General features: G+C 44.5%; 1 protein-coding gene across 2 annotated transcripts; it reads right to left on the bottom strand.

Moving 5' to 3' along the window:
* Positions 1-6,633: 6,633 nt before the first annotated feature.
* LOC122919363 lies at positions 6,634-64,768 on the bottom strand. 2 transcript variants are annotated; one of them, XM_044268341.1, is made up of 2 exons: positions 64,434-64,768; positions 6,634-8,852 (listed from the first exon to the last, which is right to left on the bottom strand). In XM_044268341.1, the coding sequence occupies exons 1-2, from the start codon at positions 64,463-64,465 to the stop codon at positions 7,538-7,540; spliced, it is 1,347 nt and encodes a 448-aa protein (XP_044124276.1). In that variant the 5' UTR covers positions 64,466-64,768; the 3' UTR covers positions 6,634-7,537. The 2 variants fall into 2 exon arrangements, with proteins under 2 accessions (XP_044124276.1, XP_044124277.1); XM_044268342.1 differs by having other exon boundaries at positions 64,417-64,768.
* Between the last annotated feature and the right edge of the window lie 67,234 nt (positions 64,769-132,002).

A 132,002-nucleotide genomic window follows, 5' to 3' on the forward strand; every position in this document is an offset into this window, starting at 1 on the left:
TGCTGAACTGAAACAGTTCTGTAAAGAGGAATGGTCAAGAATTACTCCTGACCGTTGTGCACGTCTGATCTGCAACTACAGGAAACATTTGGTGGAAGTTATTGCTGCCAAAGGAGGTTCAACCAGTTATTAAATTTAAGGGTTCACATACTTTTTCTACCTGCACTGTGAATGTTTACATGGTGTGTTCGATAAAAACATGGTAACATTTAATTCTTTGTGTGTTATTAGTTTCAGCAGACTGTGATTGTCTATTGTTGTGACTTAGATGAAGATCAGATCACATTTTATGACCAATTTGTGCAGAAATCCATATCATTCCAAAGGGTTCACATACTTTTTCTTGCAACTGTAATTCACTGATATTTGGTGTTGTCACTTCTGTTATAATCTGTACAATACAGTTATAGCTTCCCTTACAATTATCAGTGTAATAAATAAAATTGGAATCATCAACATTTTTGTTTATTTTTGCCAAAATAGCAATTAATTAAAATGTGTTGCTAATGTGTATAATGTAGTGACAGAGAAGCTAAGGTAAATGGTTGTTCCAATATTAGAAAGAAAAAAAGGCTGTTTCTTCTAGAAACCGTACCTGTCCACAGGTTGTGTGCGGTATTGCCAAGCTGCAGTACCAGACACAACCCATGGACAGGGAAGAAGCTGTTTTTGGAAGAAAGCAGCCAATTTCTTATCCTAGACACCCCCTTTAAGTGTGATTTTATGTGATGCTATGGTGTGGTCTTTCAGAATCGCAGATTGTTACTGTAGTTGCAGTGTGATGCATGAGGTTTGAACTAGGCATATTCCTAGACAATTGGCTTTGCCCATCCACCACTGTGACCAGGAAGAAAGTGGAGGAGCCTGCAGCTCACAACAGCTGGAGTCCCGAAGGCTGCTGATCCCTGCTCTAGTCTCACATGCAGTAAGAAGAGACACTGTTGTAGTCAGGGGAGCACACAGGAATTTTGTCTAGGGGGTGTCCGAAAGGCAAAAAAAGTGGCATGTGTAGTGCGCTGTGCTAATTCAATTTTTCAAAGTCCCCTTTATATTTAAAAATGCAGGGAAGGGGTGTAGTGTGTTGCGCTGATTCTTTTACTTGGCAATTCTAAAAGCTCTGTAGGAAAATAATAATGCGGCGCGCCGCATTTTTTTTGGCCCGCCCATTATTAAAAGCCCCTCCTACATATAATAGGCCACTCCCAACAAACACTGTACAGCTGACATTCTATAGTTGCGGCCTGTCTCTACACATCATACGGAGAGACGGGGAGGTCTGTCCTGGCTGCACTGCCTGCTTCACATCATACAATAAACAGCAGGCTACAGCCAGGAAGCTCCCCCGCTCTCCTCCCTCCCCAGATCCTGCTTAAGGCCTGTGGTTTCCCCCCTCCATCTGCCACCCGCCCGTGGCCTGCTGCCCCTCTTGACCGTCCTCACCCAGCTTTGAATCATCCTTCTGCAAATAGCAGGGGGGGAGCCGGAGCATCTCCTCTCCTACATAGCACCTCATACCTCTTACATCCAGTGATGTCACCTTTGCTGTAGACGTTCTCTTTCCTCATCTTCTCCATTCAGACCAGACCGCCATGATGATTTTTCAGCCATCTCCCATCTTTGCAGAAGGATGTTCAGAAGATGTGAAGATGATGGAAATGTGTGAAACTAATGTCTGTTTGTTAATCTCTGCAGAGACGGGAGATGGCTGAAAAATCATCATGGCGGTCTGGTCTGAATGGAGAAGAGGAGAGAAAACGTCTACAACAAAGGTGACATCACTGGATGTAAGAGGTATGTGGCGCTATGTAGGAGAGGAGATGCTCCAGCTCCCCCCCTGCCATTTGCCGAAGGAGGATTCAGAGCTGGGTGAGGACGGCCAAGGGGGGCAGCAGGCCACGGGCGGGTGGCAGATGGTGGGGGGGAACCACAGGCCTTGAGCAGGATCTGGGGAGGGAGGAGAGCGGGGGAGCTTCCTAGCTGTAGCTACAGGCCCTCCCCTCTCCGGATGATGTGTAGAGACAGGCCTCAACAATAGAATGTCAGCTGTACAGTGTTTGTTGGGAGTGGCCTATTATATTTAGGAGGGGCTTTTAATAATGGGCGTGGCTAAAAATATACGCAACGCACAACACATTTTTCAACTCCTACAGGGCTTTTATAAAATGGCCAGGCAAAATAATAGGTGCAGCATGCTACACGCCCCACATTTTTAAATATCAAGGGGGCTTTGAAAAATGGGCAGGCAAAAGAATTGGCACAGCGTGCTACACGTGCCACATTTTTTGCCTTTCGGACCCCCCCTAGACAAAATTCCTGGGTTCTTCCCTGCATGTGACACTATGTATGGGGGCACAGAGCATATGGCACAGTATGGGGGCACGGGCTGTATGGCACCATCTATAGTGGGCACCATCATTAAGTGCACCGTGTATGTGGTTCATTATTTCATTATTTTCGGGGGGGGGGGGGGGGGGGGAGATATGTGACATGATCACAGTGTATGCTGCTGTTGTCTTCAGGGCACAGCATGTGGCACTGATGGATTTCTCTTCATAGGGTGCATTGCATGAGCTGGTAAAGGAGAAAGCTGGAGATATCTAGGCAGCAAACTGCAGAGATAATTCACGTCTTGGACTATGGTGGGCTGAACCAAAGTGAAAGAAAAGGAAAGAGAAAAACTCTGGAGGAGACGTCACCAGTAAGTCACTAAATGTAAATTGGTATTCTTTCACTGCCAGCATCTGATTAGTGGTCACTCATATGGTTGACAGCGTGATGATTGTGGAGCAACAACTCCCAGCATACCATTACAACTTTTCATGACATACTGAGAGCTGTGGTTTCACACTGTACTGTGCTTGTTTCTGGTGCTGTATTTATGTAGTGAACTTGGTTCTGGTGCTGTATTTATGTAATGGGCTTGGTTCTGGTGCTGTATTTATGTAATGGGCTTGGTTCTGGTGCTGTATTTATGTAATGGGCTTGGTTCTGGTGCTGTATTTATGTAATGAGCTTGGTTCTGGTGCTGTATTTATGTAATGAGCTTGGTTCTGGTGCTGTATTTATGTAATGAGCTTGGTTCTGGTGCTGTATTTATGTAATGGGCTTGGTTTTGAGGCTGTATTTATTTAATGGGCTTTCTTCTGGTGCTGCATTTATGTAATGGGCTTGGTTCTGGTGCCATATTTATGTAATGAGCTTGGTTCTGGTGCTGTATTTATGTAATGGGCTTGGTTTTGGGGCTGTATTTATGTAATGGGCTTGGTTCTGGTGCTGTATTTATGTAATGGGCTTGGTTCTGGTGCTGTATTTATGTAATGGGCTTGGTTCTGGTGCTGTATTTATGTAATGGGCTTGGTTTTGGGGCTGTATTTATGTAATGGGCTTGGTTCTGGTGCTGTATTTATGTAATGGGCTTGGTTCTGGTGCCGTATTTATGTATGGGGCTTTCTCCTGGTGCCGTATTTATGTAATGTGCTTGGTTCTACCACTGTATTTATGTAATGTGCTTGGTTCTACCACTGTATTTATGTACTGAGCTTGGTACTGATACTGTATATATGTAGCACGCTTGGCACTGGTGCTGTAGTTATATAATGAGCTTGGCACGGTGCTGTATTTATGTATGGGGCTTTCTTCTGGTGCTGTATTTATGTAATGGGCTTGGCACTGGTGCTGTATTTATATAATGAGCTTGGCTCTGGTGCTGTATTTATGTTATGTGTGTTACGATCAGTGGGTGGGATCCACTGGTCAAACTAGAGAGTGTGGATTCTTTGTGTCAACCAAGGGACAGCAGCCACTAACCTAGGGTGTTATTCAGCACTCTCACAGGAGACAGGACAGAACGCAGCAAGTGAGAAACTGAACCGCTACCAACAAGATAAGCTAATATGGTTGACAGCTGACCTCACAGAATGAGACAGCAGGTAACGCTCCAGTAGCTCACGTTGCAGTAAGAACCGCAGTACGTGTGAACTGAGTCCGGTAACAGACACGGTGGTGAGAAGTGGTATTGCAGAGAAGACTGGAGTAAAGGCAGCAGCTGATGATGATGATTATTCTCAGAGGCAGAATATGAAGCATGGTCAGATACAAGGTCAGAAGCCGGTATCCGGTAGTAGCGTGGTACAGAGGATCACAGAGGCTCAGGGTCAGACAGGTCCAGTAGTCGATGCAGGCAGCAGGCAAACAGAATGGTCAAACACAGAAGATCAGAACAGAACACCTTTGTCATTACTGATAGTAACTCAACGCTGAGAGGCAGAAACCACGCTCCCCTGGAAGCATAAATGACAGGAAGCGGCGGACGCGTACCCCTATGGGACGCCAGAATGGGATGGTGCACAAACTCTGTGTGGCTGGAGGAGGCGTCTGGCAGAGACAGCAGCGTCCAGCAAGGCAGGAGATTCTGGGGATATGACAGATGAGACAGCAGGAGGTATGGCAGAGGGCCCAGGCCCAACAATGTGCTTGGCCCTGGTGCTGTATTTATTTAATGAGCTTGCCTCTAATTCTGTATATACATAAAGTACTTGGTTCTGGTACTGTATTTATGTAATAAGCTTGGTTTTGGTGCTGTATTTATGTAATAATCTTGGTTCTGTATATACAGTTGCAAGAAAAAGTATGTGAACCCTTTTGGAATGATATGGATTTCTGCACAAATTGGTCATAAAATGCGATCTGATCTTCATCTAAGTCAAAACAATAGACAATCACAGTCTGCTTAAACTAATAACACACAAAGAATTAAATGTTACCATGTTTTTATTGAACACACTATGTAAATATTCACAGTGCAGGTAGAAAAAGTATGTGAACACTTGGATTTAATAGCTGGTTGAACCTCCTTTGGCAGCAATAACTTCAACCAAACGTTAATTGTCGTTGCAGATCAGACGTGCACAATGGTCAAGAATTACTCCTGACCGTTCTTTACAGAACTGTTTCAGTTCAGCAATATTCTTGGGATGTCTGCTGTGAATCGCTTTCTTGAGGTCATGCCACAGCATCTCAATCAGGTTGAGGTCAGGACTCTGACTGGGCCACTCCAGAAGGCATATTTTCTTCTGTTTAAGCCATTCTGTTGTTGATTTACTTCTATGCTTTGGGTCGTTGTCCTGTTGCAACACCCATCTTCTGTTGAGCTTCAGCTGGTGGACAGATGGCCTTAAGTTCTCCTGCAAAATGTCTTGATAAACTTGGGAATTCATTTTACCTTCGATGATAGCAATCCGTCCAGGCCCTGAGGCAGCAAAGCAGCCCCAAACCATGATGCCCCCACCACCATACTTCACAGTTGGGATGAGGTTTTGATGTTGGTATGTTGTGCCTCTTTTTTTCACTTCTTTTGGCAGTACTGCTGTGGAACATCCAGGTGCTCTTGTGCAAACTGTAAATGTGCAGCAATGTTTTTTTTGGACAGCAGTGGCTTCCTCTGTGGTATCCTCCCATGAAATCCATTCTTGTTTAGTGTTTTACGTATCGTAGATTCGCTAACAGGGATGTTAGCATATGCCAGAGACTTTTGTAAGTCTTTAGCTGACACTCTAGGATTCTCCTTCACCTCATTGAGCAGTCTGCGCTGTGCTCTTGCAGTCATCTTTACAGGACGGCCGCTCCTAGGGAGAGTAGCAGCAGTGCTGAACTTTCTCCATTTGTAGACAATCTGTCCTACTGTGGACTGATGAACAGCAAGGCTTTCGGAGATACTTTTATAACCCTTTCCATCTTTATGCAAGTCAACAGTTCTTAATCTTAGTTCTTCTAAGAGCTCTTTTGTGCGAGGCATCATTCACATCAGACAATGCTTCTTGTGAAAAGCAAACCCAGAACTGGTGTGTGTGTTTTTTTTTTTTTAAAGGGCAGGGGAGCTGTAACCAACACCTCCAATCTCATCTCATTGATTGGACTCCAGTTGGCTGACACCTCACTCCAATTAGCTCTTGGAGATGTCATTAGTCTAGGGGTTCACATACTTTTTCCACCTGCACTGTGAATGTTTACATGGTGTGTTCAATGAAATCATGGTACATTTAATTCTTTGTGTTATTAGTTTAAGCAGACTGTGATTGTCTATTGTTGTGATTTAGATCAAGGTCAGATAACATTTTATGACCAATTTGTGCAGAAATCCATATCATTCCAAAGGGTTCACATATTTTTTCTTGCAACTGTATGTACCATGCTTGACTCTGGTGCTGTATTTGTGTTTGACCTGTGCCGCGTTCCAGCTCATTCACTCTCCAGCTGCATCTGCAGATCTGGGCTCTCCCCAGATCAACATCTGTGGCCGATTCAGTGGCGACGCATCATGCATGGATGACACATGACACGTCACCGCTGAGGCCAGTCATTGGTGCTGCGGCCACGTGTCCGTCATCAAACTGGATGTTGATGAAGGGAGACCCAAGATCTGCAGTCGCAGTGGGGGAAGCCAACAGCAGGTGTCAGGTAAGTATGATTATCTCTGCAGGGTCAGAATGGTCCCCAGTGCTGAACAACCCGTTTATAGTGGTATTCCCAGACATTCATTAAACATATGCCATACATTTTTAAAAGGTTTGAGTCCCTCTTCTGCATTACATGCACCTTCCCAAAAAAATAAAAAATCTTTTGCAGTTGCATCCAAAGTCGCTTAGTTCGAAACTCCTGATTAATACTGTACAGAGATCCGTTATTGGCGAAGTCGGGCATGACTAAATTAAATTTGTTAGTTGATTTTTAAAGTGGAAAACCACTATAAAACTTGAAACCGAGCTCGCCTTCTGTTCTGAGGTACCAGTCAAGCGCGACTTGACGGATAACTAACTTCGTCTCATCGGAGCCCATACATTTTATACAGATATCAGTACAGCATTAATTCAAAGTTTTAAACAAATCGACTTCGGGTTAAGCATCTGATGCTCGCTTCGCTCATCACTAGATGCTGTAGAAAGACGCCTATGCATATGCCGAGCATACTTACTAGATGTGTCCATTTTCAGAACTCCCATAGAAGTGAATGGAAAGAGTTGCACATGTGCAGCCACCTCTCCATTGACAGCAGGCAAGAGACACTGGTAGATATGCTCTAACTGTCACAATGGAAATTACCCCTTAAAAAAAAAAAGTAACAAATGATATGCTATAGAAAAGAAAAACAACCAACCATATATAAAATATATTCACAGGCCACACAGACTTTGTACAGATTTGTATCTATTAAAGGGGCTATTCAGGAAATGATTATGATGACCTATTCTCAGGATGGGAGCCACAGCGGTCACCAGAGCTCTGATGAGCACAGTCTGCTCCTGGCAGCTTTCCAAGCACAGCGCCATCAATTGTGTAGTGGCCGTGCTTGGTGTTGCAGCTCAGCCCCATTGACTTGAATTTTTAACAGCTGATCGGCGGGGAATGTCAGACCCCACTGATCTCATATTTATGACCTATCCTGAGGATGGCTCATCAATATAAATTCCCGGATAACCTCTTTAATTTCCAGGCACTTCTGCACCATCTATAGCTTCAGACGCATGTGTAGAGCGTTTCATCACTGGAATGAGATTTCCCCCAGAACTTTATTAACATTTCTGATAAGAGAGGCATTATGTTTCCAGACAGTCTTGTCTTCTATTAATGAGGTCTTTGGTAATTTCTTCTGTAGAGGTCCTCTACAGTGGTAAACCAGAGCTGTTTCCATTGAGACACTCCGGTAATCTCCGTAACCTTTTAAAATGGAGTGAACCGACGTCTGTATGACCTTCCTGGGATCCACAATCATCTTCCGAGCATTGAAATAATCCAGTCTGTCTGGTTCCCGATAGACGTACTGGAGGATGTTATATCCCGGGACGTCTTTCCAGGAGGAAATATCAGAGAAGTGGACCTCAATGGGCACAGTTTGAGGAAAAATATGATTTTCAAATAGGAAAATTCCAACATTTGGATTCTGTTGTTGAAGGCTTTTCATCATTGCATCCCAAGTCGTGTGCGAGAACGGTAAAATGATCTCATCAATATCATTGAGCAGCACAAACCTAGTCCTGTACATATTCCTATAAATGCAGTCATTGAGTGTTGCCAACTGACCATAATACCCTATATCTTTGGGGTCAACTGAATGGTGCCATGCAGTGCCAGGCCTGAGGTAACGCTGGATCGGCCAGTCTACCACCTCTAGGATCCCTCTTGCGATATAATACTGCATAGTTGTTTTCATCTGTGGGCTGCAGCTGTTAAGGTAGATCATGACCCGTTGTGCCCCCAGGATCTGGTACATCTCCATGGTCTGAATGAATTGTAAGACATTGCTGTAATTCCCAAACATGGTGGAAATGCAGACTGTGAACTCTGCAGAAAATGCTTTCACATCTTGGTTTTGTATTCGGAATAGAGGTAATTGGGTAATTTTTAGATTTATAGACGTATGGACAGATAAATACTCAGCAGGGCAGTCTGGTGGCATCTTGCATAAAAGGTCTGTTGTCACATAGGGAAAGTCAAAGCGATCGCTATGCATGTCTATGGAAGCCTTGGAGATCTGCACGCTCTTGTCTGTAGGGCAACAGAAATAGCAGTATAGTTCCTTTACCTCTTCATGGTGGATAATGCTGAGAATCCGCACCATAGACCGATGGTCATCTCTGTTATCATAGTACGGCGAGATGATGAACGTCCGGTTGTCGTCCAGTGCTGTAATTGTATCGGTGCTGAGTTTTCCATTACAAGTGGCGTTCTCAATTTTCTTCTTTACAGGTGCAGTGATCGGCAATTTGCTTAGAACCCCCAGTAAAAAGATGAAAGTCGTTGCAACTGACATACAGAGTAGAAGCTTCTTTCGGTATTTGTACATTGCGGCAGGGTAACTTTAGGAAAAAAGCAAAAACAAAAAACAGGATTAGTAAAGATAATTATAACAAGAAATCAAGTCAAAATTATAGGAATCTCATTTTTACTTGTTTGGACAATTCTTTTTTTGTTAGAAGAGTCCCCAAGCAATAATCTAATCTCAATGTGCCCCGATTTTAGACCCCCAACAATCTGCTGTAATAAACCCCGTCAGCAAGTGTTCAAGTCTCCTGCAGCGCCACCACAGGAAAAATAAAGTATGAAACTGTTTTCAGGAAAATCGGTCAGCTGTCGGTCCTAAATGAGGGACTCCCCTCTATTAAACCAGTTTTCTGATTTATTTTTTTATGCTGATGACTTATCCTTGGAATAGTACATCAGTATCTCAACGGTCAGGGTCTGACACCGGGACCTCTGCCGATCAGCTGTTTGAGAAGGCCTCCTTTCAGCTCAAGAAAATACATTTTTTAGAGAATGACCCCTTAAAACTTACTATTTATTAAATCCTTTTATAAAAAAAACTGAAAAAGCAGGCTAACTATACAACAACTCAGAGGGTAAGGCTACATGCACACGACCGTGTGTGTTTTGCGGTCCGCAAAAAAAAGGATGCCGTTCCGATGTATAAAAATATCACATGAACTGACCCCTCAGGTGAACACCGAAAAAAATAAATAAAAAGAGTGTAAAAAAAGCAATTTTTAGTCATTTTACATCACATAAATTGCAACACCAAGTGATCAAAAAGGCGTATGCCCTGATTAATAGTACCAATAAAACAGTCACCTCATCCCACAAAAAATGAGCCTCTACCTAAGACAATCTGTTAAAAAATAAAAAAAGCTATCACTCAGACAATAGAGACACTAAAATGATTATTTTTTTGCTTCAAAACTACTATTATTGTGCTAAAGTGAAATAAATAAATAAGTAGACATATTGGGTATCGCCATGTCCGTAACAACCTGCTCTAAAAAAAATATATATATAATAATATTATTATTATTATTATCACATGACCTAAATCACTCAGGTGAACGCCGTAAAAAATAAAAATAGGGTGTCAAAAAAGCCTTTTTGTCACCTTACATCACAACAAGTGTAATACCAATTGATAAAAAAATTCATATGCACCCTAAAATAGTACCAATCAAACCGTCATCTCATATTGAAAAAAATGAGCCCCTACATAACACAGTCGCCCAAAATGTAAAAAAAACTATGGCTTGTAAAACTGAAACAAACAACCCAAAAAAGTTGTCATATTTGGTATTTTCGCGTCCGTAACAACCTGCTCTATAAAAATACCACATGATCTAACCTGAACACTGTAAATAACAAAAAATAAAAAATGGTGCCAAAACAGCTTTGTTACCTTGCCTTGCAAAAAGTGTAATATAGAGCAACCAAAAATCATATGTACCCTAAACTAGTACCAACAAAACTGACACCTTATCCCATAGTTTCCAAAATGAGATACATTTTTTTCTACTCTAGGGGTGCATCAGGGGGTCTTTAAATGGGACATGGCAACTTAAAATTATCCCAGTGAAATCTGCCTCCCAAAAACCATATGGCGATCCTTTCCTTCTGCGCCCTGCCGTGTGCCCGTACAGCAGTTTACGACCATATATGGGGTGTTTCTGTAAACTATGGAATCAGGGTAATAAATATTGAGTTTTGTTTGGCTGTTAATCCTTGCTTTGTTAGCGGATTTTTTTTTTATTAAAATGGAAAATCTGTTAAAGTGAAATTCTGAAATGTTATCTCCATTTTCCATTAATTATTGTGGATCACCTAAATGGTTAACAAAGTTTGTAAAATCAGTTTTTAATACCTTAAGGGGTATAGTTTCTAAAATAGGGCAATTTATGCGTGGTTTCTATTATGTAAGCCTCACAAAGTGACTTAGATCTGAACTGGTCCTTAAAAAGTGGGTTTTGGAAATTTTCTGAAAAATTTCAAGATTTGCTTCTAAGCTTTCTAACGTCCCAAACAAATAAAATGGCATGCACAAGATTATCCAAACATCAAGTAGTCATATGGGGAATGTAAAGTAATAACTATTTTTGGAGTTATTGCTATCTATTATAAAAGTAGAGAAATAGAAATGTAACATTTTTTACAAATTCTGGGTAAATTTGTTATTATTTTTAAATAAAAATGAAATATTTTGACTCTATTTTACCACTGTCATGAAGTACAATATGGGACAGAAAACAATCTCAGAATGGCCTGGATAAGTAAAAGTTTTAAAGTGATCACCACACAAAGTGTCACATGTCAGATTTGCAAAAAATGGACTGATCCTTAAGTTAAAAAATGGCACGGTCCTTAACCACCTCCGGACCGCCTAACGCACATGTGCGTTCCGGAGGTGGCAGGCTGGCGCACAGTCACGCATATACGCGTCATCTCGCGATACGCGAGATTTCCTGTGAACGCGCGCACACAGGCGCGCGCGCTCACAGGAACGGAAGGTAAGCGAGTGGATCTCCAGCATGCCAGCGGCGATCGTTCGCTGGCAGGCTGGAGATCCGAATTTTTTAACCCCTAACAGGTATATTAGACACTGTTTTCATAACAGTGTCTAATATACCTCCTACCTGGTCCTCTGGTGGTCCCTTTTGTTAGGATCGACCACCAGAGGACTCAGGTAGGTCAGTACAGTCGCACCAAACACCACACTACACTACACCCCCCCCCCCGTCACTTATTAACCCCTTATAAACCCCTGATCACCCATGATCACCCCATATAAACTCCCTGATCACCCCCCTGTCATTGATCACCGCCCTGTCATTGATCACCCCCCTGTCAGGCTCCGTTCAGACGTCCGTATGATTTTTACGGATCCACGGATACATGGATCGGATCCGCAAAACGCATACGGACGTCTAAATGGAGCCTTACAGGGGGGTGATCAATGACAGGCGGGTGATCACCCATATACACTCCCTGATCACCCCCTGTCATTGATCACCCCCCTGTCATTGATCACCCCCCTGTAAGGCTCCATTCAGACGTCCGCATGATTTTTACGGATCCATGGATACATGGATCGGATCCGCAAAACACATGCGGACGTCTGAATGGAGCCTTACAGGGGGGTGATCACCCATATACACTCCCTGATCACCCCCTGTCATTGATCACCCCCCTGTAAGGCTCCATTCAGACGTCCGCATGTTTTTTGTGGATCCGATCCATGTATCCATGGATCCGTAAAAAATCATGCGGATGTCTGAATGGAGCCTTACAGGGGGGGTGATCCGTGACAGGGGGGTGATCACCCTGATCACCCCCTGTCATTGATAACCCCCCTGTAAGGCTCCATTCAGACGTCCGCATGTTTTTTGTGGATCCGATCCATGTATCCATGGATCCGTAAAAAATCATGCGGATGTCTGAATGGAGCCTTACAGGGGGGGTGATCAGTGACAGGGGGGTGATCACCCTGATCACCCCCTGTCATTGATAACCCCCCTGTAAGGCTCCATTCAGACGTCCGCATGTTTTTTGTGGATCCGATCCATGTATCCATGGATCCGTAAAAAATCATGCGGATGTCTGAATGGAGCCTTACAGGGGGGGGGTGATCCGTGACAGGGGGGTGATCACCCTGATCACCCCCTGTCATTGATAACCCCCCTGTAAGGCTCCATACAGACGTCTGCATGTTTTTTGTGGATCCGATCCATGTATCCATGGATCCGTAAAAAATCATGCGGATGTCTGAATGGAGCCTTACAGGGGGGGTGATCAGTGACAGGGGGGTGATCACCCTGATCACCCCCTGTCATTGATAACCCCCCTGTAAGGCTCCATTCAGACGTCCGCATGTTTTTTGTGGATCCGATCCATGTATCCATGGATCCGTAAAAAATCATGCGGATGTCTGAATGGAGCCTTACAGGGGGGGTGATCAGTGACAGGGGGGTGATCACCCTGATCACCCCCTTTCATTGATCACCCCCCTGTAAGGCTCCATTCAGACGTCCGCATGTTTTTTGTGGATCCGATCCATGTATCCATGGATCCGTAAAAAATCATGCGTATGTCTGAATGGAGCCTTACAGGGGGGGTGATCAGTGACAGGGGGGTGATCACCCTGATCACCCCGTGTCATTGATAACCCCCCTGTAAGGCTCCATTCAGACGTCCGCATGTTTTTTGTGGATCCGATCCATGTATCCATGGATCCGTAAAAAATCATGCGGATGTCTGAATGGAGCCTTACAGGGGGGGTGATCAGTGACAGGGGGGTGATCACCCTGATCACCCCCTGTCATTGATAACCCCCCTGTAAGGCTCCATTCAGACGTCCGCATGTGTTTTGCGGATCCGATCCATGGATCCGTAAAAATTATACGGACGTCTGAATGGAGCCTTACCAGGGGGGTGATCAATGACAGGGGGGTGATCCGGGAGTCTATATGGGTGATTACCCCCCTGTCATTGATCACCCCCCTGTCATTGATCACCCCCCCTGTCATTGATCACCCCCCCCTGTAAGGCTCCATTCAGACATTTTTTTTGGCACAAGTTAGCGGAATTTTTTTTTTGTTTTTGTTTTTTCTTACTAAGTCTCATATTCTACTAACTTGTGTCAAAAAATAAAATCTCCCATGAACTCGCCATACCCCTCACGGAATCCAAATGCGTAAACATTTTTAGACATTTATATTCCAGACTTCTTCTCACGCTTTAGGGCCCCTAAAAAGCCAGGGCAGTATAAATACCCCACATGTGACCCCATTTCGGAAAGAAGACACCCCAAGGTATTCCGTGAGGGGCATATTGAGTCCATGAAAGATTGAAATTTTTGTCCTAAGTTAGCGGAAAGTGAGACTTTGTGAGAAAAAAACCAAAAAAATCAATTTCCGCTAACATATGCAAAAAATAAAAAATTTCTAGGAACTCGCCAGGCCCCTCATTGAATACCTTGGGGTGTCTTCTTTCCAAAGTGGGGTCACATGTGGGGTATTTATACTGCCCAGGCTTTTTAGGGGCCCGAAAGTGTGAGAAGAAGTCTGGGATCCAAATGTCTAAAAATGCCCTCCTAAAAGGAATTTGGGCCCCTTTGCGCATCTAGGCTGCAAAAAAGTGTCACACATCTGGTATCGCCGTACTCAGGAGAAGTTGGGGAATGTGTTTTGGGGTGTCATTTTACATATACCCATGCTGGGTGAGAAAAATATCTTGGTCAAATGCCAACTTTGTATAAAAAAATAGGAAAAGTTGTCTTTTGCCAAGATATTTCTCTCACCCAGCATGGGTATATGTAAAATGACACCCCAAAACACATTCCCCAACTTCTCCTGAGTACGGCGATACCACATGTGTGACACTTTTTTGCAGCCAAGGTGGGCAAAGGGGCACATATTCCAAAGTGCTCCTTTCGGATTTCGGATGCCATTTTTTACAGATTTTGATTGCAAGGTACTTCTCACACATTTGGGCCCCTAAATTGCCAGGGCAGTATAACTACGCCACAAGTGACCCCATTTTGGAAAGAAGACACCCCAAGGTATTCCGTGAGGGGCATGGCGAGTTCCTAGAATTTTTTATTTTTTGTCACAAGTTAGCGGAAAATGATGATTTTTCTTTTTTTTTCTTTTTTTCTTACAAAGTCTCATATTCCACTAACTTGCGACAAAAAAAAAAAAAATTCTAGGAACTCGCCATGCCCCTCACAGAATACCTTGGGGTGTCTTCTTTCCAAAATGGGGTCACTTGTGGCGTAGTTATACTGCCCTGGCAATTTAGGGGCCCAAATGTGTGAGAAGAACTTTGCAATCAAAATGTGTAAAAAATGACCGGTGAAATCCGAAAGGTGCACTTTGGAATATGTACCCCTTTGCCCACCTTGGCAGCAAAAAAGTGTCACACATCTGGTATCGCCGTACTCAGGAGAAGTTGGGGAATGTGTTTTGGGGTGTCATTTTACATATACCCATGCTGGGTGAGAAAAATATCTTGGTCAAATGCCAACTTTGTATAAAAAAATGGGAAAAGTTGTCTTTTGCCAAGATATTTCTCTCATCCAGCATGGGTATATGTAAAATGACACCCCAAAACACATTCCCCAACTTCTCCTGAGTACGGCGATACCAGATGTGTCACACTTTTTTGCTGCCAAGGTGGGCAAAGGGGCACATATTCCAAAGTGCACCTTTCAGATTTTGCAGGCCATTTTTTACAGATTTTGATTGCAAAGTTCTTCTCACACATTTGGGCCCCTAAATTGCCAGGGCACTATAACTACGCCACAAGTGACCCCATTTTGGAAAGAAGACACCCCAAGGTATTCCGTGAGGGGCATGGCGAGTTCCTAGAATTTTTTATTTTTTGTCGCAAGTTAGTGGAATATGAGACTTTGTAAGGAAAAAAGAGAAAAAAAAAAAATCATCATTTTCCGCTAACTTGTGACAAAAAATAAAAAATTCTAGGAACTCGCCATGCCCCTCACGGAATACCTTGGGGTGTCTTCTTTCCAAAATGGGGTCACTTGTGGCGTAGTTATACTGCCCTGGCAATTTAGGGGCCCAAATGTGTGAGAAGTACCTTGCAATCAAAATGTGTAAAAAATGGCCTGCAAAATCTGAAAGGTGCACTTTGGAATATGTGCCCCTTTGCCCACCTTGGCAGCAAAAAAGTGTGACACATCTGGTATCGCCGTACTCAGGAGAAGTTGGGGAATGTGTTTTGGGGTGTCATTTTACATATACCCATGCTGGATGAGAGAAATATCTTGGCAAAAGACAACTTTTCCCATTTTTTTATACAAAGTTGGCATTTGACCAAGATATTTTTCTCACCCAGCATGGGTATATGTAAAATGACACCCCAAAACACATTCCCCAACTTCTCCTGAGTACGGCGATACCAGATGTGTCACACTTTTTTGCTGCCAAGGTGGGCAAAGGGGCACATATTCCAAAGTGCACCTTTTGGATTTCACCGGTCATTTTTTACACATTTTGATTGCAAAGTTCTTCTCACACATTTGGGCCCCTAAATTGCCAGGGCAGTATAACTACGCCACAAGTGACCCCATTTTGGAAAGAAGACACCCCAAGGTATTCCGTGAGGGGCATGGCGAGTTCCTAGAATTTTTTATTTTTTGTCGCAAGTTAGTGGAATATGAGACTTTGTAAGAAAAATAAAAAAAATAAAAATCATCATCATTTTCCGCTAACTTGTGACAAAAAATAAAAAGTTCTATGAACTCACTATGCCCATCAGCGAATACCTTAGGGTGTCTACTTTCCGAAATGGGGTCATTTGTGGGGGTTTTCTACTGTTTGGGCATTGTAGAACCTCAGGAATCATGACAGGTGCTCAGAAAGTCAGAGCTGTTTCAAAAAGCGGAAATTCACATTTTTGTACCATAGTTTGTAAACGCTATAACTTTTACCCAAACCATTTTTTTTTTGCCCAAACATTTTTTTTTTATCAAAGACATGTAGAACAATAAATTTGGCGAAAAATTTATATATGGATGTCGTTTTTTTTGCAAAATTTTACAGCTGAAAGTGAAAAATGTCATTTTTTTGCTAAAAAATCGTTACATTTTGATTAATAACAAAAAAAGTAAAAATGTCAGCAGCAATAAAATACCACCAAATGAAAGCTCCATTAGTGAGAAGAAAAGGAGGTAAAATTCATTTGGGTGGTAAGTTGCATGACCGAGCGATAAACGGTGAAAGGAGTGTAGTGCCGAAGTGTAAAAAGTGCTCTGGTCATGAAGGGGGTTTCACCTAGCGGGGCTGAAGTGGTTAAGTGGTTAAACATGTGCTCCATGGCTCCATGGACAATGCTACTAAGACTACATGCACACAACCGTTGTGTGTTTTGCGGTCCGCACATGGCGGATCCGCAAAACATGGATGGCGTCCGTCCGCGTTCCGCAATTTGTGTAACGGCACGGACAGCCATTAATATACAGTCGGGTCCATAAATATTGGGACAGTGACACAATTCTAAAATTTTGGGCTCTATACACCACCACAATAGATTTGAAATCAAACTAATGAAATGAAACAAGATGTGCTTTACCTGCAGACTGTCAGCTGTAATGTGAGGGGATTTACATCCAAATCAGGTGAACGGTGTAGGAATTACAACACTTTGCATCTGTGCCTCCCACTTGTTAACGAACCAAAAGTAATGGGACAGAATAATAATCCTCATAAATCAAACTTTCACTTTTTTATATATGGTTGCAAATCCTTTGCAGTCAATTACAGCCTGAAGTCTGGAACACATAGACATCACCAGAAGCTGGGTTTCATCCCTGGTAATGCTCTGCCAGGCCTCTACTGCAACTGTCTTCAGTTCCTGCTTGTTCTTGGGGCATTTTCCCTTCAGTTTTGTCTTCAGCAAGTGAAATGCAGCTCAATCGGATTCAGGTCAGGTGATTGACTTGGCCATTGCATAACAGTCAGTGGAGTCGCCGGGGGGGGGCAGAAGGGGCTACGGTCCCCCCTACATCACGCTGTGCCCCCCCAAGTGAGCCGCCGCAGTCGGGCACAGGGAGATGAGCTCTGTAACAGATCTCCTGGCACCCCGACCCGGTACCTCCGTCGAATGATGCTCCTAGTGCTTCCTGAGGACTCCAAGCACTCCACTTGACACCGTAAGCACTGCAGACCCCACGAACCGCCGAAGCTTGGTTGAGGTCTCACGACTCCTACCCACCCTGGACCTACAACAAGGCTCCAGGCTCCAGTGGGTGAACCTCTCCTAAATCCAGAGAGCAGGAACAGCTCTTACAAGAGCTAGTAGTTACAGCCAGGGGAGTATAGCAAATCTTCAGCGTATAGCAATCCCCACACACATGAGACGAGGCTCTATGTTGAATGTAAAACAGCAACTCTTTATTTGGACACACAAGCATTGATTTATACACATTTTCCAACAAGGTTACCACCCACAGGGTTTTGTAAAAACAGCCAATACCCACGTACAATACACTCAGACACGCCCACACAAAATCATCCCCTCTGCCTGTGATACAATTACCCCACACTGGGTTGATGCAATCATCACAGGCAGGAGAATACACAATAGTCTTCTGTCCTGGAGACAACCGAGACGTAATTGAATTATCTCTCAGGACAAAGGGACATTGCCACTACACACAGAGAGACAATGGAAGAGACCTCACTACTCAACGTATACAATGTCCCACCTTTTACAATACAAAGACATTTAACATCCCAAAGTGGCACGAATTAGACCAGGGGTTCAAGTTAGTACAAGTCCTTTGAGAACAAAGGAGGCCTGGCTGATGAGAGGGCCCGTAATCCAGAGGCAGGAGGCGAGCAAACAGCCCCCTCCAAAACACCGTGGCGAAGTGGCTTTTGCCACAAGCGCTTCCATTGCGCTCATCTCCATAGTAATCTGCCTGTGCTGAGGCGGGGAAGGAGAGGGGGGGCGTGTTCCTTCCCCTTCCTCTGATAGGCTGCTGGCACTAGGCTGGCAGCCTATCGGAGGTCGGCGCAGGCGGCGCGATGACGTCACCGCGCTGCCTGAACCATACAGCGTGGGACACAGGCCAGAAGAGGCCTGCATCGCATCGCTGACATGGAGGTAATGTGTTTTTTTTTTTTTTACAATAGTTTTGCAGGCACATTAAGGGGGCTCCTGTTACTGGCACATGATGGGGGGCTTATTACTGGCACATGATGGGGTGGCTTAATACTGGCACATGATGGGGGGCTTATTACTGGCACTTGATGGGGGGGCTTATTACTGGCACATGATGGGGGGGCTTATTACTGGCACATGATGGGGGGCTTATTACTGGCACATGATGGGGGGCTTATTACTGGCACATGATGGGGGGCTTATTACTGGCACATGATGGGGGGCTTATTACTGGCACATGATGGGGGGGCTTATTACTGGCACATGATGGGGGGCTTATTACTGGCACATGATGAGGGGCTTATTACTGGCACATGATGGGCTCTTGTTACTGGCACGTGATGGGGGCTCTTGTTACTGGCACGTGATGGGGGCTCTTGTTACTGGCACGTGATGGGGCTCTTGTTACTGGCACGTGATGGGGGCTCTTGTTACTGGCACGTGATGGGGGCTCTTGTTACTGGCACGTGATGGGGGGCTCTTGTTACTGGCACGTGATGGGGGGCTCTTGTTACTGGCACGTGATGGGGGGCTCTTGTTACTGGCACGTGATGGGGGGCTCTTGTTACTGGCACGTGATGGGGGGCTCTTGTTACTGGCACGTGATGGGGGCTCTTGTTACTGGCACGTGATGGGGGGCTCTTGTTACTGGCACGTGATGGGGGGCTCTTGTTACTGGCACGTGATGGGGGGCTCTTGTTACTGGCACGTGATGGGGGGCTCTTGTTACTGGCACGTGATTGGGGGGCTCTTCTTACTGGCACGTTATTGGGGGCACTTATTACTGGCACGTTATTGGTGGGCACTATAGGGTCATCTACTGAGGCCACAAAGAAGGGGTATTTTATATGGGGGGCTCTGTACAGTAGCATTTTATACTGTGACACATTATGGTGGGTACTATGGGCAAGGGGGGGAGAGGAGTACTATGGAGTCATCTACAGGGGGCACCAAGAAGGGGTATTTTATATTTGCAAATTATGGGGGACACTGAGGGAATCTACTGGGGCACGATATATGGGGCATTTTATACTGGTACATGAAGGGAGGAGAGGAGCACTGTGGGGCCATTTACTGAGGGCACTATATAGGGGTATTTAATACTGGCACATTATGGGGGACATTAGCTCAACTGGGGGCATTACAAGGGGGTATTTTTTGCATTGTCACATTATAAGGTTTATTTCTCCCTCATGGTATGACCCCCTAGTAGCAGCACCAGCCTCTCCCTGCTCTGCTATCCCTCTGCCACTTCTCCAAATCCTTATTATGAAATCTTTCTCATTAGGATAAAACACATCAGCTCTGCCGAGCCTCCGGCCAAAGTGTTGAAGTGGTGTCTGAGATCCCCAAGGGCCAAGCCAAGTAATTGTAAGTTTTCATGTGAAATATGTTTGTTATACACATATAGCCTACACTGTGCCACACGATATACAGAATACCTCTACACTGTGCCACACAATATACAGTATACCTCTACACTGTGTAGTCTGTTCTATAAGCACCCTTGTTCTGTGGTGGCGGACAGAAAATAATCTGGAAGTGCCCCTCCCGAGACCAGGCTCTGGATCCGCCACTGGTCTGGACCGCTCACAGGAGTGTACATTTCTTCTAAACTGTAATCCGTATGCTCTGACCTGCAGAAATCAGCATTTGCTCTGTAACAACTAACAGGCAGTGCCTGTAGGCTGTAGCCTGGCTCTGTTACGGAAGCTAGCCGAGTGGTGTAAAGTTAAGGTACTAGTAGAGATGAGCTAACCCAAAAACAAAACCAATAACCCCAAAGAAAAGTGGGAGACACACATACAGTACAGACCAAAAGTTTGGACACACCTTTTCATTCAAAGAGTTTTCTTTATTTTCATGACTATGAAAATTGTAGATTCACACTGAAGGCATCAAAACTATGAATTAACACATGTGGAATTATATACATAAGTGTGAAACAACTGAAAATATGTCATATTCTAGGTTCTTCAAAGTAGCCACCTTTTGCTTTGATTACTGCTTTGCACACTTTTGGCATTCTCTTGATGAGCTTCAAGAGGTAGTCGCCTCTGTTAGAATTTGTATTATGGCAAGAAAAAAGCAGCTAACAGTCTATTCAGTAGGACTATCAGCTGTGTATCCACCTGACTTCTACACAACGCAACTGATGGTCCCAACCCCATTTATGAGGCAAGAAATCCCACTTATTAAACCCGACAGAGCACACCTGTGAAGTGAAGACCATTTCAGGTGACTACCTCTTGAAGCTCATCAAGAGAATGGCAAGAGTGTGCAAAGCAGTAATCAAAGCAAAAGGTGGCTACTTTGAAGAACCTAGAATATGACCTTTTCAGCTGTTTCACACTTTTTTGTTATGTATATAATTCCACATGTGTTAATTCATAGTTTTGATGCCTTCCGTGTGAATCTACAATTTTCTTAGTCATGAAAATAAAGAAAACTCTTTGAATGAGAAGGTGTGTCCAAACTTTTGGTCTGTACTGTATAAAATACATATTAAGACATAATCACATAACAAGCAATATATGAAACTTAAGGAACAAGTGTACAGGAGTGGGGGGAGACCTCATGTAAGGAGGTCAGATACAACCTCTCTCCCAAACACCCAGCTGGCAGGAAAAAAAGATGTCACAGCTCTAGGTATTGTGGGGATTCGCTTTGGTAGGCAGGGTAAGCGGACGCAGTACAGAGGCAAAAAACAAGGTTTAAATCAAAGTTCAGTGTTTATTCACACATAGCCAGAAAACAAGCCAAAAGAAAGTGTTCAGTCTTGGTGCCTGTTCACACCACACAAAGTTCACAGTGCAAAAAGACGTCACCTGGTCAGCAGATGATTTTCACCCAGAGTCCGCAGCAGTCTTTAGTGGCCTGTTTCCCCAGCCTATGGCTCACACAAACAGATCCCTCAGTGTCTCAAACCACAGACTCCTCAGCTCCTCTGTCATGGAGGATAATTCTCCACCTGAACATGCTGGCTGGGTTTTTTATATTCCAGCCAAAACCCGGCCTGGAACCGTGGGAAACAGCCACCCACCCTGCTCTTTGGCTGCTCCCAATAAGAACCGGCCCGGATTGGCTTTACAGCCATTCTAACAGTTGAAGTGTCAGATTGCACTACAGACCTGACACTTCAGGAAAAAACCCGGTTCTTACCTCACCGAGGCCAGGAACCTCGGTGACACGTATCTTCCGTCAAAGACGGCTCCTTGTTCCTTCTTACAGTATACATCAGCATGAAAATTGTGAGAACTGTAGGGTCACTCAAAGTAACATGTACTGGTATGTATGTTGCATGCACAGAAAGATAAATGAAAAAATTTACAAATAGCACAAGGCAAACTAGCCCACCCAAAAACTTGGGATGGCCGCATAAGGTATGCACATAGCCCCGGGTCCGATCACATGACACGCACGTCAGCCGGCCCTGAGACAGCCAGGTATAGGAGCGTCACTACAATGCCAGCCAGACAGCGAACCAGAGTGATGCGTATATGCCAGGTGGAGACAATGTATGGAGGACAGTGGAAAGATAACCACATATGAAGGACAATATATGGGGGGCACAAAGATAAAAATTGTCAATAGTCATCTCAATCGAACAGCATATCAGGGTAATATATACAGGCAGAGCAGCATAGTATAGAGCCCCCTATAGCCTTCACCATTAGCGATCTATGCACAACCCCATAAACAAACCCCTTCTATATTGCTATAGCACAAAAAAAAACACTGTATTGTGTAATATTGTAACTTTATAAAAATGGATCCATTGATCCATAAGTCAAAAATGGTAATAGAAACCTATGCCATCAGTGAGAACATGACCCTAGACCAAAAAAGTGATGAATACAAAAACTAATATATAAATAAAATCAAGCAGCAGTGAACATGTAATATTATAATAATCACAATATTTGCTAAAGTGAATACACTGAAAAATAAATAAATAAAATAAATACCCCTCACAACTAAGAAATAGGGATATGGATGCTGACGCATCAAAGGAAGGGGAATAACACCCCCCCCCCCCCCCACCACACAAACACGCACATACACACACACATACATATCCCTATAATGTGAATTCATGTAGTGGAAACATATTTCATGTACATAGATATGTGCCAAAGTAGTAATAATAAATAATTATGCATAATCATAATCCATATAAGTGATAAGATATGATGTTCATAAAAATTATGAACTCATATAAAGTGCACTGTGCAATGAAGCCCTGAGCCTCAGAGCCAAAACAAATACTACCCATACATTCAAGCTTAAAGTCACCTACTAATCTGGCCGCACAGATCAACCCATACAGAAAATAGAATACAGGACACAGCAATGTTTTGGAGTGAATATTCTGATGTTGGTAGACAGTATCTGTTGTTTCATAGGGCATATTCTATTCTGCATCATAACACAAAGAAAGCCTCCAAAAGGACCACACCATCGCAGCAATCAAGTATACTGTGAAAATACAGATAACATCAATGAATACATGATAAAAACAACGAAAATATAGTAAAATAAAAAGCACGATATATAGAAAGGACTTGAAGCTAGCCGTCTCATTGAGACCTTTTAGGGATCTCACTCTTAAGCAACACAATCCACTTCTCCAGCTGCAAAAGGCGTTTCTTGATATCTCCTCCACGGCACCCCAAAGACACCCTATCAATACCCATACATTGTAGCCCACGAGGGTCCCCCCTGTGGTGATCCCTAAAATGTAGGGCTATGGGTTGGAACTGGCTCCCCTCCTCTTGTGTAGTAGTGGCTGCCTGCCGGATTTTGCTTGCATGTTCAAAAATCCTAACACGCAACTCCCTGGTGGTCATCCCAACATACAGGAGCTTGCAAGGGCAGGTGATAAGATAAATCACAGAGGCAGTCCTGCATGTGATATGCTGCACAATTTGGTATTCACATCTGCCCTCGAAGTCCCCAAATGTAGAAGACCGGATCATATACCTACACGCCTGACAGTTATTACACGGATAGGAGCCCCACTTTGGCCCTTTGCTGCCAAAAATGCAAGATGGCTTAGGGGATACATAGTGGCTGCTGGTAAGCAAATCACCTAGATTTTTGGAGCGTTGCCATGTCACCTGGGGATAATCCTGAAGAGTTGCCCGCAGGTCACTATCAGAGAGCAGTATTGGCCAGTGTTTTGTTAGTATTTCGCGTATTTTGCGCCACTGCATGTTGAAAGGGGTAATAAAACGTCAACCAGTATTGTCAATTTTAGATATACTACTAGTTAGGAGGGAGTCCCTAATTTGCAGATTTGGCCCGTGTATAGCCCTTTTTGATGTCAGCCTGATTATAGGCCCTATTACGGAACCTCCTAGATAGCTCCCCAGATTGTGTCTCGAATTTTTGATCGCTGGAACAAACTCGTCGAAGGCACAAAAATTGCCCGACCGGAATGGCCCTCACTGTCTGCGGGTAATGTGCAGATTTCGCATGTAGCAAGGTGTTGGTGGAGGTGGGCTTTTCTGAATAGGTCCGTGGAGACCCGGCCGTCCCTCTCCCTGCAATGAGAATGTCCAAAAATTCCATCCTATCTTGGCTATAATGCCATGTGAGCCTAATATTAAGCGTGTTGTTATTAAGTTGCTGGAGGAAGGACAAGAGCCGACTCTCCGTGCCCTGCCAGATGAAAAGAACATTGTCGATATACCGCGACCACGAGACCACAGAGCCAGTAATCAGGGAGGTTCTGGACTATCTCTCTTTCCCACAGTCCGAGGAACAGGTTAGCATAAGAGGGCGCACAAGTCACCCCCATCGCTGTTCCCCAGAGCTGCAGGAAGAGGCGGTCCTTAAATGTGAAATAGTTATGTCTCAAATAAAGTCCAGAAGCTCAGTTACAAAAGCAATACTATCTAGATCTAAATCTGCCATACGTAAAAAGTATTGGCAGGCTCTGATCCCGTGGTCATGGCATATCGACGTGTAAAGGGCCTCAACATCACACGTCACAGAGGCTTCCTACCCCGGACACAATAGGGCGTCCGGGGGGGGGGGGGGTCTGTAACTGTTTGTTGATTTTGTGCAGCAAATACAGAGTGGGAGTTTAATGGGTAATCCACCACCAGGCCCTCCTTGAGTCGAGCTGGCAGAATGTTGTTTTCTACCCCAGAATCTAGAATACTATCTAGTTCAGCTTTAAATCGAACAGTGGGGTTACTCTCTAGACGTTTGTAGCAGTCCCTGTCTCCCAACTGTCTGAACGCTTCCTTCTCATACATCTGTGCAGGCCAGATCACAACATTTCCCCCTTTATCCGCTGGTTTGATAACAATATCTTTCAAACCACTGAGTTCTTTTATGGCCTGATGTTGATCATAGGTCAAATTCTTCTGGTCACGGTAGCAAGCCAGCTGTTCAAAATCATGTTTGACCAGCTTGACAAAAATATCAACATTGGGGCACAGATATTTTTGGGGGAAATGTTGTGACCGGCGGCACAGATGCATGGGTGTTTTATTGGCAGAGGGTGGTGGTTCTTGTTCATCTAACAGGGCCTGCAAATCACTAAGTGCCTGTTTCTCAGCCTCAGTAGTGAATTGTGTAGCACTATCACCCTTGCCAAAGTACTTTTTAAAGAGAAGCTTCCTACCAAAAAGCTCAAAGTCCTTCACTGTTGTAAAGTAATCAAACTTGCCCGATGGGGCAAAAGTCAATACCTTTTAGAAAGACCTGGACCTGTGTATCAGTGAGCCTATGTGTGGAGAGATTGATTACCTTTAGTTCTTCCTGTAACGTTTGCCCGTCGCCTCCGCATTTCGGGTTCTCCTTTTTGCTCTGGGGGTGCTTGGTGCGTGTTGGTATCCGACTCGATCTGTACCTCCCTCCAGCGCCCCCCGTATTCCTAAAAAAAGGATCTCCACATGTCTCGTCAAAGGTAATTGAAATTCCTGATAGGGACGCTGTCACCAACCCGCTCCTATCCCGCCTTTGTTGCCACCTGTGCATTCTATTGGACTGAAAATCCGTGAGATCACGCTGGAATTTCTTAGATTTTTGTTCCTGGATATTCCTTTCCCAGGTGTCTAGATCTGATCCTAATGAGATGTCAAAATTATCAAAGTCCTCTTTATTCAGAGACTCCTGCAATTTCGTCTTGACTATGTCAATTTCTTTTTCTGTCTGTTCAAGCGACCCGCGATTGAGCTCAATCAGCGTCCTGGAACATTTATTGAGGGAATCCTCCCACCTCTCTGTGAATGCCACGTCAGTGGTTTCAAGGGTGGGGAAGACCTGGATCCGTAGACCCCTGGGAATGATATTGCGACTCAAGTAGTTTTCCAAGGCCGCCTTGTTCCACCAAAGATTAAAGGGAACCTGTCACCAGGATTTTGGATATAGAGCTGAGGACATGGGTTGCTAGATGGCCGCTAGCACATCCGCAATATCCAGTCCCCATAGCTCTGTGTGCTTTTATGGTGTAAAAAAAAAAGATTTTATAGATATGCAAATTAACCTGAGATGAGTCAGGGACAGGACTCGTCTCAGGTTAATTTGCATATGTATCAAATCTGTTTTTTTTACACAATAAAAGCACACAGAGCTATGGGGACTGGGTATTGCGGATGTGCTAGTGGCCATCTATCAACCCATGTCCTCAGCTCTATACCCGAAATCCTGGTGACGGGTTCCCTTTAATACGCTTTTTGAGGAGATCCCTAATTTTTAGCTTCAAGTCCTTTACATTACATTCTTCTGAGTCAGCTCGAGTGCCTTCGCCAAATACGGAACCCAGTTTGGATATCCGTGCTACATCACAGTTTTTGTAGTCCATGAATCCTGAGAGTTTCTCTGTATTTAAACAAACAGTTAGACCAACCTATAAGAAAAAAAACTCGCATATAATGTGTAGATGACACTGGGGTCTGGTATAATATATTGAGCCAACCCAAAAACAAAACCAATAACCCCAAAGAAAAGTGGGAGACACATATAAAATATGTAATTTATTAAGACATAATCACATAAGAAACAATATATGAAACTTAAGGCACAAGTGTACAGGAGGGGGGGAGACCTCATGTAAGGAGGTTAGATACAACCTCTCTCCCAAACACCCAGCTGGCAGGGAAAAAAGATGTCACAGCCCTAGGTATACATCAGCATGAAAATTGTGAGAACTGTAGGTTCACTTAAAGTAACATGTACTGGTATGTATGTTGCATGCACAGAAAGATAAATGAAAAAATGTACAAATAGCACAAGGCAAACTAGCCCACCCAAAAACTTGGGATGGCCGCATAAGGTATGCACATAGCCATTAGACTGTACAATACAGAGGCAAGTGTGCCAAGTGCAGGTGGTAATATAGATATAAAAAGAAATGTAACAACTAACTGAGCAAAACAACAAAACATGTATTACCCATGATATGCTGGACCCAGAGCGTGACCAAAAGCTGCACCTCGACGTACGTTTCACCTGGAGAGGCTTCGTCAGGAGGTAAAGTAACAAACTGAGTTCGTCCTTAAATGGTGTGGTCCACAGCTGGCAGCTGATTAGCGCATCCGCCCAGTGTTGCAGGGATGACATCATAAAGACGCGCCACCCAGCTTACAGATTAAGGCGAGGCATGCCCACCGCATCACATGACCAGACCACGAGGAGGGATGGAGCCGGGGGTGTGTGGCTGCATGATGTCAGATGCGGCTCCCTCCCTCCTCCTGGTCTGGACATGTGACGCGGTGGGCGTGCCTCGCCTTGCTCTGTAAGCTGGGTGGCGCGTCTTTATGATGTCATCCATATCCTGCAGTAGAGATGAGCGGCCGCTTAATCCTGATTTAAAGTTACTGCAGGATATGGATTACAGTTTAGAAATGTCAAATGTACACTCCTGTGAGCGGCGGGGAGGAAGATCTGTGGATGACACTGTTATAGGGAGGGGGATCTGTGGATGACACTGTCATGGGGTGGATCTGTGGATGACACATATAGCATAAGATGCTATATACGGTATGTGTCATCCACAGACCCCCCCCTTTCCCCTCCATAGCAGTGTCATCCACAGATCCCCCTCCCTATAAAAGAGTCATCCACAGGCAACTAGGACATGTTGAAATCTGAGTGATTTATATATATATTTTTTTTAAACCACAGACAGCAGGACATTTCTTACCTGTTGCGGTTTTAGGTATTGGGTAAAGTATCGCAGCATTTCTAAGCTTACTTGTGTAAATGTATTGTTGTTATAGCTGCCCCCCCCCCCCCCAACTTTTGTCCTGGCCCCCAATTTGAAAGCTAGAGACGCTGCTGATAACATTCCACTTCTTTCCCTTAAAAAACTCTTTGGTTGCTTTTGCAGTATGCTTTGGGTCATTGTCCATCTGCACTGTGAAGCGCCGTCCAATGACTTCTGAAGCATTTGGCTTAATATGAGCAGATAATATTGCCCAAAACACTTTAGAATTCATCCTGCTGCTTTTGTCAGAAGTCACATCAACAATAAATGCAAGAGAACCAGTTCCATTGGCAGCCATACATGCCCACGCCATCACACTACCACCACCATGCTTCACTGATGAGGTGGTATGCTAAGGATCATGAGCAGTTCCTTTCCTTCTCCATACTCTTCTCTTCCCATCACTCTGGTACAAGTTGATATTGGTCTCATCTGTCCATAGGATGGTTTTCCAGAACTGTGAAGGCTTTTTTAGGTGTCGTTTGTCAAACTGTAATCTGGCCTTCCTGTTTTTGAGGCTCACCAATGGTTTCCATCTTGTGGTGAACCCTCTGTATTCACTCTGGTGAAGTCTTCTCTTGATTGTTGACTTTGATACACATACACCTACCTCCTGGAGAGTGTTCTTGATCTGGCCAACTGTTGTGAAGGGTGTTTTCTTTACCAGGGAAAGAATTCTTCAGTCATCCACCACAGTTGTTTTCCGTGGTCTTCCGGGTCTTTTGGTGTTGCTGAGCTCACCGGTGCATTCCTTCTTTTTAAAAATGTTCCAAACTGATGGATTTGTTTTGTTTTTTCAGCCTAATGATGGCTTGCTTCACTGATAGTGACAGCTCTTTGGATCTCATCTTGACAGTTGACAGGAACAGATTCCAAATGCAGATAGCAGACTGTAAATTAACTCTGGACCTTTTATCTGCTCATTGTAATTGGGATAATGATGGAATAATGCACACCTGGCCATGGAACAGCTGAGAAGCCAATTGTCCCATTACTTTTGATTCCTTAACAAGTGGGAGGCACATATGCAAACTGTTGTAATTCCTACACTGTTCACCTGATTTGGATTTAAATACCCTCAAATTAAAGCTGACAGTCTGCAGTTAAAGCACATCTTGTTAAGTTCATTTCAAATCTATTGTGGTGATGTATAGAGCCAAAAATGTTACAATTGTGTCGATGTCCCAATATTTATGGACCTGACTGTAACTGCCTGTTCTTGTCTGCAAAACGCTGACAAGAATAGGACTAGGACAGGTTATATATTTTTTTTTTGCGGACCACTGATCGGAGCAACGGATGCGGACAGCACACGGAGCTCGGATGAGGACCAAAACAACGGCCGTGTGCATGAGGCCTAAGTAATTGGCCTTGCAATGTATGTGTGTCTTAAAGAGCCATTTGAGGGTGAATACATTTGCACTAGATGCAATCATGTTGCATATTTGGAAGCCCAGATCTTGGATCTAAATAAGCAGCTTGAAATTCTTAGGGGCATTGCAAACCTGGAGAGAGGCTTAAGCTAGGGCTACATGACGACATGTGTCGAGTGATACTTAGGGCACAGCTACACTGCGACATTGATGTTGCACAACCATTTTTATAATGATAGTCTACGGTGTTGCACTGCGACATGCTGTGACTGCTTTGCCACAGTCACAGAAAATCCATTTTAAATAGTTTTTTTGCGACTGTCGTGTCGCAGTCGTAGCATGTCGCAGTGCGTCACCATAGACTATCATTATAAAAATTTGTTACGCAACATTACTGTGACAAAATGTCGTCATGTAGCCCTATCCTTAGACTCCACTGTGCAGGCACTGACTGGGATCGGTGAAATGGAGGTGGGAGGAGGAGGGCAAGATCAGGACTATCAGGTCAGCAGTTGGGTTAATGTAGGAAGAAGGGGTAGAGGGGAAAAGTGCCAGGGAGGCTAGTCCTGAGCTGGAACACCCTAGTAAATATGCCTGTTTGGCTGATATTAGGGATGAAAGCCCAGGGCCAGCAACACTGCAGCCGGGCGTTTTTCCTAGCAACCAGGAGGATGTCCCCTGCAGGAAGGATGATAAAAGGAGTGCAGCAAAGGCCAGACAGATGCTGGTGGTAGGGGACTCTATTATTAGGAGGACAGACAGGGTCATCTGTTGCCGAGACCGTGAATGCCGAACAGTGTGTTGTCTACCGGGTGCTCGGGTTCGGCATATTGCGGATCGGATTGACAGATTGCTGGGTGGGGATGGGGAAGACCCGGCGGTCATGGTACACATTGGCACCAATGACAAAGTCAGGGGGAGATGGAAGGTCCTTAAAAATTATTTTAGGGAACTAGGAGAGAAGCTCAAGTCCAGGACCTCCAAGGTAGTGTTTTCAGAAATACTACCAGTGCCACGAGCGTCACCAGAGAGACAATGGGAGTTAAATGAGTGGCTCAGAAGCTGGTACAGGAAGGAAGGGTTTGGGTTCATGGAGAACTGGGCCGACTTCTTGGTCGGTTACAGGCTCTACAGTAGGGATGGCTGCACCTTAATGGGGAGGGTGCAACTGCTCTGGGGAAAAAAAATGGTTAGACGGCTGGAGAAGCTTTTAAACTAGGATCTGGGGGGAGGGTGGGGGGTCATACTAACAAGGGGGTAGATGGTGTAGCTAGAGAGTGGGATATAGAAGGGAACAGTGGGGATTTAGTGGGGGCTGGGGTTAGTGAGGAAAGTAGGGAGAAGACTGGGCATAACTATACACAGATTAAAAATAGAACTGATGGTAACAAGAACCTGCTACATACAAACATTAACCAAGGTAACCCAAAAATCCTGGATATTCACTTTACAGGCAATAGTAACTTAAAATATATTTTCACAAATGTCCGAAGTCTAGATAGCAAAATGGGGGAGCGGGAGGCTATGGTACTAGAAGAACACATAGATATAGTTGGTGTGGCTAAACATGGTTGGATTCTTCGCATGACTGGGCTGTAAATATTGAGGGTTTTACACTACTTAGGAAAGACAGGGTCTAGGCTCGGACTGGCCCAAAGGGGTACAGGGGAATCCCCCGTTGGTCCCCTAGGAAAGGTGGGCCCATAGTCTCCCACCCCTGCACAAGTGGCACATAACACATTAGACTTACTGCACTGCATACATATCTTCAATGTACAGCACCTCCACCAGCCTATGTTCATATACAAAACTTGTTAGATAGCTTGCTGCATTTATAAGTGCAGCTGAGATATTCAGGAGACTAACTTAGATCTTTTCCACTGTAGATGAACTTCAGCTGTGTTTCTGGTGGATACTCAGACACTGTGCTTCAAACAGGTAAGGAATTTGTTAGACAGGTTCTTGCTATTGTCAGATTGCAAATGAGCATAGGTGATTAAGGTGTTAACTTTGTTGTTGGGGGGAGGAGCTTTTGTGGGAGTGTGTGAGTGTGTACATATAGCAACATAGTATTAGCTTGCCTAATTATAGCTTGATAAATTCATCTGAGATATTCAGTAGATACTCTGGATGTAATCTGGAGGTGGACACAATAAAAAAAAAAAGTCAGATTTGTTTGTTTAAAATCTTTTCCCTCTTTAAAATGGCAGACCTGGTTAAGTGCAGGAATTGTGCTTTTATTTCAGGTTCCACTCTTCGGAGGTTTGGATGCTGTCTGATCTGTAGACAGCTCTCCATAATGCAGCAGGAAATTGCATTTTTGAAATCTGTTAAACAAATTCAGGCTGGGAATGTTGCAATGCCACTGCCACAGAGGCCCCCTAGAAATGGAAGGTGGGTTACTGCAGGTTCTGGTAGACTGAGAGTTGTTGATAGAAGACATGCCCCACAGTCTGTGGCTCTCCATAATTCATTTGCAGCACTTTCAGAGCGCAAGAGCAACATAGAGGATGGCTCAGGCACAGTGGGTGAGGAACAATCATCTCCCATGCCTAAAGTATGCAATACTGCAGCCAAAGACAAAAAAGATAAAGTGAGGACTGATAGTAAGCAGCTGTTGGTGGGCGATTCTATCATAAGCGGTGTGAAGTTTGAGGAAAATGGTTTTGTGAAATGTCTCCCTGGTGCTACCACTAGCAGGGATAGACGACGTATCCTTAATATTGTTAGGCAATCAAAGCAGGAAAGGGAGGTGGATGTTATTGTCGATATTGGAACAAATGATCTGGCTTGCAATGAGGTTTCAAAGGTGAAGGAAGCTTTTCACACACTTGGAAATGATATACGGGAGGTTGCATCAACTGTTTCATTCTCTGAAGTTTTGCCTGTGCATAACCTTCAGCATGACAGGAAGATTCTCATTAAGGAATTCAAAGAATGGCTTGATGAATGGTGTCTGAACCAAGGGGTTTGGCTTTGTGTCTCATGTTAGCTCTCGTTGGAATGAAAAAGAACTGTACAAGAAAGATGGTTTGCATCTTTCTCTCAAGGGAACAAATGTCCTCAGTGAACAGTTCAAAGTATTTGCTAAGGAGCATTTAAATTAGGAAAGGGAGGGCAAAAGAGTGATAATCCAGCAGTCCGACTGCCCCCCCAGAACAATGCCAGTAGCACATAGGTTAAGAAATGACAAGCTCAGAGTCTTGTCTACAAATGCTCACAGTTTAGGGAATAAGATCAATGAACCCGAGTCTATAATGGCATCTGAGAATATAGATTTAGTGGCTGTTACTGAGACATGGTTCAATGGGAGTATTGACTGGGATATAACAATACCAGGGTTCTCTATATATAGGAAAGACAGAGAAGGCAAGAAAGGGGGAGGGGTGGCCCTGTATGTGAAAGATAGCATAAAATCGAATTTAATACAAGTTAGCGAGACCAATTTAGAGTCAGTTTGGGTTACCTTGCAGCTTGATAATCATAAGGTAACTCGTGTAGGTGTAATATATAGACCACCTAGCCAAGTCAAAGAATTAGATGATCTACTAGTTGAGGAAATAGCTAAAATGACATTGAAGGGGGAAGTTATCATTATGAGAGACTTTAATCTTCCTGATGTAAAACCAAAATAGCTTGTCCTGCCAGGAGTACAGATATTTTAAATTCCCTACTGGGATTATCTCTACAGCAAGTAGTTAAGGAGCCAACCCAGAAGGAGGCCATTTTAGATTTAGTATTCACAAATGGGAATTTGGTATCTGATATTACTGTAGGGGAAAGCTTGGGATCTAGTGATCACCAGTCAGTGTGGTTTACTATAAGTACAGTGACTGAGTCACACCACACAAAAACAAAAGTTTTAGATTTTAGAAAAACTGACCTTTCTAAAATTTAGATTAGTGGTATACGAGTCCCTATCAGATTGGAACAGTTTCAATGGAGTCCAGGAGAAATGGGACTACTTAAAAGTGGCACTATTGAAGGCAACAGATAATTGCATTAGGCTTGTCAGTAAAAGCAAAAAAAAAGGAAGAGACCACTGTAGTACTCAGCAGAAGTGGCCAAAATCGTTAAAAACCAAAATATAGCATTTAGTAATTATATAAAAAAAAAAAAAAAAAAGAGTATGACAGGCCAATTTATAAGATTAGGCAGAGAGAGGCCAAACAAGTTATAAGAGCTTCTAAAGCACAGGCAAAAGAGAAATTAGCCCAGTCAGTGAAAAAAGGCGATAAGACATTCTTCGGATACATACAGTACAGACCAAAAGTTTGGACACACCTTCTCATTCAAAGAGTTTTTTCTTTATTTTCATGACTATGAAAATTGTAGATTCACACTGAAGGCATCAAAACTATGAATTAACACATGTGGAATTATATACTTATCAAAAAAGTATGAAACAACTGAAAATATGTTATATTCTAGGTTCTTCAAAGTAGCCACCTTTTGCTTTGATTACTGCTTTGCACACTCTTGGCATTCTCTTGATGAGCTTCAAGAGGTAGTCACCTGAAATGGTTTTCACTTCACAGGTGTGCCCTGTCAGGTTTAATAAGTGGGATTTCTTGCATTATAAATGGGGTTGGGACCATAACTTGCATTGTGGAGAAGTCAGGTGGATACACAGCTGATAGTCCTACTAAATAGACTGTTAGAATTTGTATTATGGCAGGAAAAAAGCAGCTAAGTAAAGAAAAACAAGTGGTTATCATTACTTTAAGAAATGAAGGTCAGTCAGTCCGAAAAGTTGGGAAAACTTTGAAAGTGTCCCCAAGTGCAGTCACAAAAACCATCAAGCGCTACAAAAAAACTGGCTCACATGCGGACCGCCCCAGGAAAGGAAGACCAAGAGTCACCTCTGCTGCGGAGGAGAAGTTCATCCGAGTCACCAGCCTCAGAAATCGCAGGTTAACAGCAGCTCAGATTAGAGACCAGGTCAATGCCACACAGAGTTCTAGCAGCAGACACATCTCTAGAACAACTGTTAAGATGAGACTGTGTGAATCAGGCCTTCATGGTAGAATATCTGCTAGGAAACCACTGCTAAGGACAGGCAACAAGCAGAAGAGACTTGTTTGGGCTAAAGAACACAAGGAATGGACATTAGAGCAGTGGAAATCTGTGCTTTGGTCTGATGAGTCCAAATTTGAGATCTTTGGTTCCAACCATCGTGTCTTTGTGCGACGCAGAAAAGGTGAAAGGATGGCCTCTACATGCCTGGTTCCCACCGTGAAGCATGGAGCAGGAGGTGTGATGGTGTGGGGGTGCTTTGCTGGTGACACTGTTGGGGATTTATTCAAAATTGAAGGCATACTGAACCAGCATGGCTACCACAGCATCTTGCAGCGGCATGCTATTCCATCTGGTTTGCGTTTAGTTGGACTATCATTTATTTTTCAGCAGGACAATGACCCCAAACACACCTCCAGGCTGTGTAAGGGCTATTTGACCATAAAGGAGAGTGATGGGGTGCTGCGCCAGATGACCTGGCCTCCACAGTCACCGGACCTGAACCCAATCGAGATGGTTTGGGGTGAGCTGGACCACAGAGTGAAGGCAAAAGGGCCAACAAGTGCTAAGCATCTCTGGGAACTCCTTCCAGACTGTTGGAAGACCATTTCAGGTGACTACCTCTTGAAGCTAATCAAGAGAATGCCAAGAGTGTGCAAAGCAGTAATCAAAGCAAAAGATGGCTACTTTGAAGAACCTAGAATATGACATATTTTCAGTTGTTTCACACTTTTTTATGTATATAATTCCACATGTGTTAATTCATAGTTTTCATGCCTTCAGTGTGAATCTACAATTTTCATAGTCATGAAAATAAAGAAAACTCTTTGAATGAGAAGGTGTGTCCAAACTTTTGGTCTGTACTGTAAATGAAAAGGGGAAACTAAAACAAGGAATTACCAAATTAAAAACAAAAGAAAGAAGGTATATGGAAGAAGATAAAGAACTAGCTGACTGCCTCAATAAATACTTCTGTTCAGTTTTTACAAAGGAAAATGAAGGAAAAGGACCTCAGTTAGGAAGGAAGACTAATCTTTTGATACATGTGTCTTTACAGAGGAATAGGTTCTAAGTCAGCTGTCTAAAATTAATACAAATAAGTCACAAGGGCCTGATGGGATACACCCTGTCACGAACTATGGATCTGAGCGCTCCGGATCCCACAGCTGTGACGTAGTGGTCTGTGACGGAGTCTGCGCACACACAGAGACCTCACGTGACCGGGGTATTACCATTCGGCTAACACCCCCCACTACACTTCGGTAACTGCCACCACGTGGGTTCCCGGTCCACGAGCCGACTATCCGGGTCATTCACTATCACACAGATCAGTGGATGAACCGGATATCACTTACTGACCAACCGCAGTCAATCACCCCCAGCTACAATTCCTAAATGCAATTTAACAAACTACCTGGTAACGTCTCTTCAAAGGCAAGGTACGTTGTTCAGCAGCTTAGAATATGGAAGACTTGGCTATTTAGATTTTATAATCTTTAATAAGCAGTAAAAAGCAGTGCATACAAATCTAATGAAAATGACTATAAATCTACAGAATAATAATAACAATATAAATAATCACGACAGTTCAAATGAAAGGGAAAAAGATGAAAGAATACTTAGTTTCTCTGGAGGGTTTCAGATGGTCGTTCATATGTCCTTTTTGAATCCTTGCAAACCCCTTTTCAGTATGTATCAGGGGAGACCCTCAAAGTTCTTCTGATACAGGGATATGCCGTCAATGTCCAAATAAGTGTCTGGTGATGTTCCATGGGTCTCTCTCCTCTGTCCTTGTGCATGGATTTTTATGAACTCTCCCATGGGCAGGAGACTTACTCCTGTCAGCCAATGGCAGCAGAGTGACTGTGAAGCTTAGGGATTGGCCCCCAAGTGTTTTATGACCCCATCAAAGTTCAGTTCCTACAATGAGGATTATACTTAAGCCCATATCTCCTTGATACATCGGCATATTTTTATACAGAATACATATTTGCGATCCTTATTTATTTACCTACAGAATGAGACCACACACAGTAATGCTGGGACCTGTAGTTCTTCTACCACCCATAGGTCAGCTAAGGAATCACATCCTCTAGTCATATTTGATACCCAATTAACCACAATACTCTGTAGAGCCTGGATCTGGTGTCAGAAAGGGCATAAGTTGATTCATAAATGAAATATGAAAGTGGACTGGTTTTACACCCAGAGCTAATTAAGGGCTATTAGCTCTCCTCAAACCAGACCTGGAAATTAATGACGTCACGCTCCAGCCAGGCTTGACAGCGAGCTGATCTTATCTTAAGGGACAGGATGAGCTGGGCCTGGTATAGCTTTTATGACCTTTTATTGCTGGCCTTACAGAGTAGTGGTAATAAAAGTGTCCATCTATATCATAGGCGACCCAGGCTTCAGAAAGATGAGAGTTCACAGTTTTTTTTACATAGGCCAGAAGCATATAAGATGGCTACCCACAGGAATTATGTATGTATGCCGGCACACACCCAAAGCTATTAAAAGAGCTCAGCGGTGAATTAGCAAAACCATTAACAGATTTATTTAACCAATCACTGGTACCAGGAGTCGTCCCAGAAGATTGGAAATGTTGTGCCCATTCACAAGAAAGGTAGTAGGGAGTAATCGGGCAACTATAGGCCAGTAAGCTTGACATCAATAGTGGGGAAATTAATGGAAACCATACTTAAGGAGAGGATTGTGAAACATCTAAAATCCCATGAATTGAAAGATGAAAAACAGCTTTGGGTTACTTCAGGGAGATCATGTCAAACTAATCTTATTGCTTTTTTTGATTGGGTGACTTAAGTAATAGACGGTGGAGGTGCAGTAGACATCGCTTATCTAGACTTTAGTAAGGCTCTTGATACTGTCCCACATAGAAGGCTTATCAATAAATTGCAGTCTTTGTGCTTGGACTCCCATATTGTTGAATGGATTAGGCAGTGGCTGAGGGACAGACAACAGAGAGTTGTAGTCAATGGAGTATATTCAGACCATGGTCTTGTTACCAGTGGGGTACCTCGGGATCTGTTCTGGGACGCATGTTGTTTAATATCTTTATCAGCGAAATTGCAGAAGGCCTCGATGGTAAGGCGTGTCTTTTTGCTGATGACACAAAGATTTGTAACAGGGTTGATGTTCCTGGAGGGATACACCAAATGGAAAAGAATTTAGGAAAACTAGAGGAATGGTCAAAAATCTGGCAACTAAAATGTAATGTTAAGTGCAAGATAATGCACCTGGGGCGTAAAAACCCAAGAGCAGAATATAAAATCAGTGATACAGTCCTAACCTCAGTATCTGAGGAAAGGGATTTAGGGGTCATTATTTCAGAAGTCAAAAGGTAGGCAGACAATGTCATAGAGCAGCAGGAAATGCTAGCAGAATGCTTGGGTGTATAGGGAGAGGCATTACCAGTAGGTGCCTCATTTGGAGTATTGTGCGCAGTACTGGAGACCATATCTCCAGAAGGATATTGATACTTTGGAGAGAGTTCGGTGAAGAGCTACTAAATTAGTACATGGATTGCAGGATAAAAAACTTACAAGGAAAGATTAAAGGACCTTAACATGACAGAGGGGATATGATAGAAACGTTTAAATGCATAAAGGGAATAAACAAGGTAAAAGAGGAGAGAATATTTAAAAGAAGAAAAACTGCTACAAAAGGACATAGTTTTAAATTAGAGGGGCAAAGGTTTAAAAGTAATATTAGGAAGTATTACTTTACTGAGAGAGTAGTGGATGCATGGAATAGCCTTCTTGCAGAAGTGGTAGCTGCAAATACAGTGAAGGGGTTCAAGCATGCATGGGATAGGCATAAGGCCATCCTTCATATAAGATAGGGCCAGGGGCTATTCATAGAATTCAGTATATTGGGCAGACTAGATGGGCCAAATGGTTATTATCTGCCGACACATTCTATGTTTCCATATGTGTAATTTTTTTGGTAAATAAATTCCATTAATCCATTCACAATGTCATGCTTTTCCAGAGGTTTTTGTAAGATTATTGGGCAGTTTCTCTGCCTACAAGATATTATCACAGATGCTTGGTTTACTTTTGCAGTACTCAAAACTGAATTTGACTCAGCAGAGATCACATGCCTCTTCTTCACAGCAAAAATGTTAGAACATGAACAGAGTTGAGAAAAATACCTTAATCCTAACTTCTACAAACCTATGAATGCAAAATCAACCTAATCAAACTAATATGAAAAGCTGTTATTAAAAAAATCTTCATCTACTTGCATATTATAAGTTATACCAGCAAGAATTAGTCTTTATGTAGAAAACTATGATTTATAGGCATAAGGCCATCCCTTATATAAGATAGGGCCAGGGGCTATTCATAGTATTCAGTATATTGAGCAGACTAGATGGGCCAAATGGTTGTTATCTGCCGACACATTTTAGGTTTCTATTCTATGTTTCTATTTATTATATTTGAATGTATCCGTATGGTGGGCCCCCAAAATAAATTTTACTGGTGGGCCCTAGCAGGGCCGGCGTTAGGAGGGGGGCAAACTGGGCAATTGCCCAGGGCCCCTATTGTCTAAGGGGCCCCATGCTTCAGTGCTGCTGGTCAGATGAACATCCAAGGAAGCAAACTGGTGGACAGCTGAACAGCTGCACTTTACAATGCAGTGTAAGGTCTCCTCCCTCACATATAAGACAAATCAATACCCTTGTGCTGACAGGGCCTGCAATAATGTCAGATGCAGGAGATGGAGCTCAGCAGAGAAGAGGGGATGAAGGACCTGCGATGACCTCACCATCATGTGACCAGAACAGGAGGCGGAGCTCAGCAGTAAAGTAAAGTAATGAAGAAGACAACCAGCCATGCATGTGAAGAAGTATGGATTCAATGTAAGTGCAGGGGAAATGCTGAGAGTTTTAGTTCTCTCCTTTTATACCTCCTGTTATGCAATATCAGAGTACATTACAAGAGGAGGTATGAGGAGAGGACTACAACTTCCAGCATGCCCATCATGTTATGTAATATCAGAGTACATTACAAGAGTAGGTATAAGAGGAGAGGACTACAATTCTTAGCATGTCCATGCCATTATTATATAATATCAGGGTACCTTACAACACCCTGGATATGTAATGTACTCTGATATTACATAATAACAGCTTGAACATGCTGGGAGTTATAGTCCCATCCTCTTAAGCCTCATGCACACGTCCGTGGAACACAGACCGTGAGATATCGGCTTGATTCCTGCTGAGTGCAGGAGTGCACGGCGTCATTGGTTGCTATGACGATGTGCGCCCGCTGCTGTAGAGTAATACACATACAGTACAGACCAAAAGTTTGGACACACCTTCTCATTAAAAGAGTTTTCTTTATTTTCATGACTATGAAAATTGTAGATTCACACTGAAGGCATCAAAACTATGAATTAACACATGTGGAATTATATACATAACAAAAAAGTGTGAAACACCTGAAAATATGTCATATTCTAGGTTCTTCAAAGTAGACACCTTTTGCTTTGATTACTGCTTGGCACACTCTTGGCATTCTCTTGATAAGCTTCAAGAGGTAGTTACCTGAAATGGTCTTCCAACAGTCTTGAAGGAGTTCCCAGAGATGCTTAGCACTTGTTGGCCCTTTTGCCTTCACTCTGCGGTCCAGCTCACCCCAAACCATCTCGATTGGGTTCAGGTCCGGTGACTGTGGAGGCCAGGTCATCTGGCGCAGCACCCCTTCACTCTCCTTCATGGTCAAATAGCCCTTACACAGCCTGGAGGTGTGTTTGGGGTCATTGTCCTGTTAAAAAATAAATGATGGTCCAACTAAATGCAAACCGGATGGAATTGCATGCCGCTGCAAGATGCTGTGGTAGCCATGCTGGTTCAGTATGCCTTAATTTTGAATAAATCCCCAACAGTGTCACCAGCAAAGCACCCCCACACCATCACACCTCCTCCTCCATGCTTCACGGTGGGAACCAGGCATGTAGAGTCCATCCGTTCACCTTTTCTGCGTCGCACAAAGACACGGTGGTTGGAACCAAAGGATCTCAAATTTGGACTCATCAGACCAAAGCACAGATTTCCACTGCTCTAATGTCCATTCCTTGTGTTCTTTAGCCCAAACAAGTCTCTTCTGCTTGTTGCCTGTCCTTAGCAGTGGTTTCCTAGCAGATATTCTACCATGAAGACCTGATTCACACAGTCTCCTCTTAACAGTTGTTCTAGAGATGTGTCTGCTGCTAGAATTCTGTGTGGCATTGACCTGGTCTCTAATCTGAGCTGCTGGTAACCTGCGATTTCTGAAGGTTGGTGACTCGGATGAACTTCTCCTCCGCAGCAGAGGTGACTCTTGGTCTTCCTTTCCTGGGGAGGTCCGCATGTGAGCCAGTTTCTTTGTAGCGCTTGATGGTTTTTTTAACTGCACTTGTGGACACTTTCAAAGTTTTTCCAATTTTTTCGGACTGACTGACCTTCATTTCTTAAAGTAATGATGGCCACTCATTTTTCTTTACTTAGCTGCTTTTTTCTTGCCATAATACAAATTCTAACAGTCTATACAGTAGGACTATCAGCTGTGTATCCACCTGACTTCTCCACAATCCAACTGATGGTCCCAACCCCATTTATAAGGCAAGAAATCCCACTTATTAAACCTGACAGGGCACACCTGTGAAGTGAAAACTATTTCAGGTGACTACCTCTTGAAGCTCATCAAGAGAATGGCAAGAGTGTGCAAAGCAGTAATCAAAGCAAAAGGTGGCTACTTTGAAGAACCTAGAATATGACATATTTTCAGTTGTTTCACACTTTTTTGTTATGTATATAATTCCACATGTGTTAATTCATAGTTTTGATGCCTTCAGTGCGTATCTACAATTTTCATAGTCATGAAAATAAAGAAAACTCTTTGAATGAGAAGGTGTGTCCAAACTTTTGGTCTGTACTGTATATATATTGGCACTATGGGGGGAAGCATTATATATTGGAACTAGTGGGGGGGGGGCACTACAGGGAGACATTAGAGCCACTGAGAATTATGGTTTTATTACTACTAGAATACTGTAGGGGCGTTATTTGATGCAATATGGGGTGGCATTGCTACTAATGGGAGCTATCTTGGGGAGTATTATCACTATTAGGGGCAACATTGCTAATGAGGGCAGTCTGGGTGTATAGTATAGTGTTTGTGGACATGGGGGGAGAAGAACAGGCACAGTAGTGGGGGTAGCTTCAAAAGGTTCTCCGTGTTTTTTCATATTGATCCTTAGGATAGGTCATCAATATTAGATCGGCGGGGGTCTGACACCCGGCACTCTCGACAATCAGCTGTTTGAGGAGACGGCATGCGCTGTGTACACGTGCCGTCTCCCTCCTCTCTTTCTGCTCTGCTGCTGTATGTCTATGGGACAGCAGCAGTGAATAGCACGTGCCGTCTCCTCAAACAGCTGATCGGCTGTGTTGTGTCGGACTGTGTTTTTAGCACATTATTACAAAATGTGGGACCCCCTCCCCCCTTTTGATTTACCCAGGGCCACATTTTGTCTAAAACCCTCCCTGGGCCCTTGGAACCCCAGTCCGACACTGACAGGGTCAATAGTAAAGGCAGTGGCGTGTGCCTGTATGTGAGGAGTGATTAGTATGAAAGAGGAAATTGTGGGTGAGGATGTGGAAACCTTATGGGTGTAAGTTCAAAGTGATATAAAAACTGAAAAAATAATACTTGGTGTCATCTATAGACCCCCTAGCATCACAGAGAAGATAGAAATGCAACTGTATAACCAAATAGAGTGGCTACACAGGCTGGTACAGTGGTCATAATGGGAGATTTTAATTTCCCAGACATTGACTGGGGTCATGATTCTGCCTCAACCGCAAAGGGGAGAAGATTCCTCAACTTGCTACAGGACTACTTTATGGGCCAGTTTGTAGAAGCTCCCACTAGAGGTGATGCTCTGTTGGATCTGGTAATCTCTAATGATGCAGAACTTGTTGGAAATGTTATTGTTTGAGAAACACTAGGTAATAGTGACCACAATATAATTATATTCCCCCTAAACTATAAGAAGCAAACTTTGTCAGGCAGAGCAAAAACACTGAATTATAAAAAGGCTAATTTCCCTGGGTTGAGGGCAGCATTTCAGGGCATAGACTGGGGGCAGCTACTGACACATAATTATACTGAGGATAAATGGGAGAACTTCAAATCCACATTGAGTAATTGCAGTAGAAAAATTATTCATTTAGCTAACAAGTATAAACGGCTAAAATTAAACCCCCCATGGCTTACAACTACTGTAAAAAGGCATTAAAAAAAAAATACAAATCTGAGGGGTCAGCTGTAGCATTTGAAGATTACAAAGGGCTTAATAAAATCAGTAAAAGAAGATAAAATTATCAAAAATACAAAGCGAACAGTGGGTGGAAAAAGAGAGCAAAACAAATCCCCAAAAGTTCTTTAAATATATAAATGCTAAAAAACCAAGGTCCGAGCAGGTAGGTCCCCTAAATAATGGTAAGGGGGGGGGGGGGTAGTTACTGAAGATAAGGAAAAGGCAGAGTTACTAAATGTTTTTTTTTTTAGCTCTGTATATAAAAAAGAAGAGTAAGGAGCTGGTGCTGGGGATTTTAGTACATCCAGTAATATACTCAATTGGCTAACTGTAGATGTGGTCCAAGACAAGTTAAATAAAGTAAATGTGAACAAGGCTCCGGGTCGAGATGGATTACGCCCAAGAGTTCTTAAAGAGCTCAGTCCAATCATTGCTGTGCCCCTGATTCTCTAGCTACTGGTACAGTGCCAAGTGATTGGTGCAAGGCAAATGTGGTGCCCATATTCAAAAAAGGCAGAAGGACCTTGTCCAGAGAGTTATGGTCAATGATTCCTATTGAGACTGGTCCCGGGTTATAAGTGGTGTACCCCAAGGTTCAGTGCTGGGTCCTCTGTTATTTAATTTATTTATTAATGATATTGAGGACGGGATTAATAGCACCATTTCTATTTTTGCAGATGACACTAAGCTGTGTAGTACTGAGCAGTCTATGGAAGATGTCAGTAAAATACAAGCCGACTTGAACACTGATTGGGTGATTGGGCATCAACAGGGGCGTAACTACGATAGCGGCAGACCAGGCGACTGCTATGGGGCCCAGGGCAAGAGGGGGCCCAGTCTTAGTTGGGATTATCTCCTTTTCTACTGGAGGTGAAAATTTGTAGTATTTATGCCAATAGACAGCACTCCAATTGGTTGATGTGATAATTAGTGAATTTTATTCAGCCGGACATAATGATGCACAATGTACAATTATGGCAACGTTTTGGGCTAAATGGTAGCCCTTTATCAGGCCAGGATCTGACCACACACAAGGGAAGTGTCATGGAACCATGAACCAGACGTACAACAAGAGATAAGTGGAAATAAGAAGGCTTTATTGAAAATCAAGCTGTAAGCAAAAGTCCAAACGGATGGCTAAACCGAAGCAGGGTCTTGCGTAGACAGAGGTCAGGAACCAGAAGGGTGGTCAGACGAAGCCTGGATCAGGAACCAGCAGGGTAGTCAGACGAAGCCAGGATCAGGAACCAACGGGGTAGTCAGACGAGGCCAGGATCAGGAACCAGAAGCAGCAGCAGTCTTAGAAGCATGTGAACACAGGAGGACCAAGCAAGGAACTGAAGCCACAGACCTCCTATATATATGAGCTGGGCATCCAGCTCCTCCCAGTGGGAAGGAGAAGCCGCAGGGTGGGAGGCTACAAGAAACCCAGAAACCAAGATGGCCGCCAGCACATGTCAAACGAAGGAGAACAGTAAGAAGGTAAGACCATGACAGTACCTCCCCCTCAAGGGCCCCTCCTCCGCGGAGTAAGGAACGGTTTCTGAGGGAAGCGTGCGTGGAAGGCTCGGAGCAAAGCAGGAGCATGGACATCTGCGGAGGGAACCCAGGAACGCTCCTCTGGACCATAACCACGCCAATGGACCAAAAACTGCAACCGACCGCGGACCAGGCGTGAGTCCAGGATATTGCTCACCTCATATTCCTCACGATTGCCCACTTGGACCGGACGGGACCGAGGAAGTGAAACGATTACACACCAATGGCTTCAACAGGGAGACATGAAACACGTTGGAGATCCGCATGCCAGGAGGAAGCGCAAGGGCATAGGCTACCGGGTTTACCCTGCGAAGCACTCGGAAGGGACCAACAAAGCGAGGCGCCAGCTTGGGAGTGGGCACTCGAAGGTTGAGGTTGCGGGTGGACAACCATACACGGTCTCCGACCTGGTAGGAAGGAGCGGGCGCTCGTCTGCGATCAGCCTGGAGTCTCTGGCGCTGCGCAGAGACCTCAAGGGACCACTGGATCTGTACCCAAGAAGCACGTAGGACGGAAAGGTGATCCTCCACAGCCGGAATATCCTGGGGAGAGAATACCTCCGGTAACACGGCAGGTTGGAACCCATAATTGGCCATGAAGGGAGACGTCCCAGAGGAAGAGTTCACCGCCGTGTTCCTGGCAAACTCAGCCCAAGGCAGGAGGTCAACCCAATTGTCTTGGTGATCGGAGACATAGCAACGAAGGAATTGCTCCAAGGCCTGATTGGATCGTTCTGCGGCCCCATTGGACTGAGGGTGGTAGGCCGAGGAGAAAGAGAGATGAATCCCCAACTGGGAGCAAAAGGCGCGCCAGAACCTGGACACAAACTGACTCCCCCGATCCGACACAATCTCCTTGGGCAAACCGTGCAACCGGAAGACCTCCCTGGCGAAAATCGTGGCCAACTCTTGTGCAGAGGGTAACTTCTTGAGAGGAACACAGTGGCACATTTTGGAAAACCGATCCACAATCATGAGAATGGCCGTATGGCCTCGGGATGCAGGGAGGTCCACAATGAAATCCATCCCCAGGTGTGACCATGGGCACTCCCCGGTGGCTATGGGTTGCAAAAGGCCCAACGGAAGGTGCCGAGGGGACTTACTCTGGGCACAAACGGAGCATGCCGCTACATATGCGGCGATGTCGGAACGTAGAGAAGGCCACCAGAACAGACGTGAAACAGCCCAGGACAGCTGATTCTTTCCAGGATGCCCCGCGGCCTTGGAGTTATGGTAGGTTCGCAACAACCGAGTGCGCAACTCCTCAGGCACAAAACACCTGCCGTTGGGTCTCCCAGAGGGAGCACCAGATTGAGCCGCCAAAATCTGCTCACCCAGGGGAGAGGTCAGGCTGGTGCGAATGGCGGCCAGGATCTGATTCGGAGGTATGACCGAAGTCGGAATCGACTCCTCCCCGGACAGCTCGGAGTACTGCCGTGATAAGGCATCCGCTCTGATGTTCTTGGAACCGGGTAGGTAGGAGACCACGTAATTAAAACGTGACAAGAACAGAGCCCATCTGGCCTGACGTGGTGTCAATCTCTTGGCCTCAGAAGGTAGGTCAGATTCTTGTGGTCCGTCAGGATGAGAACCGGAACCACCGAACCCTCGAGCAAGTGCCTCCATTCTTTAAGGGCCTGCACGATGGCCAATAACTCCCTGTCACCAATCTGATAGTTGCACTCCGCGGAAGACAGTTTCCGGGAGTAAAACCCACAAGGAAGCAGAGGACCCTCTGGTGTTCTACGCTGAGACAGAAGGGCGCCTACTCCCGTCTCAGACGCGTCCACCTCGAGGACAAAGGGCAACCCAGGGTTGGGATGCGACAGAATCGGAGCCGACACAAAGGCGGACTTTAGAGCCTCAAAAGCTCGGATGGCCTCGAGCGGCCAGACCTGGAAAGTACTGCCCTTCCTGGTCAGATCCGTGAGAGGCTTGGCTAGCATAGAAAAGTCCCTGATGAACTTCCGATAATAATTGGCGAAGCCCAAAAAGCGCTGCAGGGCACGGAGACCACTGGGCTGGGGCCACTGTAAGACAGCCGAAACCTACTCAGGATCCATGGAGAACCCCTCAGCGGAAATGATGTAACCTAAGAAGGTTACCTGGGATCGGTGAAATTCGCATTTCTCAAGCTTACCGAACAGCCTGTTCTCTCGTAACCGTTGCAACACTCGTCTGACATCCATAATGTGGGCCTCCATGGATTCAGAATATACCAAGATGTCATCCAAATAGACCACCACACACTGCTGCAACAGGTCACGGAAAACATCGTTGATGAATTCCTGGAAGACTGCGGGCGCATTGCACAACCCAAAGGGCATAACCAAGGATTCATAATGACCGGTCCTGGTGTTAAACGCGGTCTTCCACTCATCGCCCGCCTTGATCCTTACCAGGTTATATGCCGCCCTCAGGTCGAGTTTGGTAAAGACCGTGGCCCCTTTGAGGCGATCGAACAGCTCGGAAATCAAGGGTATCGGGTAAGCGTTCTTGATCGTGATGCGATTGAGACCCCTGTAACCGATGCATGGCCTCAACTCACCGCCCTTCTTTTTCACAAAGAAAAATCCAGCCCCTGCCGGGGACGAGGATTTGCGAATGTGTCCGCGTGAAAGCGCCTCCCTCACGTACTCCTCCATGGCCTCATTCTCCGCTACCGACAGTGGATAGACTTTGCCACGAGGAGGAACGGCACCAGATTGTAACTCTATGGCACAATCGTATGGGCGGTGCGGAGGTAGGGCAACCGCGCGCACCTTATCGAATACATCCCGGTACTCTTCGTATTCAGGAGGCAACAGAGAGTCCGAGGAAGTACACAGCAACTTGACAGGCCCATGGATGCAACTAGCCCCACACTGCGGTGACCACGAGAGGATCTCGGCCGATCTCCAATCGAAAGTCGGATTATGCTTCTGGAGCCAGGGGTACCCCAAGACCACCGAGTAGTGTGGAGACGAAATCACCTGGAGACAGACCGACTCTCTGTGAACGGCACCAATGGCTATCCCCACTGGAAGGGTCTCATGAGTCACGTGTGGCGGCAGAAGGGGTCTGCCGTCTATCGCCTCAAGAGCCAGTGGGGAACCTCGAGGCTGCAGAGGAATGGAATTGGCGGCAGCGAACACTCTATCAATGAACAAACCACCAGCACCAGAGTCCACCAACGCCTGGGTCGTCACCGAGCCCCCGACCCAGGAGAGGACAACAGTGATCAGTGGTTTGTCAACACGGGAAACCGGGGACGAGGAGACTCCACCCAAGATCTGCCCCCGACAGGATCTCAGGTGCGAGCGTTTCCCGGACGGTTCGGGCATGCCAACCGAAAATGCCCACCGAGACCACAGTACATGCATCGGCCCTCGCGTCTCCGGAGTACCCTCTCCCCCTCGGACAGGCGAGCAAACCCCAGCTGCATGGGTTCACCCCCAGACAAGTCATCCCCAGGAGGCGTGGGAGGAGAGGGAGGCACGGGTGGGACAGCAAACGTAGGCGCCAATCTGTTAGAAGACCTCCGCAGGCTCTCCTTAAAGGAAGGTCTCTCCCTGAGTCTGGTGTCAATCAAAATCAGGAAAGAAATAAGAGACTCGAGCTCCACTGGTAGGTCCTTAGCTGCAACCTCATCCTTCAAGGCATCCGAGAGACCATGAGAGAAAGCAGCGACCAGAGCCTCATTATTCCAGCCCACCTCTGCTGCCAGGGTACGAAACTCAATGGCGTATTCAGCTACGGATCGTGAACCCTGTCTGATGGACATAAGGAGCTTCGCAGCAGAGGCAGCACGAGCCGGCACATCGAATACCTTCCGAAGAGAAGCAACAAAACCGGAAAACTCGGCAACCACCGGATTGTTGTTCTCCCATAAAGGGCTGGCCCAGGCCAAGGCCTTGTCCGAGAGCAGCGAGATCAAGAAGCCCACCTTTGATCTCTCAGTAGGAAAGGCATGTGGCAGCAACTCGAAATAAATGCCCACCTGGTTAAGGAAACCTCGGCACTGAGTTGGCTCTCCCCCAAAGCGCCGTGGAAGGGGGGCAGAACCGGTCATACCCCGAGACACCGCAGGCGCAGCAACAGGTGTCGGGGTAGACTCTGGCGCAACAACCGGAGCGGCAGTAGGAGCGGGCCCAGGAGCGACAACCGACCCATCGGCAACGGAAGCGAAATGAGCCGTGCGTTCAAGCAGGGTTTGCAACGCCACAGCGAACCGACCCAACAGGTGATCCTGCTGATCAAGTCTGGCAACCAGCGTAGGTAGCGAGGATGGCCCTGTACCGTCAAAATTCATGGCTTGGTCCTAATGTCATGGAACCATGAACCAGACGTACAACAAGAGATAAGTGGAAATAAGAAGGCTTTATTGAAAATCAAGCTGTAAGCAAAAGTCCAAACGGATGGCTAAACCGAAGCAGGGTCTTGCGTAGACAGAGGTCAGGAACCAGAAGGGTGGTCAGACGAAGCCTGGATCAGGAACCAGCAGGGTAATCAGGCGAAGCCAGGATCAGGAACCAACGGGGTAGTCAGACGAGGCCAGGATCAGGAACCAGAAGCAGCAGCAGTCTTAGAAGCATGTGAACACAGGAGGACCAAGCAAGGAACTGAAGCCACAGACCTCCTATATATATATGAGCTGGGCATCCAGCTCCTCCCAGTGGGAAGGAGAAGCCGCAGGGTGGGAGGCTACAAGAAACCCAGAAACCAAGATGGCCGCCAGCACATGTCAAACGAAGGAGAACAGTAAGAAGGTAAGACCATGACAGGAAGCCTTGGTGTGAAAACTTGGTCAGGACTCTTCCTTCCAAAAGGAACAACTTTTAGCAAACGAGGCAGTGGAAAAATGGCCCAAGGGTCATTAAAAAGGGTTTAGGCAGAAACCCTTCTGTCCTGTGTGGGGGGCCTGGTTTGATCCTTGCTATGGGGACCTTACTTCTCTATGTATGCCACTGGGCATCAACTTGGCAAACGAGGTTCAATGTGGATAAATGTAAAGTTATGCATTTTGGTAGTAATACTCTGTGCTTCATATGTCCTAGGACCTAGGGGATGTAACACTGGGAGAGTCACTTATAGAAAAGGATTTGGGTGTCCTTGTAGATGGTAGATTAAATAACAGTATACAATGTCAATCAGCTGCTTCTAAGGCCACCAAGATATTGTCATGCAATAAACAAGTCATGGGGCAGGGATGTACTATTACCACTTTACAAAGCGTTGGTGCGGCCTCATCTGGAATATGCAAAAAATACAGTGAAAAACTGTTCCATGTAAAATGCCCTCAAAAGACAGGGGGCACTGCCTCCGACTGGAGAAGAAAAGGTTCAGTCTCCAGAAACTTCAAAACTTCTTTACTGTAACTGTGAATCTGTGGAAAAGACACCTCAGGACGTGGTCACAGCAGGAACAGGGGACGGATTTAAAAAAAGGTTAGACAAAGTAAACATTAATGCTTATGAAAATGTGTAGAAATCTGAGTCTCCCTTCCTTCTGGGATTTGTGTCCCCACCTATCCCTTGGTTGAACTTGATGGACTTATGTTTTTTTTCAACCGTATCAACTATGCAGGCCCGGCGACAGAACCCAGCATACCTGGGCAAGTGTCGGGGCCCACTACTCCTGGGGAGCCCACTGAGCTGCTATGAGCACTTCCATCAATACAGATGGAAGCCATCATTGCTGGAGCGCAGGGAGCTGCGGTAATTTCATTCACTAACCGCAGGTCCAGGGGTGTAGCTATTGTGGAAGCCACTGCTTTGGGCCCTGAGGGCAGAAGGGGCCCAGGAGCAGTAGCAGGGCTGCAGCGTCAGACTGGAGCAAGGAGCATCAACAGCATGAGGAGGTGGCTGCTTCTGTCCCCCTTACAAGCTCCTGTGCTGCGGAGCTTCAGACACCCTCCCCCTCTTCACTCCGTCCAGCAGAGCAGGACATCTTGCCTGAGAAGCTTCAGACACACCCGCTCTGCACAGGACCTGCTGCCTGGGGAGAAGAGAGACCGCTCGGCTGAAGCAGTGTGAAGACAGTCTGTGAGTGAGTCTGCACTGTGACTGTCTCTTCTCTGTGGAACAGAAGGGATGGGGGAGTCAGGGAACTCTTCAAGCTGTTTCTGGATGCTGTAGACCAGCAGCTTCATGCTATTGAGTTGTTTTACTGCCTCATTAAGCAGTTTGCCTCCATGACACCTGTGACGGATTGCCTGCCACCCTGACTGGGTGCCTCCGTTGAACGATGCTCCTAGTGCTTGTCAAGGACCCTCAGCACCGCACTCGACACCATTACCACCGCAAACCCCACGAACTGCGTCAGCTTGGTTTGGGGTTTTGCCTTACTCCTCCCACCCTGGACCCAACTCCGGGCTCCAGCTTCCAGTAGGTGAACCTCTCCTTACTCCAGAGCGAAACAGGAACAGCTCTTACAAGAGGTAGGGATTATACTCTGGAGAGTATAATGATTATAGCAATCCCCAGAGTGTAGTTCTCCAATCCCCCAAACATGAGCCACGACTTCATGAAGGGTAGAACAGGACACTATAATTCCAGCCAGCACTCACAATGTATACAATTCCACAGACCAGAGGCACACCCCCTCTGCCTGTGCTGCAGTTAACTAAGACAATGGACTAACTCAGTATACATATACAGTTCAAGAGGTCTAACATAACTTAATCAAACATGAACAGCGTGCAAACAGACATCCCCCTCCCCAGTGTCTTAATTAAAGAATAGGGAGAGAGTAGACACATGCGATGGGATTATCTCCTGAGTGTATCAGAGGGTGATCTATTCCTCTACACCGGAGTCAGCTACTCCTCCGATCACTAACACAATAGAACAAAGGGACAAATTAACTAGCACATTCCTTGGGAGCCTCAGTGCAGAGTTAACCCTTTTTGTTGGGTTCACCCCTGCATCTTTAATGGGCAATAGAACGATACGGCCTATAATACTCCACACATAAATCAGGGTTAATAGTTCCTTGTAACCCCAAGAGACTGGGGGGGGACCTAAACTATCCTAAAACTGTAAGTCAATACCAGTGGGAAAAAAAAAAGTGACAGTTTACACTGATCACTTTTTTCCCTTTCACTAGTGATTGACAGGGGCAAGAAGGGGTGATCAAGGGGTTAATTGGGGTGATGGAGGGTGATCTGGGGGCTAAGTGTGGTGTTGGCGGGTACTCAGTGATGTGTGCTCCTCTGCTGGAACCAACCGACCAAAAGAAGGAGCAGAGGAGCACAGCAGCCATTTAACACATCATATTTACAAATATAATGTGTTACATGGCTTCTGATTAGTTTTTTTGAAAATCATCAACCTGCCAGCGACAATCATTGGGTGGTAGGTTGATGACGAACTTGTCTTTTAAATTTTGCTGGCCCACGATGCGCATGCGCGGGCCGGCTTTGCCTGAAATCTTGCGTCTCGCGAGAGGACGCACCGGCGCGTCCACCCAAAGTAACAGGACCGCCGCAAAGACGCAATCCTGCTTACCGCGGTCCTGGAGAGGTTAAAGCACAATGGAGATGACATTTCAAAATTTCACTTTTTTCCAATTTTTTATTTTAATCAATTTTTTTCCTGCAGCACATCAAGGGTTAACAAAAAAACATCTCAGTACTTATTATGATGATTCTGCAGTTTGCAGAGACACCCCACATATAGTTGTAAACTGCTGTATGGCGACACGGCAGGGCTCAGAAGGAAAGGAGCGCTGTATGGTTTTTGGAGGGAAGATTTTGCTGGAATGGTCTTTGGGCGCTGAGGTACCCCCATATTGAAAACCCAAAAAAAGTGAACCAACAGGCGTTTCATAGAATTAAGCTGTGAAAATGAAAAAAAAAAAATAATAATTATTATTATTTATTTATATTTTTTTACAAGAAAATGGTGCTGCAATTTTTCTAGAGATTTAAATTGTTATTTTATTTGTTTGTAACTCAACATTCTTTTAACCCCTTAAGGACACAGGGCGTACAGGTACGCCCTTGTGCCCTGGTACTTAAGGACACAGGGCGTACATGTACGCCCTGTGCATTTTCGATCACTGCCGTGCGGCTGGCAGTGATCGGAACCCGGTGCCTGCTCAAATCATTGAGCAGGCACCTAGGCTAAATGCGCGGGGGGGTCCCGTGACCCCCCCATGTCGGCGATCGCGGCAAACCGCAGGGCAATTCAGACCTGCGGTTTGCTGCGATTTCTGCAGTTTCTGATCCCCGCGGTCCCTGACCGCGGGGATCAGAAACTTTTGCATTCGTAAAATATAAATGTATCCCTCCCCCCTGCACCCCTGAGTTATTCGAGCACGGTGGGAGGTGCAGGGGGAGGGTTGCGGGCGGTGCGGGAGGCGGGCGGTGCGGTAGGCGGGATCGCGATCCCCCGCCCGCCTCCCATTGCGTAATCGTTGGCGTCTAGTGGGTATACCAGGGTGCCAGCACATTGCTGGCACCCTGGTATAAACGGCTGACATTGGTGATGCGATGTCAGCCGTTTAACCCTTTCCATACAGCGGTCCATACGGACCGCTGTATGGAAAAGGTTAACAGTAAGAGGGAGCTCCCTCCCTCTCCGATCGGGGGGCTGCTGTGCCTTTGCAGTCCCCCGAATGGAGAGGGAGAGAGCTTCCAGGCAGCCCCCCAAGCCCCGTCCTTACCCTTCCCCGTCTGCGCAGTTCTGGCCACTACTGAGCAGACGGGGAAGGTTCCCATGGCAACAGGACGCCTTCTCAGGCGTCCTGCTGTCCATGGTGCTGAACAGATCTGTGCTGAAAGCATAGATCTGTTCAGACAAAGTGTAAGTAAAATACAGTACAGTACAATATATACTGTACTGTATTATGCAGACATCAGACCCACTGGATCTTCAAGAACCAAGTGGGTCTGGGTCAAAAAAAAAGTGAAAAAAGTGAAAAATAAAGTAAAAATCAAAAAACACATTTATCACTGATTAAAAATGAAAAAAATAAAATTCCCTACACATGTTTGGTATCGCCGCGTCCGTAACGACCTGATCTATAAAACGGTAATGTTACTTTACCCGAACGGTGAACGCCATAAAAATAAAAAATTAAAAACTATGATGAAATTGGAATTTTGCCCACCTTACTTCCCAAAAAAGGTAATAAAAGTGATCAAAAAAGTCGCATCTACGCCAAAATTGTAACAATCAAACCGTTATCTCATCCCGCAAAAATCATACCCTACCCAAGATAATCGCCCAAAAACTGAAAAAGTTATGGCTCTTAGACTATGGAAACACTAAAACATGATTTCTTTTGTTTCAAAAATGAAATCATTGTGTAAAACTTACATAAATAAAAAAAAAGTATACATATTAGGTATCGCCGCGTCCGTATTGACCGGCTCTATAAAAATATCACATGAACTAACCCCTCAGATGACCACCGTAAAAAAATTAAAATAAAAACGGTGTAAAAAAAGCCATTTTTTGTCATCTTCCGTCACAAAAAGTGTAATAGCAAGCAATCAAAAAGTCATGTGCACCCCAAAATAGTGCCAATCAAACCGTCATCTCATCCCACAAAAAATGAGACCCTACTTAAGATAATCGCCCAAAAATTTAAAAAACTATGGCTCTTAGACTATGGAGACACTAAAACATTTTTTTTGTTTTAAAAATGAAATTATTGTGTAAAACGTACATAAATAAAAAAAATTGTATACATATTGGGTATCACCGCGTCCGTGACAACCTGCTCTTTAAAATTACGTCATGATCTAACCTGTCAGATGAATGGTGTAAATAACAAAAAAAAAAACGGTGCCAAAAAAGCAATTTCTTGTTACCTTGCCGCACAAAAAGTGTAATATAGAGCAACCAAAAATCATATGTACCCTAAACTTGTACCAACAAAACTGCCACCCTATCCCGTAGTTTCTAAAATGGGGTCACTTTTTTGGAGTTTCCTACTCTAGGGGTGCATCAGGGGGCTTCAAATGGGACATGGTGTCAAAAAAACCAGTCCAGCAAAATCTGCCTTCCAAAAACCGTATGGCATTCCTTTCCTTCTGCGCCCTGCCGTGTGACCGTACAGCAGTTTACGACCACATATGGGGTGTTTCTGTAAACTACAGAATCAGGGCCATAAATAACGAGTTTTGTTTGGCTGTTAACCCTTGCTTTGTAACTGGAAAAAAAATATTAAAATGGAAAATCTGCCAAAAAAGTGAAATTTTGAAATTGTATCTCTATTTTCCATTAAATCTTGTGCAACACCTAAAGGGTTAACAAAGTTTGTAAAATCAGTTTTGTATACCTTGAGGGGTGTAGTTTCTTAGATGGGGTCACTTTTATGGAGTTTCTACTCTAGGGGTGCATCAGGGAGGCTTCAAATGGGACATGGTGTCAAAAAAACTGTCCAGCAAAACATGCCTTCCAAAAACCAAACGGCGCACCTTTCACTCTACGCCCCGCTGTGTGGCCGTACAGTAGTTTACGGCCACATATGGCGTGTTTCTGTAAACGGCAGAGTCAGGGCAATAAAGATACAGTCTTGTTTGGCTGTTAACCCTTGCTTTGTTAGTGGAAAAAATGGGTTAAAATGGAAAATTAGGCAAAAAAATGAAATTCTCAAATTTTATCCCTATTTGCCAATAACTCTTGTGCAACACCTAAAGGGTTAACAAAGTTTGTAAAATCAGTTTTGAATACCTTGAGGGGTGTAGTTTCTTAGATGGGGTCACTTTTATGGAGTTTCTACTCTAGGGGTGCATCAGGGGGCTTCAAATGGGACATGGTGTCAAAAAACCAGTCCAGCAAAACCTGCCTTCCAAAAACCAAACGGCGCACCTTTCACTCTACGCCCCGCTGTGTGGCCGTACAGTAGTTTACGGCCACATATGGGGTGTTTACTGTAAACGGCAGAGTCAGGGCAATAAAGATACAGTCTTGTTTGGCTGTTAACCCTTGCTTTGTTAGTGGAAAAAATTGGTTAAAATGGAAAATTAGGCAATAAAATGAAATTCTCAAATTTCATCCCCATTTGCCAATAACTCTTGTGCAACACCTAAAGGGTTAACAAAGTTTGTAAAATCAGTTTTGAATACCTTGAGGGGTGTAGTTTATAGAATGGGGTCATTTTTGGGTGGTTTCTATTATGTAAGCCTCGCAAAGTGACTTCAGAGCTGTAGTGGTCCCTAAAAATTGGGTTTTTGTAAATTTCTGAAAAATTTCAAGATTTGCTTCTAAACTTCTAAGCCTTGTAACATCCCCAAAAAATAAAATATCATTCCCAAAATAATTCAAACATGAAGTAGACATATGGGGAATGTAAAGTCATCACAATTTTTAAGGGTATTACTATGTATTACAGAAGTAGAGAAACTGAAACTTTGAAATTTGCTAATTTTTCCCAATTTTTGGTAAATTTGACATTTTTTTATGCAAAAAAAAATATTTTTTTTAACTTTATTTTACCAGTGTCATGAAGTACAATATGTGACGAAAAAACAATCTCAGAATGGCCTGGATAAGTCAAAGCGTTTTAAAGTTATCATCACTTAAAGTGACACTGGTCAGACTTTCAAAAAATGGCCTGGTCCTAAGGTGTAAAAAGGCTGTGTCCCTAAGGGGTTAAAGAATGATCTCAATCCGTTCCATCAGTCTGATACCTAGGTAATCAAAACCCAGCTCAACTATCTCATATGGAAAATTATTTTCTATTTTTTTATTTTATTTTTATGGTAAACTATTGTTAGGTATTATTATTAATTTCGATTTACTTTAATTTACCTTATAGTATGATACCTGCAAATATTCATGAAGAATCAGATTTTAAAGGGGTTATTTATTTAGCGTCACCCAGGACTTCCCTGCAGGACGGATCCGTTTTGCAGCTCATAGACTTCTATTATGACGGAATAAATAGTGGAATGCCTCTAAAGGCATTCCGTTATGCTGTCCGTCATAGAATTGCGTCATGGTCCGTTGCAACGTAATCCATAACACAATTCACCTTTTACCACCAAACGAAGTGTGAACGAATTTCAAAATATGAAATTCGCTCATCTCTAAATAATCTATGTTCTATGTGTTGCATCTTGGGTCTGCTTTCTGGGCATAAAACCAAATTGATCTGATTTAAATCGGATCTCTTAGAACTGTCCTCATTCTGTCAGCTAATATGATATATTTATGTCAATGCTAATTAATGATATAGGTCTATAACTTGCTGGTGTTTAAAGATCCTTCTTAGGTTTAAGTATAGCAATTATTTTATTATGTATCATTTCTATTGGAGGTGTAATAGATTATAATAGTTATTTCATCACAAAGCACATTTTTTTTTTTTTTTGTAAGTACCGGGTGCAGTGACAGGGAGCTGCGATAGCGTAGCTCCCCATCATTGTACTCCACAGATGCTGTGTTCATACATGATTGCGGCATCTGAGAGTAAAAACGGTAAAATGAACAGAATTTTTTTTTTTTTTTTATCATGCTTATTGTCTTAATTTCCTTGTGACGAGCCGGCCAGTGTGGTGACATCATACATCACCACGCATGGGATTTCAGCCGAGATCTTCAATCAAGATGGCGGCGTCCGGGCAGTCGTAAGCAAGAGGAGGAGGTAAGTATGATTTTTTTTTTTTTTTTTGTTTGTTTGTTTGTTATTTACATTATTGCAGGTTAAATTGATTTTTCTACCACGAAACATGAGGAAATTCGTCTTTACGGCGAATTGAATTTATCTTGAAATTCGGATAGAATTCCACTTTGTTGGATGCGATTCGCTCGTCTCTACTGATAATATTCAGGAAAAGAGTCATCCGAACCCAGGGCTTTATTAATCCTAAATTTTGTTTAATTGCATTTTTTATTTTCTGTATTGAGATTGGGGAGTTAAACTTTTTGCCCATTTTTCAAGCGGGGTACTTTTATAGACTCCAAGAATTCATTAATCATAGGTGTAGTAGGTTGAATTGTCTTTGGGTCTCTATTTTAATGATATATATTCCCTGCAAATATTCTGCTATCGTGTCGGTGATCTGGACAGGGTCACAGACCACTTGGCCCCTTAAGTTACGAATTTTATCTATGTTATTATAGAGCCTCTGTTGTTTTACTTTGTGAGCTAGAAAACTAGCAATTCTGTTTCCCATTGCATAGAATAATGTTCTGAGACTACTGAAGAGCAGAATGAGGGTGAGGGTTGTAGTACTTCCAACTCAGAAAGATGTTTATTCTGTTACATTTGATCTGGTTACAGACTCCAACACCATTTCCATTCCACAGCACCAACATCTTCTGCCTTGCACCCACACCAAAAGCCAGAACACCAAACGCACCCCAACTACCATCAGGCAGGAACCCCAACATCAGGGTATGGCCCGGTGGGGGAAAAAAGGGTGCACACTCCTTTCACTGCCCTGGTGTGAGTAAAGTCACTGTGATCTTGCAGATCCTACTGTGCTGCAAAACCTTACCACAGGTGTTGTCACATATGTCTTGTTTTCATCTCTGTTAAGGAGAGCCAACTGCCTGATCTGGGGCAAATGTTGACTACAATGGTTTTTGTCCCTTGTAAATGCTGGAAAATTAAGAATTGCCCTTCAGGAGACTGTGCATAATCCGCTGAACCACAACTAGACTATCTAACAATTATCCTGAGACCAAAACTTACTGAATCCAAAAAGAACCCTAAAGAGAGACACCCGCTACACTGGAGAACATGAGAGATTGCGCAAACCCAAAAGAAGTCTGTGCTAGTCCAGCATGATATTCGGAGCCATCTGCTGCTGTAATTCCCATCATGCTGACGCTACCAAATAGGGTCCACTGACAGAGACATACTGAAGTAGGGCTGAAAAGATTACTCGAATCAATAGAGTAACTTAACGCAAAAAAAGTCCCCAGTGCAAATTTTTTTTGCATGGAGGATTCATTTATACTATGTCTCCACAGAGTGTGAGTGAAGCTCTTGATATTATTCACTGCTCCATGGTCTCCTGCCGGCCAGCACCGCGCTGCACTGTTCTCCTGAGGTACACACATTGTCGGGATGTAGTGCATGTAAGCACGCACTACGACCTGTCGCTGTGTGATGTCCGTTCCCAGTGCATCTTGTGAAGAAGAGAATGGAAGAACTATGGAGTGTCAGTGGCACCCCTATCGGGAAAGGTAAGTATTTTATTTGACTGGCGCTGTGGCTGGAGGCTGATGGCTAGGAGGGGGAGTGGGGGAACTGATGGCATGGCGGAGTTCATGGCACTGGGGGAGCTGATGGCATGGAGGGGGGCTGATGGTGCTGAGGACTGATTGTAGGGGGGAGGAGACTGATCGCATGGGGGGCTGATTTTAATTTTTTTTTTTTCTTTTTTTAGAAAATGTTCTTTTTAATATGTTTTTCTTTAGAAGATTACTGGATTAATTGGTAGAAAACTTGATTACTAGAATAATCAATAGCGGAGCCGTATCATGGAGAATGATGACTTCATGGACAACGCTCCAGAGCTCCTTTTCACTAAGAAGCTATCCTATATTGCTGCTTATAGACTTTACTGCTGTGAGTGGAAAATTGCTAAGATACCAACTTCCCGTAAAGGAGCCCAGCACTGCCCCACATCCTTTAGAATCTCCTCCTTGCTCCCCAACATCACAAAGCTAGAGCGCCGTAATCTCGCGATGCGCAGTTCGTTCCTTGAGGTTGATGCCAGCACAGGGAAGGAACGCAATGACGACACTGCGCATGCGCTAGCTCGCGCATCGCGAATGCTGCACTCTTTCACGCTGGACTCATCTCAGGAACAGGACTCATCTCGGGTTAATTTGCATATGTATCAAATCTTTTTTTTTTTTTTTACACAAAAGTACAGAGAGCTATGGGGACTGGATATTGTGGATGTGCTAAATCTGCAAAATCCTGGTGACAGGTTCCCTTTAAATTTTATGCAGAAGAGAATGCATAGTTAATGTTCAAAGAGGTATTCCCATCTAGCACATTTATGGCATATTGATAGAATGTGGCATGAATGTCTGGTGCAATTCCCAACTCTGGGAGCTGCTCCTATCTCAAGAGCGGGATTCTGAAATGAATGGAGAGCATTGAATGGCCCTTCAATTTGCTATGGGCCTTCCTAAAATATCTTAGGGCTGGCTCAGGTATTTTCAGAAGTCCCAATACAGCGAATGGAGAGGAAGCTGTTTGAGTGGTGCCATACCAAGTTCTGGTGCTCACTGCAGAAATGCAGCACCAGAGCCAAGCGCTGTGCAGAAATGCAGCACCAGAGCCAAGCGCTGTGCAGAAATGCAGCACCAGAGCCAAGCGCTGTGCAGAAATGCAGCACCAGAGCCAAGCGCTGTGCAGAAATGCAGCACCAGAGCCAAGCGCTGTGCAGAAATGCAGCACCAGAGCCAAGCGCTGTGCAGAAATGCAGCACCAGAGCCAAGCGCTGTGCAGAAATGCAGCACCAGAGCCAAGCGCTGTGCAGAAATGCAGCACCAGAGCCAAGCGCTGTGCAGAAATGCAACCCAGTATATTTAAACCACATTCAGTAGTTTCCTCCTGAACCGCCCGAGCCTGGTGAATATAGCACTCCGTTCGGCAGTTGACAAGTAGACAAATTCCATACAGAATGCCAATAACTTTTTAAGATAAATCCCTTATTAAAGCATGTGGATCCCCAAACATCAGCCGAAGTCCAGAAGAAGGGTACAAATAGAAAACACGCTTTAATTAACACACACAGGCTTTTATGCAAGTCCCCATGCAAGGGGACATCCCACAGGGAGGGACACAGTATAGCCAATCAAGTACAATGGAAACATACCACCCTTCCAGCATAAACATACAATGATTTCCCCTAGTCCTGGAGATAATCAAGCCTGATAAAGTAGCAACTTGATTATCTCTAGGCAGAAAAGTCACAGTTTTCCCCAATATCTGGAACACCCCTTTTCACATGAGGTATCCCCACACATCATATGTCCCCTGATAGCCCTGATCTGGGTGATCAACATATTCAAATTTTACCCCGATCGGTTTAGGGGTTCTCAAAGAAACATGGAAGTCTTCTGTGACCGGTTCACCCTGGGTGGGCTGCCCAAAATAGTTCCATAAGTTTGGGTGTCTTTGCCGGTCACTTTAGAACAAGGGAAAAACAAAGTAAGTACCAAATAGCGCTTTTCTAGAAAATTCGGTACATATAGATCCAGCGTTTGGTAGTTACACCTACCGAATGGCATAGGAAGAAATATTGAAAGAAAAAGGGGATTTCTTCACACGCTGTACGTAGATGCAGCCCCAGAGCAAAGCGCTGTATGTAGATGCAGCCCCAGAGCCAAGCGCTGTATGTAGATGCTGCAGCCCCAGAGCCAAGCGCTGTATGTAGATGCTGCAGCCCCAGAGCCAAGCGCTGTATGTAGATGCTGCAGCCCCAGAGCCAAGCGCTGTACGTAGATGCAGCCCCAGAGCCAAGCGCTGTACGTAGATAAGGTGGCTGGACAGTTCGGTTTTCTGGCTCCTGTCCTTGTCACGGCGGACAGGATACAAGATGCACAGAAAATAAACAAACAAGTGTCTAGTCAAGAAGCTGGGGATAAAGGTCCCCTCCTGACAAATCTTTTCCAGCTTCCCCTAGACTTTTATGCCCACGTTTAGACCCTGAAGGTGGGAATAACGTGTCCTCGTGCCTGGGCTGAAGATACCCTAAGATGGTGAAAGGGGGAAAGAGGCAGCCTGCTCCCTCAGAACCAGGAGGGGCAGGCGTCTCTCTAACAGCCTAGACAGACCATCACAAGAAAACAAAAAACTACTTATATTTACTGAGCAGGAACAGCAAATCCATCCATCCATCCTTCCTTCCTTCCTCTGAGCCAGACAGAAGCTATAACCCGCACAGGACACTGGGAGTGGGCATAATTTAAACTCAAACCAACGACCACACCCAGTGCACCTGAAGGGAGGCGGATATAGCTCAACTCCAAAACAAAACAAAAAGACTACACACGTGCTGCTAATCTGGCAGACCTCCGCACATAGCCTGAGCAGGGCATGACAGATGTCCACCCTTTCAGTAGCTCATGCTCAGACAGCAGCATTGTGCTGTCTGAGCATGAGCTGCAGCAACTGACTGAGGCTTGTCTCCCTCCAAAGCCTGCAGACATGGCTCTGTGTGGCTGACTGCGGGGGAGAGAAGCGCCCCGTCTAACCTCAGCTGACCTTCCCTTCAGAAACGTCTTTGTTCTCCTCCTCCCATTATTTTTCCTGCCTGTGATTGGGACGTGGCTTCACATAACTGAGGCATGGCTTATCCATCTGGGGGCATGGCCGGTGAAGTACAGCTTTCTGGGGTGAAGCCAGTGGCCACCCTATACCTAAATAGAGCAGCAGCACAGTACATAAATAGAGCACCAGAGCCAAGCCTGGTACATAAATACAGCACCAGAGCTAAGCCTGTTACATATACACAGCAGAGCCAAGCCTGGTACATATACGCAGCACAGCTCAAATACAGATATCATTTGAATAGTTAAGTTAGCCCTTGCCATATAAATATGAAAAGTGAAACTACAGGTCCAAGTATGGTTTTGTCAGGGATATAAAGCAAATGCTTTATATAAAAGATAGGCTCAAAGGAAACATTTCAAAGAGAATTGATCCTACAGGTGGACATATAAAACACCTCAAAAAAAGATAGTCGTTAATTTAATTATATTGTGCAATAAGTAAAATAAGGTACAAGCTTCTATGCAAAAATATAAATGATTTATCATACAATAACTTAAAATACAATCAAAGCTTAATCAATAGAAAAAAAATCAATAATATGCAATAATACACAGTTGTAAGCAGTGCCCTAAATTCCCCACTAGATGGCTCTAACACAAATACCAGTGTTCCTTATCACCTTTCAAACATAAAAATGTAATACCAGCGTCTCTATGACAATTATGAGATATACACTCAATAATGATAAGGACAGATACGAAGCCTTGCTCAGCTCAAACTATGACCAATCTCGGATATCGGGTAATATTGCTACACAACTTATAAATTATCAGGCCAGATATTGGCTATGGAATTGAATATTCCAATCATAGATTTTCTTCCGAAATCAATATTAGATCTTTTATTCAGTAATATGTATCTTTACTCAATAGTGATAATATTGATGTAGCACTTAACATTATACATCCGCACTAAAACGGGGATTTTCCTAAATATCAAGCCAATTAATTCAATCAATACTGCACATAATAAAGTTATACATTACCCAAGAGTGCAGTTGATATTCAGAGTCTAAGGGGACTCATTTCTGAAGTACGTTCTGATAATTTGAATTTTTCTCCTGGGGTCTCTCCTTTCTTTCTTTGTTTCTCTGTGTTATTTTTCTTTTGTGTGTGTGTGGTTTATGATCACAAACTTTTCAGTTAGACACACCTTCCTAACTTGGAGTTTTCTAATCATTGTTGGTTAGGCGTGTACATATGATAATGACTATGATGTCACTATATTGCCCAAAATGCATTTCAACTGTTGGCGCAATGTTACCTATATATACCTAGGTAGCACTATTGCATAAGCTATTAGCATCATACTAGTAAGGGTTAAATGTCCAGGCCTGATCTCCTCTTACATTCCATACACATAACATAAGGAATCCTAAATCGGAGCTAATGGATTATCTTTGACACATGGACCAATTAAAACACAGACGTTTGGGTACTATTTCAGACATTTCCTACACTAATCAAATTTATGGTACCGATAAGAATATAATAGACCTTGTACTCTCACAGACATGTGTGTCTCCTCTGTTACTCCAATGGTTGATTGTTAGTTAAAATAACACTATCTCGCTAACAAAGTTTACCCTACACTGAAAATTCTTCTCACCATGCTTTAGCAGTGTATGCGTTCCTAGTGAGAAATTTATAAGATAATAGATGCATTGACGTCCTTCATAATATTTAACAACATAGTACAATCCATGTTTCCTATTGGCTATCTTATACTAAAATTTAATGTTCATTATACATATACATCACAGATTTTCAGCTTCATCAATAGACATTAAACCGTAGGGGTAATTAGCACCAGATGCATCTAGAAAATATCCTTATCTGTCATAAATCTATAAGGAGACAAGAATGACTCTTCTCAGACTGGTACATGTACAGAGAAGAAATTATATGAACTGTGTCCTCTCCTTGAACCTCTTTCGGCCTATTTTAAAATACATACACAATATGAATATAAAACAATATGGCCTATTATATATCATATCCACTATAATTAGGATATTTTGATGTAATTGTTATACACCTATGAAAAGGCACAACAGCCTGAACAGGTGTAAAGGTATGTTGGGGGTTGTAGTTTGCCAAGACAGAATGCTACCACTCTGTGCCCTCTGAAAATAAAGCCCCACACAGGCAGTGCCCTTAATGGTAAAGCCACCACCTAATTATATAGTGCCACACACTGTGCCCCATGTGTGTGTATATAGCCTATTGCTGTATTACTAGTCTGGGCCCCTTTATAGTGTGCCTTATGGTCTGACGACCCCCCCCCCCCCCATAGTTTCCCTTATGTTAGAACCGTACTCGCCTGTCTCTGGTTCCGAGATGTCATGCAGATCTGTGCTCTTTTAGCCAGGCCTGAATCTGCGGAACGTCAACCATGGCACCTACAGTATATCACAAAAACACTCCAAATGGTGGGACAGAGAACTACTGATTTTACCATTTGGTGCTTTTTTTTTGTGACGTATGTGGTGTGCGTGACCTTCCATAACAGGCCAGACCTGGATGGCATCTTGGGGCGTGTGGTTATGGCACGGAGCACAGACCACAAGGCAGACTGGCATCTACAGAACATTGCAGCCGCACTGTGTGCCTGCATCGCAAAATAAGTACCAAATGGTGTCAGCACTGAAGTACATGCATAGCTCCCAACTTCTGAAAAGCCCAATGAGGGTCATACAGTGGCGGAGTGGCCATAGACCCTACCAGGAATGTTACTGGTGGACTGATGTCCATAAGGCGACCTTAGCCTTCCTCACTTCCACTGGCCAGGTACATACTACTGGGAGAACTATAGGGGTCATTATTAGAAGACGTTCAGGCAGCATGCTGAAGGTAGGGCTGGCTTGGTGCTGTGGCCCACATGTCTCCTCCTAAGTCCCTTGCTCCATATCTTAATAAGAGGCAGATGGCAGAACCTGGCAGCTATTGATGGCCACCACAGAGGGGCAGCTTCTGTGGAGATATTTTGTGCTGCACTTTGAAATTACTGACCCTGCCAACTTATATTGGCTCTATCTACTCATGTTGCCCCGTCTGCAATATTGGGGCCACTCAGTCCACCCTGGGGACCCATAATGCCCCTTCACAGTAGTTATGCCTGCTTAGTGCCCACTAACAGAGCACTGTTAGTGCCCCTATATACGTGTCATAGATAGGTAAATTAGATAGGCAGAAAGACATCCACTCACCAATAAATTAAACTCACCACGTGTAGACACCAGAAGCTTTCTTACTCATTCAGCCTGATCTTCAGGATGGCAGTGAAGAGAGAGGGAACAGGTCAGAAAGGGCTTCCTCACTTGCTAAATTGTTATTGTTACTGCGGAGTGCAGACAGCCAGGCGTGGGTATTGTAGTAGGCTGTGTCTCAGCCCGCATTGTTCTTCTTCTCCTCCTCTTGTATTCAGACTGCCTGCCTTATGTAGTGCTAGTGCCAGAGGAAAGAAAAGAGGAGAGGATGCAGGACCTAAATCTAAGTCCTGCTTGCACCTGTGATCCCAGGTAAGAACAGACTTGTATGGGCCACTCTGCCTCCCTTCAATTTGCTACCGCCACTGCTGGTTTCTCAGAGCTAAGTCGGGAGGAGATGCGAGATGCTGTAAACAGGAAGAGGTATTCTAACTGTGAAAGACCAGCACTTGGGGAAGATGTCTGCAACTTCTATGTGCTTCTCTCACCATATGCTGCCTACCTTTCCTCCCGGCCCTGGTTTGGCATCCCCCTTCAGGGGTCCAGGGTAAAGTGCTACCGTTCAGGTCGGACATACCTAAGGCCAGCTTTGCCTGTACACCTCAGTTGCAAATTATTACACTCCCAAAATCATTTCTGCCAGCCTCAGATTCTGCAGAGAAAGAGAGTACGAAAACGTTGGTACCTGGTCTATACCCATACAAAACTATCTGGGGAGATTTGCACTGTTTATTGTTGGAACTGTGTTCTGAGACTGTTGGAAGTACTACAACCCTCATTCTGTAAAGAGAGGCGTTTATTCTGTTATATCTGGCCTTATTACTGATTCCAACACCATTTGAAGTCCACAGCACCAACACCTCCTGTCTTTCACCCACACCAAAACCTACAACACTAAGGGCACCATCAGGCAGGGTCACCTACTTTAGGATGCACCCTCCTTTTATTGCCCTGGCCCTAGGCAAAGGTGCGAGGAAAGCCACGGAGATAGACTGTTGCAGTCAGAGCCACTGCCACTCCCATCCTCTGCCCCTGCTCCTCATGGGCTTTTGGCCAGTTTCCCCCTCCCATTTGTCAGTGACTTGAGTTGAACTTTATTGCATCGCTAGAGGGGAGCAATTGATTATTCCTTGCTAGTGATGTCCGGTTCATGAATCATCCATTTGAATCGATTCAGTTCACTGAACCGGAGGAGTCGATTCACCTGACTGAGCTGATCCGAGTGAAACAGCTCAGTCTGACCTAGCACACAGACAATAGCAGAGCCGCTGGCAGCAGGGAGGGGAGGGGCTCGGGAGGAGTGTAATCTGATCCTAGAGTGGAAGCTGCTTCTGCCAGCCCCTCCCCTACACGCCCACCAACCAATCAGAGCTGAGGCAAGGCAAGCACTAGCAGCTCTGAGTCTGAGTCACACACTGTACAGGAGGGAGTCTAAGAATCAAATGAGTCACAGGTTAAAAGAATCTAAAGATCCGACTGCAAGCAGTGTTTTGGTGTCCGCCTCCAGAGCGGAATGGAGGCAGAACGGAGCCAAACGGATGCATTCTGAATGGATCCTTATCCGTTCTGAATGCATTGGGGCAAAACTGATCTGTTTGGGGCCGCTTGTGAGATCCCTGAAACAGATCTCACAGGCGGACTCAGAAACGGCAGTGTGAGAATAGCCTATGCCGCATACTGAGCTGAGCTATTTCAAAGGCTCCAAATTATTTATTTTCATATTGATCCTTATGTTGTCTACTTGGCTAGGCAGCTCTATGTTGTGTGGTCTTTGCTCAGGGGTAAAATGCAAAGCTGTTTTCTGGACTATCCCACAGGGCCAGGATCCTCCATCACTTATTGTTATTAACCCCTCCCTTGCCAGCCCACCCAGCTCTATTTAGCTTTGTGTTCTGCTTTAAAAAAAATGTTTAGGCCATGAAGGGGTTAAGTGTTGGAGGGGGTGGGGGGTGTTATTGTGCATATTGTGTTTGGGATCCATTTAACAAGTTTGACCAGTTGGGTTTGAGAGTGGTTGAGTGTCATCCACAGATCCCCCATAACAGTTTGTCATTCACAGATCCCCCATAAGTTTGTCATCCACAGATCCCCCATAACAGTGTGTCACCCACAGATCCCCCATAACAGTGTGTCACCCACAGATCCCCCATAACAGTGTGTCACCCACAGATCCCCCATAACAGTGTGTCATCCACAGATCCCCCATAACAGTGTGTCATCCACAGATCCCCCCATAACAGTGTCATCCACAGATCCCCCCATAACAGTGTGTCATCCACAGATCTCCCCATAACAGTGTGTCATCCACAGATTCCCCCATAACAGTGTGTCATCCACAGATTCCCCCATAACAGTGTGTCATCCACAGATTCCCCCCATAACAGTGTCATCCACAGATTCCCCCCATAACAGTGTCATCCACAGATTCCCCCCATAACAGTGTCATCCACAGATTCCCCCCATAACAGCGTGTCATCCACAGATTCCCCCCATAACAGCGTGTCATCCACAGATTCCCCCCATAGCAGCGTGTCATCCACAGATTCCCCCCATAGCAGCGTGTCATCCACAGATTCCCCCCATAGCAGCGTGTCATCCACAGATTCCCCCCATAGCAGCGTGTCATCCACAGATTCCCCCCATAGCAGCGTGTCATCCACAGATTCCCCCCATAGCAGCGTGTCATCCACAGATTCCCCCCATAGCAGCGTGTCATCCACAGATTCCCCCCATAGCAGCGTGTCATCCACAGATTCCCCCCATAGCAGTGTGTCATCCACAGATTCCCCCCATAGCAGTGTGTCATCCACAGATTCCCCCCATAGCAGTGTGTCATCCACAGATTCCCCCCATAGCAGTGTGTCATCCACAGATTCCCCCCATAGCAGTGTGTCATCCACAGATTCCCCCCATAGCAGTGTGTCATCCACAGATTCCCCCCATAGCAGTGTGTCTTCCACAGATTCCCCCCATAGCAGTGTGTCATCCACAGATTCCCCCCATAGCAGTGTGTCATCCACAGATTCCCCCCATAGCAGTGTGTCATCCACAGATTCCCCCCATAGCAGTGTGTCATCCACAGATTCCCCCCATAGCAGTGTGTCATCCACAGATTCCCCCCATAGCAGTGTGTCATCCACAGATTCCCCCCATAACACTGTAACAGTAAACCTTGTGCTTTTAAGGTGTTTTTTCTTAAATGTGCCAGGGGAATATTGCTAGGGCAGATAAGAACAGGTAGTGTAGTTAGTGTTAGTGTAGGATCCTGCTTAACCGCCTCCGGACCGCCTAACGCAGATGTGCGGTCCGGAGGCGGCAGCGCTGCGCAGACTGACGCATATACGCGTCATCTCGCGAGACGCGAGATGACGCACTTTGCCGGCCCGCGCATGCGCAGTTCGGCCCGGCATTTTGTCAAGGGGGGTCGCGTCATCAGCTTGCCAGCCAATGATCGCGGCTGGCAAGCTGATGATTTTAAAAAAATCCAATGAGAAGCCAGATAACAGATCATATTAGTAAATATGATCTGTTATATGGCTGCCCTGCTCCTCTGCTGGTCCTTTTCGTCGGTTGGATCCAGCAGAGGAGCAGGCTTCACAGTGAGTAGCACCAACAGTACATGCTTAGCCCCAGATCACCCCCTGCACCCCAATTAACCCTTTGATCACCCCTGTCAATCACTAGTGAAAGGAAAAAAGTGATCAGTGCAAACTGTCACTTTTTTTTTTCACTGGTATTAACCGTTAGGTTTTAGGATAGTTTAGGCCCCTTGGTTAGGTACTTTAGGGATCGGTTAGCGCCCAGCCCAACAGTACATGCTTAGCCCCAGATCACCCCCTGCACCCCAATTAACCCTTTGATCACCCCTGTCAATCACTAGTGAAAGGAAAAAAGGTATCAGTGCAAACTGTCACTTTTTTTTTTCACTGGTATTGACCGTTAGGTTTTAGGATAGTTTAGGCCCCTTGGTTAGGTACTTTAGGGATCGGTTAGCGCCCAGCTCCCTCACGGATTCGCTGATTAGCGTATCGCTAATCAGCATAAGACAGGCTTGCTTTTTTTCTTGGGTAGTCTCAGGGAATACCCCTAAATTTTGTTGCCCAAATGTCAAACAGGGGGTATTCCTCTGAAGAGGGCTACAGGCTTCTGACCCAGTCGGATGAGGAATGGGAACCCTCATCTGATGAATCTAGCGGGTTAGAATACGAACCTGTAGAAAGCAGTGGCTCTCTGACCCAAAGTTCGGACGAGGAGGCTGAGGTCCCTGATAGCACCAGGCGTACCCGGCCCTGTGTCGCTAGACCACAGGTTGCGCAGGATCCGCTTCAAGAGCAGCAGAGTGGGGCTGGTGCTGTCGGATTACGTGGTGAGGCATACACCAGCAGCGCAGCCCTGCCTGGACCTAGTACCAGCACTGCCGTACAACCTGGTGAAGTGGCGAGCACCAGAAGGGCAGTTGAAGCTGGTACGGTGGCACGAGCAGTAGTGACCCCGTCGCAGCCACCGCAAAGACAGGCCCGTAGAGCCCCTAGAATCCCTGAGGTGCTGGCAAACCCTGATTGTCAGTCCCCAACTTCAGCCGCACCTGTAGTTTTGCCTTTCACTGCCCAGTCTGGAGTTCGGGTTGAGACAGCTCAGATCGGTTCGGCCCTGGGATTTTTTGAGCTGTTCTTGACTGCGGAGCTCTTAGACATAGTTGTGGCCGAAACAAACAGGTATGCCACACAATTTATCACCGCTAACCCGGGAAGCTTTTATGCCCAGCCTTTCCGGTGGAAACCAGTCCAAGTTTCCGAAATTAAAACTTTTCTGGGCCTTCTCCTCAACATGGGTCTAACTAAAAAGCATGAATTGCGGTCATATTGTACCACAAACCCAATTCATCACATGCCCATGTTCTCTGCTGCTATGTCCAGGGCACGTTTTGAGGCCATCCTGCGTTTCCTGCACTTTAGCGACAACACCGCCTCCCGTCCCAGAGGCCACCCTGCTTTTGACCGGCTCCACAAAATTCAGCCCCTCATAGACCATTTCAACCTGAAATTTGCAGATTTGTATACCCCAGAGCAAAAAATCTGCGTAGACTGGTCCCTGATACATTTTACCGGGCGCCTTGGCTTCAAACAATACATCCCAAGCAAGCGCGCCCGGTATGGGGTCAAATTGTATAAGCTCTGTGAAAGGGCCACAGGCTATACCCACAAATTTCGGATCTATGAGGGAAAAGATCAGACCCTGGAGCCGGTCGGTTGCCCTGACTACCTGGGGATCAGTGGGAAGACAGTCTGGGACTTGGTGTCACCCTTATTTGGCAAGGGGTACCATCTTTATGTGGACAATTTCTACACAAGTGTGGCCCTCTTCAGGCATTTGTTTCTAGAACAGATTGGCTGCTGTGGCACTGCGCGAACTAGTCGCGCGGGCTTCCCCCAACGGCTCTTTACCACCCGTCTTGCAAGGGGGGAGAGGGCTGCCTTGTGTAACAAAGAACTGCTCGCGGTGAAATGGAGAGACAAGCGTGACGTTTACATGCTCTCCTCCATTCACGCAGATACGACAATCCAAATTGAGCGAGCAACCAGTGTCATTGAAAAGCCCCTCTCAGTCCACGACTATAACCTCCACATGGGAGGGGTCGACTTCAATGACCAGATGTTGGCTCCGTATTTAGTTTCCTGACGCACCAGACGCTGGTATAAGAAGGTGTCTGTATATTTGATTCAATTGGCTGTATATAATAGTTTTGTTCTTGTTAAAGGGGATATTAATTATTGATATTTATGCAAATCTCGATAATTAATATTCATAAATAGACGTAATCGTCTTATGATGACTCCGCCTATTTAAGCCTTAAAGGGGTTGTCCCACTTCATAAAATAGCTTTTATCTAACCTATTTACCCCCAAACAACAAATCTTCCTATTCATCTTATAACCCAAAAGCTACCTTTCCTTCAAAAAATCTTGAAAAGCGATTCCATTGTTGATTTCTGTCTCCCTGGGATACGGCCACTTTCCTCCGGCCGAATCGCTGTGCCGCGCCTGCGCACAACGGCACTACAAATTATCGTGCCGCCTCTCCCTTCCTCTGAGTACGCGCACGTTCGCGCATGCGCTGTTTATCCCGTGTGTCGGAGATAGCGCAGCGCATGCGCGAACATCCGAACAGTTCGGGCGAGTCTGGGGAGCGAGAGGACGGACGTCGGAGGCTCTGGATATTTCATAAAAGGTAAGTATAAGATCTAGTGGCCCACTCACCACCGAATATTGAGTATTGGACAATAAAGGGGGCATTTTTAGTGACACATGTGGGCAACAATATAGGGTTTTTAGTGACACTGGGGGCAACTATCTGAATTTTAGGGACACAGGGGGCAACTCTATGAATTCTAGGGACACTGGGGGCAACAATATAGGGTTTTTAGTGACACTGGGGGCAACTATCTGAATTTTAGGGACACAGGGGGCAACTATATGAATTCTAGGGACACTGGGGGCAACAATATAGGAATTTTAGTGACACTGGGGGCAACTATATGATTATCAATATATGTCATATAAAGAATGGTGGAGAGATATTACAGGTGTAGGACTGACATAAAATGGATATGTAGCAGAGCTAGGTATGCGCTGGTACATTCTCAGTGATTGGTGAGGTGGGGATTATCAATATGTCATATAAAGAATGGTGAAGAGATAGGGTAATACACTGATATGTGGCCGAGTTCCATATAAGCTGGGTAATAGGTCAGTGATAATATCAGACACCGGTAAAGCTGGGTAATAAGTCTATAAGACTTATTACCCAGCTTTCCCGGTATCAGATATTATCACTGACTTATTACCCAGCTTTCCCGGTATCAGATATTATCACTGACTTCTGACTTATTACCCAGCTTTCCCGGTGTACAATATTATCACTGACTTATTACCCAGCTTTCCCGGTATCAGATATTATCACTGACTTATTACCCAGCTTTCCCGGTGTACAATATTATTACAGACTTATTACCCAGCTTTCCCGGTGTACAATATTATCACTGACTTATTACCCAGCTTTCCCGGTGTACAATATTATTGTACACCGGGAAAGCTGGGTAATAAGTCAGTGATATTACCCAGCTTTCCCGGTATCAGATATTATCACTGACTTATTACCCAGCTTTCCCGGTGTACAATAATATTGTACACCGGGAAAGCTGGGTAATAAGTCAGTGATAATATTGTACACCGGGAAAGCTGGGTAATAAGTCACTGATAATATTGTACACCGGGAAAGCTGGGTAATAAGTCAGTGATAATATCTGATACCGGGAAAGCTGGGTAATAAGTCAGTGATAATAGCTGATACCGGGAAAGCTGGGTAATAAGTCAGTGATAATATTGTACACCGGGAAAGCTGGGTAATAAGTCTGTAATAATATTGTACACCGGGAAAGCTGGGTAATAAGTCAGTGAATATATCTATCTATATCTAGCACAGATCATATGGCTACTAGCTAACATGCATTTGGGCTGTAGTGATTTATTGTTTTTGCTGCACAGAATGGGTTTGTAACACAGGTTTTATGTGTAAAAGTGTATTAGAATGCAGGACAGCCACAAGTTACTCCATTAGTTCACTAGCATTGGTCAGTGGTCACTGAGTGATTCCTCAGCAGGGGGATGGGCTTTACATACTCTGCAGGCTCCATGTGGATGACTCATCCACATGAACGAGCACGCAAGGACTGAGCTCTGAGGGTGAGTCATGAGGAGGCGTGGCCTTCACTCAACTGCCTGAGAACCAGGAAGTTATCAGGACATTTACTGCTGGTAAGATTGAAACAGCAAAGTGGGACAACCCCTTTAATGAATAACAAATCACTACTGATTGCCCTATACTAATCACTAAACTAGCTGCACGCGCCTTACTGACTACCCCTAGTAATCACACATTACACAATTGGTATAAATGACACAGTATTTATTACTAATACATTAGTAATACAATGCCAACAACACACTAACTATTGAGGCGATGCTTTACAACATTAAAGGAATTATTATGTTTATAACTATATATATCTATAACAAGTGGATAGATATATATTGTTATAACCGCGCACTACAATACAAATACACACACTAATACAATATACTAACACGGTTCTGACTACGCTAGCACAGTCCCAATTCCTCCCCAGTATCTAACTATAATACACATACATACCCTTTACCAGAGGCCCACCCAATCCTGTCAATATACTTTCCCTATGGGGAACAAGGGATAAATACAGACACTGCTGCTGCTGGGGTAAGCAGGGCAGCCGGAAAAGGGTATCAGGGGTAGCACTATACCAGGGAAGCGGGGAATATGAGGGATCCTTGGGGAACACAGAGGGTTAGGGGCTCGTTTGAACCAGGGGAATGCAGGGGATCGTTGGTGGTATAAGGGGTTAATTAGGGGAATGCAGGGGGGTATATGGCAGCAGGGGGGTGTAGAGCAGCAGGGGGGTGTAGAGCAGCAGGGGGGTGTAGAGCAGCAGGGGGGTGTAGAGTAGCAGGGGGGTATAGAGCAGGATACTTAGGGTTAATGCTCGTTGTCCAGGGGAGGCTCGTCCGTCCAGGGGGGCTCGTCAGTCCAGGGGATGATGTTACTGGCTGGTGTACTAACCTGACTGCTGAGCGGGGCGCCGCCGGTCTATTTAAACTTCGCGGCGCCCGCTCGCAGCCTCCCTATTGGCGCCATGCGCATGCGCACCGCAAGCCTCAATACGTGGGCCGGCGCGGTGATATGACGTCACCGCGCCGGCCCGAGGATCTCGGAGCGCGCTTCCCAGGGGGGGGATCCTTTGATCCTCCCGCCTGTGAAGCGGACGCTTACCTCCGGCGCTGTAATTACAGCGCCGGAGGTCAGCCACTCACAGGGGCATGGGAACTCTTTGTTCCCATGTCTCTGTGAGGCGTACCACCTCCGGCGCTGCCGGAGATGGTGACAAAGGGCAGAGGATCTTATTGATCCTCTGTCCTTTGTAGAGGCCGACGCTTGACCTAATTGTCCAACTGTCGGTCTCCTCCACTCCCCCTCCCCAGCATGTAGGATTCTAGGCCATATATGCTCATAGATGCTTGGGGCACATCTATGAGCATATATGGATTATAGGGTTGATTCAGGGGCATGTATACATCAAGGGGGCACATATCTGACAAGGGGGCACATATCTGACAAGGGGGCACATATCTGACAAGGGGGCACATATCTGACAAGGGCTAATATATATATGTATATATGTCACGGCATATATACATATATATATATATATAAATATGATCCTTCCCTCAACAGTTCTCTACAGTAAGGCTGGGAGAACAGGATCCTTCCTCAAATTTCAGGAAGAGATCATCGAGAACCTCCTGTATCCAGGGGGTTCCATGGCCCTATCCACCAGTGTAGTTAGCCGTCTACACGAGCGACATTTCCCCAATGTCGTTGCTGGTGCCTCAACCCAACCGTCACCCCGAAAAAGATGTTGTGTCTGTAGCAGGAGTGGAATAAGGCGTGACACCCGCTATTTCTGTCCTGACTGCCCTGACCACCCTGCCCTATGCGTAGGGGAGTGTTTCCGGAAGTACCACACACAGGTACACTTAGCATAGGGATCACATCTCACAGGACAGGCACACAGGGCTATTAGGGCCCATTCACACACAGCTGCTGCAAACCTCTCCTTTCACCTGGGACAAAGTGCATAATGCACTTCGCCACATCTTTGGGTGATTTGCACTTTGCACATTGTCCCATGGGGAAGGAGAGTTGTGCGCCCAAGGTTCAGGGCGCGGTCCGGGCTCCTGGCTTCCTGTGGATGAGCGCGGCATTTTCCAGTGTTGCTCCATGGGGAAGGAGAGGTTTGTCTTATAAAGGTAAAAAAAAAAAAAACACCAGTAAGCAAAAAAGTTAACGTTCAGTTCCAAAAGATAAATAAAGTTTATATGTTCTGTTCAAAGGTTATTATAAAGTTAATAAAATTTATTGCGTTGCGACCTGTTTTTTTTTTTTGTTTTTTTTTTACCTTCCAGGTGGACCAACCGATCGACTAGCTGCAGCACTGATGTGCATTCTGACAGTAGCATTGCGCTGCTGTCAGATTACACAAAAGTCGGTGTATGCGGCGCTGCAAGACGAGATTTCTCCTCTGCAGTAAAAGATACGTTTGCCAAGGCATATGAGCTGAGGAGGTGGCGGTGTTCATATGCTTTGGCAAACACTTTGTATATAAAAAAATAAAAATAAAAAATCCCGGCAATGATTTATTCATCCACATTGATTGATGTGAATGGAGAAATCAGGTTTTCCAGGGCATACGAGCTAAGTGGGTATGGATGTTGGGCGGAGCTCCTATGTCCTGGCAGACGCCTTTCCCCTCCTTTTTTTTTTTTTTGGGGCAGAGATTTTTTCATCCACATTGATCGATGCGAATGAATAAATCTGTGCCGTTCATTTTTTTCTTTCAGCCCAGAGGCTGAACGGAAAAAAATTAAATCTCATTACCTGTATGCTCAATATAAGGAGAATAGCAGAAACTCCTAATGCTGCCCATACATGTAATGATTGCAGAGACCCTCAAATGCCAGGGCAGTACAAACACCCCACAAATGACCCCATTTTGGAAAGAAGACACCCCAAGGTATTCGCTGAGGGGCATATTGAGTCCATGAAAGATTGAAATGTTTGTCCCAAGTTAGCGGAAAGTGAGACTCTGAGAAAAAACTAAAAAAATCAATTTCCGCTAACTTATGCCCCAAAAAAAAATTCTATGAACTCACCAGGCCCCTCATTGAATACCTTGGGGTGTCTTCTTTCCAAAATGGGGTCACATGTGGGGTATTTATACTGCCCTGGCTTTTTAGGGACCCTAAAGCGTGAGAAGAAGTCTGGGATCCAAATGTCTAAAAATGCCCTCCCTAAAAGGAATTTGGGCACCTTTGCGCATCTAGGCTGCAAAAAAGTGTCACACGTGGTATCGCCGTACTCAGGAGAAGTTGGTGAATGTGTTTTGGGGTGTCATTTTACATATACCCACGCTGGGTAAGATAAATATCTTGGTCAAATGCCACCTTTCCAAAAATTGGAAAAGTTGTTGTTTTCCGAGATATTTCTCTCACCCAGCATGGGTATATGTAAAATGACACACCAAAACACATTCCCTAACTTCTCCTGAGTATGGCGATACCACATGTGTGACACTTTTTTTGCAGCCTAGGTGGGTAAAAGGGCCCACATTCCAAAGAGCACCTTTCGGATTTCACAAGGCATTTTTTACAGATTTTGATTTCAAACTACTTTGCACGCATATGGCCCCTAAAATGCCAGGGCAGTATAACTAACCCACAAGTGACCCCATTTTGGAAATAAGACACCCCAAGGTATTCTGTGAGGGGCATGGCGAGTTCCTAGAATTTTTTATTTTTTGTCACAAGTTAGTGGAAAATGATGATTTTTTTTATTTATTTTTTATTACAAAGTCTCATATTCCACTAACTTGTGACAAAAAATAAAAACTTCCATGAACTCACTATGCCCCTCACGGAATATCTTGGGGTGTCTTCTTTCCAAAATGGGGTCACTTGTGGGGAAGTTATACTGCCCTGGCATTTTAGGGGCCCAAATGCGTGCAAAGTAGTTTGAAATCAAAATGTGTACAAAATGGCCTGTGAAATCCGAAAGGTGCTCTTTGGAATGTGGGCCCCTTTGCCCACCTAGGCTGCATAAAAGTGTCACACATGTGGTATTGCCGCACTCAGGAGAAGTTGGGGAATATGTTTTGGGGTGTCATTTTACATATACCCATGCTGGGTGAGAAAAATATCTTGGCAAAAGACAACTTTTCCCATTTATTTTTTTTTTATACAAAGTTGGCATTTGACCAAGATATTTATCTCACCCAGCATGGGTATATGTAAAATGACACCCCAAAACACATTCCCCAACTTCTCCTGAGTACGGCGATACCACATGTGTGACACTTTTTTGCAGCCTAGGTGGGCAAAGGGGCCCACATTCCAAAGAGCACCTTTCGGATTTCACAGGCCATTTTTTACAGATTTTGATTTCAAACTACTTTGCACACATTTGGGCCCTTAAAAAGCCAGGGCAGTATAACTACCCCACAAGTGACCCCATTTTGGAAAGAAGACACCCCAAGGTGGTATTACAGGATGGGCATAGTCAGTTCATGGAAGTTTTTATTTTTTGTCACAAGTTAGTGGAATATGAGACTTTGTAAGGAAAAAAAAAAATAATCATCATTTTCCACTAACTTGTGACAAAAAATATGCCCATCAGCGAATACCTTAGGGTGTCTACATTCCGAAATGGGGTCATTTGTGGGGTTTTCTACTGTCTGGGCATTGTAGAACCTCAGGAAACAGGACAGGTGCTCAGAAAGTCAGAGCTGCTTCAAAAAGCGGAAATGCACTTTGTACCATAGTTTGTAAATGCTATAACTTTTACCCAAACCATATTTTTTTTACCCAAACTTTTTTTTTGACAAAGACATGTAGAACAATAAATTTAGCGAAAAATTTATATATGGATGTCGTTTAAAAAAAAAAATTGCAACTGAAAGTGAAAAATGTCATTTTTTTGCAGAAATGTATGTAAATTTTGATTAATAACAAAAAAAAAAAAATGTCAGCAGCAATGAAATACCACCAAATGAAAGCTCTATTAGTGAGAAGAAAAGGAGGTAAAATTCATTTGGGTGGTAAGTTGCATGACCGAGCAATAAACGTTGAAAGTAGTGTAGTGCAGAAGTGTAAAAAGTGGCCTGGTCATTAAGGGTGTTTCAGCTAGGGGGGCTGAAGTGGTTAAACAGCAAAAGTAATGTCTGCAGACAAGTTTAATAAAAGTAAAAAATGATAAAGATAAAATGAAATAATAATCAAGATCCAAATAAAAGAAAGTACATATAAAAGTACGTAAAAACACACTCTGGGCTCATGCCCATGAATGTAAGGACGCCGTGCCTGTGCTGCGGACCACAAATGGCGGTCCGCAATGCACGGACACAGACCATGGGGCAGCTGCATGAGGATCGCGGACCCATTCACTTCAGCATGCGCTTCCTTCCTATATATTTTAGGTTTTAAAAATGTGTCTCTCAAAAGAAATTTCAATAGTTTTGGCAATATTTGGCTCAGTTGACAAAAAAGTTTGCCCACCACTGCCCTAGATGTTAGGCGTTCAGTTTTAAGGTATCTTGAGGTTACGAAAGATTTCCAGAGATCAAATAACCTTTTGGTCCTTTTCTCAGGTAAGTGTAAAGGTTTGAAATCCCTCAAGTCCTCCCTAGCTCGATGGATTAGGGACACCATCTCCCTTTGTTACGTGATCCAGGGCCTTCCCTGTCCCTCCAGTTTTAAAGCCCACTCGACTAGAGTCATGTCTTCCTCTCGGGCTGAGAGGGCCGGGCTTCTTTGGAGGACATTTGCAAAGCTGCTAAGTGGTCCAGCATACATACCTTTATTAGACACTGTAGATTCAACCTCTCTAGTAGCTCGGACCTGTCTTTTGGACGTAAAGTCCTTCAGGCAGTCGCGCCCCCCCCCCCCCCCAGTTCTATTATTTTGTATATCTCCTTGTGGGCCATCGTGGTGATGAGGTGGAAAGCCGGAATTAGACTTACTGGTAATTCAATTTCCATGAAATCACTACGACGGCACATATATTCCCTGCCCTAATTTTTTTGCTTTATGTTTCTGAGGTTATGAATTAATATCCTCTCAAGTTCTTTTTCTATCCACCACCTTTTTTATGTCTCTGTAATTTTGGACACACTGGTGTTGGTGGTGGGAGGGGGCAGGATTTAAACCCTGTCTCTGTTCCTGCCCCTACAGAGGTCAGGGGTCAATCTCCTTGTCGTGGTGATTTCGTGGAAACTGAATTACCGGTAAGTCTAATTCCGGCTTTTCTTTGTAAAGAAGAAAGACGGAACTCTTAGGCCATGTCTGGACTTCCGTGAGCTCTGACTCTTTGATTCCTGACTTGTTTAACCAGATTGTTGGTGCCAAGGTATTCTCCAAGTTGGACCTTAGGGGGGCATATAATCTGGTCAGGATCAAGGAAGGGGATGAATGGAAGATGGTGTTTAATACCCCTGAGTCTGGTCATGCTGTTTAGGTTAACTAATGCTCCAGCGGTTTTTCAGTATTTTGGTAATGATATCTTTCATCATCTGGTGGGGAGGTTTGTTGTTGTGTATATCGATGACATACTAATTTTTTTTCTCCAGATATGGAGACTCATCAGGATCATGTGAGACAGGTGTTACAGATCCTAAGAGAGAATAAATTGTATGCTAAGATGGAGAAGTGTGTATTTGCAGTTCAGAAAGTGCAATTCCTGGGTTACCTACTCTCATCTTCAGGTTTTCGTATGGATCCACAGAAGGTCCATGCTGTGTTGAACTGGGATCAACCCGAAAATCTGAAAGCGCTTATGCAGTTTTTGTGGTTCACCAACTACTACCGTAAATTCATTTTGAACTACTCGCATGTGGTCAAACCTTTAACGGACATGACAAGGAAAGGTTCAAATGTCTCAGTCTGGTCATGATTCGGCATTGCAAGCTTTTTGTGCAGTGAAGGAATGTTTTGCTTCTGCTCCTATACTGGTGCAACCAGATATGTCACAGCCATTCATTGTGGAGGTTGACACATCCGCGGTATGGTTAGGAGCAGTCTTGTCGCAGGGTCCTTCAGCTAGTGGCGCCTATGTGCATTCTTCTCTAAGAAACACTTGATTGCAGAAAGGAATTATGACGTGGGTAATAGAGAGTTGCTGGCCATTAAGTTGGCTTTTGAAGAGTGGCGTAATTGGTTGGAAGAAGCAATCCATCCCATTACTGTGCTTACTGACCACACAAACCTGGCTTGCCTGGAGTCGGCTAAACAACTGAACCAAAGGCAGGCCAGATGGTGGTTGTTTTTTGCCAGATTTAATTTCATTGTCGCCTATCGCCCTGGGGTTAAGAACGTCAAGGCTGATGCTTTGTCACGTAGCCTTTCCTGTCAGTGTGTTGCTCGTACACTCGCCGTATGGCTAGAACAATCGGAGCACCATATAGTTAATAAGGCTCCTCGGGAAGAGATCCTGGATAGTCGTCCCCCTTCTCAGGAAGGCCACCTACTTTCTTGCTGATGCAGAGTCTGTCAGGCTATCTGCCTGCACCTCGGTCCTCTCGAACACTATCAGAAGGGTTCTGTGGCTAAAAGCCTGGTCCGGTGATACCATCTCAAAAAACAGGCCAATATCCTTACCCTTTCACGGTCAGTACGTGTTCGGCTCCGATCTGGATAAGATCCTCGAGAATGCTACAGACCGTAAGAGGGGGTTTCTAGAGGACAAATCTAAAACTAGGAACCAGTTTTTTGGAGGCCCCAGCAAGATCCCAGGGCCGATAGGAAGGGCCGCGAGGGCCGGGGCTTTACGAGAGGCTGGAGGGGAAATAATTTTTTCCTCAATCCCAACAGGGGAGGTCTCTCTCCTTCTACGTCAAAGCAATTACTTCATCCCGGTTGGAAGAAGGCTCAGCTCCTTTCTAACTGCTTGGGAGAAGATCGTCAAAGATCCATATATTATAAGCATCGTAAGAAATGGATACACTATAGAATTGGATTCTTTTCCTTCAGAGGTTTGTTCTGACCAGGCTTCCCATGGCCCTCAAATCTATTACGCCTAGGGGCCATAGAGAAGGTCCCCAACGGAGAATTAGGGAGGGGCCACTACTCCTTTATTTCTGGAAATCGAATGGCAATTTTTGGACCATTATAAATTTAAAACCCCTGAACAAGCATATAACTTACCACAAGTTCAGGATAGAGACCGTCGAGTCGGCGGTAAAACTCATCAAAAGAAGTGCTATGATGGCTACAATAGACCTCAGGGACTCATATTTTCATATCTGATACTGGTTCTTTCCAGAAGATTCCTGAGGTTTGCGGTGGAGCAAGGGGGGTTCAAGTGCCTCCCGTTCGGCATATCATCTGCGCCCCTTATCTTTACCAAAGTTATGGCGGAGGTCGTGGCCTCCCTGAGCAAGGACTGGATAATAATTGTCCCTTACCTGGATGGCCTGCTGATAATAGTGGAGACCTCGGATCTCCTTCACAGGCACATTCAGGTGGTTCACTCGCGCCTCCAGGACTTAGGCTGGCTAGTCAACCATGAGAAGTCCAATCTGCTTCCAAACCATCGGAAAGTATACTTCACTTCACAAAGCAACCTCGTTGCTCAATAAGACAGGCCATGGAGATGGGTCACCTTACCTCCTGCATCCCCGTGGTATCCTGGGCTCAATTCCATATAAGACCCCTACAGAGGCTTGTCCTCAAACAGTGGAACAGGTCTCAACTAACCCTGAACCAAAGGATGTCAGTGTTCCAGGAGGTGAAAACTTCACTTGGTTGGTGGCTCAAGACCAAGAACCTCGAAACGGGAGTTCCTTGGAGGCAGGAGAAGGTGGTTTCTCTCATAACAGACGCCAGTTATCGAGGCTGGGGAGTTCTTACAGCTTTAGAAGCTTTTCAAGGGATCTGGGCCGGAGAACAGAGAAGGATGTCTTCCAACTACAGGGAGCTTCGGGCAATATGGGAGGGCCTCAAGTCAATCCAGGTCCAAGTCAGGAATCACCATGTCCTGGTCTATTTAGACAACTCCACATCCGTGGCATTTATCCAACATCAGGGAGGAACAAGACACGGTCACCTCCAGAAGCTCTCAAACCAGATCTTCCTTTGGGCAGAAAAGAATCTAAAATCCCTGGCAGCAGTACATCTGAAGGGTTCCCTGAATCTCCAGGCGCATTACCTCAGTCAGTGAAGTTTGGATCCAGTCGGCTTTCCAAGGAATCCCAGGATCGTGGGGGAATGCCGGTTTGGACCTGTTCGCCTCAGGGAAGAATCACAAGGTTCAGAATTACTTTTCTCTCAATCCAAGAGATCCATGTGTGGCAATAGACTCTTTCACTCAGGATTGGACGTCTGGTCTGGTCTATGCCTTCCCCCCCGATACCAATAATTCCAAGGTTGCTCCAAAAGTTCCATCCGAAAGGTGCAAGCTAATCCTGGTGGTCCCATTCTGACCCAGAAGGGGCTGGTTCAGGCTCCTGGGGTTCCTCAGCCTGGACAATCCTATCCGGTTCCTCCCGGAGGAGAGCCTTCTGATGCAGGGTCCTATCTCTCACCCCAATTCCAACCTCTTCAAACTGTCCGCCTGGATTCTGAGCCATCCCTCCTGTTAGGATTAGGTCTGCCTGAAAGGGTGGTCAGTACTCTTACTTAGCAGAAAATACAACACCTCTAAAGCATACCTCAAAGTCTGGAGGAAGTTCGCCTCCTGGGGCGGGGTTAGGTTTAATCAGTCCTCTCCCGATATTCCTCTTATCCTGGAATTCCTCCAGGATGGGTTGGATTTGGGCCTCACTCCTAACGCACTGAGAGTCCAAGTGTCTGCCTTGGGAGCCACTTGTGCAGCCTTTGCGAGGTCCCCTGGGTGGTGAGGTTTCTGAAGGCAGCAGATCGACTAAATCCCTGTATCAGGAATATGGTTGCACCCTGGAACCTGAACACCGTCCTGTCGGATGCACCATTTGAGCCCCTTCACTCCTTATCCATTAAATGGCTCAAGTTGAAAACCATTTTCTTAGTTGCCATCTCCTGTGCAAGGAGGTTCTGTGAGCTCCAGGCTCTGTCCATACAGGAGCCCTTCCTCAGAGTACTGGAAGATAAGCTCATTTTTAAGTTAGACCCTTGTTTTCTTCCCAAGGTGGTCTCTTCCTTTCATAGGTCGCAAGATATAGTCATCCCATCTTTTCTTCCTAACCCTAAAGACTAGCAGGAATCTAGATTCCATAATTTAGATGTTAGGCGTACTGTGCTTCATTATTTACATGCCACAGAAGAATGGCGTATTGAGAAAAAAGTTTTTGTCCAGTTTGCAGGCCCAAATAAAGGTAAAAAAAAAACAGCAAAAATCTCTATATCCCGCTGGATTAGGTGTGCCATCTCCGTGGCCTATAAAGCCTCCGGTAAGGAGGCTCCTCCAGCCCATTCAGTAAGGCTACTTTTACACTTGCGTTAGGAGCGGATCCGTCTGGTGTCTGCACAGACGGATCCGCTCCTATAATGCAGACAATGAGATCCGTTCAGAATGGATCCGTCTACATTATATATGTGGATCCATTTGAAATTGAGCCATACTGTGTCAACTTCAAACAGATCCGTCCTCATTGACTTACATTGTAAGTCTGGACGGATCCGTTTGCCTCCGCACGGCCAGGCGGACACCCGACCGCTGCAAGCAGCGTTCGGGTGTCCGCCTGCCGAGCGGAGGCCAAATGGTGCCAGACTTATGCATTCTGAGCGGATCAGCATCCACTCAGAATGCATTGGGGCAGTACGGATGCGTTCGGGGCCGCTTGTTAGAGCCTTCAAACGGAACTCACAAGCGGAGCCCCGAACGCTAGTGTGAAAGTAGCCTTAGATTGGTCTCTACTTCCTGGGCTGAGACTGCCTCTGCATCGTTAGAACAAATTTGCAGAGCAGCCACTTGGAAGAGGGCTAACACCTTTACCAAACATTATAGGGTTGACGTATTTGCCAATGAGGACTTGGCCTTTGGATGCAAGGTCCTAGGTGCTGTAGTGCCCCCCCCCCCCCAAGTTACTTTGATAGTTCCCAGGTTGTGCTGTCATGGAGACAACTAGGGAAATTATGTTTAATGTTGATAAGTGCAAGATAATGCACCTGGGAAAGGGGGGGGGAGTAAAAACCCAGGAGCAGAATATAAAATCAGTGATACATTCCTAACCTCAGTATCTGAGGAAAGGGATTTAGGGGTCATTATTTCAGAAGACTTAAAGGTAGGCAGACAATGTCATAGAGCAGCAGGAGATGCTAGCAGAATGCTTAGGTGTATAGGGAGAGGCATTACCAGTAGAAAGAGGGAGGTGGTCATGCCGCTCTACAGAGCACTAGTGAAACCTCATTTGGAGTATTGTGCGCAGTACTGGAGACCATATCTCCAGAAGGATATTGATACTTTGGAGAGAGTTCAGAGAAGAGCTACTAAACTAGTACATGGATTGCAGGATAAAACTTACCAGGAAAGATTAAAGGACCTTAACATGTATAGCTTGGAAGAAAGACGAGACAGAGGGGATATGATAGAAACTGCTAAATACATAAACGGATCCAACAAGGTAAAAGACGAGAGAATATTTAAAAGAAACTGCTACAAGAGGACATAGTTTTAAATTAGAGTTGCAAAGGTTTAAAAGTAATATCAGGAAGTATTACTTTACTGAGAGAGTAGTGGATGCATGGAATAGCCTTCCTGCAGAAGTGGTAGGTGCAAATACAGTGAAGGAGTTGAAGCATGCATGGGATAGGCATAAGGCCATCCTTCATATAAGATAGGGCCAGGGACTATTCATAGGATTCAGTATATTAGCCAGACTAGATGGGCCATGACTAGATGGGTTCTTATCTGATGACACATGTTTCTATAAGTATTACACTCACCGGTAATCCGGTTTCCTGGAAGTCCCTATGACAGCACACATATTTCCCACCCTTGTTTTTGTCAATAGATTAAATTGACTAGTTATGTTTTACCCCTTGTCCTGGTCCTGTTTTAATACACTGGCGATGAGGGGGGGGGGGGGGGGGTTAACCTCTCTGTGTGTTTTTTCCTGTCCTATCAGAGGAAGGCAATCTCAGGTTGTGCCGTCATGGAGACTTCCAGGAAACCAGATTACCCGTGAGTGTAATATATTATATATATACTGTATATATCTACTAAAACTCCCTATATCCCCCTGCACTGCCTGTAGGCTGCACCAGTAGTACAGGAGGAGAGCTCACTGAGAGCACTGGCCACACTGATCAGTGAGCAGGAATGAAGTGTATATATTGATGTATATTTAAACTAGTTATGACTGTATGGTCCCCACTATATGAGGAAGCGGTGAGAGTAGACACCCACCAGCTCCTAGCCCAGCTTGTCTCCCGATCATCCTAGTCAGCGCAGGAAGAAGGATGTACCTTAGCAGTGACTCTGAGGGATAGACTATCACTGGGATGGGAGAGTGTGTTCCTGCTAGTGGTTTCACTCCTTGTGTTCTGCAGCAGCATGTCCTCCAGGTCTGTCCCCAGCATACTTATCTAGCAGGCGCAGCAAGCAGCTCTCAGTCTCAGGACGGAGTCTAGCTTCTAAGATGGCGCCAACGCCGCCTCCACGTTATCTCTCCCTGTGCACTGCTGCTTCTCCTCTTCGGTCAGAAAAAGGAGGAGGCAGCAGTAGCGCGGGAATGCGGTAGGCGGCACCCCGATCGGCCGCACTGGAGGAAGTTTTGAAGAAGTCAGACTCATCATGAGTATGGGCAAGTGTGGGCATTTTTTGCAAGCACGGTGAGCGGCCGCTGAGCGGACTTATTAAACTTGTGAGAGGCCACTCACCCACGCAGCTTCGAGGGAACACAGGTTGTCACATGTGCATAATGGCATAATTTCTGTCACGACCCTTGGTCGTGGTCGTGACTCTTGTGGCCGCATGCAGTTGCCTGCGGTCTTGATGTGGTTGTCAATCACAGGTGAGGGCTATTGTATGTTGCCTCACCTGTGGTTGCCGCTGGCAACATTTGGTATGTGGCAGCAGAGCAGCCTGAGCGGTGCTAGGCAGCTTGCTGCAGTAGGCATGCGGTTGCACCTGGCAACCTCTCCGATAGGTGTGCCTTTTATCAGTGTGCACGGGGTGTTATATGTGTTGTGTGCACTTCCCCTTTAAGGTGATGTCTTCCCTTCCCTGGTGTTGGAAGGGTTAACTTCCTTCCTAGTGTGTGTGTGCACTGGGTGTGTCTGACTGTGGGTGTGGCTACTTGGCCCTATATACCCTCAGTGGAAGGCAGTAGTCAGAGAGGGTGCTTCAGCCATGCTTGCTGGAGACATCCTCCCGGTTACTTACCATCTGCCAGTGAGGGCCACCCTGGTGGTCATAAACTTTATGTCTGGTGTTAGTTTATGTGTTATTGCAGCATATGGTTTACTGGGTTCCCGTGTGATGTCAGTTGTGTGATGTGTCCTTGGTGTTGGTTGTGGATAACAGCACTTGCACGTGGGTTCCAGGTTGTGTGTCTGTGGCAGGTAAGTGTGGTACTAGTCTCACTTACCTGTCAATGCCATATGTCTGTTTATGTTCCCCTTTCTATGTAGCTTGGCCAGTGAGATTCCTGTTCCTCCGTACCTAGGAGGAACGGGTCGTCTTACCCTGCTCCTAGTCCAGGGTCACCCTGAGGGCGAGCAGGAATATCAGGTTCCAGAGTATGAGCCTTCCTACCTTCAGGGTTGGCTCATACGGATAGGAGACAGGGTCAGAATTAGGGATGTGTAGGAGGTGACCAGCTCCCTAATTCTCTGTCCTGGCCTTGCAGCGACTCCATCTGCTGATACCGCACGGCTGAGGGTTTTCCCCATCCTCAGCCGTGACAATTTCCCTATAATTAGTTGTATGTTTGTGCAGCGAGCCAGAAGAGAGGAGTGGTAGCAGTAATGATGGTTGCAGTACTTTTTTACTCTGACATTCCCCTTTGCCGTGCAGTAATGGTAAGGGTGCACCTGTTCTCCCCTTCGAGGAACATCCTGGTTCTGGGGCTCGTATCTGACCTAGTTTGAAGTGCTCTTGGTGTTAGTGATTGCTGTGAGGTACAAGGCTGAGTTTCCTAAAAACTTGAGTGCATGATGAAGCCAGGTTTCATGCAACAAATCCACTTCATTTTCTAAAGCAGTCCATAAGTGCTTCACATAAGTACCATACACATTAGATGCAGTCTTTACCACTGACATATACAAATCCCCTATGCTGTATATGGAAGATAGAGGGCTGAAGCCATTCTAATAGTCTGCACAGTCTTTCCAACTTTACCAAGGAGTGCAATTGATTGCTCCCCTTCTGGCTGTATGGTAGCTCTCTGGTATCCTCAGTCGAATGCAGTCTCTGAACAGAGGGTCCATACTGTCCTTTGGGTATGATGGGAAGCCTGAAGCTTGTTTGCTCCCACCAGATGCAGAGAAAGCTTTAGCCACCATGTAAATGCAGTGCTCTGGAGAAAGGATACTTTAAAGTCTGGACGCTTGTGGATATTTGCACCAATTTCGTTATGCAACTCTCTACTTTATTTCACCTTTAAAACAGGCATGCTCAACCTGTGGCCCTCCAGCTCTTGCAAAACTACAACTACCATCATTCCCGGACGGCCTACAGCTATCAGCCTACAGAAGGGCACAGTGGGAGTTGTAGTTTTACAAAAGCTGGAGGGCAGCAGGTTGAGCATCCCTGTCTTAAAGGGTTAACTTGCACTGACTTATACTGTTTAATACTGTGTAACTGCATTTTATGTTTGTGCAAATATTTGACAGGCACTCCTCCTTCTGTGTTGTATATGAGAATAATGATTATTTATTCAATACATAAATTCAATAAAATGTGCTTATAGCCTAAAAAAACAATAATTAAAAACTTAATATATTACATATAGGGCCCTGAGTATTATTCTTGCAATGTTTTGATGTATTGCTGCAAAAGGACAGTAATGTGCAAAGACTACTTCAGGAATATATCTAACATTGAAATTAAAACATAAAATACCATTTATATCTAAAAACTGACCAAATTTTTTTTATTATATGAACAATTCATAAATTGAGTTATAGCTCATATAGCTCGTGGTTGTGGAAAAGATGTTGGTCCGTTTGAGAAGGGTCAAATCATTGTCATGCATCAAGCAGAGAAAACATCTAAGGAGATTGCAGAAACTACTAAAATTGGGTTAAGAACTGTCCAACGCATTATTAAAAACTGGAAGGCTAGTGGGGACCCATCGTATTCGAGGAAGAAATGTGGCGGGGGAAAAATCCTGAATTTTAGTGATCGGCGATCACTTAAACGTTTGGTGAAATCAAATCGAAGAAAAACAACAGTAGAACTCAGGGCAATGTTTAATAGTGAAAGTAAGAGCATTTCCACACGCACAACGCGAAGGGAACTCAAGGGATTGGGACTGAACAGCTGTGTAGCCGTAAAAAAAACACTAATCAGTGAGGCAAACCAAAAAAAAAGGCTTCAATTTGCTAGGGAGCATAAAGATTGGATTCTAGAGCAATGGAAGAAGGTCATGTGGTCTGATGAGTCAAGATTTACCCTGTTCCAGAGTGATGGGCGCATCGGCGTAAGAAGAGAGACAGATGAAGTGATGCCCCCATCACGCCTAGTGCCTACTGTACCAGCCTGTGGGGGCAGTGCTATGATCTGGGGTTGCTACAGTTGGTCAGGTCTAGGTTCAGCAACAGTATGTGCTTTAAGAATGAGGTCAGCGGACTACCTGAACATACTGAATGACCAGGTTATTCCATCAATGGATTTTTCTTTTTTGTTCCCTAATGGCTCAGGCATATTCCAAGATGACAATGCCAGGATTCATCGGGCTAAAATTGTGAAAAAGTGGCTCAGGGAGCATGAGACATCATTTTCACACATTGATTGGCCACCACAGTGTCCAGACCTTAACCCCATTGAGAATCTTTGGGATGTGCTGGAGAAGGCTTTGCACAGCAGTTAGACTCTACCATCATCAATGCAAGATCTTGGCAGTGTATTATTATAATGCGTATAGCATAACTGAGGGTAGGTATAGCGAATAATGTTTCATCAGCATAGTGTCCAGTATATTCACAAATGCATAATCGTGGCGTCTTACCAAGTGCTCCCCCTCCTCCTCCTCCACTTGCTGGTCTCTAGATAAGTATCTCAATGCGGAGTTGTGCGGGACTATATTTAATTCCCCCCCTCCTCTTACCCGACTTGGGCTTGATCTCCTCTTGACGGGAAAAACTTACATGTGAGGCTGCACAGCAGCTTACAAATGGAGCAGTCCCTAACATGGATAGCTTGTGTACGGGCCACTGTGGAAAGGGTTAATGTATACTGAGAGATGTTTGGGACTTTCTAGCTAAGGCCTGTTTTGCAACGGCTTTAATGGTTCAGGCAGGGGAACAGCCTGCCGAATCCATACCTACTGCAGTCGTGCAATATCGGAAGTCCTTCCGGCCCCATTCACTATAATGGGGACCGGCGGAGATCCAGCTTCAGCACGTCAAATATGCCAAGAGGCGGCTGGACAAATACTGCTGCATGCTGTGCAAAATTAACAGCTTCTTATTATTAGGCTTTTTTCACACTGGCGTTTAATGGTTCCAGCAGCCTGTTGCAGCAGGGGAACAGCCTGCTGGAACCATTAACACCAGTGTGAAACATGTCTAATAATGAGAAGCTGGTAACTTTCCATAATTACCGTAAGGGTTAAAGAAGAGTGTGTTTTGGAAGGGAAAAGCCTGACTTATTTACCACCAAAACCAGACAGACTGGCCTTTTTGGATGTCTGGTTTAGCTCTGTTATATCTGGAAACCTGTTTTTGTCTGGTTAAAACTGCTGTTATTTGCCATTTATTGAAGCGCTAATACAAGTCTATTAGAGACTGCCTTGGCAGCAATCCGCACCCTGCAATCGTATCGTGAGGAGGTTGAGATACGATGCCTTCTCTCTCTGTTTACCCATTAGATGTGGCTGTCAGCATTGACCATGGCATCCAATATTGGCGTTTCCTGTAAATTTTGATTTTATTGAGAGATTATATTTTTTTTCCCGAAGTTAAAAGTATAACAGACATGTAAATACAGGAAATACAACCAAAGTTCTTCACAGACAAGCATTAAGTCATTGTCTGATATATTTTGTAACAAAATTACAACAAGATCAGTGTGGTATACATATAATCCTGTTAAAACATTAAAAAACATCTTTATCACATCTCAAGATTATAAATTCTAGTTGACCACACCAAGTAGTGGTGGTCCTTATAGAATTCAACAGAAATGTAAGGATATAAAGAGTCCATTATAAAAAGACCTGTAACAAAAAAACGTTGAACAGCACATCACATTTAGTTTATCTGACAAACTATTTAGCATATATGAATCCTGTCAAAACAGGAAGGATTCCTTTTTTTTCTTTTTGGATAACCAAGCTGTTATTCTAAATAGCCATACAAGATGGTGATCTATATAATGCTCTACAGGAGTGTAGAGGTGAATAAAGTCCCTGTAGAAAAACTTGCAGAAAGACTTAGCCTTTCACAGTTATTGTAAATACTTTACAAGTGATGTATGTGTAAAATAACCTGGTTGGAGGTCATATGGAGGAAGGTAGAGAAGTAAGAGAAGGGGGGAGGAGAGGGAGGGAGAGAGAACAAGAACAATGAACAAAACAAAACAAAGTCACATGTTTTTTGTTATGATTTAAAATCTGTCTACGGGATTATCCTGTCACTCTAGATGTTTACTTTATCAGATGGAATATAATCAATCCATTTAGACCAGATCCTGAGGTACTTGTTATAATTCCCAAGAGACGACCATTTAATTTTTTCAAAGCTGTTCGTTAGGTTAATGTCTGTCAACCAATCTTTAATGGTCGGGGTTTCTTCAGTCATCCAGTACTTTGGAATCAGAGCTTTGAAGGTGGTGATAAGAAAAGGAAAAAAGTCTATCCCTTAGTATTAAACTGTTTGTGTTGTATATTCCTAGTAGAATAAGGTCTCTATCAACCTTAATAGTGGATATATTTCTGACAGTACCAACTTAATTTTTTCCCACAAAAGAGCAATTTTTACACCGTTAACCCATATGTGGGAATAGGTACCATCCGGTCCCCCGCACCTCCAGAAACTGGCATGAATGTTCGCATTAATTCTATTTAGTAGAGTAGGAGTTCTAGACCATCTTGATACCACCTTAAAGTGTACCTCTTGGAGTCTCACTGAGGTAACCTTAGGTATTGACGAATGTAGTATCATCTGTATTTCATTACCGTTGAAAGATTTTTTTTTTAAGCTCTTTGGCCCAGCTGTTGAGGTATGGAGGTGGGGTGGAAACCTCATTGGAAATCACATAAATTAAGGAGATGCCATGTGCAAGTGGATGTCTGGATCAAGCTAGTTTAATGAGTCCCTTTATAGTTTAAGGGTTGGGTTGTGTATCTTGAGAGAGACTGAATATGTTTCAGCAATTGGGAATATTCTTTGTGCGTAAGTAGTGGGAGTGAGTGAGAGTTTTTAAAGGCCTCAAATTCTGGCAAAGTATCCCTTTCAAGGACATCTTTCAGCATTATGTCGTTATCTGATTTGGTGGTGTTTAGGTCAGCTTTAATATTCACTAGTAAAGGGAGAACATTTTGAGTGCATTTCTTTTTGGGTAGAGGCAATCTTGACACCTAAGTATTTAAAATGGGTGGAGGATGGATCTAGGCAAGCCAGTGTCTTTATATTATTCCATATGTGGTCCTCAATGTTTACATTGAAAATTGTAGATTTTTTTAGATTTACTTTAAAGTAAGAGAGGTTACCGTATGAATCCAGTTCTTTTAATATATTATGGATTTAAATAAGCGCATCCGTGACATAGAAAAGAATATCATCCGCGTAGGCAGCTGTCTTGTGGGAGATGTTTCAAGACCGTGGATATTTTTATTTTGTCTGATTTTGGCCAGGAAAGGTTCTAGTGAAATGATAAAAAGGAGGGGTGATAACGGACAACCCTGCCTTGTGCCGTTACGGATATAGAAGGGCTTTGAAAAAGTACCATTAACAGTTACTGAAGCTGTGGGATTAGTATATAATGCCTTAACTTTTTGAATGAAGGTTTCAGGGAGACCAAACCTGGTCAGAGAGGCTATAAGAAAATTCCAATTTAGGCGATCGAACGCCTTTTCCGCGTCTGTTTGAAATCAGAGCAGTTGGAATGTGATATTTTTTGCTATATTCAATAGCGAATAAGGTTTTCATGATGTTATCCTTGGCCTCTCTGCCGGAGGTGAATCCCACTTGCTCTAAATTAATATCAGGCAAAACTTTCTGAAGTCAATTAGCAACTACTTTTGTGAATTTTTTTTTACGTGTAAATCATTGTTTAACAAAGCGATCGGTCGGTAATTAGGGCACAATGTGGCATCCTTCTCTTCTTTAGGTATTACAGTGATGTTTGCCGAAAGTGCCTCAGGTCTAAAACCTAAGTCGTATCCAATGTGGTTGAAATATTTAGTTAAGTGGGGCGACAGAATCTTTTTATATTGCTTGTAATAAGTTAGACTGAAACCGTCGGGTCCGGGGCATTTTCCATTAGGGAGTGTATTTATGACTTCTTCTATTTCTTCTTGGTTTATGGGGGCAGAGAGTGAAGCCTTTTGTGAGTTGTTAAGGCTAGGCAGTTTTATTTTATCAAGATAGTTGTTAATATCTTGGACTGAAAGAGTATTAACTAAAAGGTTAGTTTCAATGTTGTATAGTTTCTCATAATAGTTACGAAATGTGTCAGCTATCTTTCCTGGTGTAAGCTCAAGTTTTCCTTTTATCGTTTAAAATTTTGTGAACTAGTGTTTTATGTCTCTGCTTCTGCACGAATTTTGCTAGTTCTCTGCCACACTTATTGGCACTTAGGAAGTGTTTGTATTTCTGGTATTAAAGATATCTCTCTGAGTTTTGGTTAAGGGTTTCCTTGAGATCATTTCAGAGCATTAACAGTTCCTTCTCTATATCCCTAGAGCATGAAATTTTATGTGACTTTTCTAATGTACATATTTTGTCTGTTAAAGCCTCTATTTTGAGTCTTCTTTCCTTTTTATTCCTAGAACCTAATTGCATAAGATGTCCTATGATTACTGTTTTGTGAGTTTCCCAGAGTGTTGACCAGTTAACTTCATTAGGTTTATTTTCTTCGAAGAAATATTTTATCTGGGAAGCGATATAGTTTATATCCACATCTAGTTTCAGTAAGGAGTCGTTCAATCTCCAGGTAAACCTCCTATATGAGTCCTGCGTTATATTAAGTTTAACAATTAAAGGTGCATGGTCTAAAAGTATGAATGAGTCATATTGTGCTTTTCAGACGTATTCTAAATTATTTTGTTGTATGTAGATATGGTCTATTCTTGAGTATTGGTTAAGGGCGGAGGAGAAGTGGGAATAGTCCCTCTCACCAGGGTTATCATATCTCCAGATGTCTACGAGTTGCCTTTCATGGAGCATATTTTTAATGGTTCTAATCCTTTTGTAAGGAAGAGAGGTCTTTCCCCTAGAAGTGTCAATAGAGGGTTCTAGAGAAATATTAAAATCCCCCCTATGATGAGAATTCCTTCCTGGAATGTATTAATAATGTTGGAAACAAATTTCAGGAAACCTGTTTGGTTAGTTTTTGGAACATATAAATTTACAATAGTGATAAGTTTGCCGTCCAGGCGGCCTTTGATGCAAATGTATATCCCGTCTCCATCTATGTTTCAACAAAGTTTTTAGTTTTTTGTGGATCAAAATCGAAACTCCTTTTCTCCTTCTAAGGGGTGTGTTGGAGTTGTACCAGTGTGTGTATAAAGTTTTTTTTTATTTGGGGAGTATATGTTTTTTTTAAATGCGTTTCTTGAATGAGTGCGATTCCCACCTTTTCTTTCTTTATGTAGCCCAGGATCTGAGTCCTTTTCTGTGGTATGTTCAGACCGTTAACGTTGTAGGATGCGATTATCAAATCCTGCATGGTAGTGAACATAGTGAAGGCATAGAGTTTAAGCATGTGACATAGATCAATAAATCAACCGTTAAGACGAAACAAGGAAGAACATAACATAGTTTTGGTTGCTTAGGGCTGTACATCTCGTAAACGAGCCTAAGTGTGTTGAACTAAGTCTCCAGCAACACGTGGGCTAGCCCTTGGAGCCCAATGGGTGCTGGGTTGAATAAAGACTTGTAAAGAGGGGGTCCTCGGGGGAAGAGGACAAGCCCCTCAGGTAGTTAGCCCAGGGTTAACTGGATGAGGGCAGAGGGGCCAGACGTAACTTTAGTGAGTAAAAGAACAAGGTAAGTAACAAGAAGACCTATAAGTCCCCGGCGCCTTATTGTGCGCCTGCTATTTTAAGACTGATGAGAAAAAGTATTGGGCAAGTGCCTTAGAAAACTGATACTGGCAAAATTCTACACAACAATGCAATAACGCATAGATATATATAACCTGTCAAGAAATAACAAGGAGAGGATACTTATGAATATGCATAATATAATCAGTCCCCGACCATCATTCTCTGGTTCTTTGCTGGGGTCTTGGGGGATGTTTTCTCTGCTGCTCTGTGCCTTTTTGGTTGCGTCGGTGTCACTGTGTTCCAAGAGTCACAAACTGGTAGAGCTGGAAATGGGAGATCACCTTCTTCCAAAAGAGTCCAGTCTTTTAGTTGAATGTCTGTAATATCTAGATTATTGAAGATTGGCGTGAGGTCTTCTGGTGTCCTTATTGTGTAGGATCTGCCCTGATGAGTGATCAGGAGGCTAACTGTAAATAGCCATCGATATTTAATACTTTTATTCCTCAGCTCTCTTGTCAGAGGTTGAAGCTGACCTCTGAACTGTAATGTGAACCGTGAGATGTCTTGGAATAGGGAAATCTCGCTGTCTTCCCACACAATTTGTAGCTGTTCTAGCCTTTTGGAGGATGCTTTCCTTCGTTCTAAAGCTCTGAAGACAGCAGAGAACATCTCTAGGAGTATCTGTTTGAATATGCTTAGGTCTGTACACTCTGTGGGCTCTTTCGATGTGTAGCTCCATGTTCTCGTCTTGTTGGGCTTAGATAGTGGATACCCCCTATAAATTACCCTATTGTAGAAACTACACCCCTAAAGTTACTTTAAAAGTGCTTTTACAAACTTTGTTAACCCTTTAGGTGTTCCACAAGATTTAATGGAAAATGGAGAACAAAATTTCACATTTTTGGCAGATTTTCCATTTTAATCCATTTTTTTCTTTAATACATCGAGGGATAACAGCCAAACAAAACTCAAAATGTATTACCCTGATTCTGTGGTTTACAGAAACACCCCACATGTGGTTGTCAACTGATGTAAGGGCACACGCAGAAGAAAAGGAGTACCATATGGTTTTTGGAAGGCAGATTTTGCTGAACTGGTTTTTAGATTCCATGTCCCATTTGAAGCCCCTCTGATGCACCCTTACAATAGAAACTCCCAAAAAGTGACCCCATTTTGGAAACTAGGGGATAAGGTGCCAGTTTTATTGGTACTATTTTGGGGTACATATGATTTTTAATTGCTCTATATTATGTTTTTTGTGAGGCAAGGTAACCAAATAATGGCTGTTTTGGCACAGGGTAGATCATGTGCTATTTTTATAGAGCAGGTTGTTATGGATGCAATGATATCAAATATGTCTACTTTTTTTGTTTCAGTTTTACATAATAAACCATTTTTGAAAAAAAAAAGTTTTTGTGTCTCCATTTTCTGAACGCCATATTTTTATTTTTTTTCTGACGATCGTCTTGTGCAGGGGCTTGTTTTTTGCAGGAAGAGTTGACGTTTTTATTGGTACAATTTTTGGGTACCTGTGATTTTTTTTTTTGATAATTCATTTTAACACTTTATTGGGCAAGGTGACCAAAAAATTGGTTGTTTTAGCACAGTTTTTATTTATTTATTTTTACAGCGTTAACCTGAGGGGTTAGGTCATGTGACATTTTTATAGAGCAGATCATTCCGGACGTGGTGATGCCTAATATGTATACTTTTTCTTATTTATTTAAGTTTTACACAATAAAAGCTTTTTTTGAAACAAAAAAATGTTTTAGTGTCCCCGTAGTCTGAGAGCCATAGCTTTTTTATTTTTTGACTGATTGTCTTAGTTAGGGTCTCCTTTTTTTGCGGGATAAGGTGACCGTTTAATTGGTACTATTTTGGGGGGCATACGCCTTTTTAATCGCTTGGTGTTGCACTTCGTGATGCTAGGTGACAAAAAATGCCTTTTTTGGCACAGTATATATATCTACCGAGGGGTTAGGTCATGTGATATTTTTATAGAGCTGGCTGTTACAGACGTGGCGATGCCTAATATGTATACTTTTTTATTTTTTATTTCACTTTAACACAATAATATTTTTGAAACAAAAAAATAATTTTAATTATCTTTTTTTTTTTTTTTCGAGCGATTTTCTTATGTAATGGCTTATTTTTTGCAGGATTACGTGATGGTTTTTTTGGTACCATTTTGTAAGACATATGCCTTTTTGATCACTTGGTGTTGCACTTTTTGTGATGTAAGGTGACAAAAATGGCTTTTTTAGACACCGTTTTTATTTTTTATGGTGTTTATCGGACTGGGTGGATCATGTGATATATTTATAGAACCGACCGTCACAGACGGCAATACCAAATAGGTCTATTTTATTTTATTTTGTTCTATTTTTAACATTTTTTTTTATTTTTTATTCCTTACTTGGGGAATTGTATTTTATTTTTTTACATGTGAAACCTTGTTTTTATTTTTTTATTTTGCATTTTGCGTCCCCCATAAGGTCATACAAGACCTCTGGGTCACATTTAACTTCACTTTTTATTTATTTTATATTTTTCCACAATTGATTTCTCCTGACATAGTAGCCCCAGTAGCCCAGGCCTACAATACACCCCCTCCCCCCCCCCCCCAGAGAGGCTGTACAGCAGAATACAGCGCTGTACAGCCTCAGTGCAGGGCTCATCGAGGTCTGTAGAAGACCCAACAGCTCCTGCACTCTCCTGATCTGTATACACAGCGCTTGGTAAGCGCTGTGTATACAGCGATCTAGAAGGCAGGGACACCTGGGAACTGTCCCTGCCTTCTCTCTGGGTTGCCCTGCTGTCACTGACAGCGGGCAACCCGCTCGGCAGCTGCACGATTAGCGTGCAGCTGCCATTTCTGAATGGACGTTCAGAAACGTTCATTCAGAGATAGAGATCCACCTCCCGGACGTTTAAAGAAACCGGGCAGACGGGAGGTGGTTAAAATAAGTCGTACCAAATGCTTTACCTCATGCGCAACCATCAATAAAGTTTTCATTTTACACTGTTTCCTCCTCTCCATATATTATCACACAATATGTGGACTGCTTCTCTAGCGATACTCGACACTACTAGCGCTAACGATTATCACTAGCGGGGAATCTAATACATGATTATGTCCTCAGAAAAATTCTAATTTTCTGGGTCTTGGAACGCAGCGACACAAAAACTGATTTTGTAAAAACAATTGTTTTTGTTATGAAAGTAATTTTGTAAATTTGCCGTCATCGTAATCGTACATAGTCACACAGTGAAAGCTATAAGAATAAATCACACAAAATATAAAAATTTATGTTTGTTTTTCGTCATAGCTAAATTGATAAAAAAAAAAAAAGATATGACCTCTGGAACAGAAAGGGGGTGAAATGTTACTGGCCCTGAAGGCTAATAATTAGATGTCACTAAGGGGTTAACTGCAATCCAGTAACTGAACTGTACGCGGACTATGTTTACTTCAAAATCTAAAATAAGAAAGCAACATTTTTGGGAGGGTTTTTCCAGTTTTACTGCGACTGTTGAGGGGGTTAAAGGGGTTATGCGATCCCTGAAATGCCCCCCCCCCCCTCGTATGTCCGCGCCCCTCACACACAGTGTACTTAGCTGGTTCCTTGGCACTGGCGTCACTTCTGAAGCTCGCACGTCTGCCGCTACTTCTCCACTTGCGCGGATGTGGGGGGGGGGCAGGCAGTGACGTGGACGAGCCTCACTAGCATCACGGGTGAAGCAAGGGAGGCTTGTCCATGTCCCCGCCTGTCGATGGTTAAAGCCCCCTCTCCTGGCGCCAGATGTTTTCAGCGGCGCACGCAGAGAAGCAGCAGCGGCTGTCCAGCGACTAGGAGCGATGCGGGTGCCACTGCAACGAAGCCACCAATTCCCAGGGCCCCTTTTGTAATGGTGGCGATAAGTAGGTGTAGGAATGGCCGAGTGGTATAGGGTGGCCTAAAATGTCCCTTCTAGTGTGAGTGAGTGTCACGGTGCTCCTATCTGGATACAGTTGGACCCCACGCGTTGGCTCCGAAGCAGACAAATAGGGGGGAATAGTTGAGGAATTGGAAGAAATAATTGAGTCCAGACCTTGTGATGAAGATGAGTAGCAGCTTTAGGGCTCATGCACACGACCATATGCCCAGCGAGACATATGGTCCGTGAGCGAGCCATATGTCCCGGAGCGGCATACATCGTGCGCACGGGAGTGCACAGCTTGATAGGTTACTATGATACTGTACGCATTGGGCTGCCTGTGGGACTATTGTCCTGCACTCATAAGATCATATGAGTGCAGGACAATAGTCCCGCAGGCGGCCCGATGCGCACAGTATCATAGTAACATATGATGCTGTGCGCACAATGTATGCCACTCCAGGACTTAAGGCCTGCTCACAGACTGTATGTCTCGGAAGGCATACGGTCGTGTGCATGAACCCTTTCTTTGACAAACTTTCATCAGACACAATCTTCAAACTTTGTATTGGTCCCAGCAGGCTTTGGCATTAAAACTCTGGCAGGCAAACTCAACCCTAGTACATCAATTGCTCTCTTGCTATGCTGTGCTGACAGGCTTGCTGTACAACTTATCTTCTTTATGCTGCAACTTCTCTCTTTGTAGTTTGTCTCTTAATTATGCCAGGGAACTCTCATCTTGGCTCCTGAGGCTCTAAGCTGTGGCCTGCACATCCAGCAGAGCTGAAGGTGCTCTGAATGGCTTGGCTTGGCCTGGGCACGTCCAGCAGAGACGTACCCAGCACACCTTCCTTCCCCTAGCAGGAAGTAGGACTCGCCCACTTCTCTCCAGAGGGGTGGTTAGAATGGAATGGAAGGTTCCATTCTATCCAAGTACAGCTCTGCTGTGTTTGCTGCCACCTGCTGGTGAACCAGGCATATTTCATGAACATAACAGTTGCAAACAGATTAGGAATGCACATTGTGGAGGACATTCAGGTTAGACCAATAAAGACAGTAGCAAGGTGCAAAAGTGGTATAACCACTCTGGGGTGTTACAAGTGCAGCTTGTGGAAAACTGCAGCGATAACATTCATTGCTTTTCAACAAGCAGCAGTTGTTCTCAATCCTGTCGTTTGTGCGGTTTCATGAGTTATCGCCAGTTCTTTTTTAGTTTTCCTTCAGGATGCCTATTGTGAAAGACGTAGTGGATTCCAGGGTCCTAATGATCCTGAAAGGAGACCTTATTATGGAACTGCATTGTGATGAATTACTAGCTGATTATTATGCCCTCCAACGATCCGGCAGATTGTTCCGGCACAGAGCAGCCTGCCGGATCTCGCAGGATATGGAGTTGCTGAATCCTCTACTTCACCGCCAGAACCCCATTGACTGCAATGAGGTCCAGCGCTGATCCATTTGATAAATGCTGAATTTCGGCCGGACAAAAACCGAGATGTAAAAGCAGGCTACCTTGGTGAGAAATAATCACTCTCAAGAGGTGCACTGGGCATATGACGGCCCAAAGACTACATGGGAAAGTCAACTTTGCAATTCGGAGTGCTACACGTGCTTTGTGCCATGTAAATGAAGTTTGTTTCTATAACGTTTGAGTTGTATTTCACAAGAGTTTACATTTATTAACCTCATTGACACAAGCCATTTTCCATTTCAGAAACGTGCCCTGCTGCTAGATAGGACTCTAGGTATTCCTGCATATGAACTCGCCTACCTTTTGGGGTCTGTTTATACTGGTAGTCAGTCAGGATTTTGGTTAGGGTTTTCACTAGGAGGTGTCATCTCATCTTCCTTCCCTAGTTCTCAGGCGGTGTGGTGTTTCCCTCCCACACTGAAGCGTGACATAAAGAGAGTGCATTTTTTGACTGTCACTATAACCTTGTGCGGCCCCATAGAAATGAATGGGTCTGCAATTCCGTTCCGCAAAATGCGGAACGAAATTGCGGACGTTTGAATGGACCCTTATAGTGTCAATAAACAATCTATCTAGGGGTGATAGCTGAATGCTCATCCTTTCACCCCTTTTCTATAAAGAAATATGATTCCCCCATATATGCCAATTAGAAAGTAACAATGGACTCATACGTGAAGCTTTATTCCATTGGCATCTGTTTCAGATTTTGTCAAAAAATACGGGACAAAATGGCACAGCAAGCTGCACTATTTTTGTATGGTAAAATGACAGGTATGTTAATGGAAACCAGATCCCGTTAGGTCAGTGGGTTCTGTCAGATGGCGTTCGTTTCTGTCATTTGAGGGCAGCGCTGCATCTGTTATTTTTATTCTTCTGCTCCTGTAATGGAGCAGAATAGTAGAAACAAAAATGCCAATGTGAGCCCAGCCTTACCCCTTCCTTGGAATCGTGCACAGTATCACAAGGACAGGAGGATCTGTGCCTCTACTCCTCTCCTTGCAGCTTGTCAGCACTTCCCTCACTGCCCCTCTCCTCGTCCTCCATGCTGGTCAGCTGGGGGGGCTGCTTTAACCTGGAATATCTCATACTGCATAGAAGCTAGAGCTATGAGCCAAACAAATCTAAGCTTATACCTGTAGATCTCACTCAAACCCTGATTTCTAAGGCCTCTTTCACACGGGCGTTGCGGGAAAAGGTGTGGGTGCGTTGCGGGAACATGCACGATTTTTCCGCGCGAGTGCAAAACATTGTAATGCGTGGTTATAAGGGAAAATAATAGCATTCTGGATACAGAATGCATAGTACAATAGCACTGGAGGGGTTAAAAAAATAAAAAAATAATTTAACTCACCTTAATCCACTTGATCGCGCAGCCCGGCTTCTCTTCGGTCTTCTTATTTGCTGTGTGCAGGAAAAGGACCTGTGGTGACGTCACTCCGGTCATCACATGGTCCCTCACATGATCTTTTACCATGGTGATGGATCATGTGATGACCGGAGTGACCTCACCACAGGTCCTTTTCCTGCACGCAAATAAGAAGACAGAAGAGAAGCCGGGCTGCGCGATCAAGTGAATTAAGGTGAGTTAAAACATTTTTTTTTTTAACCCCTCCAGAGCTATTGTACTATGCATTCTGTATTCAGAATGCTATTATTTTCCCTTATAACCATGTTATAAGGGGAAAAAAAATGATCCCAATCGTCTCCTAGCAACCGTGCGTGAAAATCGCACTGTATCCGCACTTGCTTGATTTTTACTCAGCCCCATTCACTTCTATGGGGCCTGCGTTGCGTGAAAAACAGACAAAATAGAGCCTGCTGCGATTTTCATGCAACGCACAAGTGATGCGTGAAAATCACCGCTCAGGCGTGGCCTGGGCGTCTGCAAGAATAGCCGCTTGAACACCGAGCTCCGCCGCCTGCACTTTGAAAAGGAGATTTTTATGCTTCCTTATCGCAGCACATGGGGAGAAGATTGCACCTTAAGCAGCTATCTGGTCGCATGGACTCCATGGAAGAAGAACATGATGCGCAGAAGTGTCGCTAATCTACAATCTATCATAACCTCTCAATCCCAAATCATCAGGGAGAATACTCGACATCTGGAAGATTTGGTCAATAGGGGGCGCAGAAATAATATTCGCATTAGAGGCCTGGCCAAGTCTGAGGCGGATGAAAACCTACCAGACATGCTGTCGGACCTCTTTAATGCTATTTTGGGGTCTCAGCCGCCGCAAGTCATCAAGTTAGACCGGGCCCATAGGGCGCTTCTCCCCAAGTCTTCTGCTGTGCAACCGCGGGATGTGATCTGCTGTGTACATGATTTTCAGCTAAAGGAGAATATAATTGCCAAAGCCAGATCCATGAAATCTTTTGATTTTCACGGTCAAACCGTCCAATTATACCTCTCCTGGTGGACACTTCAGAAACGTAGAGTTCTACAGCCTTTATTGAGTCTCCTGAGGGATAAGAAGATTCCATATAGATGGGGATTTCCGTTTGCCCTAATAGCGTCTAAAAATGGCAGGACATCTATCCTGCGTCAGCATGCAGACCTCCCAGCCTTCTGCTCAGCCTTGGACGTTGAGATGCCTCCTATTGCGGACTGGGAAATACAAGATCTGAATCCTGCTCTGGAACCAGTCTGGCAGACTGTACGACAGAAGAGACGAAGATCACCTCCACAGGACGTCCCGTCTAACATGGAACCCTGTGATGCACCCCCTTAAGTAATGTACTGCATAGTGCTATATGTTGCACATCTCCTGTTTTTATTGTCCGCTATTATGCAGCGTTTTTGCTCTCTTTTTTTCAGAAACCATGTTTGGTGCTCCAAGATTCTGTTTGGTTTCCTTGCTGATATTGTTGCTCTGTTTATTATTTAGCTGTTCTCCGCAGGTGGCGTTTTTGAGGACGCCCGGTCACACCTTATTACATGGGATGAGTGCTTTAACCTTCTCTTTATCCCCTCTTTTTTTCTGGGATTATGAGATGGTTTCAGTTTGAGGCAGATTATTTTCGCTATGTTTCACTGATCCCTGTCTGGACAATATGGTCCAATGTTATGACAATCTTGTGGTTATGTATTTTAACCATGTAATGTTTGTGTTTTCCCTTTCTTCCCTTTTGTGTTTTCCCTTTATGTTCTTTACAGCTAGGTGTCCTAGATATCGCCGTCCCTTACTGTGCAAGGTGGTGATTATACATGTGATGAGATCAGGGGCATAGCTATAGGGGGTGCAGAGGTAGCAGTCGCTACCGGGCCCAGGAGCCTGAGGGGGCCCAAAGACCCTTGTGGTGCATAAGAAGACACTAGTATTATAGAAAGTGCATGCTGGTCAAGTTACACCTCTGGCTCAAGGGGGTGCCGTTTCAATTTTTGCCTCGGGCAGCACGAAGGCCTTGTGCTTCCTGCCCCTGGACACAAAGCACTGAGGGAAGGGGGGCCCCAAGGTGAACTCTTGCACCAGGGCCCATGAGCCATTAGCTACGCCCCTGGATGAGATCTCTACAGAACAACCTGAACATAGCAAGTATCCTTCTTCAATCCTACTCATTATGGTCAAGTGTATGTCATTAAATGTGAAAGGCCTTAATTGTAACACTAAAAGGCGATTAGCGCTTAATGAGTGTAGGTTGCAAAAAGCGGATATAGTCTTTCTTCAGGAGACCCATTTTGATCAGCAGGGTACTTTTAAATTTGCACAGAGGTAATTTCCTCAGGTATATTCTGCAACTTCGGGGAGAAAAGTGGCATGTGTAGCTATTCTCTTAGCCGCTCATTGTCCACTACATGTAGAGTCTTGCATTTCTGATGTGGAGGGGAGGTATGTTATACTTAAGGCTACTCTCAACGGTCAACCGCTTATCCTATGTAACTTATACTCACCGAATTCGGCCCAAATCCCTTTTTTGAATAAAGCGTTTTTGAAACTGTCCCAGTACCTCCCTGCCCCTATGATTGTGGGAGGAGACTTCAACATTTCCTTCTCTGAACATATGGATAGATTGCCCCCAAATAGCTCTTCACCCTCGTGTAAAAAATGTAGACTTTCATGTCTTTTTCGACGTCTAATTCGGCGCTATGCGTTTTATGATCTCTGGAGGGTCAATTATCCCTCTGCAAAATCATACACTTTTTTCTCTCACCCACCTAGCACCCACTCTCGAATCGACTATTTCTTTGGAAATGTCCCAGTCCTTCGAATGTTAAATTATGCTGACCTAGGCCATATAACATGGTCGGACCACGCTCCAATTACTATCACCCTTAAAACTTCGGGCTATCACACGAGAATGTGCCATTGGCGCCTGAATGAGACTTTTTTAAAGTAGTTTGCCACTTAGACAAGAGCTCCGGGATAGCATAGCAGAATATTTTACTTTCAATCAGTCTTCTGTCTCCTCGATTTCCACGTTATGGGAAGCACACAAAGCGGTTTTCAGGGGCAACTGTATTGCTATGGGTTCTAAGCTAAAGAAGGATCGCAACCAGCAACAGGCCATACTCACTGCACAACTTAGGGACTTGGAAAATAAGTTGGGCTCGCGCCGCTCACGACATTTGCTCCGCCGTATAGTGGTTCTTAGGGCTAGACTGTGGGACATAATGTGCCGTAAGACTGAAAAGCTTTTATTATAGTCAAGGCAAAGATTTTATGCATGGGGCAATAAATCTCACACCCTTTTGGTACGTCAGCTGCGCGAGTCCAACATGGTGGGTAACCCGACGACTATGAGGGCAGCTGATGGAACATTGATATATGATCCTGCAGCTATTTTGGAACTTTTTCAAAAGTTTTATAAATCGCTTTACTCCATCCCACAACAGACGCCAGTGGATCATGAAAAGCGTCAGCGCCTTTTTGATAACTTCCTGTCGCAATGCAAACTCCCTAGGCTGCCAGATGAGGCTATTTCTTCATTGAATGCTCCTATTACGCCAGAGGAGTTGCAAGAGATGCTGAAGCAACTTCCTAATAAGTCCCCTGGACCTGATGGTCTGCCATATGTGTACTATAAAACCTTCTCAGATATCCTCCTACCCCAAATGTTATTATTTAATTCCTTTTTGCAGGGCTCCCCAATACCTTCCTCACTTTCACACTCTTATATAACAGTAATTCCGAAGCCTGGAAAGGACCCACTAGAATGCGCCAACTATAGGCCCATAGCCCTTCTTAATTCGGACCTCAAAATATTCACCAAAACTTTAGCCAACCGACTCTCCATTTGGCTTCCCCATTTAATACACAAAGATCAGGTGGGTTTTGTCAGGGACCATCGGGGGGGAGACAATACCAGGCGGACTATTGATTTAGTAGAGATCGTTAATAAGCGCAACGACACAGCTTTATTGCTTAGTCTTTGATCGCTTAAATTGGCCATTTATGTTCTCTGCCCTCGGGGCCTTTGGCATAACCGGTCCAATCCTTAATGCCCTGAAAGTCCTATACGCCCAGCCCACGGCTACAGTAAAAATGTCCCATGCACACTCTTCGACCTTTCCCATATACAATGGTACACGCCAGGGTTGCCCATTATCCCCATAAATTTTTGTCCTCTGTATTGAGCCCCTTGCAGCAGCCATTAGGGCTCACTCTGATATCCATGGAGTGATGGTGAATAAGGTGGAGTTTAAACTGTCCTTGTTTGCCAACGATATTTTGCTCACATTGACAAACGCACATATTTCACTTCCTAATCTCTTTCGTCTACCGGAGACCTATGGTAGGCTGTCGGGATACAGGGTCAATACGGCTAAGACAGAAGCTCTACCTCTTAATTATCCCCCTCATAGTTTAAATAGGCTGAAAGCGAACTTCGGCTTTCGATGGCAAGATACAACATTGCGCTATCTTGGGATTAATCTAACTCCGTCATATGGTTCACTGTATGTTCAAAACTTCCCAAACACATTTCGTGAACTTAGGGCCCTTTTAAATAAGTGGATGTCTCTTCCCATATCCTTACTAGGTCGCATAGCTGCGGTCAAAATGACCATTTTGCCCAAGCTATTATATTTGTTTGAGACCCTACCGGTCCCTGTTCCTCTAAAGGAATTACGGGCCTTTCAGGCAGGCATGCTGAAGTTCATATGGAATGGGAAAAGACACCGGATAGCGTGTGCAACTCTTATGGCACTTAAATCTCAGGGGGTTTTGGCAGCTCCAGATATCACGAGATATTATTGGGCCACACATCTTAGAAGGCTTCCAGCCTGGACTACTTTATATGCCTACTCCAGATGGCTAGAAATTGAGAAACTATGGATAGCCCCTATACACCCCAACTCACTTTTATGGACGCCACTGCCGGCCACTTTGATGCCGGAGATGCTATACCCAATGACCCATACTTATAATATTTGGCGAAGCTGTAATCGCAAATTTTCCTTAGCTCCTGAAAAATCCTCAATGACTTCCTTTTTATTTAATCCCTTGTTCCCGGTGGGTATGCAAACCTCTTTTTTAGGCCCTGGTTCTCCAATAAATTATTTCACTTTGTGGATATAACAGATCATAAAACGCTCCGCTTACTGCCGCTAGATAGATTAAAGATGTCCTTCCAGTTGCCAGAATCCTCTGGATACCAATATTTGCAACTACAACATTTGTTTTTTGGCCTCTTTAAGTCTTCAAGCGTTTCCATCCCCTCATCATTTGAGAAACTATGTAAGCTATCGAACACTACTAGGGGTCTCATATCAGAGATATATTGTATTTTGTCGTCTTCAACTATAAAACACTCTTTTATATGGCTAAATGGGAATTGATCCTTGACCGCCCTGTTTCATCTGCAGAATGGGGACTGATATGGGATAGGACAGCAAAGACCTCCTCTTGCATTACACATAGGGAAAATTCTTATAAGATACTAATGTTTTGGTATTACACCCCAAAATTACTGAGACACCTTAACCCTAATATCTCGAATAGATGTTGGAGATGTGCTACAGGGAAAGGATCTCACATATTTTTGGGGAATGCCCTTTGATTCGGCCTTATTGGCAAATGGTACAGGAGGTTCTTTTCGGTCTTCTTAATATCAGATTCCCACTTGATCCCTTTTTTTATTTGTTAAATATGCCGCCGGTATCATTGAGGAAACATTTCTTGCTTCTTACCTTACAGATTTTGACTGCAGCCAGACGTCTTATAGCTAGATTCTGGAAGAAAACAATCTCGCCTACCCAGCTAGACCTTTTCCCAAATATTATTGAGGTAAGGAGAATGGAATATCTATCAGCTAGCTTGACTAACAGTATAGATAGGTTTAACAAAACCTGGCAGTTGTGGGATGATTTCCATGAGCCTAGTTTGTAGAACCTATGGTGCCTAGTCCTGATTACCTTTCCTTATGTGTTGTGTGTCTGTCGATACCCCTGTCGTTCTCTTACTGCTCATATTTTTATGTTTCCTATTTTACTCCTCACTTTTTTTTCTGTGGGAGATTGGATGGATAGCTGTTAAATTGTATACCTTAGGCATATGGTATTCTGTATGTTTAGTTTAGTGCTACTGCTACCTTTAACATTCTCCGTCCATATCCTTAATGATTGAATATGCTACCTTTCAATTGTGCTTTTATTCGCTCATGTCTTCTATATTCTGTGAACAATGATAACAAATGTTTATCTGTGATTACTTACTATTTTGTAAAAGGGGATAAGTGATGTTACTTCAATAAAAATAAACAGACAATAAAAATAAAATAAAATGAAAATCACCCGTCATGTGCACAGCCCCATAGAAATTAATGGGTCCTGATTCAGTGTGGGTGCAATGCGTTCAACTCGCGCATTGCACCCGCGCGGAAAACTTGCCCGTGTGAAACTGGCCTAAGATTTTCATTTTGGACTGCATGGTGACTAGTCTTAAAAATTTGATTCTTAGCTTTAAAACAAGACCAGGAACATGTTTTAGCTGCTATACAGCCTTACATAGAACCCTTAGTAGCAAGTGTAAAAATTGCTAGCATATAATGTAGCTGGTAAAAATTAAATACCAACATCAGCCTCCTGCTAGTAACACCAGCTGTGCTGATGATCTACTGGCCCACCTATTAGTTACATTTGCAGTGAGCTCACAGGGGAAAGGCCGATGGAAAGTAAGTGGTAGTTGTGGCACTACTAGGAGTGGTTGTGGTTTTCTCCAAAGGAAAAAGCACCTTCTTGCGAAAAAACGCATCAGAAACGCATCTGCGTTTTTTTGAGAGAAGCTATACACTGGATTTTTGATAATAAAGTGAAAAATGCTTTAAACGTAATGTTGGTAAAATAATATACTGATCCAGTGCGGGTTTTAAAGATGGACCATTGTTCTGGATGACCATATAAAAAAGGGAGATAATGAACTAGCAGGTAGCCACTGATGGAGTAAGGTTATGCTCCGAATATCGTCTGATTTGATACCTGCAAATTCGGTCTATTCCCATCTAATATCCATGGATAAATAATATGAGCTAACTGCAGCAAGCCTATATACCAGTGGCGCTCTGAAATCTATAACCCCTCTCCCAGTGTCTTACTGTGGGAGAAAAAAGTGCAGATACACGTGACAGCTTGACTTCTGAACCACTTAGTCCCGTGAGACGCCGGGTGCGAACCTCTAGGAGCGGCGCAGTTGGAGTATACTGTATTGTCTGCATCTTGGGGTCCATTCACACGTCCGCAATTCTGTTCCGCATTTTGCAGAATGGAATTGCGGACCCGTTCATTTCTATGGGACCGCACGATGTGCTGCCCGGATCTGGAAATGCGGACCCGCACTTCCGGGTCCGCATTTCCGTTCCCGAAAAAAAAAAAATAGAACATGTCTTATTCTTGTCCACAGTTGCGGAAAAGATTAGGCATATTCTATTAGGGTCCATTCACACATCTGTGTGTGTTTTGCAAATCCACGGATCCGCAAAACACGGACACTGGCAATGTGCGTTCCGCATTTTGTGGACCACATATCGCCGGCACTATAATAGAATATGCCTAATCTTGTCCATAATTGCGGACAAGAATAGGACATGTTCTATTTTTTTCATGAACGGAAATGCGGACCCGGAAGTGCAGGTCCGCATTTCCGGATCCGGGCAGCACATCATGCGGCCCCATAGAAATGAATGGGTACGCAATTCATTGCGGACGTGTGAATGGACCCTTATAGTGCATGCGATGTGCAGTCCGCGGAACGCACATTGCCAGTGTCTGTGTTTTGTGGATCTGCGGATCCGTGGATCCGCAAAACACTCAAGGATTTGAGAATATACCCTTACTCTACAGGAAAGAGGTAAAAACTTCATACCCAGCCTGACACGTGGGACGCCACGTGGGACGCCACGAAGTAACGGCGGGTAGTATTCTTACTGACTATCATTAACCGGAATTATTAATGTAAGTGACATTCTACTAATAACCAATGCGCCAAAAAGACGTTCCTACTGGAGTTAAGTATACCCATTATGGGTTACAAATTATGCTGTATCAACATGAAGGAGTAACTTTTGGATGGTTTCAAAGTTCATTTAATTACAGTGGAAGTCTTTTTGGGGGATGATTAACACTATGTGGACATTTCAACTATTCTAATATTTTTAGATTTTCCTCAGCGCTGGGGCTCCTTCCAGTTTGGTTGTTGGACATTAGGATATGCTGATGAACATTCAATCTTAAGTTTTGCTTCATATCCTGACATAACATTAGGAAGTATATGTAATATATGTGTATATTAGATGACAGACAGACAGACAGACATATAACCAACATTTAGTGATCACGACTTTACTGTCAGTCAACCGTCTGCTGGTACACTTAATTTTGTTAGACAAGACTATACAAGTTTTTAATTTTTAATTTTCTCAAATTTTCACTTTTTAAGAGTTTTTATGTGTACACGTGTATTTAGTAGATGGAATAAATATCAATTTGCTGCTTACAGTCTGCGGGTGGTCTGCCGTCACTAGTTTAATTTTCCCAATAGTTGTGTATAGGCAGTGGCAATGATGGTGGTAGTAGTAGTCCTCCCTGAGTCTTACTCTTACTCTTACATTTTCCCAAAGAACCACAGGTATTCAATTCTGTTTCCATTAACACTTTCTGTAGTTCCCAGTTGCAGAGCACAGATCTTAGATCTGAATGGCCAGTCCAACTCAAAGCATGGTTGGCATTGAAGCAATAAACCCTTTCCACAAGCAGTAAAGTCTTCTTGCCATAATTGTGCGGTACCTTACTGTCTGAATGCAGTGCACAGTCTTGATGGTTCTACACTTTCAAAGATGTCCATTATCTTTCTCTCGGTTGAGTTGTTGTCTGGCAGCTTTTCTGATTGCAGATTATTTTATTTATTGCACTCATAGATACGTATATAGTCCACAATAGATTATAGATAATAGTAACTAATGACCAGATGTCTATGTATTGGTTAGACCAAATTTTCTCCTTAGTGTCCATGTCCAAGTGCCCCCCAAAGGAGACAGGCCGCAAAATAGCGATTCTTTATGATCACCTGCCCTAGGCGGGGCAGCAGGAGGGAGCTTACCTGCAGCAGCATTAATCCCGTCCAAATGAGACAATAAAGATTTAAGTACCGGGACCAACTGAGGACCCGAAGAGGCCCCCCAAGCCCCCGTAAAATTCAACTTACCGGTAGTAGAAGGACCTGGAGGTTCCACTGTAGCGATTGGAGGATTCGGATCCTGAACCGCGCTGGCCCGGCTGGCCCCGCAAGAAGACCGTGCAGCTGATGAATGGGCTCCCCTTCTGCGTCGTGAATGAGACCTGCCAGCGGTATCGCTGCAGGAGCTGACCTCCGTTGACTGTGGGACCGCCGCGCAGACCGTGACTGATGACGGGAACAACGTGGATGACAAGCTGCCGACCTGCGCCGATAACGGCGGTCGGATACATCAGGAGAGTTTGAAGATGAGCGCCTTCTGGAATTGGGGCGTTCCCCCATATGCGCAATAGGTGCACAGACCCCAGTAGGGGGCCCTAAATGTGCCATAAGCGATGAGGAAGTGGTGGGATTGGCTACAATAAAGTCAGGCAGCGTGGCCTGGGTGAGATTGGGGGGGTGGGTTGGAAGGGGCATTAGTGCAACTGTTGGCACTCCCAGGAGCCTGTACCTCGGTAGAGGGGGCATCCCTGGGCTCATCTGCAGATAACACATTTGAATTTCTATTGCCCATTATTCCTGGGCTGACAGTCTGCAGCAGGGAGCTGAGGAGGTTGCCTGCCAGGGAGCGGGAAACTGCTGAGGTCTGGAGGGTGGCGGAGCCACAGACCACACTGCCGAAAGCACTGACTGCACTCCGGCCAGCACTCTGGAGACATCGCTACCCCGCTCATTAACACAGGTGAGCGCAGCTGTATGCTGCGCTCCAGGGACCTGGGATGCCTGGGCACTTAGTGCCAGAGCCGGAGTGGGAGGCATTAGCTCAGGCAAGGGGACAGAGGAAGCTCGGGGTTAATGAAAGAAGCAGGGGGCAGGAGACCAGAACGTGCAGCAGGCTGAGCTGATAACACTCCTGCACACAGGCTGGTGTCTTCACCTATTACCCTGCTCCCCCAAGGGAGGGCGGGAGCGAGCACTAAACCAGCTATGTTGCTTCAGCAGGAAGACAGTGGGATTTAACTCCCAAACTGCCAGGCAGTGTCTGCAGTCCGGCACGCCTGTGTTATACACTGTGGCGCTAGTAGATCCACCTTTCTTCAGATCTGGACTCCCTGGAGGAGTTATAGGCAATTCTCTCGGTATTAAATTCTGATTTATCTTTCAACTTATCTACCTGTGTCACGGCGCCCATGCACTAGAACTTATAAAGCTCATAATACACTAAATGTTCCTAGCTATGCATGCCTTACTTTTATCTCCAGTTTTACAGTTGATTGTATCTGTTTATTGCCTGACCTGACTGGCTTAGGCTACTTTCACACTAGCGTTCGTCGGTCCGCTCGTGAGCTCCGTTTGAAGGAGCTCACGAGCGGACCCGAACGCAGCCGTCCAGCCCTGATGCAGTCTGAATGGAGCGGATCCGCTCAGACTGCATCAGTCTGGCGGCGTTCAGCCTCCGCTCCGCTCGCCTCCGCACGGACAGGCGGACAGCTGAACGCTGCTTGCAGCGTTCGGGTGTCCGCCTGGCCGTGCGGAGGCGTGCGGATCCGTGCGGATCCGTCCAGACTTATAATGTAAGTCAATGGGGACGGATCCGTTTGAAGATGCCACAATATGGCTCAATCTTCAGGCGGATCCGTCCCCCATTGACTTTACATTGAAAGTCTGGACGGATCCGTACGAGGCTATTTTCACACTTAGCTGTTATATGCGAAAATAATGCAGACGGATCCGTTCTGAACGGAGCCTCCGTCTGCATTATTATGATCGGATCCGTTCAGAACGGATCCGATCGAACGCTAGTGTGAAAGTAGCCTTACACTGGTCACTCTATGTATTTGCCATTTTCGCTTGTAATTGTACTTTTCATATTCATATTTGTGATGTGTAACTGCACTGTCTATGGCTATTTACAAACGTATGATAAAACAATAAAAATTGTTAATACCCCCAAAAAAGTGTCATACTTTTCTTTGTATCTAAATCAAACAAAAAATTCTGGTATTGTGACAACTCTAGTCAGTTAAGTCCGTGTCATGTAAGTATGTAAAGTGTGAAACTACAGCTCCCAGCATGGCCTGAACAGGCGTAGAGGTATGCTGGGAGTTGTAGTTTCAGTCCTCGCTTTGTAAATCATACAAGTGACTACAGCTCTGATCAGACACGGTCACTGTCAGAACAAACATTTACATTTTGCGGCTTACAGGTGACGTCTCCTGCAGATTTATTTTCTTTCCTTTTCTTTCTATTCAGTTCAGACAACTGTGATGACTTCTTTCTGCTATGACTAGCCTCTGCAGAATTTGCCACCCAGATGTCTTCAGCTCTCCGCTTTACCAACACATCCAACACACCCTATGCAAACAAAAACTCCTCTTAGTGCCCCGAATATAATAGCAACATACACTTACCTTGCCCCTGAATACAGTCATATCACATATTATGCTCCCTGAAAATAAAGTGCTACACACAGTGCCCTTAAAGGGGTTGTGTCACTTCAGCAAATGCCATTTATCATGCAGGTAAAGTCCATATTGCAGTTAAGGCATTTACTAATGTATTGTGATTGTCCATGTTTCCTCCTGTGCTGGCTGGATTCATTTTCCCGTCACATTATACACGGCTCGCTTCCATGGTTATGACCACCCTGAAATCCAGCAGAAGTTGCCATGCTTCCACACTATAGGAAAGTGCCGGCCTCTCTGGTGGCCTGATGGTTGGAGCGAGCTTAGGGCGGCACTTTTTCCTATAGTGTGCGAGCACAACCACCGCTGCTGGATTGCATGGTGGTCATAACCATGGAAATAAGCAGTGTATAATCTGATGGGAAAAATGAATCCAGTCAGCAAAGGAGGCAATATGGACAATCGCAATACATCAGTAAGGGTCTTGTATTAACTTTCTCTACCTGATGAATGCCATTTGCTGAAGTGAGACAACCCTTTAATGGTGCCCCCTTATACAGTGCTACACACCCGATCCCCACTGTATATATAGCCTCATTCTGTGCCCACTGTAAATTGTGCCACAGACATGGTGTCAGGTTCTGTGCCTGTAAAAGGGAATATTAATAATTAATATTATTAAATGGGCATAACCAGCTATTGCTGATTCCGCCTATTTCCTAACTTTCTGTGCCTTTTTCCGGAACTGTGTGCGCTGGATTATGGCGGCGACAAAGACTAAAAACTGTAAACACTCATACACACCATAACAATAGCACCCTTCCAAAACTAGCTATAAGCTGTCCCTACAGGGTAAAAAGGTTTAAATATAATAATGGCAATGTAGGGGTTAACAGTCTATATCACATACCCTGTTAATCCAGTGGCAGTGCAGGGAAGGTGTTAAATGCTGTGATGCAGGGACAGGGTAATGCTGGGGTATGGCAAGGTGGGGGTTTATATAGGGATTGGTGGCAGTGGTATATAGGGATTAGTGGCAGTGGGATATAGGGAAAGGGTTAATGCATTAGTAGAAGTGGGATATAGAGAGAGGGTTAATGCATCAATGCAGGGGTTCAGGGGTTAATATAATAATGCTCGTTGGTCTAGGGGGGCAGGGAAAGGGTTACTCAGCCATCCAGGGGTTAATGCTAGTCTCCAGGGGTTAATGCTTGTTTTCCAGGGGTTGATTCTTGCTTCTCAGTGGGGCTGCTTGGCTCAACTCATGTCCACTCTTCTAGGTGCAAAGTCCTTCTTCTGCTTGTGGTGATGAGCCGCCCCCCCAGTCCTAAATGCTGGACTATTTATCGATCGTAAGTAGGGGGAAGGTGTTTAGCAATGGGGCAAAGGTATCGATATCCATCCTATGCTATAAAAAAACAGGTTTAGCATGTCACCAACAGCTTGTTTGGGGTCTGCACAAAAGAGGTCTAGATACTGATCAGCTGTTATAAACCTTAACAATGCGAGCCACGGCCCACAGGCTATCAACACCAGCGTTTATGGAAACATGGGCCTGTATCAACCAGTGGGATGAAGAGTCTACAGTGCCTCATATACTGTATAGTGCCAGGATCTTTGCCCCTTTCTATACAGTGCCAGGATCTGTGCCCCCCTATATATACGGTTTCTTGCTCTGTGGCTCCTTAACCACTTCAGCCCCGCTAGGTGAAACCCCCTTCATGACCAGAGCACTTTTTACACTTCGGCACTACACTCCTTTCACCGTTTATCGCTCGGTCATGCAACTTACCACCCAAATGAATTTTACCTCCTTTTCTTCTCACTAATGGAGCTTTCATTTGGTGGTATTTTATTGCTGCTGACATTTTTACTTTTTTTGTTATTAGTCAAAATGTAACGATTTTTTTGCAAAAAAATGACATTTTTCACTTTCAGCTGTAAAATTTTGCAAAAAAAACGACATCCATATATAAATTTTTCGCCAAATTTATTGTTCTACATGTCTTTGATAAAAAAAAAATGTTTGGGCAAAAAAAAAAAAAGGTTTGGGTAAAAGTTATAGCATTTACAAACTATGGTACAAAAATGTGAATTTCCGCTTTTTGAAACAGCTCTGACTTTCTGAGCACCTGTCATGATTCCTGAGGTTCTACAATGCCCAAACAGTAGAAAACCCCCACAAATGACCCCATTTCGGAAAGTAGACACCCTAAGGTATTCGCTGATGGGCATAGTGAGTTCATAGAACTTTTTATTTTTTGTCACAAGTTAGCGGAAAATGATGATGATTTTATTTATTTATTTTTTTCTTACAAAGTCTCATATTCCACTAACTTGCGACAAAAAATAAAAAATTCTAGGAACTCGCCATGCCCCTCACGGAATACCTTGGGGTGTCTTCTTTCCAAAATGGGGTCACTTGTGGCGTAGTTATACTGCCCTTGCAATTTAGGGGCCCAAATGTGTGAGAAGAACTTTGCAATCAAAATGTGTAAAAAATGACCGGTGAAATCCAAAAGGTGCACTTTGGAATATGTGCCCCTTTGCCCAGCTTGGCAGCAAAAAAGTGTCACACATCTGGTATCGCCGTACTCAGGAGAAGTTGGGGAATGTGTTTTGGGGTGTCATTTTACATATACCCATGCTGGGTGAGAAAAATATCTTGGTCAAATGCCAACTTTGTATAAAAAAATGGGAAAAGTTGTCTTTTGCCAAGATATTTCTCTCATCCAGCATGGGTATATGTAAAATGACACCCCAAAACACATTCCCCAACTTCTCCTGAGTACGGCGATACCAGATGTGTCACACTTTTTTGCTGCCAAGGTGGGCAAAGGGGCACATATTCCAAAGTGCACCTTTCGGATTTTGCAGGGCATTTTTTACACATTTTGATTGCAAAGTTCTTCTCACACATTTGGGCCCCTAAATTGCCAGGGCAGTATAACTACGCCACAAGTGACCCCATTTTGGAAAGAAGACACCCCAAGGTATTCCGTGAGGGGCATGGCGAGTTCCTAGAATTTTTTATTTTTTGTCGCAGGTTAGTGGAATATGAGACTTTGTAAGGAAAAAAGAAAAAAAAAGAAAAATCATCATTTTCCGCTAACTTGTGACAAAAAATAAAAAATTCTAGGAACTCGCCGTGCCCCTCACGGAATACCTTGGGGTGTCTTCTTTCCAAAATGGGGTCACTTGTGGCGTAGTTATACTGCCCTGGCAATTTAGGGGCCCAAATGTGTAAGAAGTACCTTGCAATCAAAATGTGTAAAAAATGGCCTGCGAAATCCGAAAGGTGCCCCTTTGCCCACCTTGGCTGCAAAAAAGTGTCACACATCTGGTATCGCCGTACTCAGGAGAAGTTGGGTAATGTGTTTTGGGGGGTCATTTTACATATACCCATGCTGGGTGAGAGAAATATCTTGGCAAAAGACAACTTTTCCCATTTTTTTATACAAAGTTGGCATTTGACCAAGATATTTTTCTCACCCAGCATGGGTATATGTAAAATGACACCCCAAAACACATTCCCCAACTTCTCCTGAGTACGGCGATACCACATGTGTGACACTTTTTTGCAGCCTAGATGCGCAAAGGGGCCCAAATTCCTTTTAGGAGGGCATTTTTAGACATTTGGATCCCAGACTTCTTCTCACACTTTCGGGCCCCTAAAAAGCCAGGGCAGTATAAATACCCCACATGTGACCCCACTTTGGAAAGAAGACACCCCAAGGTATTCAATGAGGGGCATGGCGAGTTCCTAGAATTTTTTTTTTTTTTGCATAAGTTAGCGGATATTGATTTTTTTTTTGTTTTTTTTCTCACAAAGTCTCACTTTCCGCTAACTTAGGACAAAAATTTCAATCTTTCATGGACTCAATATGCCCCTCACGGAATACCTTGGGGTGTCTTCTTTCCGAAATGGGGTCACATGTGGGGTATTTATACTGCCCTGGCTTTTTAGGGGCCCTAAAGCGTGAGAAGAAGTCTGGAATATAAATGTCTAAAAATGTTTACGCATTTGGATTCCGTGAGGGGTATGGTGCGTCCATGTGAGATTTTATTTTTTGACACAAGTTAGTAGAATATGAGACTTAGTAAGAAAAAACAAAAACAAACAAAAAATTTCCGCTAACTTGTGCCAAAAAAAATGTCTGAATGGAGCCTTACCAGGGGGGGGGGTGATCAATGACAGGGGGGTGATCAATGACAGGGGGTGATCACCCATATAGACTCCCTGATCACCCCCCTGTCATTGATCACCCCCCCTGTAAGGCTCCATTCAGACATCCGCATGATTTTTTACGGATCCATGGATACATGGATCGGATCCACAAAACGCATGCGGACGTCTGAATGGAGCCTTACAGGGGGGTTATCAATGACAGGGGGTGATCAGGGTAATCAGGGTGATCACCCCCCTGTCACTGATCACCCCCCCTGTAAGGCTCCATTCAGACATCCGCATGATTTTTTACGGATCCATGGATACATGGATCGGATCCACAAAACGCATGCGGACGTCTGAATGGAGCCTTACAGGGGGGTTATCAATGACAGGGGGTGATCAGGGTAATCAGGGTGATCACCCCCCTGTCACTGATCACCCCCCCTGTAAGGCTCCATTCAGACATCCGCATGATTTTTTACGGATCCATGGATACATGGATCGGATCCACAGAACGCATGCGGACGTCTGAATGGAGCCTTACAGGGGGGTTATCAATGACAGGGGGTGATCAGGGTAATCAGGGTGATCACCCCCCTGTCACTGATCACCCCCCCTGTAAGGCTCCATTCAGACATCCGCATGATTTTTTACGGATCCATGGATACATGGATCGGATCCACAGAACGCATGCGGACGTCTGAATGGAGCCTTACAGGGGGGTTATCAATGACAGGGGGTGATCAGGGTAATCAGGGTGATCACCCCCCTGTCACTGATCACCCCCCCTGTAAGGCTCCATTCAGACATCCGCATGATTTTTTACGGATCCATGGATACATGGATCGGATCCACAGAACGCATGCGGACGTCTGAATGGAGCCTTACAGGGGGGTTATCAATGACAGGGGGTGATCAGGGTAATCAGGGTGATCACCCCCCTGTCACTGATCACCCCCCCTGTAAGGCTCCATTCAGACATCCGCATGATTTTTTACGGATCCATGGATACATGGATCGGATCCACAAAACGCATGCGGACGTCTGAATGGAGCCTTACAGGGGGGTTATCAATGACAGGGGGGTGATCAGGGAGTGTATATGGGTGATCACCCGCCTGTCATTGATCACCCCCTGTAAGGCTCCATTCAGACGTCCGCATGTGTTTTGCGGATCCGATCCATGTATCCATGGATCTGTAAAAATCATGCGGACGTCTGAATGGAGCCTTACAGGGGAGTGATCAATGACAGGGGGGTGATCAATGACAGGGGGTGATCAGGGAGTGTATATGGGTGATCACCCGCCTGTCATTGATCACCCCCCTGTAAGGCTCCATTCAGACGTCCGTATGCTTTTTGCGGATCCGATCCATGTATCCGTGGATCCGTAAAAATCATACGGACGTCTGAACGGAGCCTGACAGGGGGGTGATCAATGACAGGGCGGTGATCAATGACAGGGGGGTGATCAGGGAGTTTATATGGGGTGATCATGGGTGATCAGGGGTTTATAAGGGGTTAATAAGTGACGGGGGGGGTGTAGTGTAGTGTGGTGTTTGGTGCTACTGTACTGACCTACCTGAGTCCTCTGGTGGTCGATCCTAACAAAAGGGACCACCAGAGGACCAGGTAGGAGGTATATTAGACGCTGTTATGAAAACAGCGTCTAATATACCTGTTAGGGGTTAAAAAATTCGGATCTCCAGCCTGCCAGCGAGCGATCGCCGCTGGCAGGCTGGAGATCCACTCGCTTACCTTCCGTTCCTGTGAGCGCGCGCGCCTGTGTGCGCGCGTTCACAGGAAATCTCGGCTCTCGCGGGAGGACGCGTATATGCGTCCACCCAGAAGAGCAGGACCGCCGGCAGGACGCAATCCTGCGTACGGCGGTCCTGAGGTAGTTAATATGGTGTCAGATTCTTTGCCATTTTATATTGTGCCAGGATCTGTGACCCCGTCATATAATACCTCTTCCTCTGTACACTGTTGTGCCTCATGATCTGTGCCCTCCTATAATTTGCCTCATGATCTCTGTCCCCCTATAGTTTTCCTTGTGGTCCATGCCCACCTTTAGTTTGCCTCATAGTCTGTGCCCCCCTTTAAATTGACTCTTGCTAGGCCTGCATCTGAAGTGAAGACCATTGGGCATGTTACCTGCATCACAAAAAGGCTCCAAAAAGTGGGCAGGGAACTACTGGTTACCTGTCCCACCATTTGGCATTCTTTTGTAATGTATGTGGGGTGCATGACTTTCCACACTGGTAAACATAGGGGGGCAAAGACCATGAGGCAAACTATAGGGGGGCACAGACCGTGAGGAAAACCTAAGGGGGGCACACATCATGAGCCAAACTGGCATTTGCAGAACATTGCAGCAGTGTGCACCTGCATCATAACATAAATACTTAAATGGTGTCTGTCCTGAGGAACATGCATACCTTCCAATTTTTTAAAAGCTAAATGAGGCCCCTTCTCGTCTTTTATGATTCTACTATAGAGTGAAAGAGCTGTCTCTTTTTACACAGTCTTCTGATTCCACATAGATTGCCAAAGAACCTGTTCTGTTACACGCTGAAACAAGTAGTGGCCCCATGTCTCCCCAGTGGAGAAAGTGTCTGCGGTAGGTTTTTGTTGACATCAGTATGTATTTTTCCCTTCTGATCTGCCAGAAGAACAACCCCAAAAAACAGATCTTGTCTTTTGAGCATCCGACTTCACACAGTCCGTATTTGGTCAGTGATTAATCGGTATTGGTAAGGCCAAAAAAGCAGGAGTGGGTCCAAAACATAGATGACATGTGATGGAAATATTTGCATGTCTTCTGCGCTTTGGACCCACTCCTGCTTTTGGCTTACAAATAATGATCAAATCTTAAAGACCATGTGATAGAGGCCTCATGCTCAATTTGTATGATTTTTGGCCATTTGGCTCTGAAATCCATTTTATTCAGATGGAAAAGAAGTGCTGCATGCAGGACTTTAATGACCTCTATCACACAGTCAGTATTTGGTCAGTTTTTTGCATCAGTATTTGATCAGTATTGGTAGGCCAAAAACAGGAGTTGGTCCATAACAGAGATAATGTGCTTTGGCTTCCAATCGTGATCAAATTCTGTTGCAAAATACTGACTGTGTGATAGAGGCCTTATGAATGCTCCAAAGACAGGATTTGTTGTGTTTTTCATTTCAGTTCTTCTGACAGATCAGAAGAAGGGTAAAATAAACGGTGATGTCAACAAGGCGAAACAGGGACACTAGTGAACCAGTCACAGTGGCGAGGGTGGCAAAAGCATGAGAAGTCAACACAGTGGCCCAGTCACCATCTCTGATGTCACACTACTGGCTGGGCAGGAAATCTTGTCCAGGATAAACTTGGCCAGTTGCGGCCACAAATTAAGTTTGGCTCCCCCGGTAGTCCAAGGAGATCTTGGATCTGGGATGGCAGGGTACACTCCAAGTATGCCACCACCTGCTGGTTCAGGTACTGCTCCATGTCCTACTGTTGCTGCTGGGTGGTTTCTTCAGTAGCCATTAGAGACTCAAGAGTTGCTGCTGATGGAGCTGGTGCTGCTCCTGCCACCCACCTCCCCCCAGCAGTCATGACAGTGGAGCATGAGCGCAGGGGGCCCCCCCGCGGTCAGACCTTCGTGAGGATAGGTGATGGTACACAAATGCATTGGGAACACTACACATTCTATTTCAAATCAAAACATGAAGAAAAATATATCAAATTTGTGTTTTTCCTCAAAAAAATACCTGAAGAAAAGTGAATATAGCAGTGTTTTGTATTCTTCTTTACAAACTCAAACATTCACTATCTAAACTGGAAAATGTTTGAAAATTTTGCTTTCCTTTGAATCACGTCACTAATATTCAGTTGTATAACCGCTGTTTCTGGGAACTGCTGGACGTCTGTGTGGCTCGGAGTCAACCAACCTCTGGCCCCTGTGAACAGGTATTCCAGCCCAGGATGATTGGACTACATTCCACAGTTCTTCTCTAATTCTTGGATTTGCCTCAGAAACTGCATTTTTGATGTCACCCCACAGGTTTTCTATTGGATTAAGATCCAGGGATTGGGCTGGCCTCTCCATAACATCAATCTTGTTGGTCTGGAACCAAGATGTTGCCCGTTTACTGGTGTGTTTGGGGTCATTGTCTTGTTGGAACACCCATTTCAAGGGCATTTCCTCTTCAGCATAAGGCAGCATGACCTCTTCAAGTTTTCTGATGTATTAAAACTGATCCATGATCCCTGGTCTGCGATAAATAGGCCCAACACCATAGTATGATGCTTGCGCCACCATGCTTCATTGTCTTCACAAGGTACTGTGGCTTTAATTCAGTGTTTGGGGGTCGTCTGACAAACTGTCTCCGGCCACTATACCCAAAAAGAACAATCTTAATTCCATCAGTCCACAGAATGTCTCTTTAGGCCGTCAATGTGCTCTTTGGCAAATTGTAACCCCTCAGCACATTTCTTTTTTTCAACAGTGGGACTTTGCGGGGGCTTCTTGCAGATAGCTTGGCTTCCCATAGGTGTCTTCTAATTGTAACAGGACTCACAGGTAACTTTAGACCTTCTTTGATCTTCCTGGAGCTGATTGTTGGCTGAGTCTTTCTATCCATTCAAATGGTAGTTTTTTGCTTTCTTCCACGTCTTTCAGGTTTTGGTTGCCATTTTAACCACCTCCGGACCGCCTAACGCAGATGTGCGGTCCGGAGGTGGCGGCCCTGCGCAGAGTCACGCATATACGCGTCATCTCGCGAGGGCCGGGATTTCCTGTGAACGCGCGCACACAGGCGCGCGCGCTCACAGGAACGGAAGGTAAGCGAGTGGATCTCCAGCCTGCCAGCAGCGATCGCTCGCTGGCAGGCTGGAGATCCGAATTTTTTAACCCCTAACAGGTATATTAGACGCTGTTTTCATAACAGCGTCTAATATACCTCCTACCTGGTCCTCTGGTGGTCCCTTTTGTTAGGATCGACCACCAGAGGACTCAGGTAGGTCAGTACAGTCGCACCAAACACCACACTACACTACACCCCCCCCCGTCACTTATTAACCCCTTATAAACCCCTGATCACCCATGATCACCCCATATAAACTCCCTGATCACCCCCCTGTCATTGATCACCGCCCTGTCATTGATCACCCCCCTGTCAGGCTCCGTTCAGACGTCCGTATGATTTTTACGGATCCACGGATACATGGATCGGATCCGCAAAAAGCATACGGACGTCTGAATGGAGCCTTACAAGGGGGTGATCAATGACAGGCGGGTGATCACCCATATACACTCCCTGATCACCCCCTGTCATTGATCACCCCCCTGTAAGGCTCCATTCAGACGTCCGCATGATTTTTACGGATCCATGGATACATGGATCGGATCCGCAAAACACATGCGGACGTCTGAATGGAGCCTTACAGGGGGTGATCAATGACAGGCGGGTGATCACCCATATACACTCCCTGATCACCCCCCTGTCATTGATAACCCCCCTGTAAGGCTCCATTCAGACGTCCGCATGTGTTTTGTGGATCCGATCCATGTATCCATGGATCCGTAAAAATCATGCGGACGTCTGAATGGAGCCTTACAGGGGGGTGATCAATGACAGGCGGGTGATCACCCATATACACTCCCTGATCACCCCCCTGTCATTGATCACCCCCCTGTAAGGCTCCATTCAGACGTCCGCATGATTTTTACGGATCCATGGATACATGGATCGGATCCGCAAAACACATGCGGACTTCTGAATGGAGCCTTACAGGGGGTGATCAATGACAGGCGGGTGATCACCCATATACACTCCCTGATCACCCCCCTGTCATTGATCACCCCCCTGTAAGGCTCCATTCAGACGTCCGCATGTGTTTTGTGGATCCGATCCATGGATCCGTAAAAATCATGCGGATGTCTGAATGGAGCCTTACAGGGGGGGGTGATCAGTGACAGGGGGGTGATCACCCTGATTACCCCCTGTCATTGATAACCCCCCTGAAAGGCTCCATTCAGACGTCCGCATGTGTTTTGTGGATCCGATCCATGTATCCATGGATCCGTAAAAAATCATGCGGATGTCTGAATGGAGCCTTACAGGGGGGGTGATCAGTGACAGGGGGGTGATCACCCTGATCACCCCCTGTCATTGATAACCCCCCTGTAAGGCTCCATTCAGACGTCCGCATGTGTTTTGTGGATCCGATCCATAGATCCGTAAAAAATCATGCGGATGTCTGAATGGATCCTTACAGGGGGGGTGATCAGTGACAGGGGGGTGATCACCCTGATCACCCCCTGTCATTGATAACCCCCCTGTAAGGCTCCATTCAGACGTCCGCATGTGTTTTGTGGATCCGATCCATGTATCCATGGATCCGTAAAAAATCATGCGGATGTCTGAATGGATCCTTACAGGGGGGGTGATCAGTGACAGGGGGGTGATCACCCTGATCACCCCCTGTCATTGACAACCCCCCTGTAAGGCTCCATTCAGACGTCCGCATGTGTTTTGTGGATCCGATCCATGTATCCATGGATCCGTAAAAAATCATGCGGATGTCTGAATGGATCCTTACAGGGGGGGTGATCAGTGACAGGGGGGGTGATCACCCTGATCACCCCCTGTCATTGATAACCCCCCTGTAAGGCTCCATTCAGACGTCCGCATGTGTTTTGTGGATCCGATCCATGGATCCGTAAAAAATCATGCGGATGTCTGAATGGATCCTTACAGGGGGGGTGATCAGTGACAGAGGGGTGATCACCCTGATCACCCCCTGACATTGATAACCCCCCTGTAAGGCTCCATTCAGACGTCCGCATGTGTTTTGCGGATCCGATCCATGGATCCGTAAAAATTATGCGGACGTCTGAATGGAGCCTTACAGGGGGGTGATCAATGACAGGGGGGTGATCAGGGAGTCTATATGGGTGATCACCCCCCTGTCATTGATCACCCCCCTGTCATTGATCACCCCCCTGTCATTGATCACCCCCCCCTGGTAAGGCTCCATTCAGACATTTTTTTTGGCACAAGTTAGCGGAAATTTTTTGTTTGTTTTTGTTTTTGTTTTTTCTTACAAAGTCTCATATTCTACTAACTTGTGTCAAAAAATAAAATCTCACATGGACTCGCCATACCCCTCACGGAATCCAAATGCGTAAACATTTTTAGACATTTATATTCCAGACTTCTTCTCACGCTTTAGGGCCCCTAAAAAGCCAGGGCAGTATAAATACCCCACATGTGACCCCATTTCGGAAAGAAGACACCCCAAGGTATTCCGTGAGGGGCATATTGAGTCCATGAAAGATTGAAATTTTTGTCCTAAGTTAGCAGAAAGTGAGACTTTGTGAGAAAAAAACAAAAAAAAATCAATATCCGCTAACTTATGCAAAAAAAAAAAAATTCTAGGAACTCGCCATGCCCCTCATTGAATACCTTGGGGTGTCTTCTTTCCAAAGTGGGGTCACATGTGGGGTATTTATACTGCCCTGGCTTTTTAGGGGCCCGAAAGTGTGAGAAGAAGTCTGGGATCCAAATGTCTAAAAATGCCCTCCTAAAAGGAATTTGGGCCCCTTTGCGCATCTAGGCTGCAAAAAGGTGTCACACATGTGGTATCGCCGTACTCAGGAGAAGTTGGGGAATGTGTTTTGGGGGGTCATTTTACATATACCCATGCTGGGTGAGATAAATATCTTGGTCAAATGCCAACTTTGTATAAAAAAATGGGAAAAGTTGTCTTTTGCCAAGATATTTCTCTCACCCAGCATGGGTATATGTAAAATGACCCCCCAAAACACATTGCCCAACTTCTCCTGAGTACGGCGATACCACATGTGTGACACTTTTTTGCAGCCAAGGTGGGCAAAGGGGCACATATTCCAAAGTGCACCTTTCGGATTTCGCAGGCCATTTTTTACACATTTTGATTGCAAGGTACTTCTTACACATTTGGGCCCCTAAATTGCCAGGGCAGTATAACTACGCCACAAGTGACCCCATTTTGGAAAGAAGACACCCCAAGGTATTCCGTGAGGGGCACGGCGAGTTCCTAGAATTTTTTATTTTTTGTCACAAGTTAGCGGAAAATGATGATTTTTCTTTTTTTTTCTTTTTTCCTTACAAAGTCTCATATTCCACTAACTTGCGACAAAAAAAAAAAAATTCTAGGAACTCGCCATGCCCCTCACGGAATACCTTGGGGTGTCTTCTTTCCAAAATGGGGTCACTTGTGGCGTAGTTATACTGCCCTGGCAATTTGGGGGCCCAAATGTGTGAGAAGAACTTTGCAATCAAAATGTGTAAAAAATGCCCTGCAAAATCCGAAAGGTGCACTTTGGAATATGTGCCCCTTTGCCCACCTTGGCAGCAAAAAAGTGTGACACATCTGGTATCGCCGTACTCAGGAGAAGTTGGGCAATGTGTTTTGGGGTGTCATTTTACATATACCCATGCTGGGTGAGAAAAATATCTTGGTCAAATGCCAACTTTGTATAAAAAAATTGGAAAAGTTGTCTTTTGCCAAGATATTTCTCTCACCCAGCATGGGTATATGTAAAATGACACCCCAAAACACATTCCCCAACTTCTCCTGAGTACGGCGATACCAGATGTGTCACACTTTTTTGATGCCAAGGTGGGCAAAGGGGCACATATTCCAAAGTGCACCTTTCGGATTTCACCGGTCATTTTTTACAGATTTTGATTGCAAAGTACTTCTCACACATATGGGCCCCTAAATTGCCAGGGCAGTATAACTACGCCACAAGTGACCCCATTTTGGAAAGAAGACACCCCAAGGTATTCCGTGAGGGGCATGGCGAGTTCCTAGAATTTTTTATTTTTTGTCGCAAGTTAGTGGAATATGAGACTTTGTAAGGAAAAAAGAGAAAGAAAAAAAAATAATCATTTTCCGCTAACTTGTGACAAAAAATAAAAAATTCTAGGAACTCGCCATGCCCCTCACGGAATACCTTGGGGTGTCTTCTTTCCAAAATGGGGTCACTTGTGGCGTAGTTATACTGCCCTGGCAATTTAGGGGCCCAAATGTGAGAGAAGTACCTTGCAATCAAAATGTGTAAAAAATGGCCTGCAAAATCTGAAAGGTGCACTTTGGAATATGTGCCCCTTTGCCCACCTTGGCAGCAAAAAAGTGTGACACATCTGGTATCGCCGTACTCAGGAGAAGTTGGGCAATGTGTTTTGGGGTGTCATTTTACATATACCCATGCTGGATGAGAGAAATATCTTGGCAAAAGACAACTTTTCCCATTTTTTTATACAAAGTTGGCATTTGACCAAGATATTTTTCTCACCCAGCATGGGTATATGTAAAATGACACCCCAAAACACATTCCCCAACTTCTCCTGAGTACGGCGATACCAGATGTGTCACACTTTTTTGCTGCCAAGGTGGGCAAAGGGGCACATATTCCAAAGTGCACCTTTCAGATTTTGCAGGCCATTTTTTACACATTTTGATTGCAAGGTACTTCTCACACATTTGGGCCCCTAAATTGCCAGGGCAGTATAACTACGCCACAAGTGACCCCATTTTGGAAAGAAGACACCCCAAGGTATTTTGTGAGGGGCATGGCGAGTTCCTAGAATTTTTTATTTTTTGTCGCAAGTTAGTGGAATATGAGACTTTGTAAGAAAAAAAATAAAAAATAAAATCATCATCATTTTCCGCTAACTTGTGACAAAAAATAAAAAGTTCTATGAACTCACTATGCCCATCAGCGAATACCTTAGGGTGTCTACTTTCCGAAATGGGGTCATTTGTGGGGTGTTTCTACTGTTTGGGCATTGTAGAACCTCAGGAAACATGACAGGTGCTCAGAAAGTCAGAGCTGTTTCAAAAAGCGGAAATTCACATTTTTGTACCATAGTTTGTAAATGCTATAACTTTTACCCAAACAATTTTTTTTTTGCCCAAACATTTTTTTTTTATCAAAGACATGTAGAACAATAAATTTGTCGAAAAATTTATATATGGATGTCGTTTTTTTTGCAAAATTTTACAGCTGAAAGTGAAAAATGTCATTTTTTTGCAAAAAAATCGTTACATTTTGATTAATAACAAAAAAAGTAAAAATGTCAGCAGCAATGAAATACCACCAAATGAAAGCTCTATTAGTGAGAAGAAAAGGAGGTAAAATTCATTTGGGTGGTAAGTTGCATGACCGAGCGATAAACGGTGAAAGGAGTGTAGTGCCGAAGTGTAAAAAGTGCTCTGGTCATGAAGGGGGTTTCACCTAGCGGGGCTGAAGTGGTTAAAGCATTTGCGATCATTTTAGCTGAGCAGCCTATCATTTCCTGCACTTCTTTATGTGTTTTCCCCTCTCCAATCAACTTTTTAATCAAGCTACACTGTTCTTCTAAACAATGTCTGGAACGACCCATTTTCCTCAGAATTTCAGAGAGAAATGCACTGTAACCAGCATGTACAACATTTGCTGCCTTCCTTCCTTAAGTAAGGCCAATAGTTACCACCTGTTTTTCAAAGAATAAATGACCTCACTCATTGGACTCCACACTGCTATTATTTTGAACATGCTTCTTTCAATAAGTGATTGAATTACAGATAATCAGCAGCATGCATGTCATGACTGTTGGATTTCTATTACTCTACTACACCTGCTAGTAAATTATTTGCCATGTAGAAATATAATTTCTACCAAAAACTGTGATTGATCAGATTAGTGATGTCTGACTGCTATTATTTTGAACACAACTGTATGTATGGACAGCAGAACATATCTCCCAATAACTATCTGTAATAGTTTTATATATATATATATATATATATATATATATATATATATATAACTATCTAATGTAGTGTGGAGAGCACAGCAATGACACTGCTGTCTCTCAGAACTTTAAAACACTGTAGAAAATGACTGCTGGGGAGGTTCTTATATAGTAAGGGGTAGGCAACTTTCCTATTGGTTGGGATGTTGCTAAGCAAGAAGCAGGGAGGGATCATGTGTTCAGATGGGAAAAAAAAATAGAATATTCGAAAAAAACAAATATATATCTCTATATTCAAAATATTCACGAATTCTCGAAGTGCTGATATTCGCGATTAATATTCGCGTCCAACACTACTCTATAGTAGTTTCATCATTCTCAACAGGTGTAAAAAAGCCCCCAAAGGGCTCAGGTGGCCATTAAATGTAGGCACCATGTCTCCTGGCCAGTCAGATTTATTACCATCTGCTCCAGGACGTGAAGGAGTGGAATTACATCATTCGTCCTATTGACAGCACCATGGACCTCACTAAAAGCATTCTACAGATGTGGCATATGCCGTAACTGTAGACTAAGTTTGAGAGAGAAACAATGTGTTTGAATGGAAGATTAAGAAAACTCTATCATGTAACAGCGAGGCGGTTATCTATATTTTGGGATGCCCCTGCGCAAAGCAGTATATAGGATGTACAGGAAGAACTCTGAAAGTCAGAATATATAAAAAAAAAGGTTATGAAAAACACACATTGTCCAACCATTGAGTGCACCATGCAAATGATCCAGCAGGATTGAGGTTTGCAGCTATCCAATCTGTGAAAAAAGACTTTAGAGTGGGGGGGGGGGGGGGGACTTCATTTCCAGGATGTCAAGACACGAATAACAAAAGATCTGAGTTTGGTTCTCTGTTGCTATCACGGGAGTTCTTGGTCTTGTTGTTCGCCGTGACACGTTAGCCATGCATGCATGCGTGTTGTGTTGCAGCATGTGTGCACTGCTACCTTTCTTTGTTCCTTTCCAGTCTGGTGTGAGTGAAGTTAAGGTGTGGATCTAGGTGTGTCCTGGGTGTGACCTCAAGGCCCTACTTATTCTGGTGCTGTGAGCCTGAGGTCAGTTGTACTCCTGCCTTGGTTGGTGATGGAGCTTTACTCCTGTCTGGATATTCCATCTGTCCAGTGTGAGGGCCACCTAGTTAGACATGCTGTCATTATGGGGAAACTCCTGTCACGGTCTGGTTGCTGTACGCCGTGACATGTTAGCCCTGCATGCTGTTGCCAGGGCCAACGTGTTGTTTAGTCTGCATGTTTGTGCACTGCCCCTTATATCTTAGTTCCTTCCCTGTCTGGGGCTGGAGGGGTTAACTACCTGGCTGGGTGTGGCCCCTAGGTTTATTTAGCACAAAGACACGGTGGTTGGAACTAAAGATCTCAAATTTGGACTCATCAGACCAAAGCACAGATTTCCACTGGTCTAATGTCCATTCCTTGTGTTCTTTAGCCCAAACAAGTCTCTTCTGCTTGTTGCCTGTCCTTAGCAGTGGTTTCCTAGCAGATATTCTACCATGAAGGCCTGAATTACACAGTCTCCTCTTAACAGTTGTTCTAGAGATGTGTCTTTTTATTTTTTTTATTTTATTATAATCAAAAATCATAACTTACACATATCATTTCAACACTCTTGGTTCAATATCCACAAAAAATAGTTACATTTTCATTTTCTCCAGAACAGGCTGCTTTTTCTGTACATACAAAATTATTTTTACTTCCCCTTCTACCCACCCACTACCCTCGTGGGGGAGGGAGAGGGGAGGGACGTAAAACGAAAAAAAGAAAAAAAGAAAGAGAAAAAAAAAAATATATATATAATTTGATATTAAATTTTCCGACACTCCAGCCCTAAAGTATCCAACTCTTCCAAACTTCATCAATACTTTTGGGTTTTTTATTATGGCCCTCCCTCACCCGTTCTTCTTTAATCAGGTTGTCCACTGCTTTTCTCCATTGTCCCACTGTTGAAAAGTCCACCCCTACCCATTTCTTAAGTATAAGGAGTCTAGCTTGGAACAGCACCTTACAGAGAACCGTTCGTATATCTCTATTTAAGTTCAAATGTTCGGTTGCCCCTAGTATGCAAATCACAGGATCTTCAGATATTTGAACCTTCAAAATTGAATTGACAGTCTCTACTATTTCTGTCCAATATCTGACCAATCTTGGGCATCTCCAAAAACAGTGTATTAAATCGGCACTCTCTCTCTCCCACATTTTATACATTTATCCGAGACTCTCAGACCCATTTTTTTCAATATCCAGAGATGTGTCTGCTGCTAGAACTCTGTGTGGCATTGACCTGGTCTCTAATCTGAGCTGCTGTTAACCTGCGATTTCTGAGGCTGGTGACTCGGATGAACTTATCCTCCGCAGCAGAGGTGACTCTTGGTCTTCCTTTTTCTGGGGCGGTCCGCATGTGAGCCAGTTTCTTTGTAGCGCTTGATGACCTCTTGAAGCTCATCAAGAGAATGCCAAGAGTGTGCAAAGCAGTAATCAAAGCAAAAGGTGGCTACTTTGAAGAACCTAGAATATGACATATTTTCAGTTGTTTCACACTTTTTTGTTATGTATATAATTCCACATGTGTTAATTCATAGTTTTGATGCCTTCAGTGTGAATCTACAATTTTCATAGTCATGAAAATAAAGAAAACTCTTTGAATGAGAAGGTGTGTCCAAACTTTTGGTCTGTACTGTGTGTGTGTGTGTGTGTATATATGTGTGTGTATGTGTGTGTGTATATATATATATATATATATATATTATAGTTTTTTATGTAGATAATTTTAGTTGAGATATTTGAACTATAAAATGAATGTAACAATGAGAAAATAAGAGAATGTATATCATGAGATAAAAATACCATACCATAGTCCAGTCCAGGTTTGTTGAAAATGTTGCTTTGCTAGTGGCTCCATATAAGGAGCAATAGGTCCCCTAATATTAGAATATACGTTCCACTGAGGAAGAAGCTTATAGTTTCGAAACACGTCTGAAGAAATAATACAGTGCGATATCGTTATTCTCAAAACCACTGCGATTTGAAATGAGGATTCAATCCACACCGCTACAGCAAACACGAGGAGCGGCGTTCGGAAATTAAGATCCTGCATGCACCACGGGTGATGCCGGTATGAACACGGACTGCAAATCTTAGCCGTCAACAACCAACCGTGAGGATCGCAACAAAGCCAAACCAGGTTCATACTAGGTGTCTACACCAAACACATCTAATACTGCTTGAGACAGTACAGTGGAGCAGACAGACCTTGGTACTGGTAAGAAGCACTACAGAGCGATCCACACTACATATTTAAAGCGAAGCCTTTCCTCTGCTGCAGTCAACAATTGCAACATATCCATCCTGCTACATTGACTATTCTTTACTGCTACAAAAAAGTGTTCTATATTGACTGTGCCATACTGAAGAACGTGATATCTTATGAACTAATATGGCCAGGAATAAATAATACATATAGAGATCAAGTAAAGATTAACATTGAAGCAGAGACCATATACCGCACTGTGTGAATTGGTTTTAGTCCTGTTTGCATAAGCTCCACAATCGGGTGTCAAAAGGGAGCAAGACTTTAACTATTTTGTATGAATTAGAAGGTTTTAGACATTTTATATGATACACATTTTGTGAATCGTTTAATAAATTTTATTAAATAGTATTTTTGTATTTTGAATCTGTGAGCCGGCCATTGTTTTCTTGGTCGATGGTGCCGAGCTGTTCCTCCCAGTGTGACTCTATTCTCGCAGGCTTGGCCCGGTACAGAACAGTGCGACACAGTCATGCTCTGCATATGTGGTATGCTGGAGGACCAATCTGAACTGTGCATACAGTGGAGGCTGAGGACAAGGTGGAGGATGAGGTGGCATTGCCATCACCTCACCAAGTTGCTGGTGGGCCCGGGCCAGAACCACATTTACTCAGTTGGCCGTAAAGGACATATATTGTCCTTAACCATAGTCACAGCTCCACACGTCAGCGCTGACGTGAACTGTACCAGACACCGACAGGCTCAAGGACAGGCCCACCTTCTGCTGTACGTACGTATGCAGAGCTGATACAGCTTTTTTAGAAAAGTAGTGACTCCTTTGCAGGACCAGTAGATGATGGGAAGGAACCCTGACTGCTGGAGAAGGTGTGGGGGCCGCTGGAAGATGCATCAGGCTGTACCACTACATTAGTGCCACGGTTTTCCCAGGCCACTTTATGGTGATGCTCCATGTGTTGACCAAGGGCTGTGGAGTCAACATTGGCACCCAGGACGCGCTTCACCTTCTGCACATAGATCCTACATGCTGCCATGATGATGAAAAATTCCCATACTGGTAAAAATGACTTTTTACCTCCTATGAAGCCGTGCACTGCTAGTTGTTTCCGGACAGGTAGGCTCCAAAGTAGTAGACAGTCTACCCTCGGCACATTTGGCTCCAGATCTCACACTACTTCCATTCTGCTGGCTCAGCGGAATGCTGCCACCCTGCCGCTGTCTCAAAGACAAGCTGCCACCCCTCTTCACCCAGTTCCCATGTGCGATCGGCTATATTATCATCCACTACTGTCTGCTCATCACTTATGTCACCCTCACCAGTCTCATGTCCGCGTCTCTGACCACTCGCAACACCTGCTCCCATGCGATTCATCGCCGCTACTTGCACTCCTACAGGAGGAAGTAACATACATCTCCTCCAAATCTTGGCTGGGCAGTAGCTGCTGACTGTCCTCAGTAATATCTTCCTCACTGAAAAGCGGATCGTGGCCGGTGGCATACATCACTTGCCTGGCAGAAGGAGCAGAAAAGGAAAGAGGCAGGTACAGGACAGGTGAGGGCACAGCGCTTGTTCCTGAGCCAACTAAGTGTGGTGTCAGACTTCTGGCTCTGGTTATCTGATATCAGTTGAGATGATTTTGAAGACAGGTTATTCACCCCAATATGAGGATCAAGGCCTAATGGAATTATTTATCTATGAAATATCAGTTACATTACACAGGTTATTCACCCCAGTTTGAGAATCAAGGCCTAATGGAATTGTTTATCAGTTTATCTTTATAGTAGAGAAGTTATTCACCCCAATATGAGAATCAAGGCCTGATGGAATAATCTATGAAAGGAGGTAGACATCCCAATAACAGCTATATTACACAGGTTATTCACCACAATTTGAGAATCAAGGCGTAATAAATTACATTGATC

Source organism: Bufo gargarizans, chromosome 9 (assembly GCF_014858855.1).
Source record: "Bufo gargarizans isolate SCDJY-AF-19 chromosome 9, ASM1485885v1, whole genome shotgun sequence".
In the NCBI taxonomy this organism is placed as follows: Eukaryota; Metazoa; Chordata; class Amphibia; order Anura; family Bufonidae; genus Bufo; species Bufo gargarizans.

What these genes read in the sequence shown, in the direction of transcription:
- LOC122919363 (XM_044268341.1), bottom strand. Translation starts at nt 64,465, where the DNA reads ATGAGTAAGAAAGCTTCTGGTGTCTACACGTG. An exon ending in GCTTCTGGTGTCTACACGTG is followed by an intron (nt 8,853 to 64,433) that starts GTGAGTTTAATT and finishes TTTTTCCTAAAG; the next exon opens with TTACCCTGCCGCAATGTACA.